The sequence below is a fragment of the Lethenteron reissneri genome, chromosome 36 (assembly GCF_015708825.2).
Source record: "Lethenteron reissneri isolate LAM-NWPU_2019-01 chromosome 36, ASM1570882v1, whole genome shotgun sequence".
NCBI lineage: Eukaryota > Metazoa > Chordata > Hyperoartia > Petromyzontiformes > Petromyzontidae > Lethenteron > Lethenteron reissneri.
Genome location: NC_083814.1, coordinates 12,608,746 through 12,751,617, shown reverse-complemented (window position 1 = coordinate 12,751,617; position 142,872 = coordinate 12,608,746). Strand labels below are relative to the sequence as shown.

General features: G+C 56.7%; 4 protein-coding genes across 10 annotated transcripts; 2 read left to right on the top strand and 2 right to left on the bottom strand.

Annotated features, from left to right (window-relative positions):
* The first annotated feature begins 22,276 nt into the window (after positions 1-22,276).
* LOC133351179 (solute carrier family 2, facilitated glucose transporter member 1-like) lies at positions 22,277-35,804 on the top strand. Of its 2 annotated transcripts, none has more exons than XM_061566194.1 (11): positions 22,277-22,398; positions 28,331-28,429; positions 28,595-28,755; positions 29,156-29,280; positions 29,709-29,824; positions 30,042-30,204; positions 30,596-30,783; positions 30,941-31,045; positions 31,497-31,598; positions 31,897-32,100; positions 32,623-35,804. In XM_061566194.1, the coding sequence occupies exons 2-11, from the start codon at positions 28,337-28,339 to the stop codon at positions 32,827-32,829; spliced, it is 1,464 nt and encodes a 487-aa protein (XP_061422178.1). In that variant the 5' UTR covers positions 22,277-22,398; positions 28,331-28,336; the 3' UTR covers positions 32,830-35,804. The 2 variants fall into 2 exon arrangements, with proteins under 2 accessions (XP_061422178.1, XP_061422177.1); XM_061566193.1 differs by lacking the exon at positions 22,277-22,398 and adding an exon at positions 23,692-24,140.
* A 5,192-nt stretch (positions 35,805-40,996) lies between these two features.
* LOC133351177 (uncharacterized) lies at positions 40,997-47,346 on the bottom strand. The gene is made up of 6 exons (XM_061566188.1): positions 46,340-47,346; positions 44,266-46,174; positions 43,726-43,809; positions 43,119-43,202; positions 42,203-42,286; positions 40,997-41,861 (listed from the first exon to the last, which is right to left on the bottom strand). Exons 2-6 carry the CDS (start codon positions 45,696-45,698, stop codon positions 41,774-41,776), a joined length of 1,773 nt encoding a protein of 590 aa, XP_061422172.1. The 5' UTR covers positions 45,699-46,174; positions 46,340-47,346; the 3' UTR covers positions 40,997-41,773.
* Positions 47,347-57,142: 9,796 nt separating this feature from the next.
* On the top strand, positions 57,143-106,738 carry LOC133351184 (rap1 GTPase-activating protein 1-like). The gene is given in 24 exon segments (XM_061566209.1): positions 57,143-58,477; positions 60,762-60,797; positions 68,697-68,858; positions 81,898-81,991; positions 85,552-85,590; positions 87,105-87,137; positions 89,690-89,929; positions 90,606-90,712; positions 91,739-91,817; positions 92,129-92,182; positions 93,787-93,870; positions 96,764-96,864; positions 97,353-97,482; positions 97,773-98,204; positions 98,207-98,374; positions 98,582-98,668; positions 99,924-100,100; positions 100,719-100,859; positions 101,401-101,513; positions 102,044-102,145; positions 102,974-103,085; positions 103,566-103,677; positions 104,815-104,924; positions 105,620-106,738. Coding segments are annotated over 24 exon segments (2,850 nt in total). The 5' UTR covers positions 57,143-58,361; the 3' UTR covers positions 105,641-106,738.
* Positions 106,739-109,519: 2,781 nt separating this feature from the next.
* Positions 109,520-125,571, bottom strand: LOC133351181 (protein kinase C iota type-like). 6 transcript variants are annotated; one of them, XM_061566201.1, is made up of 16 exons: positions 125,475-125,571; positions 122,975-123,059; positions 122,261-122,399; positions 121,863-121,935; positions 121,087-121,130; positions 119,041-119,067; positions 118,384-118,533; positions 117,668-117,765; positions 116,931-117,017; positions 116,021-116,156; positions 115,555-115,642; positions 114,952-115,077; positions 114,104-114,183; positions 113,853-113,942; positions 112,081-112,196; positions 109,520-111,606 (listed from the first exon to the last, which is right to left on the bottom strand). In XM_061566201.1, exons 3-16 carry the CDS (start codon positions 122,261-122,263, stop codon positions 111,519-111,521), a joined length of 1,206 nt encoding a protein of 401 aa, XP_061422185.1. In that variant the 5' UTR covers positions 122,264-122,399; positions 122,975-123,059; positions 125,475-125,571; the 3' UTR covers positions 109,520-111,518. The 6 variants fall into 6 exon arrangements, with proteins under 6 accessions (XP_061422185.1, XP_061422187.1, XP_061422186.1 ...); XM_061566203.1 differs by having other exon boundaries at positions 122,261-122,390; XM_061566202.1 differs by having other exon boundaries at positions 125,524-125,538.
* Positions 125,572-142,872: the final 17,301 nt, after the last annotated feature.

The window sequence follows — 142,872 nt, the reverse complement described above, 5'->3', positions numbered from 1 at the left end:
TCAAGTGCCCGGTGTTCAAAAACTGCACATAGAGAAGGCGACGTTAGATTTGGCTTTTTCGTTTAAATTGTTACTAACTTTCAGATCTGACAGGTAAACATTTCAGCTTGACTGACAAGTAACAAACATATCTCTCTCTAGGAAGGGCAATTGGGAAATTGCAGCAGATACCCCCCCCCCCCCCCCATCTTGTGTGGATAAAATAGGTGACGTGAAAAGCGATCTCGGAAGAAGTGCTGTGAAATCTCCATCCAGGGGTTGTTCTCTTCATACAGGGCGATGTCCTTGCTGTACGAGAGTCGCGAATGGACACGTTCATCTCGTGACACGACGCCGATAGCGCCGTGAGAGGGGCGGCCGTGATACGTGGAGGAACGTGGCAGGCTTTGTTTGATTTGTCATCTCGAAGAAAAAGCGGGCGCTGGCTGTGTTCCTGAGAGGGGAGCCATGCGGAACCACGGCTGAGCACACACTTAGGATGAGGCCTGCGCAAACCCGTGGGGTTAAAGGTCACGGTGTGAATAGGTTCAAGGCTCGCGGTGGGGGGTTAGAGGGGTAAATCATCTTGAGGCCGAACGATTCTTACCGTACCGCGTAAACACAATCAATCAAGTGGCATGACGCCCCCTTGTCACCATCATCGCCTCTCGTCCCTCATCACCATCGCTTTGTCTCTCATTACCCTCTTCCCCCCTGAGCTCTCACATGATCACTCGCACTCTCACCTCTTCTTCTTTAGTCACGTGAACCCCTCTCTCCCCTCCTCACCCCAACCTACCACCCCCCACTCTCACCTCTTCACCCTCCTCTCTACCCTCCTCACCCTCCCCCCTCACCTCCTCACCCTCCTCTCTCCCCTCCTCACCCTGCTCTCTCCCCTCACCCTCCCCCCTCACCTCCTCACCCTGCTCTCTCGTTCCACCTCCACGCGTTGACCTTCGTCCCACTGCAGGGAGCTGGGATCGTCCTCTCTGGCTATCGATTCGCTCTCATCGCAGATTCGCACGCGCGCGGTTGCATCAGCGGTAGGTGGGCGAGAGGGCGTTAAATGAAGACAAACGTGATTTATTTATAAAGGTGATTTATTTATAGAAACTGAATACTATTCATGAGGCATCGGTCCGAGCCAGGGGTCGGCAAGCAAAATAACAATGAAAGACATTTTTTTTTCGAATTCTCAATATTTCAAGAGCCACAATGCACTGCGCAGTGAAGACGAGACGGCGGTGGTCCTGAATCGTAAACGTCACGAGGCAGCCCACGTGTGTCCTCTGGCTCCCGTCCGGTCTCCTGCCATGTGAATGAGGAATTTCGAAACGCTGGCTCGAGGTCAGCGGTAAACATAAGTGCCAATCCCCCCCCCCCCAAAGCCAGCACCACTCCCGGCCGTCTTTGTATCCCCAGTGGCGATGTTCACACAACACAGCACTGGGTACTCATTTGGGACTGAGTCAGCCTCGGAGAGGCCCACGACAGGTTCAGATAATCATCATCGATCTTGGCCATGAATTGGAATCGAACTCGTGTCGCCAGGTCTGTAGCGCGGTGCGCTAACCGCTACACCACCGCTCCCCACACACGTGCGCTGTGTGGAATTATTTCCACGTAACAGCACTTGCCCCAACAGTCTTGTAAGGATTTGCCACTTATGTGGCCACTTAAGTGGAAATCTTTACAAGTTTCCGCACACCCTGTGTGTGTGTTTATGAAAATGTGGCCGTAAAAATCACCGGAAAAGCCGCGCAAATTGTCGCGGCAGCGATTTGCATGAATCTACCCGCGTGCGGTCATAGTCGGACATGATCTATCCGCTGCTGGATCATCGACGCCTGCCCCAAGCCGTCGCCACCCTCCGCGCGGGTCACACGGCCGGCCTGGCAACAACCCAGCCACCACCACCACTGTGGATCACGGCCTGGCAACAACCCAGCCACCACCACCACCACCGCTGTGGATCACGGCCTGGCAACAACCCAGCCACCACCACCACCACCACCGCTGTGGATCACGGCCTGGCAACAACCAGCCACCACCACCATCACTGTGGGTCACGGCCTGGCAACAACCCAGCCACCACCACTGTAGGTCACGGCCTGGCAACAACCCAGCCACCACCACCACCACTGTAGGTCACGGCCTGGCAACAACCCAGCCACCACCACCACCACTGTGGGTCACGGCCTGGCAACAACCCAGCCACCACCACCACCACTGTAGGTCACGGCCTGGCAACAACCCAGCCACCACCACCACCACTGTAGGTCACGGCCTGGCAACAACCCAGCCACCACCACCACCACTGTAGGTCACGGCCTGGCAACAACCCAGCCACCACCACCACCACTGTAGGTCACGGCCTGGCAACAACCCAGCCACCACCACCACTGTGGGTCACGGCCTGGCAACAACCCAGCCACCACCACCACCACTGTAGGTCACGGCCTGGCAACAACCCAGCCACCACCACCACCACCGCTGTGGATCACGTGGCCTGACAACAACCCAGCCAGCAGCACTACCGCTGTGGGTCGCGTGGGGTTTGTTTTGGTTACTCTTCACCAGCTCAGCGGGGGAGGGGAGAGGGGAGTACCGATCGATCGACGTCTGCTCTGGGCTCTATCTCGATGTAGCCCGCAACTACGAACTTCAACCCAACCAAGCTCGCATTCTCTAGCGGAACAGGTTAATCAAGACGCACAGGCTCACAGGAATGAAGCCCACGGCGCAGGCATTGAGTGGGTGGGATGTGATTTATGCAAATACAAAGGAATGCGTGGGCAATAAAAGAGACCTAAATACACAGTGCATTGTACAAAGCCTGCATGGGATGCCGTGCCCGTAATCGCGTCACAGAACACCAAGCAGGGTTTGAGCCTGGATAGTGGCGCGTTCAAGTTCATTTATTTGGTATAGCACTGTGAGCCATTCGGCTGTTGAATCGGGTGCAACCGCAACAAACAACCACCACCGCCACCACCACCACCACCACTATCTCTTCTCCAGGTCAACTTTTACGAAGCGCTGCGTCCTGTTTGCTCGTTAGCCGTTGCTGCTGCTGCTGCATACCTGGCAACCCTACAGATGTAAGCGATAGGCTGCTCATCTTTAAAGCAAAGATTGATAAGCCGTGTGGTAGCTTTTGAAAAATGTATACGCGGTAAAATGGGTTTATAATCAGCAGCCTAGCTCTTAGAAGGGGACTGTTGGCAAGTCTGTCTCTAACAGCAGCACCACAGTCACCACCACACCCACTACCACCACTATGACCACTACTAGCACCACAACCACTGCCACCGCCATCACTATGGTCACTGCCACCTCCCACCACTACTGCCACCACTACCGCCACCACTACCACCATCATCACAAACATAACATCAGCTGAGAATTTTCATTACACGAACAAAAGTTCATTGACCCTGCGTCGCTTCTGGCCGGTTCCGGTCAGTCGGAGTCGTTCACCGGGACTGGGGCACCTCCTCCGCCGGCCACGTGGTCCCCCTCCACCGTGGTCCCCCTCCACCGTGGGGCTCCTCCGCCGTGGGGCTCCTCCGCCGTGGGGCTCCTCCGCCGTGGGGCTCCTCCACCGTGGGGCTCCTACACCGTGGGGCTCCTCCACCGTGGGGCTCCTGTGCCTTGCACTTCAGGGCCCCCTCGAGGAGGTGGCCAGGGAGTGGCCACGCGGTTCCCTCCGCCGTGGGGCTCCTCCGCCGTGGGGCTCCTCCACCGTGGGGCTCCTCCACCGTGGGACTCCTCCACTGTGGGGCTCCTGTGCCTTGCACTTCAGGGCTCCCTCGAGGAGGTGGCAACAGAGGGGCCTTTGTGCTATTTGTGTTCTACCTTTCCGGTACTTTCCACTCCTATCGTGGTGTTGTGTTGTCGTGTTGTTTCTCGTTGGAGCGTTCTGACCCTGTGGCCCTACTGGACACGTGAGAAAAAGAGCTTGATAGTTCATCGGATTCCTCCAGTATAAATACATATTTTGATTCTCATATTAAGGTCATCTTCATCGTCGATTTCGTGAAACCGGGTGAGACCTCAAGAGGCCAAGGTTAGAGTCGTATTTGCAAGAATCACTTAGGCCACGGAAATAACAAAATCAGTCACATAGCAGACAACAACAACAACACGAGCACGACAATAAAGTAAATATAAATCGGAGCTAAAGCGACGGCGCCGCAGAACTAATAAAAAAACAGTGCACAGACTTTCGTGAATGTTAAATAAAGTACGTGTCACGGAACAGGAGTCGGCGCGGGCAAATAACTTAAAAAAATAATTAAATGTCAACATTTTTATTCGTTGACACAAACATAACAACTGCTCCACGCTGATTATTGAGGATACATGCCAAGTCTAATTACGATGCAAATCATGAGGTCATCACGAAGGTGGTCACTGTGAGGGCCCTTTGTATGACATCGCCTGGACCTCTCTGCGGCCCAGCCCAGGCCCGACTAGCACTGCACCTCCGATTAGCACGGTTGGCTACGTACGGTGCGAAAAAGGTTCAACGTACAGTACATACACACAGGCCCACAACGCATGCCATTCGCAGGCAGTGCCCCAAACCGGTGCTAGCCAGGGTAAACAATGGCGCTTATCCTCCGAGATCCGACAACACCGGGTGCGTTCAGCGCAGCTTCGTCAGCAGGGGCAAACGTGTGGTTCTGGTGAGTTTAAACATTGCCAAGGTAGAGGTGGCCAAGTGGCAGAGGAGAGCGCTGAGATCCTGGGTTTGAATCCACGCAGCCGCCAGGAATTAACATCGGCTCGCATCACGTGTCGCGAGTTGAGGGTGGCAGCCCGGCCACTGGTGACTGTCAAAGACAAAGATGTCCCCGATAGCCTGTAACAGGCTGTAGGGGCAAGTGCTGTTAGCGAGTAGCACTTATAAAGGCCGGCATGGCACACTAGGGGGTGGGTGGCCAGCACCACACCCAAGCTGCCTTTGTCTCCCGAGTGACTCATTTGAGGCTGAGTCGACCTAGGGGAAGCTCAGGAACGGTTCAGATAATGGTCACTGTTGTTGGCCGTGAGTGGGGAATTGAACTCGGGTCGTAGCGCATTAACCACTGCACTACCGCTCCCCACCAGTAACTAAACACACAACACACACAAACAAACACAAACAAACACAACACATCACATGAAACATGGATCTCCCCTTCATTTGGCTGAGTTACAACTCTTGAGAATTAAACACGTCACTTTGATTGTCATGTGATGGCAGGGTGGATGGCAGGGTGGATGGCAGGGTGGATGGCAGGGTGCATGAAGAGCTACTGCCCCCCCCCCCCCTGTGGACTGGAGGTCGCTTGAATGGATCTCAGGCGTAGCTCTGTGATATCCACATCCGCGGGCCGTTCTCTAACACGAACAAGGGGTTGCACTGCTCTGCGAGAGCCCCAGCTGGTGACCTGACGCCGAGAGGTCACTCAGAATACAAACTGGGGAGAAAGACACCAACACAATAAAAGTTGTCTTCAAATCATCAGCCCTCCCTGCTTACATTCCTCGAAAACAGAGGGTGTGGGGCATAACCATTTTGAGGAGTGTGTGTTCCCTACCATGGCCGCTGAGCCCATGTGTACTGGCCAAACTTGTCTGTGTGGTTTGTGTTGCGTTTGTGCCGTGGCCGTCACTGCGGTTCACGCGGGTTCGCTTGCCATGACATTTACACAGCGCAAACACATCACGGATTTTACGTCATCCCTTGCTCGGTTCAACGGGGTCCCACACACAAGGGCAACATGGGTTTGTTGTTGGCCTTGACATAGAATCTACTGTCATCATGGTGATGATCATCGTCGAATATGATCAATCCACTGCAAGATGACCGCCTGCCCCTGACGTCACCATCTCTCATTTTCCTGGGATGCAACGATCCACCAGCAGCTGCACACGAGCTCATTTCACGGCTCCGTCTCTCCAGGCGGTTTGCAGGAGCACAGCGCGTGTGAGTGACACTGCCGGAGCAGAGACACGTGGGCACACACTGCATGGAAACACCCTTGCAGAACAGGATGTTCCATCTCAAGATATTATCCAGATTTTAAAAAACGACTTTGAATGATACGAAACAAAAAAATCCACCCGTGCGTTTTTGTTGTTGTTTCAAAAATGTGTATTTATTATTTATCTGAGCTTGTGCACCACTCTGCCAATGCAGCTCAAAACATGCTTGGTTTATGTTTAATACATTTTTTGTTTAATTTTGACAGCCGTCCGTCCAGTCAATGAACGAGGCGTCACTCGCAACGCATGTGCAGTTTATGAGCACGAGACCAACATTACATTTTCATAACGGAGGTTTTGGGGTTGGATCACGAAAATATAAATGTGTCGTTAAACTCGCCACCACCCGACACAGCCAATTAGTGAGGGTTGTCACCTAAACAAAACATGCCAATTCGTGACTAGTACAGCACACCGGTGTGTTGGATATTAAACCCACAACATTTACCATTGGTAAATGCACCGCTTCACCAAACCGCACTAACCAGCGTGGTAAAGTATGGTGTTTATTGATGAAGAGTGGTGTTTATCGGTGAAGTATGATGTTTATTGGGTGAAGTATGGTGTTTCTTGATAATAAAAAGGTGAAAGCCCGCTATTTTGACGAGTGTGTTTGTGCTGAGCCATGCGTGAGATGCTCATGTGTGTTGGTGCTCGTGGATTGTGTCCCAGCAGCCCAACGGCTTCTTCCGCCACTGAGCGGACTAAGCCACCAGCTGTCGCTTGGCCCTCTGAGCCAACGGGCGCGTGAGATTTCGCAACAACAGAAGCGAATGTTTGTTGCCGTGATGACAGAGACTTTTGTGAGCGTGCATACCAAATCGCGTTGTGCGATGTGTCCATTTCACTCTGACGATACAACAACAACAACAGCCGCCATTGGCAGTGGCGTCACCGCTGCGCTCGTGCCAGGCTAGGTGCACTTTGAGGCCACGACGAGTGTCGACGACACACACTCACGCGTCGGTGGTCAAACGGTTTTAAAGATCGACTCGGTATTGAAGACGAAAAAAACCCGACACATTCGTCAATGACACCGTGTGGCCTTAAAAGAAAATAAGTACATGAAGACGATGCTACATACTAAACTATTATTTATTTATTTATTTTTACCAGGAAAGGCCCACTGGGCTATACAGCTCTTTTTTCAGAAGCGATCTGGCTCTCACAGATGATAGCTCAACGAAGTGGCTTATCGCGTGGAGATTTATATCAGTCAAATACTCTAAGCGCGTGACGTTGATTGTAAACGTGGAGGGAAAAACCGGAGGACCCGGAGAAAAATCCACATGACCACGAGGAGAGAGACACCGCAAACTCCAAATATAGAGCAGGCGTCAGGGTCGAGATTAAACCCACGACCTCCTGTATACCAGGCGAGGTAGTTGACATGTCGCGACCGTGGCAAACTATATAATAGGTGACGTTTCAGGAAATGGCCCTTCGTCATGAGCACTTGAAAATTACATGTGCCTAGCCCTGGTCTATCCAATTCCTTTACAAAAGCCCATTATTCTGAGAAGACCACACACTTGTGTCCATGTACGACCTGCGTTGTTATTCCCGAGTGCTCAACAATGCACGTTGAGCAAAACACCGACAAATATCCATCCTCCCCTAAAAACTCGGTGCTATGGCTCGACCACTCTGGCCTCTCTATGTGCTGTTAAGAAGGCCCATTGCCCGAAACGTCGCGTATTATAAAAAAAAAAACATTTTGAGGCCAGGTTATTTTGCGATATGCAGGACACGTGCCAATCCACGCCCAGTAACAAGTTGATGATGCTCACGCCGTTCACGTGTCGATCGCAGAGCCACCGATCCCTCACGCCGCACTCGGGCGGAACGGAGCACGCTGCACATTCCCCGGAAATAAAGGGCGCGTCCGTGGCCTTGACAGGACGGCCTCAGCCACCGCCACCGCCACCGCCACCATCATCGTCATCATCGTCGTCATCGTCGTGGGCACCGGTGACCTCCCACGCCAGGGGCCGTGGAGTCGAGGGATACCACGTGGCCCAACCAGTGGGCCACGTGCTTCGCATTCCAGGCCAAACATTGTTGTAGTTCCCTTTGTAAAAAAAAAAATATATAGATGCGGTTACATCGTGAACGGGCGTGGAATTTTACTGATTTTTACTGATGATTTCATTCGGCAGGGTTGATAAGCGAAGCGGGATGTAAAAAAATTCGTTTCTATATTTGCAGTCGTCTTGTTTGGCTCAGGACTGTGTCTCACAAGTTTTGGAACAATCGGTTGATATATTTGTCCGGTTTTCAAGAGGGCAAGTTCTTAACGAGGATTGATAAACCGTGATTGGTGAATAGATCCTCGTTTTGCTAGACTCTGGTTGTCGAATCCAAAGTCAGGGCAAATGTGCGAATAGCGAGACGGCAATCGTCACCCCTCCTGTGGGAACCTGCAGTGGGTGCGTGCTTTAATGAAAGTGTGGGCTGTTTGGTGGTTGGGGTGGGTGGGTCGATGGATGAACGGGCAGATGGGCAAATCGATGAATGGGTGGATGGCTGATTGGTTGAGTGGTTGGATGGGTGGGTGGATTGACAGGTGGTTGGTTTGCATGGATGGCTGATTGGCTTGACGCGTGACCGGGTGAATGGGTGATGAGGTCGGTGTGTGTGAGTGTGGGGGGGGGGATTAACGGATGCCTCGCTGCTCGTGGCGAGGGCTCGATGCGCCGCGCCTCCTCCATGACCGCTGCCGCTCGTCTGGTCCGGACCGCCTCGTGACGCCCCGCGCCGGCGCACGTGGGGGGAGTTGTTGATGAAGCGCCACAGGCTCGTTCAGCATCGCTCTTCTCTGTTTACCCGATAAACAGCCCAACAAATAATTGGGGTACCTAAACAAACACGCAGTACGAGTTTTGCATTGTCAATAAAGAGGCCTTGGGTTTGAGTAAATGGTCAGATCGTTGAAGCTTTGTTCATGTCACTGGGCGGTACGCAATTATCCATGGCCTGATTTCGCCGCGGTAATTTGTTGTTGTTGTAAATATCACGGTAGAGGCGTGGGAGAGAAAGAAAAAGAGGCCTGCATTCTCGGAAAGGTCACATGAAGGTTATATTTAGACCATTCTACTCCGTGACCTTTCTGATGCCCCACCTGAAAAAAAGGCTTTTACAGTATTTCGTAATTGTGCAGTGTTATTTATGTATTTATATATATAACCAAGTAGTAAATGTATCTACCAGAATCGATTATGTTCTAGAAAATGTTATTCAAAACAATCGAGATATGAGGGCTCCCTCCCCTCCTGCCCTCCTTTTTTTCGATCAAAAGAAACCAAAACAAATTATCTGTTCGTCAGCATTTTGCTTCGTTCATCGTGTCGGCTTTTTACTTTTAAATATCCGGCCTTTAAGGCCTTTAAGAAAACCCAAGAAATAAAACGTATCTACACGTTTCCCCGTGTAACATGAATCCCACTAATAAATCCCCTCCGTAAGTCACATCACACTGAAGTCGTCCTCTGTAGCCCAGCGCGTCATAAAGGATGAAACACGTCCCCCTGTCAGACAAATTCTGGTAGAAACCATGGCATCGAAGAGGCGACAGTGGCTGGATAGGCCATTTCCTTCAAGTTCACATTTTCTGCCCCTATAGACCGCCAATTTCGCATCGTTCGTGACGACATTCACTAACTCCCTCCCTCCCCCCTCTCCTTTCACAGCCTCTTCCAATATTTCACTTTAGACTTTATTCAGATTCATCATTTGCATGACTCCCTGACGAAACCGTGGCCCTGATCACAAGTGTCGCTAACGCGAGCACAATCATCTCGGCGTCCCCGCGTCGTGACATCGTCGTCAGTGTTCTATGTGGAGACTCGCTCCTGCCATATGAACGTGGAGTGTCCACCACGGGCACAAGGCTGCCAAGGGAGAGCGGCATTGCTGAGTGCTTGTTTGTGAACAGGGAGACGTTTGACGATAGGGAGATGATTTAATATTCGTTGCAAATAAGGAGCTTTCAATCGAGGGATTTAGCGATTTAAATAGTTTTTTGCTGATGAGGCAGTGGAAACAACAGATGCACAGATACGCACACAGATACACAGACACACAGATACAGATACACAGACACACAGATACACAGATACAAAGATCCCCCGTATAGCCCTAGTAGACCTTTGGGGCAAGTGCTCTTAGCGAGCACCTATCAAGGCGGGCACGGCGCACGAGAGGGTTGGTGGCCAACTCCACGCCCGACCGCCTTTGTCTCCCGAGTGGCGATGTTTACAAAACGCACAAGGTTCTCCTTTGAGGCTGAGCCGACGTAGGAGAGGCCCAAGACTGGGCCAGATAATCGTTACCGCTGTTGGCCACGGCCGGGAATCGAACTTATTGTCACCGGTTTAGTGGCGTAGCGCGCTCACCGCTACGCGCTCGCTCCCCACTGCCGCACCGACACACGTGGCACGCACCGACACACGTGACACGCACCGACACACGTGGCACGCACCGACACACGCACTGCCACACTCACGCTCGCTCGACCCGCTCACGCACCGACACACTCACTGCTCGACTCGCTCACGCTCAACTCGCTCGCTACCAGCTGCGTCGTCCAGATTATGAATGTCGCTGACGGTGCACGATGAAAATCTCACCGTGAGATTGAGCAGAGGAGCTGTTATTTGTTCTCTCTGAGCCAGCCGTTCTAAGGTCTGCTGACACCTCTGGTGAAACAAAATCGCCACTGAGGATGGTCTCATCGTCCGTGATGTGGGTGGTGGTGGTGGTGACTGTCTCCAATGAGAATAATATTTATTGATCAAGACTCATTTTTTCTCTTAAACTAAACCTCTCCAGAGGTTTGCTTCTACAACATTAAACAAATGCTGCTGAAAACATTCGCTCACTGAAGGCCATATGGCTGATGGGATGAGCAAGGAAATATTTAGTATGTGGAGGGATAGATATGGGAAGGAGGGTGAATTTTCTGCACAGTGATTCATGACATAATCTCCACATTGGCGATCATGATTAGGTCCCATATGGAGGTCCATGAAGGTGCGAGAGAAAGAATTCAATTACTGTGTAAACCATTGGTCCCCTGCAATGCGATCACGTCTGGTATGCGCACGTGTGTGTGCATATATACAGAAGTGTGTGTATGCCAACCGAGTAAATGTGTGTTAGTGACTGAGCGAGTGGGTGGGTGAGTGGGTAGATGAGTGAGTTGGTATGTGAGTGGATGAATACGTGGGTGAGTGGGTGCGTGGATGACTAAATGGGGAGTTGGATCGGTGAGTGTATCAGCAATTCACCAACTCTCAGACAGAGCAAATTGAACGGCGAAATCCATCAGAACAGAATTTCTCGCCATTTCTCTTTGTTTGGCCGTGCGAAAGAAGAAGTGAGTGGAGTGTTACCCTCGGCTCGCACCCCCAACAAGACTTGCCGTGGGCGTCCCGTGCCACCCAGACCCAGGTGAGTCTGGCCTGGGATGGCGGTACGTGGGCGAGTGGTTTAATAGCTCACGAGACATTCCATTCCCCGTCACCCGCTGACCCTCATCACCACCGCTCTTGTGACCGCGAAGGAGGCAACGGTGGTTGGCGGCGCATTGCGATGCGAACCGGGCGGCCCGAGTTCGATTCCTAGCCGAGGTTCACGCCGGTGGCAGCGGGCGATGTGACGTCGAGAGCAGCCGGCGTAGCGGCGGTGGCCACGCTGCTGCTGCTGCTACACGTGGCTGCCTGTAACCCAGCGCTGCTGGAGGCAGCAGCGAGAGTTGCTGGATCACCGCACGCACGCATGTTGCTGTGAAACTCCCTCGCTCGCCGTGGGCGTCGACAGAGATTGAGCCGTGCCCCTGGCTCGTCGGGAGAAGGCGGAACAACACATTGTGAACTCCTCCACCCGTTCCATCTGCACGGGGATAGAGTGTTCCCCCCTCGCACGCGGGGGTTTTGCTCTGGGCGCTCCGGTTTCCTCCCGCACGTAAACACTCATCATGAATTGGCCGATAAACAACTTCGTATGTAGAGGACCGCAGAGCTTTGGGGGGGGGGGGTGTGCCGACTCACCACCTGGCTGTTACCTTCCTCACCCGTCTGCGGTTCCTACACGCGCCTCTGTATGTATCTATGCTGAACTTCTTTCGCACCGTACGTAGCCGACCGCGCTAATCAGAGGTGTTACGCGTTCTTTCCTAAACTTTGCACTCCCATCGTGTTTGCGTATTGTATCGTTGTTCTGACGTTCTGTCACGCCTCTACTGGACATCCGTGACAAAAATATCTTTCAAGCTCACCGGAATCCTCCTTGCAGTATAAACACGGATTCTGATGGTGTGCTGATGGTGTGCTGGTGGTGTGCTGGTGGTGTGCTGATGGTATGCTGATGGTATGCTGATGGTATGCTGATGGTGTGCTGTTCTTGGCGACACCACCGTCTTCCTTGCAACAGAGGCGCCACTCCTCCGAGTGCCACAACGGGTCCGTTTCGTCTCCCGGCGAAATCAACAACAGCAGCAGCAGCAACAACAACAGGCGCGTAATCTAAATTCCTGCTGGATATTTGAGGTCAAGTTGCGGCAATCGAGATGAGCAAACATCGCCAACGTCATCTCATCATCGACATCAAGGACAGCAACCACGACATCGCAAGTGCCGCGAGCTCGAGCAGGCAATATCCACATGATAAGCCACTTCGTTGAGCTATCATTTGTGGGCAGTTCATTTCTGAAAAATAGCTACGTAGCTCAATAGGCCTTACCTGGTAAAATTTTAATATTCACGAAGAGAGGTTTCAAATTCATTAAAAATAAACAAAAAACCACGACGTTTCAATCACAACACAAGCGATCGTCTTCCACCTGTTCAATCAAAACATATTAATAGTTAAGAGTAGTTGGAAGCTGACAGCGGTGGCGTTTGTGAAATGCATCGTTCGGGGTTGGAACGTTGGGACGTTTTTGTGACGTCGTGACGTCGTTGTGACGATGTCGTGACGGTTGTGACGTCACGTCGTGACGTTGTGACGTCGTTGTCAGCAAGTCGTACGACTCGTCCAGCGGTCCGTGCCGGACCTAAACAGAGTGGCCATTGGGAAAGCGTTTGGCGAGAAGTTGCGTCACTTGTTTGCCATTGGGGCGGTTTGTGAAATGCCACAGGGGCAGAGCGGTGGGTGCGGGGTGGAAGAGTAAACTTTTCATTGCAACATTGGCTATCGGAGGAGCGGTGGCGCAGTGGTTAGCTCGCTGCGCTTTATGAAGCCGGCGAGTCGAGTTCGGTCATCCCCAGACACGTTCAGCGTCCGTGGCGAGGGATATCTGAACCGGTCCTGCCCCGTGCCCACTCTCACTGACCGGCGTGGTGAAGTATGGTCACAAACACGCGGCGTGACGGAGCCTTCATCCATTGGTGGATTGAGAATGGCTGGGGGTATATGTGCTATTATACTTATTCTAACATTTGCATATAATTTGCGAACATTGTAACGCATCTATTCTAGGGCGATTCCGAAACACGTGTCGCGAGCCTTCAGCATCAACACGGATCGATGGCCTTCACATGTGCAACTCGTTAACAGCACTTCCCCCCAACAGCCTGCGAAGGCTACACGGGGGATCTCGGTCTTTGCCGTCACTGGTGACCGGTTTGCTGCACCCGAGGCAACGTTGGTCTAACCCCCAGGTGTATGCGCACCTGTGGATTTGAACTCGACCTCTCACTGCCCCCACAAAGCCACCACGAGCTCCTCGAGCCACCGATCAACTTCTGAGTCATCCGACCACCACCCCGCTCAGCGGCTCTGCTGTAATTGACGGCATTTGCCCACGTCCACAGACCTTTGAAGCGCACCCCCCCACCCCCCGCTAATCCCGCTCTCGACATAAAATCAGCTGACCGCACGAACCTATTGCAATTGGGCGCAATTGACCCGTTCGGACGTTACAGTCGGCACGTACGCACGCACCCACGCACGCCCCCACGCACGCGGGTTCGAGTTGGTGGCGGTGGGGACTTCCCAGCAAGGCGGCGAGGCCGGGTCCGTGCCGTGTCGCACGCTGCTGCTGCTGCCCCCTTCGGCGTCACTCCCAGCGGTCGGCGCCGTGACCGCACGAGAGTGGAACTACCGCGACGTGTAAGGGGCTTCCGTTGTTGAGACGCGAGTGGAACGAGTTTCATTTTCCAGGCGCTCGCTCGCTCGCCCACCCACCCACCCGGCTTGCCGCCCGCCCGCCGGCGTGGTTGTCTGCGTGTGAAGGGCGGTGGGCGATGCTGCGGCCCAAGGCGGACGGAGATTCGTCATCTTAACCCCCACGGGGTCGGCGACTAAAATAAAATAACAAGAAGAGACATTTGTTTACAATTCGGTACAGCAACAACGACAAAAATATCTCAATATTTCACGAGTCGCGATGCACGTGAATACGAGACGGTGGCGCTTAATAAAGAAAGATGAATAATTCGTGAATTTTGGGTTAGGTCGTGCAGGTTTAATGCCAGTTTATTATGTTTTACTATAAACCCTCCACCTCCCGGCAAAGCCAATCAAATGAGGTTGTCACGCGAGATCTGAGCTCTTGTTAACGACCTGATAATGCTGGATGCAAACTCCAGCGAAAGGTAACATTGTCAACATCCTGCCTGCCTTCCAAACATTCCGGCTTTGCTAATCATGCACATATGTGCCCCACGTGGCTGTGTCGGGTGGTGGAGGGTTCATCGTCAAACGCAACGCCGTGTTGTCACCGCATCGTTATCGGTGTGGTGTGGATGGTGGCGTCCTTGCTGGGACGTTTGGACCGGGTTGTGGGCGCTACCAGCTTTCATTGGCAGTGACTCATTCTACTGGCAGCAGCTTCCTGCTCGACCGCGGACGTGACATTGACATATTTATAGATCCTTAAACACGACATCACTTACAGAAAACGAACATCATGCTATTTCCTTTGAACGAATTTCTTTGGAACCACTTTTTGTGTTTAGTTTGTTGTCCTTACCCCCCTGCACCTCCGATTAGCACGGTTGACTACGTATGGTGCGAAAGAAATTCAGCATATATACATACACAATCCAGTTTCATTCCCTTCACCTATTACGGATATGAGAAACAACATCATTGAACAAACGGAGTGTTTCAAATACTTGGGTTTACTGAAGAATTCAAAACTGACATTGCAACAAATATTCGTTTCACATTCCATTGCGGCTGCAAAAAAAGATCCCGAAGCTTAACATTAGTGCTGGATACAACCACATTTACAAATGTGATTTGTGACTTTCATCCTCATCCACCTATCTATAGTTCAACTTCAACGGGACATTTTATTGAGGCACTGCTTTGTATTGTGTTGGTGTTGTCTGGGACTGTTTTTGGTGTTGCCTTTGCTGCCTTGCCCAAGCCTGTGCATTTATTGTGTGCTTATTATTGTAATTATGCTCATGTACTTAGGCAATTTCAACTTATCTACGTTACGTATTTTTTGCGTGTGTGATGTGTTTACCGTTCCTATACTTTGAGCTCCTATCGCTTTTTGTATTGTTTGTTGTTGTAACATTCTGACCCGTCCAAGCTGGACATCTTTACAACAACAACAACAAAAAGAGCTTCATAGCTCATCGGATTCCCACCCCCCCCCCCCCCCCCCCCCAAGATAAATACCGAATCTGATTTTCACTTGAGACATCAAGTAAGGTCACTGACGTTGGGTCAGATATTCCTTCGGAGAAAGAGGCATTGCTCAAGAGATCTTACTGCAAGACGTGGTGCAAGACGTGTGTGTGTGTTTATGTAAATACATAAACTTCACGCCCAACTTACCACGTTCCCGTTCCGGAGGAAATGGTTCCATGAAACAAGTAATGCGAACCGCGTGTAACGAAAACCGCGTGCGTGCTGGGCTGCCTAGACTTGTGCCACCGTGCACCGATGTAGATCGTGAAGGCGTATAATGGTGTCTGTGTGTGTTTGTGTGTGTGTGTTGCGTGTGCGTTGTGTTCTGTTGTTTCATGTCTCAAAGCAGTGGCTCCGTGAAGGTTTTGCCTGCTGCCGCATGTGTATCGTCTGCTTCTGGGCGTGTTAACCCCCCGCGGGACCTTCCCTGCGTTTGACTCCTGGCCATGGATCCCATCGGCGGCACGTGCTGGGAAACAGAACGTGTCCCGAGCCTCTTGTGGGTCTCACCCCACTCACAACCTCCCTCCTTACAACACGTTCCGGCCTCACCCCACTCACAATCTCTCTCCTTACAACACGTGTCAGCCTCACCCCACTCACAACCTCTCTCCTTACAACACGTGTCGGCCTCACCCCACTCACAACCTCTCTCCTTACAACACGTGTCAGCCTCACCCCACTCACAACCTCTCTCCTTACAACACGTGTCAGCCTCACCCCACTCACAAGCTCTCTCCTTACAACACGTGTCGGCCTCACCCCACTCACAATCTCTCTCCTTACAACACGTGTCAGCCTCACCCCACTCACAACCTCTCTCCTTACAACACGTGTCGGCCTCACCCCACTCACAAGCTCTCTCCTTACAACACGTGTCGGCCTCACCCCACTCACAATCTCTCTCCTTACAACACGTGTCAGCCTCACCCCACTCACAACCTCTCTCCTTACAACACGTGTCGGCCTCACCCCACTCACAATCTCTCTCCTTACAACACGTGTCAGCCTCACCCCACTCACAAGCTCTCTCCTTACAACACGTGTCGGCCTCACCCCACTCACAAGCTCTCTCCTTACAACACGTGTCGGCCTCACCCCACTCACAATCTCTCTCCTTACAACACGTGTCAGCCTCACCCCACTCACAACCTCTCTCCTTACAACACGTGTCGGCCTCACCCCACTCACAAGCTCTCTCCTTACAACACGTGCCATCCTCACCCCACTCACAACCTCTCTCCTTACAACACGTGTCGGCCTCACCCCACTCACAAGCTCTCTCCTTACAACACGTGCCATCCTCACCCCACTCACAAGCTCTCTCCTTACAACACGTGTCGGCCTCACCCCACTCACAAGCTCTCTCCTTACAACACGTGCCATCCTCACCCCACTCACAATCTCTCTCCTTTCTAACAACACGTGCCATCCTCACCCCACTCACAACCTCTCTCCTTACAACACGTGTCGGCCTCACCCCACTCACAAGCTCTCTCCTTACAACACGTGCCATCCTCACCCCACTCACAAGCTCTCTCCTTACAACACGTGCCATCCTCACCCCACTCACAAGCTCTCTCCTTACAACACGTGTCGGCCTCACCCCACTCACAACCTCTCTCCTTTCTAACAACACGTGTCATCCTCACCCCACTCACAACCTCTCTCCTTACAACACGTGTCGGCCTCACCCCACTCACAATCTCTCTCCACGCACAGCTCGCTCCACGTCTCCGTCCAACAGCTGCTGTCTGGCGACCCCCACACTCGCGCCCCCTACCCTCGCCATGCGCAGCTGTCTCGCACCCCTTCTCAACCCCGATCCCTTCCCATTCATTGCCCCCCCCCCCGTAACCCCTGTCCGTGGGTGCCAACGGTGGCGAGATGTTAACTACCTCGCCTGGTATGCACGGAGGTCGTGCGTTGTAGCGAGTGATGGATGTTGAGGTCGCACCGAGGCTGGCGTTGTGCGCAAGAGTGAAGGAGACTCCCCTCCCCCCCCGCACTCAGCGACCGAGCCACGCATCCACAAGCAACAGTGCCGTTGTCTCACGCTTGTAAACGGCTCTGAACAACAACAAACAAACAACAAAAGACCGCATCGCAGCGGTCATTTGCCTGGTGAAATGAAACAGCTGGGAAGGCAGTGGTGTCGGGAGGGGGTGTACCCCGTGCCGGGTTAAGCTCGTGTGGGGCCTGTAGCATGTGTTATAAAGGGGGCCTGAATAAAAAAAACACTTAAATATTAAAACGCGCAAATTGTTTACTCGCACAATAAAGTAATTGTATTTTTTCATTTTCTATACAGCCAGATAATATGACAAATCGCTATGCCTAAACACCCAGTCGTTCGTAAAAGTTGAAGGTGGTATAGTACTATAATAATAGAGCAAGTGCAGAATCGGTGAACCGTAATTGATAGCTTGAAATAATTTAGCGCGGAGCCCTTGAAAGTGCGGGGCCCGTAGCTACGACATGTGCAGCTACTTGTGCTCCCAGGATAATCCGGCACTGGGTCTAAGGGGCCGACGGGCTCTAAGCCGAGCGAGTCCGTGCGTGTGTGCGTGTCGGTATGAAAGTGGAGTCGTGGGTTGTTGACCAGGGCCGCCCAGTAAGATCGCGCGCTGAGAAAGCGACTGGTACCAAGTGGTGGAGATGTACAACCACCATCCTACAGCGTAGGTCACGATTCTGGTCTTAATTCAGAATAAGAACATGTTGTTGTATTTATACTGGAGGAATCCGATTTGGCGAGATACCAGGATTATAGTACTCGTTTTTCAAAGGTGGGCGATTGAGTGGGTGAGTGAACGATTTGATAGAGTGGATGAGTGAGATGGTGGTGAGTGAGTGGCTAAATTAAGTGAGCGAGGTGGTGACGGTGAGTTCTAAGTGTCTCAAGATTATCTAACCGGGAGTGGGATAACTCAAGAGACCCGAGATGAGTCTCACATATTTTGCGAGAGTGACCTGGCCAAGCGAAACGACAAAGAGACAAACACGACCGAGGACTGAAGCGAATACAAACTCGTCTGTGGATCCCAATTTGGTAATACGTCAGTTGATTTTTCAGAACTTTAGGCAATACCGGTGACATTCTACGTGTGTGTGTATTTCTTTTAGCTATGGGAGGAAACCCCTCTGGAACAGGGGAAGAGAGCCGCGAGCGTGCACATCAGCACGCGCGAGCGCACGGTGGGAATGATGCACGGTGGGAATGATGCACGGTGGGAATGATGCACGGTGGAAATGACGAGGGTGCGATGAACTCCAAACGGATGCGGTGCCAGCCAAGGTGATGACTGAGTGCGGAGTGATAACGGCGCGCGTGGCGTGAGGGTGCGCGTCTGCTCAATGGTCACGGCCCGCCCGCTGTCTGTCAGCGATGATGACATCCAGACAGACGGGACGTGGTTACGTGCTGGCTGTAAATCGAACATGAACATTTTCGTGATTCATTCGGACGGCTTTTGGGTCTTTCTCACGCGCTGCCCACACTTCCGTTGGAAGTGACCGTCCGCCTGTACCTCCTACCTGTTGTCAGATCCGGTGACAATGCATGCCTGTATCAAAATCGGTATCAAATAATCAATGAATTCGCTACTTTAAAACAATTTACATTTTGTATGGACGCCTTATTATTTATATATATATATTTGTGTAGATCAAAGACGCCGCGGTCCCTAAACTCTCGGTTCGCCTCGCCCAAGAAGCAGGCGTCACGTGACGTCTCGGGCGCGCCTGCTCCGTGTGAACGAGTTACGGGCACCCTCACTGCACACAAACAAACGTTGTACATTGAAGATTAATTTATAAAGTAACCCATTAATTCAAGTAATCGTTGATGTGGGAGCAGGGGCCGCATCATTGGCGGACTTCTCGACCGCGAGTTCAACGAAGTTGTGAATAAAACCGTTGTTTTTTAAAAACTTTTTTAAGGAGTTTATTTCCTAATGTGGTTTGATATGAAGTACAATCAATATATAAAGTGGTATACCAAGTGCTGTCTAGAAGTCTTCTTGTCCACTCTACCCCTCTGGACTCTCTAGTTGCTGTAAATAAGGACCATTGCCCGAAACGTCGTCTAATATGTTTCTTTGTATGCCTCGCCACTGATATTAGCCGTGGTTCGGCTCGCAAGGTTCATAACGCGAAGTTCCAACAACGACCGTGCCACCACTCCACCCCAATCACACATTAATTAGACTTCCATCGCAATGTATCCGACTCGATACCAGGACTAACAGAATGCTGCAGACGTTCACCTTTTAATTTTTGAACGAATGACTTCAGGACGGGCCGAATGAAGAGAATTAAATAAAAGTTGTAATTTAAATAATCAGAGCGATCGATGTCTTCTCGCACGTGTAAGGTTTGTGTAACGGCCCGTGCCGTTGACCCGGAGTTTGTACGATGAGACACGCGCGTGGGCTCCATGGGCGTCACGCGCGTATTGCATAAGGATCGCGCAATACCTTGAAAGCAGAGGTCGCCGCATGGCCCAAGAATTTCACTGCTAGCCCGGGGTCTGGCACCTGGGCCCCTACATCTGCCTTAGCAGGGCCCTCCCTCCCCTCCCTCCCTCCATCCCTTCCTCCCTCCCTCCCTCCATCCCTCCCTCCCTCCCCTCCATCCCTCCCTGCCTGTGTCCCATGCACGATGCAGCGAGCGGCGGTGTTTACCGAACGCTTCCCCCTTCCCCGTGTCAACTCGAGACGTCGATGCTGCTGCTGCTGCTTCGTGATTGGGGTTCACATCCGGCTGCGGTCACCCGTGATGAAACCGAATTTATTGAGGCTGGTTCTCAGTCACCGATGATTGCACGAAAAAAACTGTTTATTTGTTTTATGTTTGTTTGTGTGCTTAAATTGGAGAATCTTCCAGCTTTGAGAATAAAATAAAATGTGAGTTTGACTTGCCACGCGACAGGCATTTCTGCCGAGCAGGCTGCGTGTGAAAGTGCAGCGGCCCCAGTGTGGCTGAGCAGCGTCTCAGAAGCAGTTCTGTGGTACCCGCTTCTGCGGGCGGTCTCTCGCGACTCGGGGTGATTGCACCAACTTAGAGAACGTTTGGAACACAATTACGGCAAAAAGGACACGCGTTCGAGTCGAGACACAATAAAGGATTGCCATTGTTGAACACGCACGCCTGTTTCACTCGTTTGTAAAGCAACAATCATAATCATTATTTCAGGGGCGGAGCGAGCGATTGATAAAGGCCATTGTTGTTGTTGTTGCCCGAGCTCAGTAAATGTTATTGTTTTGATTCAAGCAATTCGCTTACAATTCGCAGTGCCACACAATGCACGCGGGGGTACAGAGCAGCCCGTGCCGTTACCGACATCACACTTGAAGGCGTCACAATTGTGTTCATGGCAGGAGATTAACTCTGTCGCGTGCTCGCAGCCATCCACGTTCTCCGTGTGTCATAACTGCCGATTGGAGGAATCCGACAATTATATTGAAAAGTAGCAGCAATAGCAAAAAGCTGAAAGAAATCCCATAGGATTATAACAATTATGACACCTTGGTATAAATATGCATGGAAGGGACCCCCCTTCCGCCACCCTCCTCTCCCCCCCCCCCCGTATTAATAAGAACATGTTGACTGCATCTCGCGTTCTCATTCACATAGCGGCGAGTGTCTCCGGAGCGTTTGATGCTTCGATGCAGCTTTTGACGCAGTCGAGTTTCTTCTCGGAATCAATAATCGGAATCCGGTGTGCGACTGCGGTCATCCAGAACAGACACCGTGCAACGTATAACGACGCAATGCCCCGATCATCTACACACACGAAGTAGGAGACATCATTGCAGCGATACACTCCGCTACTCCTGACGCGGTTGTCGGGGCTTGACCACCTGAATGTCAAATTGTCGTCGTTGCTCCGCGTCTACATCCAGTGCCGGATTAAGCTCGTGCGGGGCCTGTAGCATGATATGATGGTAAAAAGCGGCCCTAAATAAAAAAAAAACACACATCAATATTAAAAGACACATTTTTTACTCGCATAGTAAAGTAATTGTATTTTTTCATTTGCTACACAGCCAGATAATACGAAAAATCGCTAACCTTAAACACCCAATCGTTCATAAAAGTCGAAGGCGGTATAGTACTATAGTAATAGAGCAAGTGCAGAATCAGTGAACCGGAATTGATAGCTTGAAAGCATTTGGCGCGGGGCCCTTGAAAGTGCGGGGCCCGTAGCACATGCAGCTTCTTGTGCTACTGGGATAATCCGGCACTGTCTACACCAGCAGCCCGTACGGAAGAACAACATCCAGAATCTGTGTTCGGACTCTGGTGAGCGATGGGAATAATTTACCCAAATGTCCAATAGGGGCGCGCGCGTGAGATGGCGCAGTAGCAGCAGCAGTAGTAGCAGCAGTAGCAGCAGCAGTAGCAGCAGCAGTAGCAGCAGTAGTAGTAGTAGCAGCAGTAGCAGCAGTAGTAGTAGCAGCAGCAGTAGCAGCAGTAGCAGCAGCAGTAGCAGCAGCAGCTGCCTGGTCCAGGGAGCCGAACGCGAATCTCGAGGTCCGCTGGCCACGACGAAGGGCACGAGGCCCCCCGCCCCCCACGGCGCAGAGCCGTTACAGCTGCTGGGGAATCAGCTGATGGCGAGCACCTGGCGAGCAGGCAGAGGCCGGGATCGATTGGACGGTGTGGCGATCACCAAACACTAACCACGCCCGGCCGCCTTTGTCTCCCCGGTTTACACAACCGTATCAGGTGAAACAAAAATGTGGGCTTAGTCGACCTAGGGGAGGTACGATTTCGTGGTCGCCTGGTTTGTAACGCAGCGCGCTAACCACTACGCTACCGCTACCCACAACAACAACAACAATCGCCGTTCGCTACTAAATGGCGGTTGACGTCTCCACGTTTGAGCACCTAGTCTGGCACACTTAGACTGAAGTGTCAGGGCTCGCTGACAAGTCACGGGACAGATACAGGGGCCATCGGTCGAACGACTGAGATGACTGCCAGATGCACCACCCGTGCTGCCCATCGTGCCAACTTGCTGTATTTTATCCGCCCTGCGCTCCGCTCGTTGTTGTGAGCGTCGCTCCTCTGCCCTCCAACTGCCGAGCAGGGGCCGTCCTTCACGAGCCTCCGCTCCCTAGACACGGACACACACGCACACACTGAACGCACGATCACGCACACACACACACAAAGATCCCCTGTGTAGCCCGAACGGACTGTAGGAGGAAGCGCTGTTAGCGAGCACCTACGAATGCCGGCACGGCACCACGCCCGGCCGCCTTTGTCTCTCTCGCGGCAATGTTACACATCGCACCGTATATACTCATATGAGGCTGAGTCGACTTAGGCGCGGCGCAGGACTGGGTTCAGGTGATCCTCATGGTGTTGGTGGCCGTGAGCGGGAATCGAACCCAGGTCGCTAGGTTCATAACGCAGCGCGCTAACCGCTACACTATCGCTACCCATTGTTGTTGAATAGAGAGGGGTTGGTGGTGGTGTAGGCAGGACGTTGTTGAATAGAGAGGGGTTGGTGGTGGTGGGGTGGGCATGACGCTGTTGAATAGAGGGGTGGTGGTGGTGGTGTAGGCATCACGATGTTGAGTAGAGAGGTTGGTGGTGGTGGTGTGGGCATGACGCTGTTGAATAGAGGGGGTGGGGGTTGGTGGTGGTGGTGTGGGCATGACGCTGTTGAATAGAGGGGGTGGTGGTGGTGGTGGGGTGGGCTGGACTGCGATCAAGCGAGGGGGCGTGTCGAGAGGGAGGGAGGGGGGCTGGAGGGGGGGCGGGCTGGAGGGGGGGGGGCTGGAGGGGGGGGGGCTGGAGGGGGGGGGGGCTGGAGGGGGGGCTGGAGGGGGGGGGGGGGCTGGAGGGGGGGGGGCTGGAGGGGGGGGGGGCTGGAGGGGGGGGGGGCTGGAGGGGGGGGGGGGCTGGAGGGGGGGGGGGCTGGAGGGGGGTGTGCACGAGTCGTCACGTGGCACCGCGTGGAGGTTGGGTCTGGCACGTGACGTGTCCGCAGCGTCTCGTCTATAAAGCGGCAGGGGAGCGACTCTCGCCCAAACTCGGCTCCTGCCAAATCCTCTCGCTTCGTTTCCGTCACAGCACATTTAGTCTAGTCTTCACCCGCAGCTTGTATAACGATAACAACAACAATAACAATAAACAACCAGTGAGCGTAATAGAAATTTAGTAGCCGATAATTATTCCCGGCAACAGTCGGCTGCTGCTGCTGTTGTTGAGAGAGAGATTATTTTTACGCATTCACGTTTTTGAGTTGGCGCGGTTCGAGCTCGAGTCGTATCGGGGGCGAGAGTTGGTCGAGCAGCAAACAGCGTCCTCCATCAGCGGCGGGGAGAAGAGGCGACTCGCACAGCTCACAGCTCACACGTGTCACACGTCTTATACGTGTTACACGTGTTACACAACTCGCATAGTCCTCGCCAAGAGCTCGCTCGCCCTCGAACGAAATGGAGTCGCCCGGAGAGAAGGTGGGTGGTGGTGTGGTGTGTGTAGTGTAGTGTGTGTGGTGTGTAGTTTCGTGTGTGTGGTGTGATGTGGCATGTGTAGTGTGTGTGTGTGGCGTGTGCGGTGTGGTGTGGGTGGTGACGCAAGACTTGGGTTGTGTGTTTGGGTTGTGTAAGGAGGGGTGGTGCTTCGTTGGTTGTTGCGGCGTTGGGGATGACGGTGGAGGTGGGTGAAGGTGGAGGTGGGTGGTGGGTGGAGGTGGTCTGGGTGGTGGACGTGGGTGGTGGTAGGTGGAGGTGGTCTGGGTGGAGGTGGGTGGGTGTTGGTGTCACCACCGGGAGTTGTTTAATTATTGAGGCAGCGCCCCGCCACGTCGTCTGAACGCACTGTACACTGCACTGTACACTTGGACCGCCTGCGGGAGGCGCTGGCGCGCATTCGTGACACCCGTCCCGTGCCTCGCCTAGGTAGACTCGGCCCTAACCACTCGGCACCCTTGGCGCAGCGGCAGTGGGGCACGGGGGGGTCAGGGTCTCTGTGCGGCACGCGGGGCGATGTCGGTGGCTCCTCGTGGTGGCGACGCTGCCACATCGCGATTGGCTCGTTTCATCTGCATCGCCTCCACCCCCCATCGCACTACCACCCCCACCACTACCCCCATCGCACCACCACCACCACCACTACCCCCATCGCACCACCCCCACCACTACCCCCATCGCACCACCATTACCCCCATCGCACCACCATCACCACTACCCCCATCGCACCACCACTACCCCCATCGCACCACCACCCCCACTACCCCCATCGCACCACCACCCCCACTACCCCCATCGAACCACCCCCACTACCCACATCAAACCACCACCCCCACTACCCCCATCGAACCACCACCCCCACTACCCACATCAAACCACCACCCCCACTACCCCCATCGAACCACCACCACCACTACCCCCATCGAACCACCACCCCCACCACCCCCATCGAACCACCACCCCCACTACCCCCATCGCACCACCACCCCCACTACCCCCATCGCACCACCACCCCCACTACCCCCATCGAACCACCACCCCCACCACCCCCATCGAACCACCACCCCCACCACTACCCCCATCGAACCACCACCCCCACCACTACCCCCATCGAACCACCATCCCCACTACCCACATCGAACCACCACCCCCACTACCCCCATCGAACCACCACCATCCCCACTACCCCCATCGAACCACCACCCCCACTACCCCCATCGAACCAGAGTCGATACCCTCGGCAGAGCGCGGGGCGCGCGGGTCCCGGGGTGGGTCGGGGTGATAGATGTGGTGGTGGTGGATGGTGGTGGTGGTGCTGGGTGGTGGTGGTGTCTGTGGGGTCCTGGTGGTGCTGGTGGGGTGGTCGTGGTGGTTGTGATGGCTGTAGGGTGCTGGTAGTGGTGGTGGTGCTGGATGGTTGTGTGGGTGCTGGGTGGTGGTGGTGCTGGGTGGTGTGGTGGTGGTGCTGGTTCCTGGTGGTGGTGCTGGGTGGTTGTGATGGCTGTAGGGTGGTGGTGGTGCTGGGTGGTGGTGGTGCTGGGTGGTGGTGGTGATGGCTGTGGGGTGGTGGTGGTGCGGGTGCTGGGTGGTGCTGGGTGGTGCTGGTGGTGCGGGTGGTGGTGGGGTGGTGGTGGTGGTGGTGCGGGTGGTGCTGGGTGGTGGTGGTGATGGCTGTGGGGTGGTGGTGGTGGTGGTGCGGGTGGTGGTGGGGTGGTGGTGGTGCGGGTGGTGCTGGGTGGTGGTGGTGATGGCTGTGGGGTGGTGGTGGTGGTGGTGGTGCGGGTGGTGGTGGGGTGGTAGTGGTGCGGGTGGTGCTGGGTGGTGGTGGTGCTGGGTGGTGGTGGTGCTGGGTGGTGGTTGTGATGGTTGTGGGGTGGTGGTGCTGGGTGGTGGTGGTGCGGGTGGTGGTGGTGCTGGGTGGTGGTTGTGATGGCTGTGGGGTGGTGGTGGTGCTGGGTGGTGGTGGTGCTGGGTGGTGGTTGTGATGGCTGTGGGGGGGTGGTGGTGGTGCTGGGTGGTGGTGGTGCTGGTGGTGGTGGTGGTGCTGGGTGGTGGTGGTGGTGCTGGGTGGTGGTGGTGGTGGTGCTGGTGGTGGTGGTGGTGCTGGGTGGTGGTGGTGCGGGTGGCAGGGGGGGAGCAAACCCCCGAGGACTTGTGGCGACGCGTCTTGCGATCGGAAAGTCGTGGGTGCCATGGAGGCTCCTCCTCCTCTCTGCGTGCTTCAACAATTCGTGTGTGTGGATGGGTACACCGGCTCGGCCGCCTTTGTCTCCCGACCTCATGTTGTCGGCACGCACCCAGCTCCCGTGCGAGATTGTTGATTGTGGCCAGTTGCTGTTGCACTGCGGTGACACGGCACTCATTGGCACCGTCACTCAACAAAACCACCATCATCATCATCGCATCGGCCGTGATGTGAACATCGCAGCGAGTTGGCAACTCGCCCGCTGGCTCTCCGTGACCACACGCAGTCCAGGAGAGGTTCGTCCGTGTCGTCATCATCATCATCACCACGACTCGTGGGGCATTCACTCCCGGCCCCACGCTCGCTCTGCCACTGCCTCCCGCGCGCGCGGCCAGTGGCGAGGTCAAACCGGCGGCGCGACCCGTGGGGAGTGAGAGCACAGGCCTTCATCCATGCGTCCAGCAGTGGAGTGGCCAAGGGCTGCGTGAGGAGGAGGAGGAGGTTTGGGTTGGTCTGAGGGTTTCGTGTTGGTGCGAGGGGAATTGCAGCAGCAGCAGTCGGCACGCTCCGTTTCCGGCTGTCTCTTCAAGGTTAAACGAATTTGCGCATCGCAGCCGCTGCACGCACGCTCACTCGCGTGCGCATGCGTGCATGTGAGAGTACGTGGGCTAGATTGTCAGCGTGTGAGTGAACGTATGCACCGTGTGGTGTACGTGTGAGCATTCTTATCTCTCTGCGCATGCGTGCATGCAGAGAACCTAGTGTGGTGTATAAAAATCGCCACTGGGGAGATAAATGCGGCCGGGCCTGGTGCTGGCCACCCACCCCCTCGTGTGCCGTGCCGGCCTTCGTAGGTGCTGCTACACGCGAACAGCACTTGCCCCTAGCAGTCTGTTCAGGCTATACAGGGGGCGTCTTTGTTCGTGTGAGCGCATCACCGCGCCCTGCCTGTGATGAGCGCCGTCACTGCGTGGCCACGCAGTGAGCAGCCGGCCGGCCACCTGTGGATGTGGCGCGCCTTGCTTGACGCAGGCGCGAGCCACGAGGTGGCACAGTCAAGTGGGTTGATGGTGTCGGTGTCGATGCCTCCTCGCGTGCACGCTGCTGGGGTGTCTCCGGTGTTCTCCGTCCACACGGAGCCCCCCACAACTCTCCGTACCATGGAATTCGTGGCCAAACCCTTCCCGACGTGCCTGGACCCTTCTGCTGCGCTGGGTTGTGACGAGGCTCTACGTGGGGCGGTAGACAAACGACATCGCAATCGCAGCCCTCCGCTTCCAACAGCCCCCCCCCCCCCCGTTCGCCGCTACGTGACGTCGATGTCTGCAGTAATGCCTGTGCCAGGCTAGGTGCGCTTTGAGGCCGTCCGTGCGAAGCGTGGATAGGCTCGCTGGCTGACGGGAAAGGCCGCGGCGCCAGAACCGCAGGCGTCACGGGTTGACCCGACCTTGAGATGACCCCCAGATGGGCACCGGCTGTGCTGCCCACTGTGACACCCCAACATCCACGCCCAACCAAAAACAAAGCTCCCCTGTAAAGCCTTAACAGACTTTTGGGGCAAGTGCTGTTTGCGAGTACTTGTGAAGGCCTGCACGGCACACAATGTGGTACCAGGTACTAATTTGTGGCCGAGTCGACCTAGGGGAGGCCCCAGGACTGGTGGAATTAATCGTCACCGTTGTTGGCCGTGAGCGGGAATCGAACTCGGGTCGCCGGGTTCGTAGCGCAGCGTGCTAACCGCTGCGCCACCGCTCTCCACTCCACCCACCCGCACCCCTCACCGGCCAATGAAGGGAGACGGAGCGACGTCGCCCGCAGTGCACGTCTCGGTAGCCCCCTGCCGCTGGGAGTGGAAAAAAAACCCGTGAACCCGCGCCGCGATGGCCCCGCGCTGGCTCCCGCACGCTCGCGAGTCGGTCCCCGTGCGAGCCGTCGCTATAATGAACGTCCTCGTGTGCCCTTGCCCCCCCCCACCTGTGTGTGCGAGTAGGCACGAATGACGCCTGTGCTGGTGTTCTCGGTGATCGTGGCGGTGCTGGGCTCCTTCTCGTTCGGGTACAACATCGGCGTGATCAACGCGCCCGAGCAGGCGAGTCGGCGCACCATCGTCACCACCGCATCGCCAACATCGTTACGATGACACTAAACGGAGAGCGTCTCGAGCGAGGGGAGGAGCTGTGAGTTCGTGGTGGAAATTCCACCTTTCCATGGCGCGAGGAGTGACCCCTTCTTCCCCCTCCATGTCGGCAAACAGATCATCCAGTCGTTTTTTAACGAGACGTGGATCGAGCGCTACGGCAATGCCGTTGAGAAGTCGACGCTCACCACGCTGTGGTCGTCCACCGTGGCTATCTTCACTGTCGGCGGCATGATCGGGGCCTTCTCCGTGGGGCTCTTTGTCAACAGATTCGGCAGGTGAGCACGAGTGTGTGTGTGAGACCGTGTGTGTGAGCGTGAGTGTGAGCGTGTGCACATGTGAGTGTGAGCAAGTGTTTTCACGGGGAGCGGTCGTGTAGTGGTCAGCGATTTGCCGCTCGCGACCGATAATGATGGCGATCATCCGAACCAGTCCTGAGGCTCCCCTAGGCTAACTTTGCCTCCGACGAGTACCTGGCGCGACGTGTAAACACCGGCACTCGGGAAACAGAGGCGGCCGGGCGTGGTGCTGGCCACCCATTCCCTCGTGATGCCGTGCCGACCTTCGTAGGCGCTCGCGGGCAGCACTTGCCCCAGCAGTCTTCAGGGGTGCTGCGCATGCACGACCGCGCGTCGTCATCCCCCTCTCCGTGTGCCCCCCCCCCCCACCCCGCCACAGGAGGAACTCGATGCTTGTCAACAACATCCTGGCCGTGATCGGCGGCGTGTGCATGGCGTTCACCAAGCTGGCCAGCTCCTTCGAGCTGCTCATCGTCGGCAGGTTCATCATCGGCGTCCACTGTGGTGAGCGGAGACGCACTGCGGAGACGCACGGGGGACACAGGTGGACACACGGGAGACGTGGGGGGGACGCGGGGGGGACGCGGGGGGGACGCGGGGGGGACGCGGGGGGAGATCGGGGGGACACGGGGGGAACACGGGGTGGGACACGTGTCGCCAGCGCCACAATAGATCCAGTCTCACGGTCTGGTCCCCTCGCCTGGCCACTCAAAGTCGATGCCTTAAGGCTGGGGCTGCAGCGCCCCCTCGTGAGGCGCCGTGCGCGGTGCACGCGCAGCGCACGGAAGTCACGGCGGCTCTCCTCTGAACACGCGGCGCTCTAAATTGTTGTCGATTCTCTTCTCTCCCCGGCTCTGCGCGGTGCGGGCTGCGGGTTAGAATAGCGGTACTGAGTGTGCTTCCCCATGTCCCCGCCCCTCCCCCGTGCGCAGGCCTCTTGTCGGGCTTCGTGCCGATGTACGTGGGGGAGATCTCTCCCACGTCCCTGCGTGGCGCCATGGGCACCCTGCACCAGCTCAGCCTCGTCATCGGCATCCTGGTGGCACAGGTAACCCGCCACGACCCCATCACCCCGATTCCATCCCCCTGACAGCGACCCCGCGACCCCGCCCGATGCCGCGATGTTCCGGCTCGGTGTTGCGACCCGGCCTCTGCGACGCGACCTCCAAACCGCCGACTCGACCTTTTGACCCGACGCGCGACCTCGACGTACGGCAGCGCTGACCCCTCCTCCGCCCCCCCTCCCCTCCGCTCCTCCGCCGCAGGTGCTGGGTCTGGAATCGCTGCTGGGCACGGCGCAGCAGTGGCCGCTGCTGCTGGGCCTCACCGTGGTGCCGGCCGTGGTGCAGGCGGTCGCCCTCTTCTTCTGCCCCAAGAGCCCGCGCTTCCTGCTCATCAACAAGCAGAAGGAGAACGAGGCGCGCGACGGTGAGCGGCGGCGCACCCCGGGCACGGCCAGGCGCGCTCCCCCGGTCGTCTGACTCCTCACCGGCCGGTCGCCTGACTGACCGGCCGGTCGCTCCCTCAGTTACCTGCCTCACTAGCCTCACCAGCCACTGCATCAGGCCCACGGAGGGAGGCACTGGCAGCTCGCCATCTATCCTCGTTGAGCCGACCAGAAATGTGGCGACTTTAGTTCACGGTGCTTGGTGGCTGGGCGCTCGCTTGCTCGCTCGCGTGCATGTGGCGTGCACATGGCGTTAGCGCCACGCGCTTGTCGCGTGTGCGCGGCGTGCTTGTCGCGTGCGAGTGGCGTGCTGGTTGCATGTGCGTGGCGTGCACGTGCGTTAACGCCGCGTGTTGCGTGTGGCGCGTGCAGCGCTGGTGAAGCTGCGCGGCACGACGGACGTGAACGACGACATGCGCGAGATGCGCGAGGAGCACCGGCGCATGGAGCAGGTGCCCAAGGTCGCGATCCCCGACCTCTTCCGCAGCATCGACTACCGGCAGGCCATCATCGTCGCCGTCATGCTGCAGCTCTCGCAGCAGCTGTCCGGCATCAACGCGGTGAGTGGCGGTGTGGCGGTTGGTGGTGGTGGTGGTGGTGATGGCTGTGGCCGTGGCAACCGTGGCGGTCATGTCGGGCGGTGTTCTGTGGTGGTGGTGGTGACGATGATGGTGATGGTGACGGTGGTGCTGACGCGCTCCTTCCCTCCCCTCCCAGATCTTCTACTACTCGACGGGGATCTTCAAGAATGCCGGCGTGTCGCAGCCGGTCTACGCCACCATCGGCGCCGGCATCGTCAACGTCGCCTTCACCGTGGTCTCGGTGAGTCACCACCACCACCACCAACCACGCACAGCCACACTCGCCCAGCGATAATCCAGCGGCGCTCGCCGCGAGAATTAAGCCGTCGGTCGAACCTGCCGAGACGGAGTAACGGGGCTCCCGCAGTAACTTGTGGAGCGTGGAGCCGGTGCGACGAGCTGCGCAGCGCTGTGACGTTGTGCGCCTATTGGGGAGAGACTCCCTAACCTACCCTCTCGATAACCGGACCAAACCGGTGGAAGCGTGGCCTAGCGTGGCCTAGCGTTGCCTAGCGTTGCACGGCCGCGTGCTGGCGTGGTTTCTGTCCCCAGCTTTTCGTTGGGGTTCGCATCTCCCACTCGGCGTGAGCGACGACGCGGCGCGAGTTCCCCTGCGACGGCTCTGACACCGTGTCCCCCCCCCCCCCCCCTCCGTCTGTGTCTCCGCGTTTGTGTGTGCGTGCGTCGCTAAGCTGTTCCTGGTGGAGCGTGCGGGCCGTCGCTCGCTGCACCTCGTTGGCCTGGCCGGCATGGCCGCGTGCAGCGTCGCCATGACGTTGTCGCTCGTCCTGCAGGTGAGGGAGCCGTCGTCTTGCACCGCGCACCGCACCGCAACACACAACACACCGCACCGCACCACGCACTGCACACCGCAACACACAGCACCGCACCACGCAGCACACCAGGTGGAGGGGGGGAAGGGGTTGTGGGGGCGGTACCGATGGTGCAGCCCGTGCCTCCGCAACAAGGCCTCGGAACTGTGGGTAATCCGGCCGGGCAAGTGTTTCGTCACAAAAACAAACGCACACCGTGGCTGACCGCACCTCGCTGATCTCTCCGTGCCCCCCCCCCCACCCCCGATGGACCAATCAGGCGAGCGCGTCGTGGATGAACTACGTGAGCATCGTGGCCATCTTCGGCTTCGTGGCGTTCTTCGAGATCGGGCCGGGCCCCATCCCGTGGTTCATCGTCTCGGAGCTCTTCAGCCAGGGCCCGCGGCCCGCGGCCGTCGCCGTCGCCGGCTTCTCCAACTGGACGTCCAACTTCCTCGTGGCCATGTGCTTCCCATACGTGCAGGTGGGCCCACGCGCCGTGCCGGGGGGGGGGGTGGGGCAGGGGGGAGGGGCAGGGGGGAGGGGGGAGGGTGGCGCAGGGGGGGATCCGGTGGAGTTGCGAGGAGGTGGTGTGGGCAGCGGCGGGGAGAGCCACGAGTGAGAGCGAGCGGATTGCGTTGAGAGTAATCTGATGAGGTGGAAATGGTCGTGGGGAAGACGCCCCCCTCGCCTCTGTTCTCCGAAGTGTGCCGCTGGACGGGAGGTGGCGGGCGGAGCCCGGTGACGTCATTGGCATAGTCGGCCGCTGTCGGGGTTTCCCGCATTCGGGAGGGGGTTGGCAGCCCAGACGAGCCGCCCTCCTCCACCCCTCGTCTCGGCGGGATGAGTGTCGCCCACCGCAGGCCTGATAGACCCCCCCGGGAGAGCTTGCGAGCAGCAGGTCGCTGCGGGTTTTATCCCGCGATACCGTGCCGGTGGTGGCGACGTGCGTGGTGATAACGGCCCCGTCTCCCTCCCCCCTCCCCCTTCCTCTCTGCCACCGCAGGAGCTGCTGGGGAGCTACGTGTTCGTGGTGTTCACCTGCTTCCTCGTCTTCTTCTTCGTCTTCACCTACTTCAAAGTGCCCGAGACGAAGGGCCGCACCTTTGACGACATCGCGTCGGGATTCCGCGACAAGGCCGGCGGCGCCAAGGCGGCGCCCACCGACGAGCTGAACCACCTCAGCGAGGGCAACGGGGACTCGCGGGTGTGAGCCTCCTCGACGCCCACCCGCACCCTCGGGCCCGGCCGCCACCAGCGCCATCCCCGCCCTTCTCCGCAATTCCGAGGCGGCGCCCCCGCGGCCGTCGCCTCCGGCCCGATACCGGAGAGGTGCCGCCACCCCCCCCTCCCCTCCCGCCTCCACGCAGGGCCCAGTCCTGGGCCTCGTTGTCTGGGTGGGGGTCCGGGGGGAGGGGGCGCGAGCCATCGCGACGTCGCGACCACGCGGACTTTGCGTGTCGCAGAGTCGCGTGGTTTTTATCGTAATCGGCTGAGCTGTGGTGGGTCGAGTTGATTTGGGGGGAGGGGGCTATGAATCCCCCCACCCCACCCCACCCCACCCCTCACCTGGGTGCCCCCCTGCCAGACACCGGAGTGGCCCCCCCTCTCCCTGTACCCTGTACATAGCACGCTCGTGTAAATAGCCGTTGCTCGTAACTTATTTGCCGTTTGCGTTTTGTACGTACTAACCGCCGTCACCGCTATTTATCGCAGACACGGACCCGCGTTTGAATGTCGGTATGTTTTGTTGTTCTTTTTAACGTCGGTTCAACGTCAGTTCAAGGTGTGGTTCACGACGAAGCGGAGCGCGTCTAGCAAAACGATCGAACGACAAACAAAAAAACGCGGGGTTTTAAAGAATTTATTTTTTAAGTAGCTTAAATGAATTATGGATAGGGGAAAACAAAATAAAGAGAGAATATAATATGAATAATAACTATTGTTAAAGTGATTTAAAAACTTGAATAAGACTTCTAGTGCGAGTGGTTCACCACCACACCCTGTATACCTCTGAGTCTAGTCCCATTCCCGGACGCCGCCCCTCGCGATTTGCACAGCTTCGTGGTTGTTGCCGCTCGTCGCGCGAAGATCGACGCTGCTCTTGCGCTCGCCGCGCGGCAACGCCCGTCCGCCTCGGCCCCTCCCTGTGTCCGTCTGGTATCCGTTTGCTCACGTGTCTCAATAGTCGGCACATTGATGTCTTTGTACGCATGTTTGCGTGTGTCTCTGTGTGTGTGTGTGGGTAGCGGTAGCGCGGCGGTTAGCGCTACGCTGCGCTACGAACCCGGCGAACCCGAGTTTGATTCATGCTCACGGCCACCAACACCAGTGACGATTATTTTAACCGGTCCTGGACCTCTCCTTAGGTCAACTCAACCTCAAATGAGTACCCGGTCCGGTGTGTAAACATCGCCACCGGGGAGACAAAGGCCGGCCGAGTGTGGTGCTGGCCACCTACCCCTTCGTGTGCCGTGCCGGCCTCCATAGGTGCTCGATAACAGCACTTCCCCCCAACAGTCTGTTCAGGCTGTTGGGGGGATTTTTGTGTATCTGTGAAAAGGTCTAAGCCACCTGCCAATCGCAGTACACAGTCCTAGAGCTCCATTGTGACCACGTGCCCAACGTCGACAGTAACTCCCACGTCATTGGTTGCTTGGAAGGAGGTGCAGCTTGTAACCCGAGGGGGCGGTGTCGAACCCCCCCCCCCCCCCCACGTGTTTTGAGTGCCAAGCGAAAGGCCGCCTCGTGAATGGCCCTACCATACCTCCTCGGCCTACACCGTCGTGTCCCCATGGAGATGCCGATTCTCCTTGTCGAGTCAGAGAGGAGACATTGGTGCTCGGTTTGCCTCCATCCCGAGCCCATGCGGTGGCACGAGGTCCTATAGCGCCCCCGTACCCTGACCCCCGTACCCTGACCCCGGTACCCTGACCCCGTACCCTGACCCCCGTACCCTGACCCCGTACCCTGACCCCCTGTACCCTGACCCTTCGTGGTGGTTGGGATGTTGTGTTTGTGCCACGTTGTGTGCCACGTGTTGTTGTGTGTGCCACGTGGTGTTGTTGTGTGTGTCACGTGGTGTTGTGTGTGCCACGTGGTGTTATTGTGTGTGCCACGTGGCACATGTCTGGGGAGTGGTGGTGCAACGGTTAGCACGCTGCACTACAGAACCCGGGCGACTCCAGTTCGATTCCCGCTCACGGCAAACATCAGTGGCGATGATCCGAACCAGTCCTGGGCCTCCCATAGGTCGACTCGGCCTTTTAATTGAGTACCTGATGTGTAAATATAAGCACTGGGGAGACAAAGGCGGTCGGGCGTGGTGATGGCCCCCCACCCCCTCGTGTGCCGTTCCGGCCTTAACAAGTACTCGCTAAGAGCACTTGCCCCCCCCGCAGTCTGTTAGCGGCGACACGGAGGAGGGTCTTTGTGGCGCACGCTTCGTGTGTCCATCCCGTGCGCAACAGTCTGGTCACGTCCAAGGATTATTCCCTCGCCTCCAGCCCTCGCCACCCGCCGACCCCCACCTCGCGACCGCCTCTTCAGTGTTCACCCGCTCTCCGTTTAAAAGTGTAAAAACAAAAAAGTGTGTACGAGCTGCGCGCGCCCGATGATGATTATTAAACGTGTCCCACGTGTGAGATGTGAGCGAGTGCGCGTGTTCAAGCCAAGAGCGCGACGATACCGTGCGTCCAAGACAAAGATCCCCCGTACAGCCTTCACAGACCTGTTGGGTCAAGTGCTGTTGGCGAGCATCCAATGAAGGCTGGCACGCACGGGCACACATTCTAATGATGACTGCACCCACAAACACACCTACAACAGAATAACATTAACACTTTATTTTTTTTAATGTCTATATATATAGGTCACTCTAACACCCACGTACACACACACAACTAGACCTCCATTAGAAACGGCGCTCCGTGCTGCACGTGGGCAGGTGGTTTAACAATCATCGGGTGCGTGCGGCGTGTAACTCGTGAACGTGACGCGCTGGCTTGTTGATGGCCTACCCCCCCCCCCCCCCTCCAGTGTAGAGTGCGCTTGTGTCGTGAGAGAGGCACGAAAACCCGATTGTAAATACGAGATCCGTGTAATTATTCTGCCAGTGTTTACAAAGATGACGTGTGTGTGTGTGTGCCCGTGTCGAAGTAAACATCTCCTAGGTGTATAGAACCAACACACACCGGCTTCGTGTCTTCTTGTGTCGCACTTCCTGGGCTCATGCATCGCCATGGGATGGGCGGCAGGGCCGCTGGGGGAGCATGGCTTCCCGACTAGGCCGCCTTCTCTGCCTGGGTTGTGTGTGTTGTTGCCCTGTTGTGCAGGGTGAGTGAGTGTGTGAGCGCTAAACCACGTCGAAAAATGTAATTAATAAGCTTGTGCTGGGGAAAAGGCATCTATGACGTCTCCTGGCCAAACCCCAATTGGTGGATCCTTACCCTCGGGGCTCCTCCAGAAACAACAAAAAAATCACTGCGTATGGCCACGTGGAATGTTCGAACGCTCATTGCGGAGGAGAGGCTGCCACTCCTCTGTCGGGAGCTGGACTGGTACCGCCTGGATCTCTGTGGCATTCAGGAGGTCCGGTGGACCGGTTCTGGCTTCTGCCACCATGAGGGGTGGACAGCCCTCTACTCGGGGCAGGAGACTGCCAAGCAACAGGGTGTGGCTCTTCTTCTGAACAAAAGAATGAAGGGAGAGTGGCAGTGAGGTGTAGGAAGCTTTAAGCCTCAGGCTACTTTTGGCTCGCCTTCCCATCAACCAGAGGCGAGGAGTGGTTGTCGTGGTTCCTTATGCCCCCACTGAAGACGAACATCCGTGGAGGGATGCAGAGAAGGCTGACGAGTCAGATGCCTTCTATGACCTGTCACAGGTGCTAGCTAAAGTGGTCCCTCTGGATAGTCATCTTGTTGGGTGACTTCAATGCCTGAGTTGGTCATGATGCTGGCACCTGGTCTGGAGTGATTGGAAGGTATGGGCCAGATCAGCTCGATAATAACGGCAGGAAGCTTCTAGATTTTTGCGCAGCCGATGGGCTTGTAATTACCAACACGCTATTCCAGTTCTAGATTTGTGTTCTGTCATCGGCGCATCCACACAACATCATTGATGCATGCCGGGTCCAAGCAAGAACATTGCTGGACTACATAGTGAGGGAACAGCCGACGCGGGCCCATGTCCCACGCGTGCGATGGGGGGCAGCACTCTATCCCGGTGTTCTTCATTGCAAGGCCCAGGGCCACTGGCGGCGCCTGGTGGCCTCTAGTGCAGTCCCTGACAATACACAGATGGTGAAAACACAACCCCATCATCGTCATCGGCGTCATCGTGCTGCTGTCAAACCCCCGATGGTTTCAAACGTGTGGCTGCCCTCGCACCGATGGTGTCTTATCGGCGACGGTGAAGAGCGCTTCTCTATCCCACAGAACGGACAGATTGAGCCTCGGTGCGGCTCCTCCTCGCAGCCCACGGGAAGGCAGTTTCACAACATTACCACGTGACCATCCATTGTTCCATTGCCGCCACGTGCGCACCGGGCCAATCACCAATTACATCTAATCTCCGATCATCTCATTAGGGGGGGTCGAGGGGGGGGTCGAGGGGGGGGTCGAGGGGGGGGGGTGTGGGGTCGAGGGGGGGGGTCGAGGGGTGTAGGGTCGAGGGGGGGGGGGAGTCGAGGGGTGTGGGGTCGAGGGGGGGGTCGAGGGGGGGGGGTCGAGGGGGGGGGTCGAGGGGTGTAGGGTCGAGGGGGGGGGGGGTCGAGGGGGGGGGGTCGAGGGGTGTGGGGTCGAGGGGGGGGGTCGAGGGGTGTAGGGTCGAGGGGGGGGGGGTCGAGGGGGGGGGGTCGAGGGGTGTGGGGTCGAGGGGGGGGGTCGAGGGGTGTAGGGTCGAGGGGGGGGGTCGAGGGGGGGGGGTCGAGGGGTGTAGGGTCGAGGGGGGGGGGAGTCGAGGGGTGTGGGGTCGAGGGGGGGGTCGAGGGGTGTAGGGTCGAGGGGGGGTCGAGGGGGGGGGGGTCGAGGGGGGGGGGTCGAGGGGTTGTAGGGTCGAGGGGGGGGGGGGGTCGAGGGGGGGGGTCGAGGGGTGTGGGGTCGAGGGGGGGGGTCGAGGGGTGTAGGGTTCGAGGGGGGGGGTCGAGGGGGGGGGTCGAGGGGTGTGGGGTCGAGGGGGGGGGTCGAGGGGTGTAGGGTCGAGGGGGGGGGGAGTCGAGGGGTGTGGGGTCGAGGGGGGGGTCGAGGGGGGGGGGGGTCGAGGGGGGGGGGTCGAGGGGTGTAGGGTCGAGGGGGGGGGGGGTCGAGGGGGGGGGTCGAGGGGTGTGGGGTCGAGGGGGGGGGTCGAGGGGTGTGGGGTCGAGGGGGGGGGTCGAGGGGTGTAGGGTCGAGGGGGGGGTCGAGGGGTGTAGGGTCGAGGGGGGGGTCGAGGGGGGGGGGGTCGAGGGGGGGGGTCGAGGGGTGTAGGGTCGAGGGGGGGGGGGGTCGAGGGGGGGGGTCGAGGGGTGTGGGGGTCGAGGGGGGGGGTCGAGGGGTGTAGGGTCGAGGGGGGGTCGAGGGGTGTGGGGTCGAGGGGGGGGTCGAGGGGGGGGGGGTCGAGGGGGGGGGTCGAGGGGTGTAGGGTCGAGGGGGGGGTCGAGGGGGGGGGGGTCGAGGGGGGGGGTCGAGGGGTGTGGGGTCGAGGGGGGGGGTCGAGGGGGGGGGTCGAGGGGTGTGGGGTCGAGGGGGGGGGGGTCGAAGGGTGTGGGGTTCGAGAGGGGGGGGGGTCGAGGGGGGGGGGGTCGGGGGGGGTCGGGGGGGGGGGGGTCGAGGGGGGGGTCGGGGGGGGGGGGTCGAGGGGGGGGTCGAGGGGGGTGGGGTCGAAGGGTGTGGGGTCGAGAGGGGGGGGGGTCGGGGGGGGGGGGTCGAGGGGGGGGGGGGTCGAGGGAGCCGCGGCAGGTTCACGGTGGAGCGGTGTGCACCTCGTCGTGGTGACGGGGCCCTCTGCCCGTGCGCGCTGCCCGCATGACATCACAAAGAGGTGTCGATGGCAGCTGCAGCAGCAACAGCAGCAGCTGCCGTGTGGCGGCGCCTCGCTAGTGGAGGGAAACCTGTCCAGCAACTCTAGATTTGTCCAGTAACCCCACTTGGTAAAAGCTCCATCTGTCGCACAGTTCCAGAGTCCACCAAGCCGCAATCCGTGACCGCCTTTCCATTGACTCCCAGTGGCCTGCACAACGCTGGGTGCACGGGCGGCATCTGGGACCCCAACCTGTAGGGCCTAGATCACCCCACCCCTGGGAATGTCCAATGCCATGCTTTGCGCTCGTGTCTTTAACGTGGACTGAAGTCCAAAGCTTCTCGCGGTGTGTTTGTATTGTTGGGTGGTGGTGCAACGATGGTCTGAACAACGACTCATTTGGTTTGATTGCTCTGACGGGCACCTTGCTGCATGGTGTCCGTGTCCTTTCCTTGACTCGGGTAAGCCCTTTGGTCGACACGACGGCTGTTGCTCGTAAAGAACCGGTCTGTAGTGGCTCAACTCCAGGATTCGGGCACCCGCTCCGCGCTCTAGAATATTTACAGATGTGGATACCAGCCAAGGGCAGGGATTCAACGCCTGGCATGCCCCACACGCACCTTCGAACGCACTCAATTTGAACGTTTAATGTGTTGTGTGCAATATATTTTACAATGTCTCCGCTAAATCGATAACCCCCACAAACTTGTTCGATGCGTTGTTTTTCATGGCGACTGCTTTCGAAAGGGCATGGCCTTCGCGGCAATAATTGCAGGAGGAGGTGTTTCGGTTTCGGATACAACATCAAATGGACACCCATCGCATTGGCACTCGTGGCGAAATATGCAAAACACACGCGCTTAGACAATGTGAGCGTTGTCCTTGAGACTTTTATTGGCCTGCAGCGGAAACGGCCTCCGTTTTATGGCTTTGTCTCTCCACCGGTGTGAGAGCAGAGGACGCCAAGAGGCGAACATCACTAAGGCGCAAAGTATTTAAATTTAGAAACATTTGCTAGAACTGCTCAACGCGAGCTGCGTTTTAATGCGGCGATGTCAGCGCTCGCGGCACGGCAGAGTCTCGGACCCAGAGCACGCGGTATGATCGTCGGCTTGTGGAAGTGGTCGTGACGCTTTCTTGTGTGGCATGCGTTACAACTGCATTGTACATACTGATTGATGTCATAATGGGAGCGTTGAACGGTGTCTAACACCGTCACTCGTGCGATGCTATTTGCACGGTGCGTCTGTCCGTCAGCTGTTCCTCCTCCAGCCCCACTCGGACCGGAGTCTGTCGCGGTGCTGCGGTTCCCTGCCACGTGACGATCCCCAGGCGCCCCTGGTGCCCACTGCTGCCCGGCACCAGCACAGTCACGTGGTTCACATTGCCCGGCCGCAGTGGCTTTGCCCCTGGCGTTTTGAAGTTGTACCTGGTGCAGGGCCTATACAGATCCTTCAGCAAGAAACTATTTGAAGATACGATTTTTCGTTGCAACTAAAACGTGTGGTGTCTACGTGTGGTGTCTACGTGTGGCGCTTACGTGTGGTGTTTACGTGTGGTGTTTATGTCGCCAGCAATGAAGCCGGATGTGTCAACAACCCGAGCCAACACTGACAAGCTGGAAGGAAGCGACTACAAACTGCCCAAAGCTCTGCAGTCCTATGATTATATTAAGATTGTCTTTAAGGTACCTTTTATTTCTGACAATGACGTGTGTTTTTTTCAAAATCAGCACCTGGATAAAAGAAAACCGCGTAATCTCATTTGCAGTCGGGGCAGGTGGCGCCTGCACTTTCGCTGCACCGCCGTCTTTGGCCTCATGGCACCTCGACGTCCCACGGGAAGCTCGTCTCAGCATGTTGCGGTGATCCACCAACCCTCGCCGCAGCTGCCCCCCCTCCCCCCTTCCCCCCCTCCCCCCTTGCCTCCCCCCCCCCTCCAGCGCTTGATCGGCGCCATGTGCGCGGCTGCAGCGCCACCACCCGGCCGCCTCCTCGCGTCGCCCGACTTGCGTTCAGCGCTGCTGCTGCTGCCCCCCCCCCCCCCCCAGTGCCGCGTGAGTGGAACACGACACCACGACCACGTGGTGTGTGTGCGGCGGGGTCTGCCCGTCTAACATGGCCCCGATGTGTTTTTTTAAATTTGATTTTACCAGGTCAGGGCTGCAGAGCTTAATTAGCGCTTTTTCAGAAGCGACCTTTCTACAAATGACAGCTCAAAGAAGTGGCTTGTGGAAATGTATCGCAGTCACATACCCTTAAACGCATGTTTCTAAAAACTATAGGACCCATCTTGATCCACGCGACCACAGAACATGCAAACTCCAAATACACAGCAGGCAGTCAGGGTCGGGATCCGAACCCAAGACCTCCTGCGTACCAGGCGAGGGAGTTAACATCTCCCAGCCACCGCTGCACCGAATCCCAGGAGATTGGCGGTCGTCTGAACGGGGCTGCAGATTGCGTTGTGCGCCCAGCAGGCGCACACAGTTGGTGACAGTGCGAGAGAAATGAAGGAACGCTTCGGACGAGATGGTACGGCGGAGACGAGCATGTAGAATGAAAAAAAGGCGACTGAGAAGATCGCGAGGGATGTGCGCCGGACGGATTTAAGTGGGAGCGCTGTTGCGAGATGCTTGGGGGTGCGGGCGTTGCGGCTCCGGGCGTGAATCCGCTCCGTCTCCCCACGGAGCCACCCAAGACCCACAACGCCGTCGACGCTACGCATTGATATTTGTTCAGCATCGCCGCGGCCGTTAAAATCGACGGAACGTTTGTTTGGAAAAAAAAAGCGATCGGACGGAACAGAACCGTGGGTGACGTTCCTGCAACGCACATGGCCGAATCGCCAGCGCTCGTCGCGTCTCGCAAGCTAAGCAAGCTTGGGCCTGGCTACCAAAGCGATATGGCTGACCGCCGTGCAAACCAGGTGCTATAGGCTGCGGCCAAGTGCCGTAACGTGTCGTGGTACACCGCCTTTAAACCCGCACTGCCCAGCCTGGTGAAGTATGGTCAAAATAACCCTTGCTACCCGCTCGACGTGGCGAGGGAGGGACGGGGGGGGGACGCGAGGGGGGGGGAGCTTCATCCAGCGGTGGATTGACCACGAGTTCCTCGGTCTTCGGCTGGGCGCGATGTGGCCTTGGGAAGGCCGGGGTCATCTCAGTAGAAGAGGGTCACCTCGGCCCTTCGTGTCGCCAGCTCGTCGAGTTTGCTGCGGCCCGCGGGGCCGTGCTCATTGCCGTAGAGGCTGGGGAGAGAGACGCGGGGGGGGGGGCGGTGTAGTGGTGAGAGCATCACCGCGCTATGGACCCGGCGACCCGAGTTCGACTCCCGCTCACGGCTCACTATCGGTGATGGGCCTCTGCTAGGTCGACTCAGCCTTGCTATACGAGTACCTGGTGCGGTGTGTAAACATCGCCACTGGGGAGACAAAGGCGGTCGGGTGTGGTGCTGGCCACCCACCCACCCCCTCGTGCGCCGTGCCGGCCTTCATAGGTGCTACTCGTTAACAGCACTTGACCCAACAGCCTGTTCAAGGCTACACGGGAGATCTTTGTTTGTGGTTGTGTGAGGAGGGGGCGCACTCACTTCAGCTCCTGCAAGCCACGGTTCGATCCCAGGGCATCGACCAGGCGCTCCACACCCGCGTCCTTGATGCAGTTTTTCCAGAGCCTGGGGTAAGGGGGCGAGTGTGGGGCATGGTTGGGCATTGAGTGGGGGGCATAGTTGAGCATTGAGTGTGGGGCATGGCTGGGCATTGAGTGGGGGGCATGGTTGGGCATTGAGTGGGGGGCATGGTTGGGCATTGAGTGGGGGGCATAGTTGAGCATTGAGTGTGGGGCATGGTTGGGCATTGAGTGGGGGGCATGGTTGAGCATTGAGTGTGGGGGCATGGCTGGGCATTGAGTGTGGGGCATGGCTGGGCATTGAGTGGGGGGCATGGTTGGGCATTGAGTGGGGGGCATGGTTGGGTATTGAGTGGGGGGCATGGTTGGGCATTGAGTGGGGGGCATGGTTGAGCATTGAGTGGGGGGCATGTTTGGGCATTGAGTGGGGGGCATGGTTGGGTATTGAGTGGGGGGCATGTTTGGGCATTGAGTGGGGGGCATGGTTGAACATTGCCCCGTGGATGCGCCGCCAACGGAGGGCAGAGCAGCGATGCTGACAACGGACGAGGGGGGGCGCGCGTGTCCACGCTGAGATATCTCGGCGGTGCGTCCCCAAATCGGCGGTCGGGCAACTCGTGGCGCTCGCTGGCTCCGTCTCGTGTCCACCGTCCAGCGGCGAGAGCCTTGGACACTTTACGCGGTCAAATGCGGTGCGTGCGTCCCGTTTAAAACGGTGCTCTGTTAACAACACTTGCCCCAACAACCTGTGGAGGCTACACGGGGCTTCTCTCTCTCTCCCGTGTGGTGTGTGTTTGTCTCTGTACGTGTAAACACGCAGTGTATATGTAAACACACAGTGTAAACACACAGTGTGTCGAGTAGAAGGTGAGACGCACTTGAGACAGGCGAGTGTCGAGTTCCTCTCCAGGGCTTCCGCCAGGTGCTGGGCGCCCACGTCCGTGATGAAGTTCCAGCCCAGGCTGGAGACCGTGGGGGGAGGAGGGAGGAGGGGGAGGGGGGTGATCGTACTTGTCGTGACTTGTCACGGAGGATTATTTTGCAGATGGCCCTGATGTTTGCTAGTGGCCGTGCTACCGTGAATCAGTGGCAATTATGAGAACCGGTCCTGGGCCTCTTCCTCCTAGGTCGACTGAGCCTCAAATGGGTACTCGGTGCGGTGCGTGCACATCGCCACTGGGGAGACAAAGACGGCCGGGCGTGGGGCTGGCCACCCACCCCCTCGTGTGCCGTCCCGACCTTCATAGGTGCTCGCTCACAGCACTTGCCCCAAGAGTCTGTCAAGGCTATACGGGTGATCTTTGTCTTTGTGTGAGTGAGTGTGCGTGCATGTATAGTATGTGGACTGTGGTGGTGGTGACTGAGTGGCTGCGTATGTATTGAGTGGTTGTGATGTTGCGGTGGTTGTGCTATTTACGGTTGGTACGGTGGCGGTTGTTGAGTTGGTGGTTGTTTGTGGTGGCGGCGGCGGTGGTGGTGACTTACTCGAGCACTCGCAAGGCAGATTGGCCTCTCAGCGCCCGAGCGAGACACCTCGCCCCTTCGTCTCGGATCCCGTTCCCAAACATCCTGGCGACAAACACGGGGGGGGGGGGGGGGGAGCAGCAGCACGGACTGTGAGGCCCTGTGAGCGCGTCGCTCTCCACGCGGCCACAAGGCACGAGGGTGGCACCACAGTGGCATCCTCGCCAAGCGACGGCCCAGACGCGGCACAGACATGCGAGCTTGAGACGGACACATCGGGGAGACCGAGGCAATGCGACAAACGGCACAGACAGGCGAGTTTGAGACGGACACATCGGGGAGACCGAGGCAATGCGACAAACGGCACAGACGGTGTGAAGACAGTCACGAGGCCACGGGCCAGGGAGATGGCACAGAGCGCGTCAATTCACAGCGCATAGACTATGGCACAGAGACCCGGGTGAGACGGACAGAAGCGTGCGGCACGGACCTCGAGTCAAGACCACGGGAGAGAGAGAGAGAGAGACACGTGGAGACAGAGAGACGCGACACGGGCCTCACTCGAGGCTGTGGATCATCGCCACGCCGGCTGCCAGCGCGCGCGCCCCGCCGGGTCCCACGCGGCAGTCGCGGAGCTGGAGGCGGCAGGGCGCTCCGGCGCGTAGGGCGGCGGCGGACAGCGCCCAGCACTCGTCGGCGCTGAGCGCCAGCCCGGCCACGTCGAGGCCGCCGCGGAGAGACGCCGCGAGGCGCCGCGTGACGCGCGGACAGCCGAGCTCCCTGGCGCAGCGCGCGGCCCACACGGCGCCGGCCGGAGAGCCGCCGTGCAGCCAGCGACGGGACAGCCACCCCCACAGCATCCCCCGGACCCCCTCTTGCACGTCGTCGTCGTCGTCGTCATCGTCGTCGTCGTCGTGAACATCATCGGCAGCGGCAATCGCGCCGCCGCAGCAGTCCGTGTCATCTTCATCTTTCTCGGCGGCGGTATCGCTGCTAGAATCGCCGTCGTCACCGTTGCACTCCTCATCGGCGTCCTCGTCAGGGGCAGGATCAGTGTCACTGCAAAGGTCTTCGTCCACAAAGCAAGAGCCGCTTAGAGGTCGTGTGTGGATGTCCACCTTCGCGTTTCCCTTCCCTCTGTTTCCAAATCCGAAACGTCCAAGTCCCGTCTCACGCATGCCAAGTTCTCCCAATCCCAAGTCTTCCCAACCCAGATCTCCCCACCCCACGTCTCCCCACCCCACGTCTCCATTCCCCAGCTCTTCCAATCCCACGCGTCGCAGGAAGGGGCGAAGTTGGGGCGAGAACAGCCCAAACACGAACAGCTCAGTGAGGTTGCCACTGGCACGAGCATGACCGCTCTCGCTAAAACTGCTGCTACTACGCTTGCTGCTACTGCTGCTGCTGCTACTGCTGCTACTACTGCTGCTGCTGCTACTGCTGCTACTGCCGTCGCTCCGAATCCTGCGCTCCTCTCTCTCCCAGCGCGGTCCCAGGGGCCGCTCCAACGCCGCCTCCAGGGCCGCCTGAAGGTCTCCGCGGGCCCCGAGCGCCACCGCGTGAAGAGCCACCAGGAACTGGCGCAGGACCCCGCGGAGAGGCTGCGGCAGCGGGACGAGGACTCCCTCGGAGCCGCAGCGGCCGCAAGCCGTCGGCGACCCCCCGCTCCACGCGGCCCGCGCCATCTCCATCACCTCGGCCCCGCCGCGGCCGCCGAGGCCGAGCGCGCCGAAGAGGTGCGCGAACACCTCGGTGAGGCCGGGAGGGCCGCGCTCCCCCACTCGGGGGTCCCTCCACAGTTGGCAGAGCACGGCGCAGAGGTGCGGGGAGCGAGAGGCGCTCCGCAGCGCCGGGTGCGCGTCCACCACCGCCGCCAGCTCGCCGCGACGCCGCGGATTCCCGGCCACTCGGGCCAGCGCCTCGCGCCGCTCCGTCCGCCGAGAGGCGCCGCGGCTCCGACCTCCCGTCCAGCGGCACGGCTCCGTCGAGCACATCCTCCGGAAATCCGCGGCTCTGCGCGACGCAAACCCCGCACCCTCGGGGTTGAGCGGGGAACGCGCGACGGGGCTCGAGCTCCAGCGCGAGCTCGCGGGTGCCGCGAGGTAGACCCCCCTGGCTCGCGTCGCCGGCCGCACCCTCGACTCCGGGGCCCCCTCCGTCGGGGTCTTCGGGCCAGTCCCACCTCGCGGCCACGGTCTCCTCGAGTTGCCCCCAGAGCGCGCGTGCGGTGCGTTCCCCGCGGCACGTCGCGATGTCGAGGAGCTGCCGCGCGCGGTCGTGGCGCACGGCGTGGGAGCGGACGCGCTCGTAGTCCTCCCAGGAGATCGCGCGCGCCCCGAGCAGCGAATCGAGCACGGGGGGCAGCAGCCCAGCGGCCAGGGCGCGAACGAGGGGCACGCGGTGCGCGAGGAGGCGCGCGGTGCACGGCGCTCGCTCCGAGTCCTCCTCCTCCGCCTCCATCGCTCGACCGCTGGGGCACACGGCGAGATGATGGGCACACGGCGAGGTGATGGGCACACTGACGGGTCGATGGCGAGATGTGAATGAGTGGCGAGTGAGTAATAAAATGATTGTTGAGAGAGTGGTGAGTAAGCGGTGGGAAAGCGGTGAACTCGGATCCACACCGCCCGCTCACCTCTATCGCCTTTCCTCTTCCACCAGGCGGGTGGATGAGTTTCACAGCCTCGGCCGGGAATGTGGAATGTTCTGCCCTGGCTCGATCGCGACGCCCGGGCGGGATCGAGATGAGAGCGGTCTCAGCTCCGCGCCGTTTGTTGACCGAGCGTCGGAGGCGAATCCGAACCTAGCGGGTCATGGGCTGGCGACGGGGAGTGGCCTGAGATCTGTTTCACGGGACAAACTTAGGATTGGCGAGAGCGATAAAGCTTTCTCCCGTAAATAGAACGCATGTTGACCGCAGCTCCTGGATTGATTCCCTGGAGCCAGGCTGCGCCACCCAGCTTATCAATTAAAGGTAATGCCTTACCATGGTGACCATGGTGACCATGGTGACGATGGTGACGATGGTGGACGCGTCCCACGTGACTTGGGGTGCCCCGGTTGAAATGAAGACGGAGGAGACGCCCGGTGTGCACGCGCGCATGTACACGTGTGGGGAGCGGTGGCGCAGTGGTTAACGCACTAACCCCTACGAACCCGGCAGAGACCAGAGGTACGATTCCCGACTCACGACTCGTATAAGTGGCGCGTATCTGAACCGGACCTGGGCTTCTCGAAGGTCGACTCAGCCTTAAATTAGTACATTGATGTGGTGTGTAAACATCAGCAATGGGAGACAAACGTGGCCGTGCGTGGTGCTGGCCATCCACCCCCTCGTGTGCCGTACGGGGCCTTCTTGGGTGCTGCTAATGTCATCTCCTCCAATAGTCTGATGAAGCTATACGGGAGGTTACGCACGTGTGTCACGTGTGTCACGTGTGTCACGTGCAGAGAGCTCGTTCGTGTTATCCGGCAGTCACCACGTCACGTGGGGACGAGTGAAGACGATCCGTGGGGTGGTCCCGAATCATGTGGATTGGGAAACACCCTCGAGCTCGATGTCACTCGTGATCATGACTACGCAGCGTGCACGCGCAGGAAGTGGTTGGGGCAGTGGAGGAGGTGGCGGGTTGGGGTGAGGAGGCAGTGGTAGGGGTGGTGGAGGAGGTGGTGGCAGGGGGTGGAAGGGGGGTAGGTCAGGTGAGATGAGGACCACGTGGGAGCGGAGAGCGACTCCGCGCCACGACCCTCGAGGCGGCAACCGCGACCCAGCGCGCACCCCCCCCCCCCCCCCAGGCAACTCCTCTCCCTCGCCTGCAACTCCTCTGCACCCCCCCCCCCCCCTCTCTCGCTCCTCGTGACATGTCTCGTTATTTCTGCATTTCTCTCATCTCGCTGCAGGCATCTGCACCCATTCTGTCTCGTGTTAGCGAGTTGCTCGTCTCCAGCAAGGATTTCGAGAATTCAAAAAAAGTTGGACATTGCAACGCCGCGAGAAGTACTCTCTGCTGGCAAGGTGTGACCCCCCACCCTCCCCTCGCAGTGTCGCAGTGTCAGTCATCACTGCGTTATGCGTGCGAGTGCTGCTGCACGCGATGGCTGAAACCGCACTCCATGCAGCCCCGTGGACTCTTAAAGTATCTCTCTCTGTTGACTCGCCGATTCGCCATCTCTCTCCACTGCATCGGAAGCAGCGGGCAGGCAGTCCGGCCATGTACTCTAGTTTATGCCTCGTGAGCTGGCTGGCTGCCTGAATGGCTGTCTGGCTATATGACTGGCTGGCTGGCTATATGACTCGCTGACCTAGTATGTATGCTGAACTTTTTTTGCACCGTACATAGCCACCCGTGTTGATCCGAGGCACGGGGACTAGCTTGTTTGTTATCTGACGAGCGTGGCTGGCAGAGATGACTGGCTGGCTTTGTTGCTGCATCGCCAACATTGGCTGCCTGAATAGCCGAATGGCCGGCTGGCTGGCTGGCCGAGCTAGCTGGGCCGCTACATAGCTAGCGAGCCATCTGTGCCGGAGAGACAGATGGGAGGAGGAGGAGGTGGCGGAAGATGGGTGACCGGCGAGATCGGTGACTGAATGGCCGGCTGGCTCGCTGGCAGGGCCGACCAACAGCCGATTACTTTCCCACGCGATTCCAATTTCATTCCATTCCAGCCCCACACTCACTCACGGATCCCCCCTCGCCCCCTCCAAACCCCCACCCTTAACCCCGCACCCCCTCCCCTCCACCGCCACCACCCGCGGCAATGGATCTGCCCTATTTATACCTCTCGCTGCGCCATCACGAGGGGGATGCGAGACGCCTCTTGAAACCCAAGCCAGGTGGAGGCGAAACCCAAGCCGGGCGCTGTCCCTGGTGCTGATCCCAGCCCCGGCTGCTGCTGGGAAGCGCCAGTCACGCCGGTCACGTCGTATGTTACGTTACATATGATACTTCTACATACAAGGGGTTGATGGCTGGCTGGCTGGCTGGCGGGAGGCTCACGTCCAATGGACGTGGGCGTTGCTTGTTAAGTTCATGATTGACGATCATGATTTGAGATTGATAAAGATGCCTCCAATTCGCCGGGGCGTCTCCGAAGCGCGTTGCATCTCACGTCGTCATCTCAACACATTTACACGGGGAACCTCCTCCCCCCCCACCCCCCACCCCCACCCCCACCTGCAAGTGGCAGCTGTCTCTGTGCGGTCGCCGTGGACTCCCGAGGAGCCTCGAGACTCGTGGCTCCCCCAGCTCGCTCGGGGCTCTGCGCTCAGCGTCTCTGGTGGCCCTGAGCCAGTGAGGCACATTCCACATTCCCATGGCGGAGACCAAGGATAGCGGCGCCCTGCCTGTCCGGTCCTTTGACCCTTTGACCCCCCCCCCCCCGATGTTTGGATCTTAACGGGGGTGGGCCTCTTTTGAGTTGACAGAGAAAACACAAATAAACATAAAAATAAAAAAATGGAACTCCAGAGCCCCCCTAACCCCCAAACCCTCACCCCCAACTCCTCACCCCCTAACCCTAACCCCCAAACCCTAACCCCCAAACCCTAACCCCCAAACCCTCACCCCCAACTCCTCACCCCCTAACCCTAACCCCCAAACCCTAACCCCCAAACCCTAACCCCCAAACCCTAACCCCCAAACCCTCACCCCCTAACCCCCAAACCCTCACCCCCTAATCCCCAAACCCTCACCCCCAACTCCTCACCCCCTAACCCTAACCCCCAAACCCTAACCCCCAAACCCTAGCCCCCAAACCCTAACCCCCAAACCCTAACCCCCAAACCCTCACCCCCAAACCCTAACCCCCAAACCCTAACCCCCAAACCCTAACCCCCAAACCCTAACCCCCAAACCCTCACCACCTAACCCCCAAACCCCCAACCCCCAACCCCCAATCCCGGGGCGATCCCTCTAGGCTACCCCGACCCCGCAATGGCGCCGACTGTTCTGGGCTGTCCCGCGGAGCGAAACGTCAAACTTTAAAGTCGCGAGTCCAACGCTCTTGTCACAGGGCACGGGACGTCACGGCTTTATCAGAACGAGAACGCTACAGTGCGGTGACTGCGGGGCTCCGACGCAGCGCCAAGCCGTGCATCATTAATGCCTCGCTCATGAATGGGGCAATTGAATTAGGAGCGCGCATCCATCAGAGCCGGGAGGACGATCCACTACAGGGAAGGTGCCCGACTCCTCTTGGAGCCGCTGGTGGGGGTGGGTGGGTGGGCATGCCACACGTGACTCCGGCTCCTCCCACGTGGAGACGCTCTTTGAGTTGGCCTACAACATCTTCGTATGTAGAGGACGTCGGAGCTTGGGCAATTGTTGGTGCCGAGTCACTGCGCGGCTGCCTCTGTCTGGTTGGGCCAAGCGCTGGCCCCGTGTGGCGGTGGTGGCTACGCTGCTGCACGTGTCAGTGCGATCCAGTGCTGTGGTGGCAGCAGCGAGGGTCGGTGGGTCACCGCACAGATGGGTTGTGGAATACCCCCCCCCCCCCCCCCCGTGAGCATCGAGGGGGCCGCAGTACTCTGGCTCGCCAGGATAAGGCTGCACATCAACAACTCGGAGTCCGTCTGTTTTGTCTGTGTGGGGTAGAGTGTTTCACCCTCGCACGCCAGGGTATTCTCACACCTGTGCACACTCGCGTCTCAGTGTCACTCTCTCAGTGTCACTCAGTGTCACTCAGTGTCACACTCTCAGTGTCACTCAGTGTCACTCAGTGTCACTCAGTGTCTCTCAGTGTCACTCAGTGTCACTCAGTGTCACACTCTCAGTGTCACTCAGTGTCACTCAGTGTCACTCAGTGTCACTCAGTGTCACTCAGTGTCACTCAGTGTCACTCTCTCAGTGTCACTCAGTGTCACTCAGTGTCACACTCTCAGTGTCACACTCTCAGTGTCACACTCTCAGTGTCACTCAGTGTCACTCTCTCAGTGTCACTCTCTCAGTGTCACTCTCTCAGTGTCACTCAGTGTCACACTCTCAGTGTCACACTCTCAGTGTCACTCTCTCAGTGTCACTCTCTCAGTATCACTCAGTGTCACACTCTCAGTGTCACACTCACAGTGTCACTCAGTGTCACTTTCTCAGTGTCACTCTCTCAGTGTCACACTCTCAGTGTCACTCAGTGTCACACTCTCAGTGTCATACTCTCAGTGTCACACTCTCAGTGTCACTCAGTGTCACTCTCCCAGTGTCACTCTCTCAGTGTCACTCAGTGTCACACTCTCAGTGTCACACTCTCAGTGTCACACTCTCAGTGTCACTCTCAGTGTCACACTCTCAGTGTCACTCTCTCAGTGTCACTCTCCCAGTGTCGCACTTTCTCATTTGCAGGCTGCTGCCGCTGCTGCTGCTGCCGCTACCCTTGTGCTTAACGCAACGCCGCTCTTAAGATTCCGTCCACGTGGTGATGGCGCAGAGCAGAGGTGCAGAGAGACGTATCTTTCCTCTCTCGTCCATCTCCCTCCCCCTCCCCCCGCGTCACTTCTCTCCGCCCTTCCTCTCTTCCTCTCATCTCCACCTCTTTTATTTCGTTTTATTACCCTCCCCCCCCCTATTGCCCCCCTCATCTTCTTGCCTCTAATCCCCACTCTCCTCCTACCTCTTCTCTCTTTCTCCCCCCTCGTATCCATCTTCCTCCCTCCATCCCTCCCTCCACCCCCCATCCCTCCCTCCCCCCATCCCTCCCTCCCTCTCTCTCTCCCTCCCTCCCTCCATCCCTCCCTCCCCCTGTCCCCCACGCCGTTAACACACCACGTGCCGCCTCTCATGGACGCATTCCCACTCCTCTGACGCGGCTGCTCTGCTGCTGAACCGCAATCACCAGGATTTAGTGGGTACTGCAGAGGGGGGGGGGGTGGGGTTGGCCATGTGGGGGGGGGGGGGGGGGGAGAACGATGCTGGGGGGCCCGGCTTATGAGCCGTGAAGGTGACGCGCACACGCCGCGTGTGTCTGGGGGGGGGGGGGTGGAAGCGGTGGCGACACAGTGGTGAGCGTGCTGCGTTACGAACCCGGCGACCCGAGTTCGAATCCCGGCTTCGGCCATCATCGGTGGAGATGATCTGAACCGTTCGATCTCGGTAGGGCCTTCCATCGGTGTGTAAGCACTGGGGAGACAAAGGCGTCCGGGCGTGGTGCTGGCCACACCACCCCCTCCCCCTTGTGCGCCGTGGTTGCCTTCATAGCACTTGTGTCCATCTGTTTTGTCTGTGTGGGATCGAGTGTTTCCCCGTCGCACGCCCGGGTTTTTCTCCCACGTGTGCACACGGGCGCCTCTGTGCACACACTCCATCTCTCTCTCGTGTCACGTCTGTGGATGGGCCAGTGTTGGCGCGAGTGTTGGGGCTACAGTGAGGACTAGTTCAGGGTCAGAACCATGGCGAGCGTTGAGCACAGGATGAGAACCAGGGTCAGGACTAGGGCCCGTGCTACTGCCACAGCCGGTGTCAATACTTGGGAAAGGGCGAGTCTCGGGTTATTGTCGAGTTTCGGCTCAGGGGCAGGGTCAGGCCGAGAGTTTATCTGTTGCCGCTTGTGTTGGGGACCGGGTCAGGGGCTCGTGTCCATCACGCGCTGGCCGCGGTGACGTCTGGCCGCCTCGTGACACGGAGGAGGCAAGCGGCGTTGACCCAGACACCGCCGCGTTGACCCAGACACCGCCGCGTTGACCCAGACACCGCCGCGTTGACCCAGACACCGCCGCGTTGACCCAGACACCGCCGCGTTGACCCAGACACCGCCGCGTTGACCCAGACACCGCCGCGTTGACCCAGACACCGCCGTGTTGACCCAGACACCGCCGCGTTGACCTAGACACCGCCACGTTGACCCAGACACGGCCGCGTTGACCCAGACACCGCCACGTTGACCCAGACACCGCCGTGTTGACCCAGACACCGCCACGTTGACCCAGACACCGCCGTGTTGACCCAGACACCGCCACGTTGACCCAGACACCGCCGTGTTGACCCAGACACCGCTGCCTTGACCCAGACACCGCCGTGTTGACACAGACACCGCTGCCTTGACCTAGACACCGCCGTGTTGACACAGACACCGCCGCGTTGACCCAGACACCGCCGCGTTGACCCAGACAGCGCCGTGTTGACACAGACACCGCCGCGTTGACCCAGACAGCGCCGTGTTGACACAGACACCGCCGCGTTGACACAGACACCGCCGCGTTGACCCAGACACCGCCGCGTTGACCCAGACACCGCCGCGTTGACCCAGACACCGCCGCGTTGACCCAGACACCGCCGTGTTGACCCAGACACCACCGTGTTGACCCAGACACCGCTGCCTTGACCCAGACACCGCCGCGTTGACCCAGACACCGCCGCGTTGACACAGACACCGCCGCGTCGCAGAGCCCCGCGGGGTCTCCGCACGCTGACGCGGCACGGCGCTCGCTGCTGAACGACGTTTCAGGTCGGCAGGCCGCTCTAGGGGTGACCGTGGCGGCTCCACCCCCAGCCGCCTTTGTCCTCCCTGCTACTCGTTTGAGGCCGAATCGACCGAGGGGAGACCCAGGCGCCGTTCGTGTATCACTCGAGACACACACAGACACGTGTACACACACGTGTACACACACAGACACGTGTAACACACACAGACACGTGTACACACACACCTATACACACAGACACGTATATATACACAGACACGTATATGCACACACACACACACGTGTACACACACAGACACGTGTACACACACAGACACGTGTACACACACAGACACGTGTACACACACACCCCAGCGTGCCATTAACGCAGACAGCGTTAATTGCTCGGCGCTTCACGTTGGACATGTTTAACGATCATCGGTCGCGTGCAGCGCGGAATTCGTTAATTTGCGTGGCAATGAGAGCATTGGTGGGTGGCTGGCACCTTCGATTTAGCACGGTAAGCTACGTACGGCGCGAAAGAAGTACAACATGCATACATGGTCGCAAGCACTGAAGTGTTGGAGTCCCCTCGATTTCGACGGAGGTCTCCCCGTAATCGCACTCGCACTCTTTGCTCGCTCACAACCCGACAGTAGCCGAGAGTAGATGTCACCGCTCGCTCTGTCTGGCGTCCTTTGGAGCGGCAACCCCCTCGGCTGGACCGAGAGATCGTGGCCGGCGTCTAGCGAGTAGCAGCTGCATATCGGCGTTCTGCAGTGGAGATTCAAGCACGGCTGTCGGGCGCCGCGGTGGCTAGGAGATGTTAACTCCCTCGCCCGGTATACAGGGAGGTCGTGGGTTCGATACCGACCCTGACGCCTGCTGCTGCTGCTGCATATTTGGAGTTTGGGTGTCTCTCGCCACGTGGTCGCGTGGATTTGTCTCCTGGGTCGTGAGGTTTTCCCCTCCGCGTTTAGGATCGACATCACCACGCGTTCGAGTATTTTGCCTGACACGTTTCCACGTGGTTGATGAAGATGGGCCACTTGATTGAGCGATAGTTTGTGATGGCCAGGCCACTTCTCAAGGAGCGGCTCCACGGCTGGGTTGGAGTTCGCGTGCTGGAGGTAGCAGGGGCCCCCTAGCGGAGATCGTGGCTTGGTGTGGGGGGGGGGGCAGCAGCAGCAGCACCACGATGCTGTCCACACGCAGCGTGACCGTCACACCTTCACTGTGTAGCCCCGCGCCTACAGCACCCGGCAAGCCTTCGTGGTGACTGACACATCCACCAATTACAAGGACTTGGATTGATGTGTGTGTGTGTTTAGTATGTATCTCTATGGTATGCATTTCTGCGTGTCTTTATGGTATGTGATTCTGTGTGTATGTATTTCAATGTGTGTATGTCATTCTGAGTGCATGTATGGCGTTTTTTCTGTGTGTGCGAGTGTAATTCTGTGTAATGTACGGTATGTATTTCTGTGTATGGGAGTGTATGTACATGTATGGTATGTATCTGTGTGAGTCTATTAATTCTGTCTGTGTGAGTGTATGTATCTGTGTGTGTATGTATGGTATGTATATGTGTGTATGTATGGTATGTATATGTGTGCGTATGTATGGTATGTATCTGTGTGAGTCTATTAATTCTGTCTGTGTGAGTGTATGTATCTGTGTGTGTATGTATGGTATGTATATGTGTGTATGTATGGTATGTATATGTGTGCGTATGTATGGTATGTATCTGTGTGAGTCTATTAATTCTGTCTGTGTGAGTGTATGTATCTGTGTGTGTATGTATGGTATGTATATGTGTGTGTATGTATGGTATGTATCTGTGTGTGTGTAACAATAAGTACCCCCCTAACCCATCCGTCCCCTGAGCCCCCACCCCACATTGCACTGCAGCTGTCGTGCTCCAGTGCAGCTCAGAGAGAGAGAGAGACGGAGAGAGGGAATGAGTAGAATCGAGAGGCAGTGGAGAGAGAGGAGAGCTGGAATAGAGGACGGGGAGAGCGAGAAAGTGAGAGGACGGGAAGAGGGGGAGAAACGGATGGGAAGGAGAGAGATTGCGAGGGAGGAGAGAGAGAGATAGATAGGGGGAGAGGGGTGAGAGTGAGAGAGGGGGGAGAGAGAGGGAGGTGGCGTTGAGACGGAGGAAAGCGGAGAGAGAGAGAGAGCGGGCGAGAGCTTGTAGAGAGAAATGAGAAGCGGAGACACAGAGGGAGCTGAGAGAGAAATAGGAAGAACGGGAGAGAGGGGGGAGAGGAGAGAAGCGAGAGAGAGAATCTCTCCCAGCACCTCTCCCCGGGGATTCCTGCTCGGCTCGCGGCACGCGTCTTCCCGGCACCAGCAGCGGCATCAGCAGCGACTCGGCACACGCAACGTGAGTGCGCCGTGCGGCGTGACACTCGATTCGTGCGCGTGCGTCTATTAGAGCGGAGAGACACACACACACACACGGGGACAGAGCGGTGAGACACTTACAGAGACGGGGAGGTAAGGGAGACGCGGGGAGAGAGACGAGGCGACTCAAGGATGGACAGAGAGACAGGAACGACACGGAGAGAGAAAGGAGCGCATGGGGAGATGGGGAGATGCAGGGACAGACGGAGGGAGACGCGCGGAAACAGAGACGCAGCTAGGCAAGGGGGATGATTCAGAGAATACACAGGAGAGACACGGGGAGGGACAGAGAGACACGGGAGGGACAGTGAGACACGGGGAGGGGGAGAGAGACACGGGGAGGGGAGAGAGACACGGGGAGGGACAGAGAGAGACACGGGAGGGACAGAGAGACACGGAGAGGGAGAGAGAGACACGGGGAGGGGAGAGAGACACGGGAGGGAGCGAGCGAGGCTGCTCGTTCACAGCCGCTGTCACCGCAGTCGCAGTGCGTCCCAACGTCAACACGGGAGCCTGGGAGATCACTCGCGGACCCCACTCCCGCGTAACTCCCCGTTCCCCCCAACCCCCATTCTGCCCGGCTCGTGGGGGTATCCCCTAAAACCCCTTCGCGCCCCCCCCCCCCCCGCTGCTGTGTAAAGTTCCTGCGGGTTTGTGTGTCGCGTGTGAAGCCACGTGCCTGCAACGTTGACGGCCATTGCGGCTCTCTGTGATTTCTGTTGGCCCGTCCCGCACCCCCTGAAGACCCCCTCCCCACCGAGGACTCACTAATCCCCCCCCCCCCCTCTTAATCTCCGTGCTCCACGCGTTGCTTGGACTCCCATGGCCGCTGCGCTCGTGGTGTTTATTCCGTGGAGGCGGAGACAGTGATGGGAAGACGCCGTTGTTGTTGTTGTTGTTGTTGATGTTGTTGTTGACGCATTCACTTTGCTCCTCCCACACCTCTGATGTGCTCCCTCCTCCTCCCATCATCATCATCACCACCGTTTGTATTTACATCGTTATCATCATCGCCACTCACGTGACTATCGTGATAATCAACAACATCGTCGTCGTGGCCGTAAATATCTCTCCCTTAACGTAACGATAACCACTCCATCATAACCCCATCATCATCATCATCATCACTCTAATACACACCATCACCATCATCATCGCCATAATCACTCGTACAGCTAGCATCGCTTCTATCAAATAAATACACACGAATATAAACAATCATCATCACGCCAACGAATGTCAGCATCACTCTGCCATCACCATTTACTCCCATCATCATCATCCCCCATCACCACCACTACCACCACCACCATCATCATCATCATCCCCCATCACCACCACTACCACCACCACCATCATCATCATCATCCCCCATCACCACCACTACCACCACCACCATCATCATCATCAACATCCCCCATCACCACCACTACCACCACCATCATCATCATCCCCCATCACCACTCCATTGCCTGCTGCAGGTCAGGACAGGTCGCTCCGTGGTGGCTGCCATCAGATCGCGATCGCTCCCAGCTCCTCTGCGTCACCGCCGCTCCTCCTGAAACATTCAACAGATAAACACGCGCCAATTGGGGGGGGGGGGCAGGGGAGGAGGGGGTGGGGGCTGTAGTGGGGGTGGGTGGGGGTTAGGAAGGAAGGGTACACGGTGCTGATGAATAGAGGCAAGCAGGGACCTTACTTCTCTGTCTCTCAATATTTTCCGGGTTGCTGGTGGAATAGATGGAGTAGTGTTACAGTAGGTATACTGGATGCGGTGTGCCGAGTAGGGATACATGAATATATCGGGGTTCTCTGTTCGACTGCAGTAGACGGAACGTGACTCGTAGTAGTCGTAGTACCCACATCCGTTGCGAGAGGAGGAATACTTGACGTGGTGTGCAGGGTGGCAGGTGGTGTCATGGTGAGTGGCGCTTGAGTTGATACAGCGAGAGACTCGGAGATTCTTGCTCCTGCACGCTCGCGGTGGGGGGCAGGGGGCGGGGCTGAGGGGGGGGGGCTCGCACGTGGGATTAGTGGTGGCCGCTCCTGGTGATGGTGGTTGCTCGCGAACAGCACTTGCCCTAACAGTCTGTTGAGGCTATACGGTGGATCTTTGTCTTTGGTCGTGGTGAAAGTCGTGCTGGTCGTAGTTGCGTTGTTGGTAGCGGTAGTGGCCACTCACTGTTCGCCGTACCTGCAGTGCTAGTGTCAGTGATACAGGGGGGGGGGGGGGTGGTTGTCGTGACCATGCTGGTGGCAGCAGTAGCTGCGGTGGCGGTGGTGGTGTGGGCCATCGGCAGTTGGCGAGAGTTGACCGCTCGAGGTTTGTGACGCTGCAGGTAGCTGAGTCGGTGCTCGCTGTTAACCCGAGCATGAATGACCGTCATCATCAGCGTCGTGTCAACGAGCTCTCTCGTCAGTCCGCGCTGTAGCGAGCGAGGGGGGGGGTCCCTTATCTGCTCCCAACTTGCCCCTCCCGAGGACGCGATGACATCCGCCCTTATTTTCACGGAGGCCGCGGACGTCCGTAGATCTTCGGACGGGGTCATTCATCAGATCCCGACTCTGTGGGTGCCCGGGGGGTGCCACGAGGTTTAACTCATCACGTAATTAATTAAGTAATTATTAATTAGAAGCCGCGATCAGATTTCATCCAATTCTGATTCAGCCACGGGGGCAGCCGTGTTTTTGGAACCAGCGGTTCCAACCTCAAAAGACGACGAACTTGCGGGGTCAAGGTCCCGGTGGGGTCCTTGTGCCGTGGGGGGCGAGGCTGGAGGAGGAGGCGGGGGCGGGGGTGGGGGCGGGGGCCAGGACCCCCCGGCCAGCGAGGGGACCTCCCCGTGGCGGCGAGGGGACCATGTTCACGCTGTTCCGGCCGGGCTGCTGCAGTCTGCTCAAGAGGCCCTGCTGCCCGGCGCACGCAGCCAGGGACGAGGCGGCGGTGTCCTTCTACGAGCAGATCACGGTGATCAGGTGAGCGGGCACACGGGGGGGGGGGGAGGGGGGGGGGCACCGTGCCACGTGGAGGGGAGAAGCCGACGCAGCCTCGAGGGCCCTCCTCACGCGGAGGCTCCTTCCGCCGGCAGTGGCAGGGAAGGGGGCAATTGCAGGGCTGTGCCTCTATCTGTTTATTCTTTAGCGAGATGACAGAAGAGGTATCGACAAGAGACGGAGATGTAGCGAGCTTGGCGAGGTGTAACCAATAATAAAGATGATGTAGTCAGATGGGAAGGGAGATGCAGACGAGCTAGAGACGATAGATTAATTGATTTTTTATGTTCATTGTTTCGTTGTGTTTATTAGGTTTGCTATTCAGGTGATGATTGATGCAGTCTCCTCCCCCCCCCCCCCCCCCCCATGTTTTAATGATTCCGAGACCTCCTGGTCTACTTGGGGCCCCATGCTTTTGCTTGTTTGGTTATTCACAACTCTCGTTGTCAACCCACTGCCACATCTCACCGCGTCGGTCCGTGCGGGTCTGGAATGTGGAGGGTTGGACTCCAGATCTCGCTCGCCACTGATGTTAGCCGCCTCCGGGAACTCAACGCAGGTGGCGGCCCGCCTCATGGTGCAGTGCGCTAACAACTGCGCCACCGCTCCGCTGTAGCCGCACACCACATTGGCTCCTGACTGCCTCTGAGTCTGGATTTCAGTGTGAGCGCCTGAATAGGCGCTCGCGAACAGCGCTCGTACTCACAGTCAGCAAGCTTGTCAGGGGCTCGTTGTACGTGTGAGCACGTTTCTGTGTGTGTGTGGGAGTCTACAAGTGTGTGTGTATCTACCTGGGGCGGTGTGTAAACATCGCCAATAGGGAGACAAAGGCGGTCGGGCATTGTGCTGGCCACCCCACCCACCTCGTGTGCCGAGCTGGCCTTCATCGGTGCTACTCGCTAATAGCACTTGCCCCAACAGTCTGTCTAGGCTATACGGAGGCGCTTTGTCTTTGTCTCTACACGTGTATCCGCAGTGCGTGTGTACACGTGTATATACACACACACACACGTGTACGTGTGTGCAGTGCGTGTTCTGTGTGTACACGAACGAGTGTCTGTGTGTACACGTTTGTATACGCAGTGCGTGTGCGCGCTGCGCGTGTTGAGCTGACCGCCCTACGAGTTGAATACTGATGGCAAGTGCGCATCGCTGCCTCTCACGCAGCAGACCGCCCTCTCGGCCCCCATCAGCGGCACCCACACAGGGAGATGGCGCGTGACCGATGTCTGGTCCCAGGCGAACCCGGCCACCCGAGTTCGATTCCCGCTCGCGGCCACCAACGCCACCTACGATTATTCTGAACCGGCCCTTTGCCTCCCCTAGGTCGACTCGGCCTCAAATGAGTACCTAGTGGGGTGTGTAGATATCGCGGCTAGGGAGACAAAAGCGGCCGGGCGTGGTGCTGGAAACCCCCCCCCCATTCGTTTTCCGTACCGGCCTTCGTAGGTGCTCGCTCTAACGGCACTCACCCATCTCTCATCGCCACCCCCTTCCACTCCTCTGCCCCTCTCCTCCATCACCCTCCCCCCCCGCCATCTCTCTCTCATTCATCTCCGGCGCCCATCGCTCCCTATATCTTCTCCTCCATCCCTCTCCCATCCACCTGCATCCCTCTCTTCCCCTACACAACCATCTCCTATCTATTCTCAAACTCTCTCATCCATCTCTCTCCCCTCCCTCCGCACCCCCCCCCCCTCCCTCCTCCTCCTCTCCCGCACGCTCGCTGTGTGCTAATGGCCGGGATGGGAGCCGCCTGACCTTGAATCATCGGCTCCTTCGCGCCTGCGCCGCTCTCACAGCGACAGAGCCGCCGCCGCTGGTGCCACTACCGGCGCGCGCGTGACGAGGTGGAGGTGGAGGGAGGTTGGATGAGGGAGGTGGATGAGGAGGAGGGAGAGGCAACACCACCACTACCATCTCCCTGTCGCTGGTCTGCGCGTGTTGTAACCGCGGCGTTTGCGTGTGTGTTTGTGCGTCTGTGTTTGTGCGTGTGCGAGTGTGCGTGTCTGTGTGTGTGTGTTTATTGTGCGTCTGTGCGTGCGTGTTTATTGTGCGTGCGTGTGTGTGCGCGCGCGTGTTCTGTGTACGGGAGCATGTGCACGTCCGGGTGTTTATCTCTTTGTCACGGCGTGCGCGCGCGTGCCCGCCCGCCCGCGTGTCTGTGTATCTCCCTGTGCGCGTGCACCCCCGTCTGCATGCTCATCTCTTTGTCTCCGTCTCTGTGTCTCTCCGTCTCTCCGTCTCTGTGCACGGCGATCCACAGTGTGGAGAAACCTCTTCTCGGAACCACTGCTCTGATGTGAGTACGATCCCCACCACTTACCCCCCCCAACCCCTCCCTCCACGCCCCTCCAACCCCGACCCTACATCGTCAAGGTTGGGCTCCGCGCGAGGGCTATTCTGACTGCGCCGCGTTCACCCGCGACCCGCGGTGACCTCTGAGTGCGCGCAGTCGTCACGGGAGTCTACGCCGGGACCCCTCGCTTCGAGGAGACCGGACCCCGGGTGGGGCGGGAGGAGAGGGGGGGGGGGTGACATCGAGGGGGTAGGGGACTGCGAATGAGGAAGGGGTTCTAAGTGGCTGGCGGGGTGGGTGGGCGAGCAGAGGGGGTGATTGATGCCGTCGCCGTCTCCCGAGGATGAGTGGCGAGTGGAGATTGCGTAGCCGTCTGCTGAGAAATGTAAAGGTCAGGGTGTGTCAATGGATGAGTGGCTGGATTGACAGATGAATGAATGGATGCTTGCTTATATGGATGAATGGATGGATGGCTGAATGAAGGGATTGAAGTACAGTGTGAGAGAGTGAATGCATGGGCGGTATAATTCGACGAAAAAATGAATTAATGGGTTAAGTGGATTGACATGAATGAATGAATAAAGCGGTGGGTGGATACATTACTAAACCAACGAAGTAATATATGAATGGATCAATGAACGAGCGAATCTTTCTCCAGATACATGAATGAACGGGCATATTGATGATTAGTAGATATATAGGATGTATATCGATGGATGAATGGAGGCATTAACCTATCAGCGAATGAATGGATGGGTGAGTGAACACGTTACTGAATGAGTGGATTCATGTATGTATGTATGCATAATGGCTGAATGTATGACTTAATTGAATGTATAAACGTCGTCTTAATTGATTAAGGTGTACAACCATTAATTATTCACACTACCGACTTGGAGAGGCCATGACTCAGAGAGGTCGTGTTGGGTCGGAATGAGTTCATCTCCTCACCCAGTGACGTCATCTCCTCACCCAGTGACGTCATCTCCTCACCCAGTGACGTCATCTCCTCACCCAGTGAGTTCATCTCCTCACCCAGTGACGTCATCTCCTCACCCAGTGACGTCATCTCCTCACCCAGTGAGTTCATCTCCTCACTGAGTGACGTCATCTCCTCACCCAGTGACGTCATTTTCTCACTGAGTGACGTCATCTCCTCACTCAGTGAGTTCATCTCCTCACCCAGTGACGTCATCTCCTTACCCAGTGAGATCATCTCCTCACCCAGTGACGTCATCTCCTCACCCAGAGAGTTCATCTCTTCACCCAGTGAGTTCATCTCCTCACTGAGTGACGTCATCTCCTCACTGAGTGACGTCATCTCCTCACTGAGTGAGTTCATCTCCTCACCCAGTGACGTCATCTCCTCACCCAGTGACGTCATCTCCTCACACAGTGACGTCATCTCACCCAGTGAGCAGTTTGTAAGAATGTCTTCCTTGATTGATCGGAAAATTCAACTAATTGTTCCACGCTGGTGCTGCTGCTGATGCGTTGGCAGTGATTGGTGCACAAACAATAACAGCAACTCAACACCTTCCTTGTCAACAACAACAACGACAACGCCATGTGTGTGTGTGTGTGACCCTTAAAATATATAACAGGCGACGTTTCAGGCAATGGCCCTTCGTCATAGCACATACATACGGAGGCAGAGAGAGATGGAGAGGGAATGGATAATACGAGTTGGACAATGCACGTGTTTACGCCAGGCTTGAGCGGATGTATATGGAGATTGATGTTTGATAGCGGAAGGATCACAGTGGGGTGGCCACACAGAAGCCACGTGATTTACGAGAGGCTTGAGCTGACGTCCACATTGGTTACATTGGAAACAACATCCACGACCAGTCGATGCGTGCGTGTGTGTAGCGTGCTGCGCTACGAACCCGGCAACCCGAGTTCGATTACCGCTCACGGCCAACACCAGTGACGGTTATCTGAACCGGTCCTGGGCCTCCCCTAGGTCGACTAAGCCTCAAATCGCCACTGGGGAGACAAAGGCGGCCGGGCGTGGGGCTGGACACCCACCCCCTCGTGTGCTGTTCCGACCTTCACAGGTGCTCGCAAACAGCACTTGCTCCAACAGTCTGTTAAGGCTATACGGGGGATCTTTAGTATAATATGCACGTGTATTGTATGTGCGTATTGCTAAACTCTGATTACAACTTGAACAACGGTGCCGTTTGTTGCTAACCGCTTGACGTTTTGACTCTTTGGGCGCCTGTGCTCAACAAATGTTTTTTTTTTTCTCTCGTAATTTTTACAAACTATTATAATTCGAGAAACCTCGCTGATGATGTCCCCCCCACACCAACCCCCTCCACCACGTGGCACGCGTGAGGCTCCGGCGGGGAGCCGGGAGGCTCACGCGTGGCTTCGCTGGCTGCGCTCGCTCGAACCGGAGGCAATTTGCGCACGCGGCCAATAAACCAGCGCGCAGGCTCGCGGCGGTGACCTTTGTGGCGAGGATTGATGACCCCACGGCGGCGGCGTCGTCGTCGGGGCCTCTTTCCATTGGCCCCGTGCGAGGACTGTGAGCCGTGGACGCAGCGGTCCGCGTTCCCACATTCGTCAATAACAACTCTGTAAGGGTTTATATGGTCGGCGACGTTTCGGGCAATGGGCCTTGTTCGCAGGTGCATAAGAAGAGGCCAGAGGGGTGACGTGGCGAGCCATCTCTGAACCTCTCCTAGGTTACCCTCCCCCTCCCCACCCCGCGTTTACCAATCCCCATTGACCAGCGTGGTGAGGTATGATCAAACAACAACCCTCATGAGCGAGACTGTGGGAAGCCCTTCACCCAACGGTGAATCGACACAGGCGTGTAAACGTGTGCTCTGTGTGTGTGTATGTATGGTGTGTGTGTGTTTGATATTTAACAACAACGAGCAGAGCACCAGGTGGCTAAAACACCGCAAGCTAGCGCAGCGGGGTGCACAGGTGGTGCGTCGACCGGTCATCTCAGTCGGTCAACCCGTGAATGGCACCTGGGGTCTGTCCCGTCACCTCCTGCCAGCGAGCCTTCGACGCTTCACGTAGCAGCCTCAAAGTGCACCTGGCCTGGCACAGGCGCCGTGGTGACGTCTCTGCCACTTAGTGGCAATTAATGTTGTTGTTGTTTGTACTTTTGCGAAGCGGTGGTATAGCGGTGAATGCGCTGCGCTCAGCATACACAACACATTCATTAATTCTACATTTACAACACATTCATTCTACATATGTCGTGACTGACTCAGAGACACTAAGAGTAGGAGGCATTGTTGTTTATTAACACGGCCTGACAGTAACACTTAGTAACTGAAGTTCCCAGTCAGCACAGCTGGCAGACCGCCTGACTGGCGACGCCGAGACGGTGAAGACTCCGGCAGCAGCAACACGACGGTGACCCCCCCCCCACTCCACACGACAGCCCCGAGCTCCCCTCCAGGGGCCCCTCTTATACTGTCACGTGGCCTGGCTCCGACCCCGGCCACGCCCCCTTCTAGAACCTACCAGCGGGTTCCTCGACGTGCCCCATCCGTGACCTTTCCCCTAGATCCCTCTCTGGTCTACCACGTGACCTGCTGTCAGTCAGGGCTGCTGTGAGCTGCAGATCCCCTTCCCTGCCAGCAGCCAGCGCTATGCTGCTACGTCACCGATTCTATGTCACTACACATAGATACAACATACATAGATTCATTTTACATTCACAACACATTCATTAATTCTACATACACACCACATTAATTAATTTTACATACACAACACATTCATTCATTGTACATACACAACACATGCATTCTACATTCACAACACATTAATTAAGTCTACATACACAACACATTAATTCTAAATACACAACACATTAATTCTACACAACACATTAATTCATTTTTCATACTCAACACTTGCTGTGCCACCGCTCCACTAGGGCTTGTTGCGGATCAGCTGCTCGATTGTTCATGTCCTGGCTCGGAGTCGCCAGCGATTCCGCTCCTCGGCGATTCGGGGTCACGATTTGCTCCGCTCATCATCATTTTTATTGGGCGCGTGGGGCGTGCGGCATCCCACGATGGACGCCCCGCGATTCTTTAAACGAGTGGCTCAGCAAACACCACCCCACCCGCGTGTTCGTTGTGTGTGGCCACAGCAGGGAGAGCGGTGGCGCATCGGTTAGCGCGCTGTGCTACGAACCCGGCGACTCGTTTTTTGATTCGCGCTCAAAGCCACCAAGACCGGTGACGATTATTTGAAATCGAGACTGGGTCGCTCCTAGGTCGACTCGGCCTCAAATGAGTACCTGGTGTGGTGTGTAATCATCGCCACTGGGGAGACAAAGTAGGTCGGGCGTGGTGCTGGCCACCCACCCCCTCGTGTGCCGTGCCGGCCTTCATAGCTACTAGCGAACAGCACTTGCCCCAACAGTCTGTTAACTCCATCCGTGGGATCTTTACTTTTGGCCTTAAGAGGAAACACACCTCTGTCGATACATACCGGGCGACGTTTCGTTCAACGGACTTTCTTTGTAGGTCACGAACGATTCGTACGCGGTTCGACGCACGTGCAGTGAGCGAAGGGATTTAGCAAAACAGTTTGGATGGGTGAATTGAGAGTGAAAGTGCCACTTAGTGGATCGGGGAAGGAGCAGAGAGAGCGAGAAGCGGATGGAGAGAGGATAGAGAGTAATTGGGGTGGCTGGGGGGGGGGGCAGAGAAAAATTGGGGAGAGCAGAGAGATGAGAGGGAGGGAGCGGAGAGAGAAAAATAAGGAAATGAGTGCAGGTGGGAGAGGATGCGAGTGTAGGGAGGGGAGAGCGGAGGGAGATGGTAATGCACGGGGAGGAGAATCTTAAGAGGGAAATAGAAGGGAGATGAAGAGCGGCTTTGTGAGAGCAGAGAGAGCAGGGAGGCGGGTGGAGAGGAGGAGGAGAGATGGATAGTGGAGAGATGGGAGGGAGATTGGGAAGAGGAGGGTGATAAGAGATGGGATAGCGGGGAAGTAGAGAGGAAGATGGAATGAGATGCATGGGGGGAGAGGAGATGTCTCAGAATGGGGTCAGTGCTCCGAGAGACAGGGAGAGTTTGGGAGTGGGGAAATAACGGAGAGCGGTCATAGTTAGTGGGGAGGGAGCTCGGGGAGAGAGACTGGGGGTGACAGAGAGGAGGGGAAGAGGGGTGAGAGAGCTGAAAGCGACATAGAGTTGGGGGGGGGGAGCTCAAAGAGGGAGATTTGTTATTGGTGGGTAGAGAAGAGATAGATGGGGAGAGAGATAGAGGGGGAGACTTTTGACTTTTAAACAACTTTTATTGCCGCCAGAAGCAACAGCAGTGGAGGCGATTCCGATATGAAATACACAAAGTCACCAGCAAACAAATAAAACAAACGTTATAAATCCACGCGCTGTGGCGCTAAATGCACCGCGCACAACACGAAAGAAAAGTCACGTGGTGGTGGTGTTCATCGTGCACGCCATGGTGACGAGCGAGCGCTTCAGAAGGTGAACACGAGGGTGCCATCCACGCTGGTACAGAGAGGGGCTTGTCCGGCTCTCCAGCGTTCGAAGTAGACGTGCACATCACCGACATGTGTGTGGTACGCGTGCTCCAGCCGGAGCCGCGCCTTGAGCAAGCCCCTGAACACTGGAAGCATCACAGAGCAGCCGTCAGTGTCACCCTCCAGCTTTTTTTCTCGTTCTGTACACCGCCATCTTCGCCTGAGCACAGGCGAAGTTGGCGAGGTCATGGCGCTTGTTAGCCAGGTAAGGCACCACCCCATATACGAAGCTGCAGTTTCCTGAAGATGTCCCCCAAAAGGCGCTGGCAGTGTAAGTACTGGTGGGGCAGATCCTCCCTGGCACCGCAGGAAATGCACAAGTCTGTTACTCCCGGCGAGATTCGGCTGAGCCACACGGCCGATGGCAACGTGCAGTGTGCCAACCTCCACTGGAGGTCACCGCAGCGTTTGGCTACGGGAGACTTGTACATTTGTTTCCACTGAGGGGCGGCCGCAATGAGGGGAGAGAAAATGTCTCTCCATTTTGTGTCTGGTAGGTCGGCCAGGTCCCGGGATTGCAGCGCCTTGACACAGCACGTGTAGAGCGCCTTGACACAGCACGTGTAGAGCGCCTTGACACAGCACGTGTAGAGCGCCTTGACGCACCACGTGTAGAGCGCTGTGTTCGGGGCGCTCTTCAGGGGCACGTTCCTGCAGCCTCGGAGCTTCAGTAGCTTGCCGGAGTCGCTGTGGCCGGGGGTCTGCGCGCAGGAGAAGCACAACTCCGGGAAAGAGGAGGAGGGGGGGGCGCCACCGTCCCCCAGTGCCTCCAGCTTCAGGCGCAGCTCCTTCACGTCCCGCAGCAGCTTCTCGCCAGCGAGCGTGGAGCGGAGTCCCCTAGCGGTGCCGGCGATCTCAGCTGCGGTCTTCCACTTGAGCTGGTGGACCTGCACGAGGTGGAAGACTGTCCGCAGCCCTGCTGATGTGAGGCGTAGAGCCAGGGTCCTCTCTCATCTGACCCCCTGGAAGAGGCCGTTGCAGAACAAGGGCTCGTTCAGGAACTGCGCGAGGTCGTAGGGCGCGCGCGTTCTGCTCCACTCGAAGCTCCGCCACGCGTCCTCCCGGTCGTAGAACAGCCGCCTTATTGCCATGAGCCTGAAACTCATGACCCTGGCGGCGACGTCCACCAGACCCTGGCCGCCCTCGCCCACCGGCAGGCAGAGAACGCCCGGCCTGAGCCGGTGCTTCCCGTGCCAGACGAAGTGCGCGAGTGAGCGGTTGACTCTGGTGAGTAGCCAAGCAGGAGGCTGGAGGGCCTTGCTCTTGTGCCACAGCACGGATGCTGCCAGGGTGTTAGCGACGAGCACTCGGCACCTGAAGGACATCTGCGGAGCGAGACGTGCCCATATCAGTAGTTTAGCCTCGATTGTGTCGGTCAGCTCGGTCCAGTTGTTCAGAGCGACGTCGCGCGGTTTCCCCAAGGTAAACCCCCAGGTACAAGACTCCGTCGTCCTGACAATTGACCACTCCTGGGAGGAGCACAGAGCGAACTCCGCCTCGCGACCCCAAACACAGAGGGCCTCGCACTTGGGCCAGTTGACCCTGACGGAGGAGGCCCTCTCGTACACTGCAACCGCCTGGCAGCGCGCGGAAACGTCATGTGCGTCGTTGAGCACGATGCATCACGTCGTCGTCTTCGTAAGCCGAGAGCTTGACGACCGCGTTCTCAGGTTCCGGGACCTTGAGGCCAGACAGATTTCGTCTCAGGTGGCGTAGCAGTGGCTCAATGGACGAGGTGTACAGCAGCCCCGAGAGGGGGCAACCCTGTCTGACGATAGAGGGGGGGAGAGAGAGGGAGAGATAATCGAGCACTCGGCGCTCGGCAGGCAGCGTCTGCCCGCGTCTATTTTTAAATCTCCTCCTCCTCCTCCACCAGGAGCCGCGCCCGGGACCTTCTCCCTGCCCCCTCCCTTCCCGGCCTCCTCGCACACTCGGCACTGCCGCTGGCGAGAGGGGTCGGTAGCATCATCATCTACGCCACCACCACCATCACCACCTACCATCACCCCCGTCGTCATCATCGTCATTCACCATCATACCCCCATCGTCGTCGTCATCGGAGCTGTCACCTTGCCTCGTGGTGGAGCACGCACGCACACACACGCACACAAACGCACACACGCGCACACACACACGTACACGCACACACACACGCACACACACAAACGCACACACGCACAAACACACACACACACGCGCACACACACACGCACACACGCGTACACACACAAACACACACACAAACGCACGCACAAACGCACCCCTTACGCACACACGCACGCACGCACACGGACACACACGCACACACGCACATCTGTTGCCGGACGCATAGAGAGAGAGAGCGGGATTGTGGCGGGGTGGTGATAGAGACGGAGAGAGAAGTCGAGGGCGGGGGGGGCCACACGGACACATGGACAGCGCGACATCTCTGCAGGGGGTCGCGGGGGAGAGCGGCTCGCGGGGGGCCCTGGTGCAGGGAGCGCGCCCCCCTCAGCGTCGCGTGCGCAGGGCGCGCACGGTGCTGGGCACGTGAGTGACGATGATGCTGAAGATGATGATGATGACGATGCTGATGATGCTCCTGATGATCCTTATGATCTTGATGATGATGATGTTGATGATCCCGATGAAAATGCTGATGATGCTACTGATGATGATGCTGCTGATGATGCTGATGATCCTGATGATCTTGATGATGTTGATGATGATCCTGATGATGATGCTGATGCTGATGCGTGCGATATGCGGGTCTGGTGTGAGGGCGCGTGATGTGATGTTAGTAGGGAGAGGTGCATGTGCAGCGGTTCGCGTGTTGTGTTACGAACTCGGCGACCCGGGTTTGTTTCTTGCTCACGGCCACAACTTGTGACGATTATTCTTGACCGGTCCTGGGTCTCCTCTAGATCGACTCAGCCTCAAATGAGTACCTGGTGCAGTGTGTAAATATTGGCACTAGGGAGACAAAGACGGCCGGGCGTGGTGCTGCCCCCCCCCCCTCGTGTGCCGTGCCGGCCTTCTTTGGTGCTCGCTAACAGCACTTGCCCCAACAGGCTGTTAAGGCTACACGGGGGACCTTTGTCTTCGTACGATTATGATGGATGTGTGTGAGTGATGCGAGTGACGTGATGGTGAGTGAGCGTGTGTGAGTAATGTGATGTGCATCTGTGAATATGAGTGTGATGGATGGATGTTAACGTGTGTTTGTCAAAGAGGAGCGGGGAGCGGTGCCTAGCGGTGTGAGCGCGCTGCGCTACGAATCCGGCGACCCGGGTTGAAGTCTCGCTCACGGCCACCACCAGTGACGATTATCTAAACCGGTCCTCAAATGAGTACCTGGTGCGGTGGAATAAACATCGCAACTCGGGAGACAAAGGCGGCCGGGCGTGGTGCTGGCGACCCAACCCCTCGTGTGCCGTGCCGGCCTTCTGAGGTGCTCGCTAACAGCACTTGCCCCAACAGTTTGTTAAGGCTACACGGGGGACCTTCGTCTTGTGTGTGATGTGAATGAGCACTTGTCCGAGCATTCTGTGAACTGCGCCAGTGGGGGTCTTTGTTTTGTCTTTTTCAATTCGTGATTTCGATGTCTCTATGCGTGGGATGTTAGTTCGTGTCTTTGTATTTGACGGGTGTGTGATTTTGGGGACTAGTTAGTGTGATTATTTGAACCGGTCCTGGGCCTCGCCTAGGTGAACTCAGCCTCAAATAAGTACGTGGTGCGGCAGACGAAGGCGGCCGGGCGTGGCGCTCGCCCCTCGTGTGCCGAGCCGAGCCTTCATATGTGCTCGCTAACAGCACTTGCCCCAACATTCCGCTGAGGCTATACGGGGGATCTTTGTCTTGTGGGGGGGGGCTCCATGACCGGCAGCAGAGGCCAGTGCAAACCCCCCCCCCGCCCGCGACCTTCACCTTCCCGTACAGACCAGCGTGGTGAAGTATGGCCAAACCACCCCGACGAAACCCGCACGGCGTGTGGAGAGACCCTTCATCCAGCAGTCGATGTATATGTATACACATGTATGTGTGTGTAGTGTGTGTGTGTATATACCCATGTACATGTGTTATATACTGTATGTGATTGCGTGCATTGGCGGCTCGGTAATTAGGTTTAGAAGGGGCCGTGGTGGAGTCTGGGTCCGTTGCGTGTCCCAGCCTCGTGTTACATTGATGGATGCGCGCTGATAACTCAAGTTGCACGAAAGTCACAAAGGCAGAGATCACCCGTATAGCCTTGACAGACTGTAGGGGCAAGTGCTGTTAGCGAGTAGCACCGATGAAGGCCGTAACGGCGCACGAGGGTTTGTGGGTGGCCAGCACCACGCCCGACCGCCTTTGTCTCCCCGGTGACGATGTTTACACACCGCACCAGGTACTAATGTCAGGCTGAGTCGACCTAGGAGAGGCCCAGGATCGGTTCAGATTATCGTCACTGGGTATGGCCGCACCACGATCGCTCCGCAGTAAAGTACGAAGACAAAGACACGTACACGGGCAGGACAAGCAAACAAAGGGTCCCCGTATAACCTACATGGGCACCTGAGGCAAGTGCTGTAAGCGAACGTCTTCGCAGGCCCAGGAGAATGCAGTCTGGAACAAAAATGTGGACACCACCTCTTCCGTGTGTATGGGGATAGAGTGATTCCCCTCGCACGCCCTTTCATTGAATCGGCAGACGACACCTTGCTTTTGATAGCGGACCGCAGAGCTTGGGCAATTGTTGGGAACGCGGCTCCTAGCCGGCTCCTGGCCGGCTCCTGGGCGCGTGGCTGCTGCTGCTGCCTACCCGCTCGTGACTGTGGTTCCTCTTTCTTGGCTCCTCCTCTGAGTCGGCCTCCCTCTCTCTCTGAGTCGTCCTCTCTCTCTCTGAGTGGTCTTCATCTCCCTCTCTCTCTCTGAGTCGTCTTCATCTCCCTCTCTCTGAGTCGTCCTCTCTCTATCTGAAGCGTCGTCCCCTCTCTCTCTCTGAGTCGTTCTCTCTCTCTGAGTCGTCTTCATATCTCTCTCTATGAGTCGTCCTCCCTCTCTATGAGATTGAAAGAACACTGCGCGTTCTCAGTTGACATCGTTATCATTCAAGCAGGGACGGAACACGCGACGGTGGTGTGGCAAGGACCACGCCTGCCCGGCCGCCTTTGTCTCCCCCCAATGCTGATGTTTACACAACGCAACCTGGGACTCCTCCGAGGCTTAGCCTACCCACGTGGGCGGGCACGGACGAGTCTAGAGATCTCTCTCGCCACCGATGTCGAACTCTGGTCGCCGGGATTCGTAGCGCGGCGCGTTCACTTACGACACTACCGCACCCCAAACACGTGCACGCGCAAACACTCACAAAGGCAAAGATGGCCCGTGTAGCATTAGGCAGACTGTTGGGACAAGTGTCTGTTGGCGAGTCGGACCTGCGAAGCTGGAACGGTACACAGTGGTGGGATGGTGGCCAGTACCACCCCGGGCCACCTTTGTCTCCCCAGTGGCGATGTTGACACACCGCACCAGATACTGGCGTTGGCCGTGAGCACACACATGAACACACATTGCTGTATACACACATGAACAAGCGCGCACGGTGTTATGTTACGGATTTGGGGGTTTTCACTACACATTCAATCATCCGTACGCGAGTCCACAGTGGCGAGTGTGGGTCACCGGTCGAGTGAGTCGTCTGTGTTACGTTCGTGCGGAGCAGCGCTTCCGACATCCCTGTCCGCTGGTGTTGGCCGCGGACTTCATGCAACGAGACGAGAGGGCGACTCGTCCGTGAGATCCGTGGCGTATTTCCCGAGACGTCGTGGGAGGGAATTTGAACAGCGTCTGGGTTGAACGCGAGTTTCTCATTCCTCGCCAGCGCCTGGTGACGACCGTGGCTTCCCTGAAGTTCGACTCCCAGTCCTGGCCCTTCGTACAACTCGCATTGACCGGCGTGGTGAAGTATGGTCAAACGACCCACCTACGGCTGGCAGGGTGTAAGGGAGGCCTTGACCCAGCCTAAGTGGTTTAATAAACAGCTGTCGGTAGTTTTTCGATGTCATCGCAGCCGGGGGGGGTGGGGGGGGCGCTGTCATGGACCAGCCCAATGTCGCCGCCAGTGCCGCACAGGGACAGCTGCCAGCGGGGGGGGGGCTCCTTGCAAATGTGCGGATGACATCGGGATGCGAGATGACAACTCGCTCTGTGATAGAGAGGGAGAGTGCCTACGTCAACACACACACGCGTCAACACACGCGTCAACACACACACACACGTCAACACACACACACGTCAACACACACACACGTCAACACACACACACACGCGTGCGGCATCATCATCGCCATCGTCGTCTATCCCGGACACTGACCCCAACCCGCCCTAGTCCTGTATCGAACCTGAACCCCAATGCTCAACCCCGTTTCACACCGCCCCCCCCCCCCCTATTACCCAATAGCCCCCCCACCCATCCCCCCCACTTCCAACTCTCCCCCCGCCCTTCTCCATCAACCAATTATCCCCCACTCCGAGTCGCCTCCCTCCGCCCCCACTCCCCGCCCCCTCCCCCTGGTACCCCCCCACCACCACCGGTCCCTCTCCATCACCCAATAGCCCCCCCCCCTCCCGGCCCGTGATAAATGGCGTGGCAATCTCGTGGGAATCACCCCTCGATTATAGAAATCTGCGGCAGCCTCCCGTGGGATGCTCTGGGCAGCATCGACAAGAAGAAGGCGGAGAGCGGAATTCGCTCGCCGTGGGTCAAGGGGGGGGGGGGTGGGGGCCACTTGAACCACCGCGGCACCCCCCCCCCCCCCCCGTCGTGCCAGGAAGGGCGCGGGGAGGGCGCGGAAGGGCCGGGGGTGATTTGGATTGGGGTTGATGGATCACGCAGAGATCGCGCACAGCGCGGGGAGGTCTTCTGTGTCCGGCAGTGCAGTACAGCAAGTGGGAGAGGTAGTTGTGTTGTCCTTCCCCGCGCCTCCGATTAGCACGGTTGGCTACGTACGGCGCGAAAGAAGTTCAGCGTACGTACGCCTGTATAGGTGACAGGACAGGAAGTAGGGGACGTTGTGTTTGTTGCTGGCAGTACAGCAAGTAGGTTACTGAGCCGTGTGCGTCGTAGGAGATGTTTCGCGAGTCACCGCTCCGGGAACTCCGGATCACCCCCCTCCTCGACCCCCACCGCGTCCCACACGGAGCCAGCGAGGGCGACTCTTCCCATCACTCCCGGCACTGGGCGAGCAGCCCTGCAGCCAAGGCAGCTGCAGCAGCAGCAGCCGGAGATCGAATGGGCGACCTCTGAAATGCCAGTCCACTGTGTGTGTGTTGAACTTCTTTCGCGCCGTACATAGCCAACAGCGCTAATGGGAGGTGCGGGAGAAGGATCAACAAACTAAACACACAAATCCGTTCCTAAATAAACGCGTTTTCAATGTAGATGGTTGAAAAGTGCAGCACGGCTTCAGTGGCTTCCTAATAAGCCGGGAACAGCAACGATGTGTGTGCGTGTCTATTCATAGCGCGCAGTTCAATTCCTACGCTTAATCATCGCGTGCCTGTCATTCAGCACGGGTAGCCGTGGTGGCCGTGCCACAATGTGGGCTGTCTGGAGTTCCAATACCACAGCAGCAGCAGCAGCAGCAAGGGTTGCTGGGTCGCGCACAGATGTTGTTGTGAAACTCTCTCTCTATTCCCGTGGGCGTGACTCTGCAGGGAGGGGTGGGTACGTATGCATGCTGGTGAACTTCTTTCGCGCCGTACGTAACCAGCCGTGCACGTAGGAGGTGCGGCAGAGTCAGTAAACTAAACACTAAAAAAGTCAGTTCTAAAGAAATGAGTTTTCAGTCTAGATGATTGAAAAGTGCACGGCTCCAGTCGGAAGGAAGAGCGTTCCAGACGGCCGCAGAAGCGCGTCTGGAAACGCGCTATGCAGTGACCGTCTCTGTTCGATGGTCAGCCAAACGCCGATGCTGCGAGGACGACCGCAATTCGCGTGATGGTTGAAGCTCCTTAACGGGACCAGCAAGCTTGCAGTGTCGTCATTCATTTGTGGCAACAACTGTGTATGGGATGGAGTGTTTCTCCCTCACACGCGTGGGTCCCGGTGCTCCGGTTTCCTCCCATGCACATGTGAGCACTCGTTAATTGACCGAGAAACACCTTTATATATAGAGGACCGCAGAGTGTTGGTAAGCGCCGGCTGCTCGCCGCATGGCTGCCGCTGTGCGTTCTCCGCTCTCTCCGAGTGACATCTCGTCTCTATACAACTGCTGTTTGTGTTCTAGTTTGTGTCCTTCCCCCGCACCTCCACGCTACGTAGGGTGCGAAAGAAGTTCAACGTGCATATACATAGTCCTCCTCTCCGTATCCCTCCGCGAGAGCGAGTAGCGAATGCTGTGCAAGTTGGAACTATTTTTATTATCATCATCATCATCGCTGCTGCTGTTGCTGTGCTCTTAGCTCTAAGCAGCACAGACAGATGTTGGGGAGGGGCGGGGGGGGCACAGACTGGGGATGGGGGGTAGGGGTTAAGTGAGTTTTATTTGGGGAGCGAGGGGAGTGGGGATGGTTTGGGAGATGGAGCAGGAGGTAACAGCAGCGAAAGCGGCAGGATCAGTGACGGCAGAATTGGCAGAAGCGGTGCGATAGAGCCCGCAATGGGCTACGCATTCAAGTGGTGCCATGTTGTCATCCCCACACCACCACCAACCACCACCAACCACCACCACCACCACCAACAACCACCACCAGAACCACCTTTATTAGGCGTGCACCAACGACCCACAGCCAAGTTACACACCTCGAATGTGTAAAGAGCTCCTCCCATCGTGACCGCCTAAATATAAGGGTCATTGCCCGAAACGTCGCCTATTACATGTCCTTTTAAGGCCACACCGTGTTGTTGACGGGGAACGTGTTGAGTTGTTGTTGTTGTTGTTTGTGCCCCACTGCCAAGGCAACAACAACAGCAGCAGCATCACGGAATGCTTGTAGCTTGCTCCCACTAATCGACAAAGTGTTGTTGTTATTGTTGTTGTGAGGTGTAGCGGCCTCTAGCGGCAGCGCGAGTCGCCGCGACTCGCTGCGTCATCGCGGCCACGGCGAGGCGACAGCGCCCGTGACGAGACGTGGATCCGCTCTGTCGCAATTCCCATCGAGCAAGGTGGTGGTGGTGGGGTGGGGGGGTTTATAGCGATTAGAGGGGGGGATGGGGGGGCTGCGTGAGTGCGGGAGGAGAGAGGGGAGGGGGGTGATCGTGGTGGTAGTGGTTGTGTGGTTGTTTCATTCTAAACGACTTCACTCCCATGACGAGTGGTGACCACCCTGCCCCAGCTCTCGGCTCGCTCCCCACTCTTAATCTCCACCCACCCTCCCTCTCTTGCCCCCCCCCCCTCCCTCTCCTCTCTCCCTGCCATACTTCCATACCTCTCTCCTCCATCTCCCCGCGCTCTCTCTTCTCTCATCTCCCATCGCATCGACTTGTTCCCTTCCTCTTCATTCTCCTACTCCTCTGCCTCTCCGATCCCTCTCTCCTCCCTCTCTTGTTTTACGATCAGAGGAAACAAATAACAAGAAGATGCTCGGTGTAGTCGGCACTTTGCTTCATTCATCATTTTTTTTATGCTTTGCTTTATGTGCCCCCCACTCTCTCGCCTCGACCACCACGTCCCTCGTCATCATCTGCCCCCTTCCATGGGCTCGGCAGCGACTGCGTGACCGCTCCAACCTCCTGCGTGGCCCCCGTGCCTCCAGTCGGTGCCACCGCTTCGCTCCGTCCCAATCGCTTCTCGTCTCCGCCCCTCGCCACTGCGTGGCTGTCCCCTGGTTCTGTCTCCATCACCATTCCTCCCATTCCCTTCGTTCCACTCGTATGTTCTCGTCCCGACGCCACGTGCCGCACCCTGTCCCGGGTTCATTCACGTACCGTGCCACTGACCACGCTTCATCTCATACCATCATGTTTCAGTCCCCGTGGTCTGGATTACTCAGAGACTCCTTCTTCTCGAACAGCTCACAAGGTCGTTAGAAATACCTCGAATAGCCCAATGTATCAGCATCAGAATACGTATATTCACTGGAGGATTCCGATGAGCTATAAAGCTCTTGTTCACAGATGTCCAATAGGGGCGGGTCAGAACGTTACAACAACAAACAATATAAAAAAACACGATAGGAGCACAAAGTGGAGGAAAGATAAAGCAATCACTTGAAAAAAATATACAAATAAAACTAAACAGTTTTTTTTGTATATTACGAGGTAAGGCCCACTGAGCTCATAGCTTCTTTTTCAGAAGCGACCTGGCCACAAATAAAAGCTCAACAAAGGGGCTCATCATATGGAAATGTATAGCAGCAACATACTAATGTATAGCAGCAACATACTAATGTATCGCCGAGTTCATGCGAACTGACGGGGCCAGCGAGCGGCTTGGAATCTCTGGAATGATGTCGCGATATAAATGCAGATGTATTATTGTGAATGTTATTATTCAGGTCACTCTTGCAAATTGGATCTAGGCGGGTAGCGGTGGTGGCCACGCTGCTGCACGTGGACGCCTCTCATCCAGCACCGTGTGGAGGCAACAGCGAGGAGTTGGTGGGTCACGCACAGATGTTGAGAACCTCCCTCCCCGTGGCCAGCAGGCAGCGGCACGGCAAAGTTGCGGACTAATCTCCATATCTCCCTTCTGTATGAGCGGTGTCCCCGTCTGAAGAAGACAGTCAGTCGCTCAGCTCATGCCTCCTCAGCGCCCCCTCTCTCAGTCGTGATTGCAGAGTCACCGTCAATACTTTAACCACCACTTAACACTCTCACGCCTCCACTCGCTCTCAGCGACGTGAATACCTCCGCTCTCTCCTGCCTCCATCTCTCCTCCCTCCCTCTCCCCTATCTCTCACCTATCTCCTCTCCCTCCCTTCCCTTGTATCCCTCTCTCTTCATGTGCCCCCCCCCCCATCTCTCCTGCCTCCATCTCTCCTCCCTCCCTCTCCCCTATCTCTCACCTATCTCCTCTCCCTCCCTTCCCTTGTATCCCTCTCTCTTCATGTGCCCCCCCCCCCCATCTCTTCATTCTCTTTCCCTTCACTCTCTCATCTCTCTGTCGTTCTCCGTTCTCGCTTATCAAGTCTCTCTCTTGTGACCCCCACAACTCCCCCCCACCCCTCTGCCCCAATGCTCTATCCCCTTGAACCCCCCATCTCGGCTCTACCTCCCCACGGCTTTCTCCCTCCTCCTCCAGTCCTCGTCGCGGCTTCAAGAGCCGCGCGTTGCCATAGAGTGGGGGGTTGTCGGGGCGACTCTTCCACGGGGAGAAGAGGGTGTGAGTGTAGGTGTGTGTGTGTGAGTGTGTGTGTGTGAGTGTGTGTAGGTGTGTGAGTGTAGGTGTGTGTGTGTAGGTGTGTGTGTGTAGGTGTGTGTGTGTAGGTGTGTGTGTGTAGGTGTGTGTATATGTGTGTGTGTGTGAGTGTAGGTGTGTGTGTGTAGGTGTGTGTAGGTGTGTGTGTAGGTGTGTGTAGGTGTGTGTGTGTGTAGGTGTGTGTGTGTAGGTGTGTGTGTGTGTAGGTGTGTGTATATGTGTGTGTGTGTGAGTGTAGGTGTGTGTGTAGGTGTGTGTAGGTGTGTGTGTGTAGGTGTAGGTGTGTGAGTGTAGGTGTGTGTGAGTGTAGGTGTGTGTGTGTAGGTGTGTGTGTGTAGATGTGTGTGTGTAGGTGTGTGTAGGTGTGTGTGTGTGAGTGAAACGTGGACCCCCCAAATGGAGCATCTTCACCGGTTAGAAACATTTAGGCTGGCCTGCCTGCGATCCATCCTGGATTTAACCAGGCTGGATTGTGTGAGGAGCTCACAAATCCTTGAAAGATCTGGGCAAAGTCCCATCGGTTAGCTCCTCCCGCAGGCAAGGCTGCGTTGGCTGGGTCATGTAGCCCGCATGCCCAGCCACCGCATGCCTAAAAAGCTTTTGTTCGGCCGGATCGAGGGGGCTAAACGGGCGCAGCACGGGATAGAGAAGATATGGAGTGATGTGGTACGGGAGGACGTGGAGCTGAGTAAACTTGCCGATGACTGGTACCAGCGGTGTCAAGATCGGCCTCAGTGGAGGAGACTCGTGAAGGACGCTACTGGGCAGTTGGAGGCAGTCGCCCTCCAACAACAACGGAGGGCGGAGGAGCGACGCTCACAACAACGAGCGGAGCGCGGGTGGCTAAAGCACAGCAAGTTGGCACAGTAGGGGGCACACGTGGTGCATCAGCCAGTCATCTCGGTCATCTCAGTCAGTCGACCCGTGGCACCTGGGTCTGCCCAGTGACCTGCCAGCGGGCGTTCGACACTTCACGTGGCCTCAAGGTGCACATGGCCTGGCACAAGCGTCGTGGTGACGTCACCGCTACTTAGTGGCGAATGGCGGTTGTTGTTGTGTGAGTGTGGGTGTGTGTGTGTAGGTGTGTGTGTAGGTGTGAGTGTGTGTAGGTGTGTGTGTAGGTGTGTGTGTAGGTTAGCACGCCGCGCGCTGCGCTGCGAACCTGGCCACCCGGGTTCGATTCCCGCACACGGTCAACACCAGTGACGATTATTTGAACCGGTCGTGGGCCTCCCATAGGTCGACTCAGCCTCAAATGAGTATCTGGTGCGATGTGTAAACATCGCCACGGGGAAGACAAAGGCGTCCGGCGTGGTGTTGGCCACCCACTCCCTCGCGTGCCGTGCCGGCCTTCATAGTGCTCGCTAACAGCACTTGCCCCAACAGTCTGTTCAAGGCTATACGGGGGATCTTTGTCTTGTGTGTATGTGTTTGCGTGGCTGTGTACGTGTCGAGCTAGGTGCGTGCGTGCGCGTGTGCGTCTGTGGCCGGGGGGAGGAGGAAGGGGGGGGGTCTGAGTGGTGTTTGCTACTGGGGGCTCTGTGCGGGGTTGGGTGACACCACCCACATCAGCTCCATCAGCAGTGCCCAGGGACGCTGGGACCCGTGTGGTGGGGTCGTGGTGATGATGGTGACGATGGCGGTGGTGATGATGGTGAGTTCACGCTGGGTGGATTTGCCGCGTGTCCGGTGTCGCTGTCTCCCCGTGTCTTTGGGTTCCTCGTATTTTATTGCGTCTCTTCGTGTCTCCCCGTGCCTGTTTCCACGTATCTGTCCCCATATCTCCCCGCATATGTCCGCGTCTGTCCCCGTATATCTGTCCCCATATATCTCCGTGTCTCTCCGTATCTGTACCATTGTCTCTCCGCGTATCTGTCCCCACATCTGCCCCGTGTCTCCCCCACGTGTCTCGACGTGGCAGCGTCCCCCTCCGCAGTGGCGGCGGCGGTGTCGGTGCGCGCGCGGGGCGCGTGGCGGTGGCAGTACCACGTGGGGGGGGGGGGGGCGCGTGGCAGTGCCACGTGGGGGGGGGGACGCGTGGCGGTGGCAGTACCACGTGGGGGGGGGGCGCGTGGCGGTGGCAGTACCACGTGGGGGGGGGGACGCGTGGCGGTGGCAGTACCACGTGGGGGGGGGGCGCGTGGCGGTGGCAGTACCACGTGGGGGGGGGGGGGGCGCGTGGCAGTACCACGTGGGGGGGGGGGGCGCGTGGCAGTGCCACGTGGGGGGGGGGACGCGTGGCGGTGGCAGTACCACGTGGGGGGGGGGCGCGTGGCGGTGGCAGTACCACGTGGGGGGGGGGGGGCGCGTGGCAGTACCACGTGGGGGGGGGGGCGCGTGGCGGTGGCAGTGCCACGTGGGGGGGGGGGGCGCGTAGCAGTACCACGTGGGGGGGGGGCGCGTGGCGGTGGCAGTACCACGTGGGGGGGGGGGCGCGTAGCGGTGGCAGTACCACGTGGGGGGGGGGGGCGCGTGGCGGTGCCACGTGCGGTGGGGGGGGCGCGTGGCGGTGGCACGTAGGGGGGGGCGCGTGGCGGTGGCAGTGCCACGTGGGCGTGGGGGGGGGGGGGCGCGTGGCACCCTCCGCGCGCCACCGCTCCCCCCGAGACCGTATTGTCCGGTAAAGGCGCGGCCCCGAAACGTCTATCTCACGCCGCTGCTAGGCTAAAGGGTCTCCGCCAAATGGAGCTCCGCGGAAGGAGGGCCATTGACCCAAAACGTCGCCTATTATATATAGTTCCACTGCAAGGGCACAGTGTTGTTGACGAGCGTGTCGAGTTTTGTTCTCTCTCTCTCAAGAGGGTATTTGGCCTACTCTTCCACGATGAGTTGGGGAGCACCCACACTTTACCCCACCGCACGCGACCCTGCCGATGGAGTAACTCCGGCGGCATCGCGCTTTAATATCGCTGGGGCAGATCTAAGAACCGTGCTGCACCGGTTCGACTGGCGCTCCGGGAGATCCACCTCTGGATCGCAGGTTCGAGGTGGTAACCATCAGGGTGACTGCCTCATCCCCGACCTCTTGCGTCGCTTCACATCAGCCGTGCCAGCCCGACTCGCTCACGAGTGCGATGATGGGCCGGGGGGTGGGTGAGTGGGGGCGCACAGTGATTCATTCATGAACGACTGTGCATGTTCAAGTGACTACGCATCTACATGTTCACATACCTGTCAACCCACGCGGTTGACCCCGTGTTCTTGTACAGGGAAACTGAGTTTTCAGGTCCAGACGGCGTGCAGCCGTTTGAATACGGCAACACTTTTTTTGTCTTAATTTGGAGCTTTTTTTTGTATCTATTTGTTTGTGTTTGAACCTTGTGGTGGGACTTTGTGGGATGAACGTTGAGATTTATAAGGGCACGGGGTGACCAATAAGGTCTGTAATAGGTAGGCACTGAATAGGGGTTGACCGGTATGTGTGTGTGTCTACATGTGAACATGTCCACATGTGCTGTTGCCATTCGACATGAAGGAGCAGTAGAATGCACTGGTCAACTCTAATTAATCGCGTTTATGCATCAACTCTCTCCGCTTGTCTTCCCATCTGTGACGTGGAGGCACGGTATCTCTCGCAGCGACGAACCAATATACTCAATGGAACTTGAGTGTAAAGTTGCTTTGCTGTTGGGGGTGTATCCTTTCGTAGTGTTGGTTGCGGTGGTGGTTGCGGTTGTGGTGGTCTTGGTGGTGGTTGTGATGGAGGAAGCTCGTGAAGGACGCCGCTGTTGCTACTTGGGAGTTGGAGGCAGTCGCCCTACAACAACAACGGAGGGCAGAGGAGCGACGCTCACAACAACGAGCGGAGTGGCTAAAGCACAGCAAGTGGTCACAGTAGGGGGCACAGGTGGTGCATCAGCCACATATCTCGGTCAGTCGACCTGTGGCACCTGGGTCTGTGCCGTGACCTCCTGCCAGCAGGCGTTCGACACTTCACGTGGCCTTGGCGTGCACCTAGCCTGGCACAAGCGCCGTGGTGACGTCACCGTCACTTCATGGCAAATTCTGGTATTGGTCATGGCGGTGGTTGTTGTGGTTGTGATTGTGGTGGTGGTTGTGGTGGGGACGGTTGTGATGTTGATTGTGGTGGTTGTGGTGGGGATGGTTGTGTTGATTGTGGTGGTTGTTGTGGTGGTTGTTGTGATGTTGATTGTGGTGGCTGTTGTGGTGGTTGTTGTGACGGTGGTGGTGGTTGTGGTGGCGAGCGGGCTGTGTGCTCTCTACCCCCCCCCCGCCCCCATGCGCAGTCGACATGAGCTGACGGAGATGGCGTCCGACCTGTGCAGCAAGGAGAGCCTGGCTCCACACACCGCGCCACACACCGCGCCACCCTTCATCAAGGTCAGTGGAGTCCCAGTGGCTTGTTGTGGCGGCTGGCATGGTTGGAGTGGTTAGAGTGGTGAGAGTGGTGAGGGTGGTTGTGGTGGTTAGAGTGGTGAGAGTGGTGAGGGTGGTTGTGGTGGTTAGGGTGGTGGGAGTGGTGAGGGTGGTTGTGGTGGCTGGTCTGTTCAGGGTACCCAGTGTGGTTTGGGGTGACTGCGACGAGAGTAGCACTCCATGAATGTCCAACGTTTCAACTAACGACCCTTCGCCAGTGACGCAACCCAACGACATTAACCCCGTGGCTGCAGCACGAGGCGTTGGTGCTGAATTACGACGCTCGCTCGCATCCTCGCCCCGGCTCCGTTACGGTGACCCTGGAAAATATCTCCCGCGCCCGGGAACACCACATCCAGTATACATATGGCACGCTCTGCACCGCGGCTCCTCGTCACGGGCCACCTGCACCACTAATAGCAGCCGGCAGCCGGAAAATACTCGGGCGAAAAAAATGGCTATTACCATTTCGCACCTTCCGTTGAGCGCGGTTGGCTACGTACGGTGCGAAAAAAGTTCAACAGCCGGATTTTCAGGTAGAGGGGGCAACCCCTCCAGCAATGAAAAATGATAGAGGAGTATTTAGTAAGGACTTGTCTCTGGCTTTTTATTCGACGCGTGTGCGGGATGGCGCAGCCATCGATCGAGGGTCGAATTCGAACCGCGTTGTGTGATCGGCATCGCGCTCGCTGAAGGTGAATGCCTTCAGGGAAGTTGTGGACTGTAGACGCAACTGCGCACAATTCTGAATCACTTAAAACCGCTTTGCCGTTACTTATCGCCAATTATGGACTCAGACTATTGTCCTATCATCTCATAGAGTCCCTGGCACGTAATAATATACTACACAGTGGCAGTGGGGGTCGCAAAATGCCGATTTATTACTAATTAACCCCAATGATCCGATCGAAGTGAGGGATTTTCGATCCGATCATTGGGAGGGGCTCGTGCCACCCCCCCACTGGCTCCGCCAGTGTGCGTACATTGCCACCGTCTCTGGGCACTCCGTCCAGTCGCGCGAGACAGAGCGGCGCGCCGTGCGTGCCGCGTGAGTCACGAGCCCAGCGGCAGCTGCTGCTGCTGCTGCCGCTGCTGCCACTGCTGCTGCCGCTGCTGCCACTGCTGCTGCTGCTGCCGCTGCTACCACTGCTGCTGCTGCCGCTGCTGCCACTGCTGCTGCTGCCGCTGCCGCTGCTGCTGCTGCTGCCGATGGGCTCTCGGTGTTTGGGCCACGCGCCTCGCATCGCGACGCGTTCTCCGGCCCAGGAATGTCTCGGGGCCGTGGGCGCGCGTGTGGGGGGGGGGGGGGGGGTCGTGTGTGGGGGGGGGTGTGTGTGTGTGGGGGGGTTGTGTGTGTGTGTGTGCGTGCCTGGTGGGGGAGCGGTAGTGTAGCGGTTGGCGCTACGAATCCGTCCATTCGAGTTCGATTTCCGCTCACGGCCACCAACACCAGTGACGGTTATCTGAACCGGTCCTAGGCTTCCCCAAGGTCGACTCGGCCTCAAGTGAACATCTGGCACGGCGTGTAATCATCGCCATTGGGGAGACAAAGGCGGCCGGGCGTGGTGCTGGCGACCCACCCCCTCGTGTACCGTACCGGCCTTCATAGGCGCTCGCCGACAGCACTTGCCCGTACAGTCTGTCACAGGCTACACGGGGGATCTTTGTCTTTGTGGGGTGCGTGTGTGCACACGGATCGGGTGTCTGTAGGAGGCACGCGATCTGCCGGAGATCATTCCAGCCCCGCGCCGATGGTGCACAGGGCAGGCGCTCCACTTTCAATCCGGCGTCTCTTTATCGGCGGAGTGAAAGTGGGACCGGTGGTTGCCCACTCAGTGGTAACGCTCCCGTCTCACAGCAAGAAAGCGCACTGGGTTCCATTCCCAACTCTGTCGCCTCTCTGTGCGGCGTTTGTAGTCTCTGGGGCCGTCCATAAATGACGTCACTCACCTAGGGGGGGGGGGGCGCGGTCAGACATTTGTGACGATGTGTGACGAGGGGGGGGGGGGGTTTGAGAAATGTGACGTCACATCAAAATGCGCAACTTTAAATAGATATAGACAACACGTTCTACTTAATTAAATAGACTTTTTAATAAATGTTTTCTCCTACAACATCAGAGTGCAGCGCCACATTAAATACGCACTACAATGACAATAGTTTAAAGCGATTTGAAGCATGTTCTATTTTGGGGGGGGGAGCAGAGCTTTGTGACGTCATATTTGAGGGGGGGGGTGTCTGACTTTTTGCGACGCCGTGTGACGAGGGGGGGGGGGTCAAAATCGTCCAAAATCGCGTGACGTCATTTATGGACGGCCCCTCCCCCCAGGTTCTGCGTGGGGTTCCCTCCGGGCTCTTCACCGTTGCATCGTTCCTGAATGGTCCGGTGCGCTGCTGTGCTGTGATTGGTCGGATGAGGTCACATGGGTCATTGTGACAATGAAACGCATTTTTGCACGTGGTGGTGTCAGAAAAAAAAGTCTCATGGCATTGCCATATTTAATGAGAAAGTCGGATTAATCTACCTTTATGGACGCAAATAACAATCTCACCTTAGTAATAATAACAATGTTATCTTGTTTAAGAATTATTTCATTTTATAAAATGCATTGTTTTCTTAGGTCTGACCAGGCGCCATCCCTTGCCTAGTTCCCCTGTCCGTTGCAAGGACGCTCCCTGGGCTGGGCGTCCAAGCAAGAGGGGGAGGGTAGGGGTTCAGGCCTCAGGCCTTCTAGGCCTGACATGAACCACGATTGCAATGCCTCAGTAATGCTTAACCGCATTGCACAAGTGAGGCAAATCAATTGCAGTGTTTAACATGCGCTATTTCATAACATTTGAAGACAGTAAACGAAATAACAAATATCACTTAATGTTGATACTGCACCTCGCATGCAGTGCGTAGCAGGGCACCCGAGGTGGCAGCTGCCCCTGTGTGGCACAAGGTGAACGCAGAGTAACAGCCTTGCAATGGGACATTCGCCTGCCAGTAGGGGGTCAAGTTGTTATTTAACTTCCCAGGTAATGAATGTGCGAGTCAGCGCTGCTATAACTTAACAGCTTCACGAAGTCAGCCTCGCCAACGTTGGCACTCACCAGCAAGGCCTCGTGAAAGACCCAACGCAGAAGACCCCTCAGTTTGATCTTCCACGACGCTCATGGTCCACCCTAAACCGCATCTGCACAAACCATGGCAGTAGATGCGGATACCTCAACATTCCAAAACGCTCCAATAGTGTTCGACTGCTAATTATCCAGAACAGCCCGTGCAACGTATAACGACGCAACGGCCCCATCCACACACACGAGAAGGAGACACCGCAGCGATTGCACTCCGCTGCTCCCGGTTATCTGGGCTTGACCACCTGAATGTGAAATTGTAGTCGTTGTTCCGCGTCCACATCGACAGCCGTTCGACGAGCAGCAGCAGAAGCAGTGGGATCGGTCCTACACGCCTCCTTATTAGCGGCGTCGGCAACGTGGCTGAGTGTGACGCGGTGTTCGCACCGTGTTTGTGATTGCAGAGCAAGAGCCCCTTCGAGACGGTGGAGAAACCCAAGAAGGTAAATGCTTCTCGCCACGCCACTGATTGACACTCGCCCGCTGTCTCCAGATGGCTCGTCTCTTTGTGACCACCGCAGAGATATTGTGTGGGGAGCGGTAGCGCAGTGGTTCGCGCAACTGCGCTCCCAATCTGGCGTTGACCCGAGTTCAATTGCCCTCTCGTCGTGACTGATGACAGTGGCGAATATTTGAACCCGTCCAGGGATCTCCCCTACCTCAGTCGAGGCAGCCTTTAAAGCGAGTACCGGGTGTGGTGTGTAAACATCAGCACCGGGAAGATAAAGGTGGCCGGGAAAGCTGCTGGCTACCCACCCCCTCTTGCGCTGTCTCGGCCTTCAAAATGTGCTCGCTACACAACACTTGCTGTGCACAACTTTCTGTAAATAGTTAGAATTGTATGTGGATAGATGACCTTTATGCTTTTGTTTGCTCTGCTAATGCTTTGAGCCAATAAAGTTTTGAGGCTTACTGAGGCCTTTCTGGGTAAATAAATGACATTGTTATAAACCCGCTATTTAAACAATATTGTTCTATTTGCTGTTTTTGCAAGTTGCAAGCTACACTCTGTGTTATGGACTAGAATATCATTTCGAATGTAACTATGAAACCCAATTATAGCCATAGCTTGTGTTTTAACTTGGGAAGCACCTTTCTCTCCTTCTCCACTGCTGCCTCCTCTGTCTGGAACTTATTCGAGCGATCATTTGTGGCCAGGTCGCTTCTTAAAAAGAGATATATAGGTCCTTGGGCCTTACCTGTAAAAAAAATAAGTAGTTAAATCTAGATCGTTTAGATTCTCCTGGTCGTCCTAAATGGCGACTACCAAACCCATGCACTCAAGGCGTGCCCCTTCTCCCCTGCCCGTGCCTGGCAGACACCCACGTGGCCCTCTCGGTTCGAATCCGGCACCCGATCTGATTAACACTGCGGTTGTGCATCACAGTGGACTGCGAACGATCCCGTGACGCCATTCGCAAGAGCAGAGCCATTGGCGTGCCGGCGTCGCGGTCGAAATTAGATTTTCATTTACACCGCAAATTACTAGATTGGAAGACACGCACAGTCGCAACAACCATCGCCCCCTGCTGCCAGCACTTGGTAGGATCCTCCTGAAATCGGGTCCCGAGACTCCGTGGGGCTTTCCTGGAATGTCTATGCGGTGTCCCCATTCTCACAATTCACCATCAGCCACGATCAATCCACCGCTGGATGAAGGCCTCCACAAGCCGATGCCATCGCTCACGGTCCAGCGGTGTAACAATCCGAGCCGCTTTCACCGCTCCATCTCCTGCGTGGGTGGCCGAGCTCTCAGGCGCGTCCCCTCTCTTCGCAAACCCCGACTTCGCTAAAGTCTCATCTCCCTCGCTGCCCTGGGGGGGGGGGGGGGCCTTCAAATCCGCTGGCCCCTCTAAACTTTGCTCTTCGCGAGCGCCGCGTCTGGAGCTGCGGATGCGCTCCCGCGGTCTGCCCGCGCGCTCGCGACAACCCGTGGCGTTTGTTTGTGTTTTCGCAGGATGAATACATTCCGTACCCGAACATACAGGAGGCGAGTGGTCAGAGCACCCACCCACTCGTATTCAACAAGTACCTGGCGGCTTGCTTCTCCGGCAGGCTACCTGCCTGCCTACACAGATCACCCGTGCACCAATCAACACACCTAGCCACTCGGCCGTTGACACATCTACATGTCCACCCATCTACCCGCATATCGATATTGTTACACATCTGTCCACCCACCCACAAACCTACCTGCACACCCACACACCTACCTACTACCTCCCTACTTACACAGTCACCTATCAACATACCTACCCACACAAATACCTACACAACCTACCTCCACAGCAATCCACCCAACTACCAATCTGGTAGCTCCACACCTACCCACCTACCCACCTACCCATACATGCACTTATATCCTTTCCTTTGCCATCCCACCGATATAGGACCGTGCTAAAATCATTGTGGTGTAAATGTCCACATTCCTATGGAGGGGGCCAGTTCACCCGGGGTACAAGCGTCACTGTGCGAAATGTGACAAACATTGACGTTGCCCCGGCAACAGCGCGGCCACTCACCGAGTGTTCCTGGAGTGTTTGTGAGAGTGCTGGGAAAATCAATGTCTCTTCAGCACCAAGACAAAGATCCCCCGTGCAGCCTTGAGCAGGCTGATGGGGCGAGTGTTTTTAGGGAGCACTTATGAAGGCCAACGTGGCAAGCGACGGGGTGGTGTGGCCAGCACCCGCACTCGGCCGCCTTTGTCTCCCCAATGCTAACACAGCACCAGGTCCTTACTCTTACAAAGTCGACCTTGGGATGAAGACGGATTTAGATAATCGCCATTGATGTTAGCCGTGGGTGGGAATCGAACTTGAAAAATCAGCGGGTTCGTAGCGCAGTGTGCTAACCATCACGCCACTGCTCCTCGCATACAAGTAGCCTTAACAGACTGTTAGCGAGCACCTATGACGACTAGCACGGCACACAAGGGGGTGGGTGGCCAGAACCACGACCGAGTTCAGATAATCGTCGCTGGTGTTGGCCGTGAGCGGGCATCGAACTCGGGCCGCCGGGTTCAAAGCGCAGCGTGCTAACCGCTACGCTACCGCTACCCACACACGTGCATACACGTACGTGCACAAAGACACACTGACAGCTGTTCGTGGCTTTGAGCCAAACGCCCCAGCCACCAGCTCCTGGCCCCCAACTCACTCGCAGCCCCCCAACTCACGACGAGACCTCCTACGTCCCTCATTCTGCCCCCTCCTCCACGTGGTTTAGTATATGGCACATTTCAGGAATTAATTTGCTGCCACGCCTAACAACAACACAGCACACGATTAACACGAATGCACTGAGCACTGTACACACGCACGTACACAAAGACAAAGACCCCCCCCCCCGTATAGCCTACACGTCCCACCGGGGCAAGTGCCGTTCGCGAGTGCGCCTTCGTGCGGAGAAGCTCAGTCGCACGACGAGCGGCCACGGTGGACGGCGCTGCGGTGACCACCACCAACACCACAACCACCGCTGTGCCCCCCCCCCCCACGCGGAGCAGATGAGTCATTCATTGGCCGATGCTCCCCACGTTGAGGTCGCTCGCTCGGATCTCGTAACGTAGGCGCACGTCGTCGTCGGTGGCGCCTGCGCGGCGTCCGACGTTTCGCTTCCATGCGCTAGGGGAGGGGGGGGGTGTGAGGGGGGCGTCGCAACTGACATGTCAGTCCAGGCAAGAAGGCGGCTGCCTTGCTCCACGCGAGCGGGCGAGGTAGGGCTCGCAGCGGGCTGGTTGTGCCGAGTCGAGCCCGCGTCGAGGACGGTGCGGTGGAGCGACGCGTGACCCCCCCACCACCACCACCGCGATCGCGGCGGAGCGACGAATCCCGTCGCCGATCGGCATCGCCCTGATTGAGTTTGCGCGCCGCTCTCCGTGGCCGTATCGTGTTCTGTGGTTGCCCGCTGCGACTTTTCGTGAAATTGCCGCGGGCAATTTTCAATTTTGGGTCGTTTACGCCGGCACCCGATGGCCCGACCGAGCAAATGATGCCGCGGGGGGGGGGGGGGGGGGGGGGTCTGGCCGATGCTCCGTCTGCGGCAGATGGTGCGCGATGGGGGCGATTAGAAGGTCGGCGTTGAGAGATCGTCGCAGCCGACGCCGCCGATGCCGCCGCTCGTCGCCCGTCGCTTCCTTCCTTCTGCCGGATTCCGCTGCCGTCGCGCAGTCAAAATCTGACCCCCACCTTCCCCCCCTGCGACAAAGTCTCGAAAGGCCTCGGCCGAGAGTCCCACGGACAACTGCTGCCCTGCCCTTGGGCGCCGCTCCCCTGCCCACCTCTCTCCACCGTCCAGCACCCAGCACGCGTGCCACTCGGCACACCCACGCTCACGATAGCGACGCCTGCAAATCCTAGACATCCTATACATCCTTGAAATCCTATACATCCTTTAAAACATCCTATACATAACACGACGGCCGTTGTAGGAGTGCGAGCCGTCACCACTCACCCCAGAGCTCCTCGTGGCTAATTGACTAGCGATCGCGACTGCCCCCCTCAACCTCACCCCCCCCCCCCCCCCCACCACGACGTGATGCAGGTCTTGGACCGGGGAGGCCCCTACCCCCAGGTCATCCTGCCCCAGTTCGGCGGCTACTGGATCGAGGGGTCGCACCCTCCCTCCCCCGAGCCCACGTCGCCGACCCCCGCGACCCCCGTGACCCCCGCGACCCCCTGCTGCCCCGCGTACCCCTCCACGCCCGACGCCGCCGCCGCCACGGGGCCCCAGCTGGAGGGGAACCCGACGGCACACACGTACCGCCGTCACTTCCTGGGGCAGGTGGGCACAGGGCACACACACACCCTGCACACACACACCCTGCACACACACCCTGCACACACACACTCTGCACACACACACGTACCGCCGTCACTTCCTGGGGCAGGTGGGCACAGGGCACACACACACCCTGCACACACACACCCTGCACACACACCCTGCACACACACACTACACACACACACCCTGCACACACACACCCTACACACACACACACCCTACACACACACACACGTACCGCCGTCACTTCCTGGGACAGGTGGGCACAGCGCACACACACACACACCCTGCACACACACACCCTGCACACACACATATCCTGCACACACACATACACCCTGCACACACACATACCATCCACACACACACACTTACACACCCTGCACACCATGTTGGTTTTCTTCATTTCCCCTGTCTACACGTAAGCACTCGTTAATTGACCGATAACACCCCAACATGTCGAGGAACGCAGAGCTTGGTGGTGGGGCGGCGGGCGGGGGGATTTGGCACTGGCTCCTCACTCCCCGCGTGACTGCGGTTCCCCACCACTCTTTCCGCAAGAGCGAGGAGAGCGAGCGAGCGAATGCGGCACGGCGTTACGGGTCGACGCTGGTTGTTGACGAATGCCGTCGCCCCCCCTCCCCCCCCCCACGGTCGCCGCGTCCGCGCGCCGCAGGAGCACTTCAACTTCTACGCGAGCGACAACGCCGCGGGACGCGTCGTCTTCTCCATCAAGCACGAGGCGGCGGGCCCCGCACACGACTGCATGCGCCTCCTGCTGCGGTAACGCCGCACCCCCCCCCCCCACCGGCTCGCACCGCCACCACCGCCACCACCACCACCGCCGCCGCCGCCGCCGCCGCCGCCGCCGCCGCCGCCGCCGCCGCCACCGCCACCGCCACCGCCACCATCACCACCATCATCACCACCACCACCACCACCACACCACCACCACCACCATCACCACCATCATCACCACCGCCACCACCGCCACCACCGCCACCACCACCGCCACCACCACCGGGGTGCCGCTTCACGAAGTAGACATCGTTCTGAGCGCTCCGCCGCCGCTGACGCCCAGCGGGGAGCGTCGCTCTCGCGCGTTCCACCCGTTTAGCAAAATCGTTAATGGCAAATGTTCGTTCACGTGTTGGCGGTCGCCCGTTGGTGTTCATCCTGTCCTCGGCTAGTTGGTTTTACTGCCACCTGGTTAAACTAAAACTATAATCTAAACATTTTTATTTTACCAACAGGTAAGGCCCTCTGAGCTGCTACGTAGCTCTTCTTCAGAAGCGACCTGGCCACCACAGACGATAGCCCAACAAAGTGGCTCATCATTATCGCGTGGTAACTGCAAATGTGCAACAGGTGTCAGGGCCGGGTTCGAACCCAGGGCCTCCTGTACACCAGGCGAGGGAGTTAACATCTCCTGGAAACCGTGGTTGGGGGGGGGGGCTGTGTTGGGGGGGGGCACGTGGAGTATTTGTCTGCTGCTATAATTGTCCACGTGATGAGCTACTTCGTTGAGCTATACTTCATTTGTGGCCAGGTCGCTTCGCTACAACTCAGGTTGGCGTTGCTTGGTAACATTACAAATAGTTTAGTTATTTGAGAAAAATTAATGTATATGGTTGGGTTGCGGGAGAAGGATGACGCTTGGCTGAGCCGACTCAGTGAGGTCAGAGGTGATGGGGATGGGCGGAGGGAGGGAGGTCAGGTCGCTGAGTGTGTACGTACGCCAACAGCACTTGCCGCAAGAGTATGTTAAGGCTGCACGGGGGATCTTTATCTTTGTGTGCACGTGTGTAGTGCCAGGAGGCAGTCGTACGAGTGCATGGTGCCCGTGTCCAGCCTGGGTGAAGCGCCCAGCGTCGCTCACATGGCCAAGGTGTGTTCCCGAAACAATGGACATTGCCCACACACACCACACTGCTCACCCACACGCACCGCTCACCCACACACACCGCTCACCCACACACCGCTCACACACACCACCCACACACACCGCTCACCACACACACCGCTCACCACACACATCGCTCACCCACACACACCGGTGTAGTCCCAGTGCCCTGGACAGTCACCAGCTGTGAGCTGCGGTGTCATTGAGGTGCTGTCCAAGTTTGAAATATCGTTGTCACGAGATGCTGGTAACATGTGGTGGTGGCGGCGATGGTGGTGGTGGTGTTGTTGTTGCAGCTTCTCTGTCCAGAGCTCACCACCGAACGCTTCCACCCCGTGCTCTACCCGAAGGTGAGGGCTGCTTCTCGCTCACCAGCTCGCCGACCTGCTCACCTGCTCACTCACTCACCTACTCACCTACTCACTCACCCACTCTCTCGCTCCCCTACTCACCTGCTCACCCACTCACTCTCACACTCACCTGCTCACTCACCCACTCACACTCACCTGCTCACTCTCACACTCACCCACTCACTCACCCACTCACACTCACCTGCCCACTCACCCACTCACTCTCACACTCACCTGTTCATTCCCTTTCTCGCTCACCTACTCACCTGCTCACTCACCCACTCACTCTCACACTCACCTGCTCACTCACCACTCACTCTCACCTGCTCACCTCCTCACTCACTCTTTCGCTCACCCACTCACCTGCTCACTCAACCACCCACTCACTCACTCACCCGCTCGTTCATGTGCTCACTCTCATGCAGCATCACAAAACAACTTGTTTAATTATAATGTACAAAAAGACAAAGATACCTGTATAACCTAAGCAGGCTGTTGGGGCAAGTGCTCATCACGAGCAGCTGAGCCAACATCACGTGAAGGGGTGGTCAGCACCACGTCTGATCACCTCTTGCTCCCCAGCGCTAATGTTTACACTCCTGCATCAAGTACTCATTTAAGGCCGAGTTGACCTAGAGGAGGCTCAGAACCGGTTCTGACCACTGATATTAGCCGTGGTCAGGAATTCAACTCGAGGTAGGCAGGTTCATAGGTGCGCTAACTTCTGCGCCACCGCTCCCCGCGTACATATTAACTCGGAAACGCACACACACTCCTCTAATCCGTCTCTAATCCACCTTCCCCTCATCCGTGCGTCATTCGCCTGCAATCGTGGAGATGAAGGGGATCCCAGACGATTCCCCGCTAATCACCTGCGCACGAAACATTCCCTGCACTCGCCCGCCGGGTCTCAGCAGGCTCCAGCCCGGCCCATGCTCTTGGCGTGCGACCTGCCTGGGAGTGAACACCGGGGGGGCCGTTGCAGGCCCGGGCTGCGAGGTGGCCAGGAGATGGCGGTACTGAGACGAGATTCTTGAATCCATCTGTGCGGAGCGATGAGCGTGAACCCCCTCGCTCTCGCGCGCGTGGATTGATCTCTGCCCTGCTCTGCTACACTGAAGCCAAACGCCGGATTATCCTAGAGGGCCCTCTCACATTGCTGTAGGCCCTCATTTCCACGTGGAGCTAACGGCTGAGCGACCTCAAATGGGTACCTGGTGCGGATGTGTAAAACGTCGCCACTGGGGAGACAAAGGCGGCCGGGCGTGGCGTTGGCCACCGACCCCCTGGTGTGCCGTGCCGGCCTTCATAGCAGCTACTCGCTAACGGCACTTGCCCCAAAAACCTGCTCAGGCTACACGGGGGATCTTCATGACTTTGTAGTTCTGTCTCAAAGGATGCGATGTGCGTGTGTGTGTGCACGTGTATTTGGGTCACAGCGTGAGATTTTAGTTTGTGTATTGCACTTGTGCACGTATGGTGCGTGCTTGTGTATGACGGTACGTATCGTGGTATGGTGTCATCGCGTTCGCTAACGGCACTTGCCCCAGCGGTCTTGTTAATTGGCTGCACGGGGTGGCGGAATCTTTGTCTTTGTGTCCCAGGCATCCCAGCTGATTCTGGCCTACGACGAGCACTCCATCAGCAATCAGTTCAAGTTCGGCGTCATCTACCAAACGTTCGGGCAGGTAGGGGCGTGTGTAGGCACGCACGCGCACACACACGCACGCACACACACACACACACGCGCACACACACGAGCACACACACACGTGCACACACACGTATACACACACACGCGCACACACGCACGCGCACACACACATGCCCAGGGGGGAGGGGGGGAGGAGGTGGGAAGGGGGGGGCGGCTTGAGGTGGGGGGGGGGGGTCTCAACGGAGACGCCGCCCAGCTGCAAGCGCCAACACGGCCGTGATTATTTATTTATTTTGCAATTGGGTGAAGGCGCAGCCCTGCAATGTCCGGCTCACGCCCCCTACTGGCGGAAAGGCCTCCGCTCCGCTAGAGGATGTGGAGAGAGAGAGCCCTTTCCACGGAGTGTTTTTGGCCTACTCTTCCTTTGTCCAGAAGTCGCAGAAGAGGTGGGAGTACCTACGCATCACCCCCACCACGCGTCACCCTCACCACGCGTCACCCTCACCACGCGTCACCCTCACCACGCGTCACCCTCACCACGCGTCACCCTCACCACGCGTCACCCTCACCACGCGTCACCCTCACCACGCGTCACCCTCACCACGCGTCACCCTCACCACGCGTCACCCCCACCACGCGTCACCCTCACCACGTGTCACCCTCACCACGCGTCACCCTCACCACGCGTCACCCTCACCACGCGTCACCCTCACCACGCGTCACCCTCACCATGCGTCACCCTCACCACGCGTCACCCTCACCATGCGTCACCCTCACCACGCGTCACCCTCACCACGCGTCACCCCCACCACGCGTCACCCTCACCATGCGTCACCCTCACCGTCACTCACCGTCCCGTCACGCGAGCTGCTCCCCCCAAAGGGCTGCTTTTGCAAAAACAACATCTGCACTCTATCCTCATTACACATGTATTGACCCGAAACCCAAATTCAGCGCAGCTCTGGAGAGAGAGAGAGAGAGACAGAGTCCCAAGACTATTTGAGCTCTGTTGGGCTGACGGACAACTGAAGGGCATTGCCTCCCATTTTAGAAGTTGAAGTAGTTTGGGCTCATCGTTACCGCACTCCGGTGATGTCACTGCCTGACTGTGCGGTGCCTCACTGACGTGGCCACCTCCTCGCGAGAGCACCTGGCTTTGCCTTGAAATTAACCGATAAATGTTTAGTTTTTTGTCAGTTTCATCCTGGGACCCTTGCCGAGCAGTGCGATCGCATGGGTTCGAGCAGCGGTCCCCAACCTCGTTGGCACCAGGGACCGGTTTCGTGGAAGACCAATTTCTTCACGGACCGGGGGGGGGGGGGTTCATCATTGGGTCTTTCCCCCTTTTCAAAGAAGCTCTCCAGCGACGTTTGTGTTTTTACTCATGTTGGCTACTAGGGGTTAGCAGCTTGTGGGCTTACCAACACCGTGACTGAGACGAGTGCGCAGTGCGGGAGAGAGGCGCGGATGGAAGTGGTCAATAATAAAGCAATGGGGGCGGGTTCCACGCGCGGACTCACCGCTCACCACTATGCGGTGTGTAGAGTGTGTACACACATGGACTCACCGCTCACCACTATGCGGTGTGTAGAGTGTGTACACACATGGACTCACCGCTCACCACTATGCGGTGTGTAGAGTGTGTACACACATGGACTCACGCTCACCACTATGCGGTGTGTAGAGTGTGTACACACATGGACTCACCGCTCACCACCTATTGCGGTGTGTAGAGTGTGTACACCCATGGACTCACCGTTCACCACTATGCGGTGTGTAAGTGTGTACACACATGGACTCACCGCTCACCACTATGCGGTGTGTAGAGTGTGTACACACATGGACTCACCGCTCACCACTATGCGGTGTGTAGAGTGTGTACACACATGGACTCACCGCTCACCACTATGCGGTGTGTAGAGTGTGTACACACATGGACTCACCGCTCTCACCTCCTGCTGCTGTGCGGCCCGGTTCCTAACAGGCCACGGACCGGTACCGGTTCGATCGCAACACAAGCGGTCGTCATCTTGTTTCCTCCTGATCGCTTGTGTTGCGATCGAAGCATCCTAGTTTTTTGTTATTTTCTTTGAACCTATCTACGTAACTTTACCGAAAGACCCAAAGAATATTAATCCCTGCAGTCACGAAAGCTTCAAGTCAAGAGTTATTTACAACTTCAGCACACCAGTGTGTTGGAGAGTAAACCCACCACAACACTTACAATTTGAGTACACTGTTGATTACAACCAGATTCATCAGGCCATTAGCCAGAATTGTGTCCCCTCGTGTCCTGCCACATATGCGGGCTACGTGAATCCAGCAAACGCAGCCTCGCCTGCCAGAGGAGCTCGCCGATGGGACCGTGTCCAGATCTGTAGACGAACACCCACACACCCCCACACACACCCACACACACCCCCACACCCACCCACACCCCCACACCCACACACCCCCACACCCCCACACCCCCACACACACCCACACCCCCACACACCCACACACCCACACACACCCCCACACCCACACACACCCACCCACACCCCCACACCTACACACACCCACACACCCCCACACCCCCACACACCCCCACACACCCACACCCACACACCCCCACACCCCCACCCCCACACCCCCCACACACCCACACCCACACAATCACACACCCCCACACCCCCACACACCCCCACACCCCCACACACCCCCACACCCCCACACACCCCCACCCACACACCCACACCCCCACACACTCACACACACACCCACACACCCACACACCCCCACACACTCACACACCCACACACACCCCTACACCCCCACCCACACACACCCCCACACACACACACACCCACACCCCCACACACACACCCACACCCCCACCCCCTCTCTCTGCCTTTTGCACCCTCCCTCCTTTTCCCCATGGACAGAAGACGGAGGGGGAGGTGTTTGGGAACCGGCAGGAGAGTGCGGCGCTCGACGCATTCCTGCGGTGGCTCGGAGACCCTGTGCAGCTGCACAATTTCTCAGGGTGAGGGTCAGGGGTCACGGTCGGATAAGGGTCAGGGTCATAGCTGGTGGTGTTCATTCTGGTGGCGGTGGTGGCTGTGGCGTCGGTGGTGGCGGTATCAGTCGTGGTGGTAGCTATGATGATGGTGGCGCTGGTGTTGGCGACGGTGTGAGTAGTGGTGGTAGCCATGAAGCTGGCGGTAATGATGGTGGTGGTGATAGCAGTGGTGGTAGCTATGATGATGGCGGTGCTGGTGGTGGTGGCGGTGTGAGTAGTGGTGGTAGCTATGAACCTGGCGGTAATTATGGTGGTGGTGGTTGTGCGGGAATTGTATTTGAATTCCACGATTCCAACGTGGGAGATGCCTCAAGCAATCCGTGATCCCTCCTCTACGGCCCAATCCCATGTCAAAGTCTCCATTCACCCCACTGGGATTCTAGTCACTGCCTGGATTGTTCTGTCGCGGTTGTGCCACCCTGATTGTGCCGTCGCGGTCTTGGTCCCACCAGGTTCCGCGGGGGTCTGGACGTGACGCACGGACAGACGGGCTCCGAGTCCGTGTACACGCGCTTCCTGGACCGCGAGGTCATGTTCCACATCTCCACCAAGCTGCCCTACACCGAGGGCGACGCGCAGCAGGTGGGGGCGCGCGGGGGACACGTGGGGATACGTGAGTCGATGTGGGGACACGCGGCGGGGACGTGTGGGGACATGCGGAGGACACAGGGTGGGGGAGACATGCCTGGACACGTTGTGACACGCGGAGATGTGGAGGGACACAGGGAAATGCAGCGCACGAGGACACGTGAGCCGCGTGAAGCCCTGGAACCCCGGCGAACGCGTCGATCGCCGCCGAATTCCCCGCGCGCGGTTCATTTTTCACCCCCCCATCCCCTCCCCACCCCTCTCCCCACCACCCCCCGGCGCAGCTGCAGCGCAAACGCCACATCGGCAACGACATCGTGGCGCTGGTGTTCCAGGAGGAGAGCACGCCGTTCGTGCCCGACATGATCGCCTCCAACTTCTTGCACGCCTACGTCGTGGTGCAGCCGTTCCGGCCGCCGTCGCGGCGCTCGCGGTCCTCGCTCTCCGCCACCGACCACGGCTGCCCCTTTCCCGGGACGACCCCGGCCACCCGGGGCCCCCCGGCCCCCCCGGTCCTGCCGGCCTCGCCACACGACCCCAGCGGGCCCACGGCCGACGCTGCGATAGAAGCGAGGCCATCGCCCTGCGACGTGGACACGGGAGCGGAAGATGGGAAGGAGGAGGATGGGAAGCAGGAGGATGGGGAGGAGGAGGATGGGGAGGAGGAGGCGAGCGACAAAGCGGAGGTGCAGAAAGATGGGAAGGAGGATGGAAGGAGGATGAGGAGGATGAGGAGGAGGGGGAGGAGGAGGGGGAGGAGGAGGGGGAGGAGGAGGGGGAGGAGGAGGAGGGCGATGGCAGCACGTGGTACAAAGTGGCCGTGACGGCCCGGAATGACGTGCCCATGTTCGGGCCGCCCCTGCCGGATCCGCCCGTCTTCAAGAAGGTGAATTTGTGGTGCATGCTGGGAATGGTTTCCTTAGTTCCGTGGAGGTTGTGGCTGAGCGTCGATGCGCCCATGTTGTGTCCGCGTGTACGTGTGTTCATTTGTCCGTGTGACCGCATGTCGATGTGTCCGTGTGCCCGCGTGTTCGTGTTTCCATGTGCCCATGCCTTCGTGTGTCCACGTGTCCACGTGTCCGTGTGTCCGCAGGGCGAGGCTCTGCGTGAGTTCTTGCTCACGAAGCTCATCAATGCGGAGCATGCCTCCTACAAGGCTCGCAAGTTCTCCGCTCTCGAGGCAAGCCCGCGGCCCGCCTATTAATTAACGTGCCAATTAATTAACTGGCGGGCGCACGCACGTCAGGAATTTACACCCCTGGGGACGAGCGCCGCTCGATTGATGCGTTAACGTTCTATTGGTCGGATGGCCGAGTGAGCGGGTGACTTATATAGGCACTGCGCGGGAGTGACTGCATCATTCGCAAAGAGAGTAACACTCATCCTTCACAGCTGTGAATATTGCACTACATATATAGTATATACAGTTTCTGTATATGTTATCAGTAAATTAAAATTTCATCTCTCTCAAACGTGGGAGTTCTTGCACGGGAAGTCAGTGCCTCGCTGAATCTCGTCAGGAATGAGAGCGACAAGGGGAGAAGGCGAGGGTCGTGGTGCACAGCCGACTTCCCATCGCATCCCATCAGCAACGCGGCCTCTGCTCTGGGCGTGCTGACCTCGTCAAAGAGCATAAACCACCGTCACGCGAACTCCAGTCATCCTCACAGAAGCAGCTTTTTGGCTGGCCATCAAACAAAGACGCGCGCTGTGTCGCAGCGCTTTCAGATGCACTTCTGCGGCGGTCTGGAACGCTCTTCTTTGCGATATTAGAAAGCCACTGTAGCTATGCACTTTAAAATCGAGATTGAAAACTAATTTTAAAGAAACTGATTTTTGTGTTTAGTTTGTTGTCCTTTCCCCACACCTCCGCTTAACACGGTTGGCTACGTACGCTGTGAAAGGGTTTCTGTATTCAGAACACGATCTCTTGATAGTGACGACTAGAAGACACAGTGAGGACTTGATGACATAGCGACGACTGGCGATATAGCGACGACAGCGACTCCTCCGGCAGCCAAGAACCTCGCTTCTCGCCCTTCCCTTTTATCCTCCAGCGTGGCCCATCCCTCCGCACCTGGCCACGCCCCTCTTCTCGAACTCTCTCGCAGGTCCCTGAAGATCCCAGATCGTTCCCCTGTCTGTTCCCTGGCCTGGTTATCCCCCGCTTGTGACCACGAGTCGTGTGGTGTACTGTCTTTTGTTGTTACCACTCATGGCCACCAGTCCCCTATACTGTCTCCACACCTGCAGTTACCACTCGTGGCCGCTAGTCCACGCACTGTCTCTACACATACATCAGCAGCATTGGTTCCACACATTCGGGGCTCGCTTTCACCAATGCTGGCGAACTGCCAGTTGTTATTAAGCGAAGGGCCTCTCCGTAAGACAGCGGTCCGAATGACCGCTGCTCGGTCCGCGCGTGGCGGCGCTAGGAGCGTACCCGGGCGGCGCTACTGGACACCCTCTACGAGGAGCTGCACGCACGCTCCCAGTGCATGCTGGGAGGCTGGCCGGAGGGCGAGAGGTCAGAGGGAGGGGGCGGCACGAGTGGCGGCGGGGGAGGAGGGGGAGGAGGCGGAGGAGGAGGAGGAATCCTGGAGACGTTCAAGGTGGGTGTCCTCCCTGCAGGAGGGCGCTGTGTGTCTGGCCCGGCTGGTGTGTGCGAGGGTGCCAGTGCGTGCATGTGTGTGTCTCTGTGCGCGTGTGTGTCTGTGCGTGTTTCTGTCAAAGTTTGGGGGAACGGCAGCGGAGTGGTTAGCGCGCTGTGCTACGAACCCAGCGAACCGAGTTCGATCCCGCTCACGATCAACGAGTGACGATTATCTGTACCGGTCCCGGGCCTCCCCTAGGTCCACTCAGCCTCAAATGAGTACCTGGAACAATGTGTAGTAAATATCACCACTCTGGAGACACAGGCGGCCGGGCGTGATGCTGGCCACCCACCCCCTGGTGTGCCGTGCCGGCCTTCATAGCAGCTACTCGTTAACGGCACTTGCCCCAAAAACCTGCTCAGGCTACACAGGGGATCTGCATGACTTTGTAGTTCTGTCTCAAAGGATGCGATGTGCGTGTGTATGTGCATGTGTATTTGGGTCACAGCATGAGATTTTAGTTTGTGTATTGCACTTGTGTACGTATGACACGCGTGCGTGCGCGTGTGTGTGTGTGTGTGTGACGATGTATCACGTGTGCGCGTGTGTCCGTCACTGCCTCGCACCCCGGCACAGAAAGCCATCCGCGGACGCAGCCAGTCCATGGAGACCGTGCTCGTGGGGGGGCGGCAGAAGCAGGCCGTGCCGTGCAGCCACAGCGGGGGGCTGGGCCCCCCGCCAACGCTGGCCGAGGCTGCTCGACCCCCAGCCGCATTCGTGAGCGCCCCTGCCCCCCAAACCCCCACCACTGACCACCCACAATGCCCTTCTCCAAGTAACCACTCCTGGCCCGTGACCAGGATTGAACCGAGACCACGGACGAGCGGGGCGTTTGCCCAGTCAACTCGCTCTGGAGTTGGGCTGTCTCATACCCCGGCACCTCCGATTAGCACGGTTGGCTCCGTACGGTGCGAAAGAAGTTGAAAGTACACACACACAACACACACACACAACTTAGATCTCCACCCTGTCTGGCCGGCGATGGGCAGCTGCTTGCGAGAGAGACGAGCTACGGTGGTCTGGCTCCGTCCGTGACCCCGTCAGCCCCCTCTCGTGCTCGCGTTGCCCCCGTCCACTTCTCGATTTCGGCTTCTGCTCGCCGTGGAAGTAGACCACGTGGGCCTCAAAAGTAGTCCACGCGGGCCTGCGCTGGAACACCGAGCGTACGTCGCGGTCGCGGTCGAAGCTGGTTTGGTTTGATCGATGCCACGGCCCCGGTGCCCCCCCCCCCTGCCCCCCGACCCCCCCCCCCCCACAGTCCCTGATGCTGGTAGGACGGAGCCCCGTGTGGAGGGCGAAGCAGGGGCAGGCGCCGGCAGCCGGAGCGGCCCAGAGGGCAAGTCCGGGCAGCGCGGAGGACAGGCACAGCAGGTGAGGGTACAAAGACAAAGATCCCCCGTATAGCCTTGACAGACTGTTGGGGCAAGTGCTGTTGGTGGCGAGCACTTATGAAGGCCGGCAACGGCGCGCGAAGTTGTGGGTGGCCAGGTTCGTAGCGCAGCGCGCTAGCCGCTACACTGGTGAGGGTACACACATACAGACCAGGAGAAGAGTAAAACGACGACTGTGTCTAGTTTCATACCGCGGCGTCGGCGTTGTTCACAATCGCAGACGAGCCACAGGGCAACAGCCATGGCTTTCAGCCGGCGCCACCAACAATTGCCCAAGCTCTGCGGCCTTCTATATATTAAGATGTTTTCAGCCAATTCATGAGTGTGTGTGTGTGTATGCTTGAAAGTAACCGGAGCGCCCGGAGAAGTCCACGCCTTGCACGAGGGGGCAACGCTCTATCCCATGAAGAAGGGAGGGATGATGATGTTAGTCCACAACTTTCTTGGCTCATTTGTGGTGGTTAAAAGTTACAGCAGTAACGCTTTGTATTTAATTTGTTCTATTCACAGGGAGGGCTCGGGACCGCTAACGACCCCAGACAGTGGCCACGTGTCACACGACCACATGTCCTCCAATCAGAGCTCTCCCGACATACTGCCGCACCCGTCCAGGTACCGTGACCACCAAGAGGTGCGACTGTGAACCGATTACTCTTTGAACGTACCACCCAGCCACGTGATCCCAGCGACGTCATCCCAGCCACGTGATCCCAGCCACGTGATCCCAGAGTTCCATTCCTGGAGCAAAACGGCAATCAGCAACAGTGAATGATATCAGAACCGGACCTGGGCCTCCTCTAGGTCGGCTCAGCCTATAAATGTGTACCTGGTGCAGCGTGTAAACCAGTAGATATGGGAAGACAAAGGTGCCCGGGCGTGGTGGATCTATGGGTTTCTGCACAAAGTGTCTATGGGTGTCACTGGTGACCAAGCTGAGAGCACCATCTCACTACCCTCGAAATCCCTGTGGAGGCATTGGCCTCAACCTGGATCCGAGCCCAGGGCCTCAGTGATGCCGCTTCGACGCCAAGTCGCGTAGAGGCCACAGCGGCTGATGGGCGCCGCCCTTGTCTGTGTGTGGACGTGGATGTGGCCTTAACGTGCACATAGCCTGGCACAGATGCCGCAGGGTGACGTCACCACCACTTAGTGGCGAATGGCGGTTGTTGTTGTTGGTGTGTGTGTGTGTGTGTGTCACACTGCCAACACCAGTGACTATTATCTGAACCGGTCCTGGGCCCCCTCGCCTAGGTCGACTCAGCCTCAAATGAGTACCTGGCGGGATGTGAAAACATCGCCACTGAGGAGACAAAGGCGGCTGGGCGTGGTGCTGGCCACCCACCCCCTCGTGTGCCATTCCAGCCTCCATAGGCTCTTGCCCCAACAGTCTGTTAAGGCTATATGAGGGATCGGCGTCTTTATCTTTGTCTTTGCACGCAGGCCGGGCCGCGCGGGCGCTGCCGTGGACTCGGCGCTGCCGCTGTCGCGCTCCTCATCCAACGGGAGCAGCTTCAGCAGCGCGGGCGGCGACCAGGAGTACGACACGGGCATGGTGGGCACACGCAGCCCCATACTCACTCACTCACTCACCCCCTGCACTCACCGCACACTCACGCCGCACTCACCCGCACTCTCCCATCATTCACCCACTCTCTGTCATCACTCACCTGCCACTCACCCATCACTCACCCACTCTCTCTCATCACTCACCTGCTTTTCACCCGCACTCTCTCATCGCTCACCCACCACTCACCCGCACTCACTCTGCCACTCGGTGACGCCACTGTCACTTAGCGGCGAACGGCGGTTGTCGCCGTTGTATGGTGATGACGATTATCTGAACCGGTCCCTGGGCCTACCCTAGGTCGACTCAGCCTTAAATGAGCACCTCCAGCGAAGTGAAAACATCACCAACGCGGAGACAAAGGTGGTCTTCATAGGCGCTGCTCGCCAACGGCACTCGCACCGTACTGCCTGCTGAGAGACTGGCGCGGGCATCTCCCCCTCCGCGCTTGTCGTTGCATGCGAGCAGGAGAGCCAGTCGTCCGCCGGGACCCCGCGCACGCGCGACTCCTTCACCTACAGCACGTGGCTCTCGGACACGGGAAGCCTGTCCAGCGTGCTGAGCTACACCTCGTCCGCAGGTGCCAGTAGCGGTGCACGCACGCACGAACGCGCGCACGCACGCGCAGAGCGGCGGCGTTGGAGTCGGTCCGTTTGCGTAAACCGGCAACCGCTTGAGATAAAGCGGTAACACGTCGCCGTGGGCCTCTCGAGCAGCAACAGACGTCACGTGTCGCGGTTGTGAACTGCGACAACAGAGGCAGCTGCTGTCGCAGTGATGAGATGGTTAGCGGACCCCCGCACACACCAGCAGACACACCACACTACGCACAACCACAGCACACACCACCACCACACACCACCACACACCACCACCACCACGCAACAACAACAACCGCCACTAAGAGGCGGTGACGTCTCCACAACGCTTGTGTCAGGCTATGTGCACGTTAAGGCCACGTGAAGTGTCGAACTGCCCCCAGGCAGGGGGTCACGGGACAGACCCAGGTGCCATGGGTTGATTGATTGAGATGACTGGCCGATGCACCAACCTGTGCCCCCTACTGTGCCAACTTACACACTACCAGACACACTACCACATGCATCCCTACACACACCACCACCCACCATCACCACCACACACATTACCATACACACAGCAACAACACCTCCGCGCACACGCGAACTACCGCAGACACACACCACCACCACGACAGCATCGCGAGGACAAACCAAGGCAACATGGATCTGGTGTTTCCAAGTAATTCCTGGAACCTATGTTATGGACCGTTCCGGCACGCAGGTCCACTCCCCACATGTGCGTGTGTGTGGGTACGTGTGTGTGGATGCGTGTGTGTGTTTGCGTGTGTGTGTGTGCGTGTGTGTGTGCCAGACGCGTGGGTCAACTGATTTGCACGATGAAGCCGGTGACCCGAGTTCGATTTCCGCTCGCATTCAAACACCGATGACGAACATCTGAACTGGTCATGGGCCTCCCCAAGATCGAGTCGGTTTCAAATGTGTTCATGATGCGGAGTGTAAACATCGGCACTGCTGGGGAGACAAAGGCGGCAGGGCTGGCGTGACGCTCGCCACACCACCCCCTCGTGTTCCCTACCGCCGTTTATCGGTGCCACTTGCTAACGGCACTTGTCCCAACGGCCCGCGTAGGCTACACGGGGGACCTTCGTCTGCGTCTCGTTGTGTGACGTGCGCAGCTTCCGTGCACTCTCTGCTCAATCACCCGGAGGCGGCGAGGGGGGACGCGGGCACGAGCCGGACCACACAGCCGCCGGGGTGCACAGCGCCTGGCACCACGTCCCCGGAGGTACCTGGCCGCACCCCGCCCCCCTCAACCCCCCGTCAATTGTCTAAACTGTGAGATGAAGAGACAGAGATGTTAAACTAAACTATTTAAACTTTTTATTTCACCAGGTAAGTTCCACTGAGCCATATCACTCGTTTTCATGATGTATAGCAGCCAGATACTCTAAACGCGCGACGTTGATTCTAAATGCGAGAAAGATCCTCGCGACCTCGGGAGGAACACGCAAATTCCGAATATACAGCCGGCGTCAGGTTCGGGATCGAGCTCACGACCTCGTTAGTGCCGGGCGAGGTGTCGCGAGACGAGAGAGACAAAGTGAGGCAGAGATGTCGGCAAGAGATAAGGTGTTGTGAAATGAGAAAGATGAATTGGCTTGTTATGTTGATTATATAACTTTCGTTAGGTTTGTTTTCATCGGGAATCGAATTTTTTAGCTGATATTCGATGCGCCTTATCTCTCTTCGTGCAAACCGGGGTGGGGGGGGGGCTCCCTGCTTGGGAGCCTTCGCTCTCGCTCGGGTTATTCCACGGCTCCGCGTGATGGCACCTCGCCGTGCCGGAGCGGAGCGTCGTGAGCGTCGCCACTATGGGGGGACGTGCTGCCGGTGAGCGGCGAGCGACACGTCCATGCCGTGTGCGTCATTCCTCCTCCTCCTCTCTCCTCTCTCCTCCTCCCCGCGTTGTTATTCTTGCAGGAGCCCCAGCCGGAGCAGTGAGAAACCCACGCGGCGCTGACCCCCAGCGCCCGGCCGACCGCGACCCCCCCCCTCGCCTCCCGTGTCACACCACGCAAGAGAGACAAAGCAGGACGGGGTGGGGGTGGAGGGGGTACTCCGTGGAGCGGGGGGAAGGGGCGGGGGCATTGTCGCAGCAGGGCGAAGGCGGTGGCTGGTGGCTGGTGGTGGTCGCGGTGGCGTTGTCCCGATAGGGTCGGGCGTCACGTGTCCGGGCGGCGAGCGGGGGGGGTTCCGTCGGCTGCCACGAGGTCCGTGGCGCGCACGCCCCTCCGGAGTTTGGCGCGACTCGGACTGTTAGCGAGCCTCCGCCCTGCGGGAGCCGTCCACAACCCCACAGGGCGCGGGAGCCGCTCGCGACTCCGACCGCTCACGCGTTCCCTCCCGTCAGTCCGTTCCGTTCGTTCCCGTGACCGTGTTTTGCAGTGGTTCGTGTGTGCGTGCGCGTCCGTCCGTGTGTGCGTGCGCGTCCGTCCGTGTGTGCGAGTGCGTGCGTGGGGAGTGGTAGCCGTTAGCGCTACGCCGCGCTACGAACCAGGCGACCCGATTTCGATTCCCGCTCACGACTACAACACCGCTGACGATTACTGGTCCTGGGCCTCCCCTAGGTCAACTCAGCCTTAAATGAGTATCCGATGCGGTGTGTAAGCATCTCTACTGGGGAGACAAAGGCGGTCGGGCGTGGTGCTGGCCACCCTCCTCCTTGTGTACCGTTCCGGCCTTTGTAGGTTCTCATTAACAGCACTTGCCCCTCCACTCTATTAAAGGCTACACGGGGGATCTTTGTCTTTGTGTGTGTGTGTGTGTCCGCACGTCACCTGCTATTTACGCATACACGTGGCTATCGACGCTCACAGGGCATGCTGCTGCTGCTGGCTCTCGCTGTATAACTGTACATATTGTGTATACCATAATGATGATAATTATTATAATGATGATAATATATATATTCCTGTCTCGTGCGCCACAGCCGCGATGTGGGTGGTGGGTGGGGAAGGAATCCCTGTAAGCCCCGGCGCGGATCGCGAAGCGGCTGCTCACTCCACGCATTTTTATTCAATAAATGTCGCCAGCATCTCCGGAGCGAGTCGCCTCCCCCCCTCTCGCTCCCTCCCCGCGTGGCTCCGTGCGTTCCTAGACGTCTCCTGGCTCTCGATCGGTGTTCGGCTCCTGTTCACAAACCGCTGAGCAGGTGGGGGAAATTCCACGATGCTATGGTGGGAACGAGTCTGTGTCAATAGGCCAGCCGCTGTTGGCTTCTCCACAGAGTGGTACGCATTTTATCGACCCCCCGCTCGTGGGATCAGGGCCGGTTTTATGTTTTGAGCGGCTTAAGTATAACAATTTTGTAAAAAAAAAAAACATGTTAAATTAACATTTATTCGGCTCAAGGTAAATTCAACAACCACAAATCACTGCACTCCTTTCAACAAACACGTATTTAGTTTTCTCCTCGCTGTAGCTGCGGCTAAGTCACGAATGATGCCACCGTCATTGGAGCAACAGGACCCAGAGGGTACGAGGAGGGCCTCTGGGCTGATGGGGCCCTCGGTGGAGTCATGGGGCTGAGTCAACGCACCCAAGCAGGAGTTGAACTCACGACCATCCCAATCCGCCTCACCCAACATGCTCGTCTAAGAAATGAATGTTACGAATAACGAACACCGATATGAATATATGTTTAACCAATTGTCCGTTTCGTGAGGTGTCCTAGCTAAGTGCAAGCGAATTAAACCAAAATGTGATCGGACGCTCTGCACGCGTGACGTCATTGTTGGTGCTCGCTGGTTGCTCTTGACAACCCGCGTTGTGTACCCATCGGTGAGTTTATGAAGGTCTTCTGTAGCGTTCTACAGTACCGTACGGATTAAAATTGTATCGTAGTTATTTTATACTCGCCTAGACTTTAGCCCGTCCAAGGACGGGTGTATTGCGGTAAATGTGAAACTTGTAAGCGAAAGGCAGAGCATCAATGCATGTGCAGTTTGTAAGGGCGCGGTGACACAGACCTATTGCATGTGAAGGTGATAATCCCGTGTTCATCACGACGTCCTTTTTACTTCGATGTCTCAACAACAGCGTGACGAGATCACGTGACGTGAGGGTTCTGCCTTGGTAGTGAGGGTTGTGAGTTGACGCCGAGGAGGGGGGAGGAGGCGCCTCGCCCCCCCCCCCCACCATGTGGAGTGACGTCACCCGCTACTTATTATGAATGGCGGGGGGTGGGTCCATTTGGAGGACGTCACTTGTTCATAATTATTAATGACGGGGGCTGGTCGACGTTGAGTGACGTCACACACAGACATTCTTGGCTCATTGGCAGATTCATACGTCATTATTCACCAATAATAATGATATAATTTCGCACATTCATGAATAACCTCACGTACACTCCCGTGGGACATTGCACCTGTCACTTGGGCCACACGGGGCAGCGGCGATCTCGATGTCTTCGCTGCGTGCAGGGTCAGATGAAGAGCGAATGAGTCGGTGGGGCTCTGCGGCGTCGCCGCTCCTCGTGTGCCGGGTTGGGTGCAAGCCGCGTGAAGTCACCAGGGTCACTGGCCACACCCAGGTGCCGTGGGATGACCGAGATGACCGACAGGTCCGGCACCTTTGCTCCGCTCGTTGTTGGAAGGGCGACCGCCTCCTCCGCAGAGGCCGATCTTGACACCGCTGGTAGCAGTCACCGGCAAGACACCAGTATCACACACACTCCCGGTGTCACACTCACAGCTCGTGTGACACACCCAGTGTAACACACTCACAGCGTCACACACTCACACCACTCAGTGTGGCACACACACAACAACAACAACCGCCATTCGCCATTAAGTGGCGGTGACGTCAGCACGATGCTTGTGCCAGGCCATGTGCACCTTGAGGCCACGTGAAGTGTCGAACGTCCGCTGGCAGGTCACGGGGCAGACCCAGGTGCCACGGGTCGACTGACCGAGATGACCGAGATGACTGGCTGATGCACCACCTGTGCTCCCTACTGTGCCAACTTGCTGTGCTTTATCCACCCGGCGCTCCGCTCGTTGTTGTGAGCGTCGCTTCTCCGCCTTCTGTTGTTGTTGGAAGGCGACTGCCTCCAACTGCCCAGTAGCGTCCTTCACGAGCCTCCTCCACAGAGGCCGATCTTGACACCGCTGGTACCAGTCATCGGCAAGTCCACTCAGCTCCACGTCCTCCTGTACCACATCACTCCATCTCTTCTCTAGCCCGTGCCGCGCCCGTTTAACCCCCTCGATCCAGCCAAACAAAAGCTGTTTTAGCATGCGGTGATTGGGCATGCGGGCTACATGACCCAGCCAACGCAGCCTTGCCTGCCGGAGGTGCTCACCGATGGGACTTTGTCCAGATCTTTCGAGGATTTGTGAGTTCCTCACAGAATCCAGCCTGGTTAAACCCAGGATTTATCGTAGGCAGGCCAGCCTCAATCTTTCTAACCGGTGAAGATGTTCCATTCGGGGGGTCCACGTTTCGCAAGCGGATCGACAGACCAGGTAGCTTCCACACAGCGTTACGCAACCGATGAAAAGATAATGCCGCTCGACTGATTCGGAGTGAGACCTCTGCTGTTAAACCGGAGCCGGTCATGAGCACACTGCGCAGGTATGGGAAACTCTCCACTCTCACCACAATTGCCCCATCACCGATTGGGAGTTGTGGGGGTGGAGTGCCCGATGGTACAAAATACCCAGGCACACACACACCTAGTGACACAGACACCTAGTGACATACACACACCTAGTGACACATACACCTAATGACACACACACACCTAATGACACACACACACCACCCAAGCCGCATACTCTCGTTTGCATCGTCAAAATAAAAGTCACGGACTCGGGGTCATTGATTGCCGTCTCGGCGCATCCCATTGAACTCCACAGCAGAGAAACATCAAAGCCCTCCAGACACATTACGACGCGCACAAACGCGCACACACACACACGCACGCACACACACACGCACACACGCCACCCCCGCACGTGGCTCCCACGGTGTGCACCTAGCCTGGCACCAGAGTGGCACGCGAACATCCACTGCCACTTAGTCGCGAGCCTGTTGCTCGTGTGTCTGTTCGCGTGCGGAGCCGTGGCGCAGTGCACGTGAGCGTGCTGCCCCACAACCCTGACACCCGAGGTCTATTCCCGCTCACGGCGAACGTCGAATAAATGAACCCGTCCTGGGCCTCACCAAGGTCGAGTCAGCCTTAAATTTGTACCTGGTGCGGTGTCTAAACCTCAGCACCCGGGAGACAAAGGCGGCCGGGCGTGGTGTCACCCAATCCCACCCGTTCGTGTGCCGTGCCGGCCTTCGTAGGTGCTCACTAACGACACTTGCCCCAACAGTCTGGTGGGGCTACACGGGGGATCTTTCGTCTTGCCACGTCGCACGGGATCTTGGACTAATGGGGACTCGCAGCCCATCGAAATGCTTTGCCAGGGCTTTTTATCGGCTTTAGCGTCACACACACTTTAAAAAGTTAAAGGCTACACGGGGGGGGGGGGGGTCTTTGTTTACATGGGAGTTGAAGCAGAGTGGGCGCTCTAAATCCAAACACCTGAATATTGGTCCAGGTCATGGCGAACGCCAGTTCGCGTGACATCTGCACTGGCGATAGACTCAGCCCTAAATGAGTACTCGACGCGCTGTGCGAACATCATTGGGGGAGACAAAGGTGGCGGTCAACCTCCACGTCTGCTGTGCCAGTCTTAAGAGGCGCTTCGCGGCATTTGCTCCGTCGGCCTATATCGGATATACAGAGGATCCTGGTATGTTGTGTGCGTATCTTTGTGTATGCATGTACGTGTTGGCACAGTCGGGGGCATAGGTGGTGCATGTGCCAGTCATCCCATTGAACCCATGACACCTGGGGTCTGTCCCCTGTCCTCCTGCCAGCGAGCATTCGACGCTTCACGTGGCCTGAAAGTGCACCTAGCCTGGCACAAGCGCAGTGGTGACGTCACCGCCACTCAGTGGCGAACGCCCGTAACTGTGTAGATCTGCGTGTGTGTATCTGTGTGTGTATCGGTGTGTGTGTGTATCTGTATGTGGAGTGGTGTGTTGAGTGGTGGCGCAGTGGTTAGCAACCGGCGACCCGAGTTCGATTCCCGCTCACGGCCATCAACACCGGCGACGTTAATGTGAACCGGTCCTGGGCCCCCCCTAGGTCGACTCAGCCTCAAGTGAGCACCTGGTGCGATGTGTGAAACATCGCCACTGGGGAGACAAAGGCAGCCGGGCGTGCTGCTGCCCATCCCATCCGCTCCTGTGCCGTGCCGGCCTTCACAGGTGCCAAGTCGCTAACAGCACTTGCCCCAACAGCCTGTTGAGGCTATAAGGGGGACCTTTGTCTAGGTGTGTGTTTGTTTTTCCTACGTGTCTCGTTCGTGAGCATTCATCTGCCCGGCACTTCCTGCCACGGTACAGAGAATGCACGAAGGTTGTCTGTTACTGCAATGCTGTGTGTGTGTGTGCCTGTGTGTGTCTGCGTGTGTGTCTGCGTGTGTGTGTCTGCGTGTGTGTGCCTGCGTGTGTGTCTGCGTGGGTGTCTGCGTGTGTGTCTGTGTGTGTGTGCCTGCGTGTGTGTGTCTGCGTGTGTGTGTCTGCGTGTGTGTCTGTGTGTGTCTGTGTGTGTGTCTGCGTGTGTGTGTGTGTCTGCGTGTGTGTGTGTCTGTGTGTGTGTGTCTGTGTGTGTGTCTGCGTGTGTGTCTGTGTGTGTCTGCGTGTGTGTGTGTCTGCGTGTGTGTGTGTCTGCGTGTGTGTCTGTGTGTGTCTGCGTGTGTGTGTGTGTGTGTCTGCGTGTGTGTGTGTGTCTGTGTGTGTCTGCGTGGCTTCTTGTGCTTCATATCGACTCCTCCGTGGACAGGAGCAGCGGGTTGATGTACTCAAACCCCTCGAACTCCGATTGGTCAATCTTCCTCACGGAATCCCTGCGGGGAACAGGCGAAGAAAGGTCACGTGGCAGACAGCGCACGTGGCAGACGGCGCACGTGGCAGGCGGCAGCGCATGCAGTCCCCCAGGGTCTGTCAGGACAGAGACGCCGACTCACCCGCAACGCGCCCCATCTCAGCGGAGCAGGGAAGCTAAGCAAGGGGTTTGGCCTGGCTAGGCCATAGATGGGAGGCTGCCCCCCGGGATACCAGAGGGGCTTGGGTTGTCACGTGACGGCGTGGAGCGTGCAGGAGAGAGTGAGCCGCGTGGCGCGTGAACGCGTTGGGAGCGAGTGAACGAGTTGCGAGTGAGTAAACATGTTGGGAGTGAGTGAACGAGTTGGGAGTGAGTGAACTGCACGGTGAACGAACGCGTTGGGAGCGAGTCAACGCGTTGAGACCGAGTGAACGAGTTGCGAGTGAGTGCAGGGCGCGGTGCGTGATGTCTCGTGATGGCTCGTGATGTCTCGCACTCATCGTCCGGCGTGAGCTGCACCGGCTCCGTCGTGAACTGAGCGTCGAAGTTGTCGAGCCCAAACTCCTCGGACACGTGCGGCTTGAAGGGCGGCACAGCCTCCCTCCTCTCCAGCTGCAGACAGCAGCAACAGCAGCAACATCAACAACAGCAGCAGCAGCAACAACAGCAGCATCAACAGCAGCAGCAGCAACAACAACAGCAGCAACAACAACAACAACAGCAGCAACAGCAACAACAGCAGCAACACCAACAACAGCAGCAGCAACAGCAGCAACAGCAACAACAGCAGCAGCAGCAACAACAACAGCAACAGCAGAAACACCAACAACAGCAACAACAACAGCAACAACAACAGCAACAACAACAGCAACAGCAGCAACAACAACAGCAGCAAACGGCAGCGGTTAGTCCACCGCGCTCCAAACGCGCGAACTCGGGTTCGATTCCCGCCCACAAGGCCAACACGAGTGGCAATTATGTGAACCGGTCCTGGGCCTCCACTAGGTCGAGTCAGCCTTAAATGAGTACCTGGTGCGGTGTGTAAGCATCAGCACGAGGGAGACAAAGGCGGCCGGGCGTGGTGCTACCCATCCACCAGTACCTGTGCCGTACCGGTCTTCATAGGGTGCTACTCGCTAACAGCACTTGCCCCAACAGTCTGTTAAGGTTACACGGGGAATCTTTGTGTGTGCATGAGATTGCGTGCTGTGGTTGCGTGCTGTGGTTGCGTGATGTGGTTGCGTGCTGTGGTTGCGTGTTGTGATTTCGAGCTGTGAATGCAGTGTTGTGGTTGCGTGTTGTGATTGCGTGCTGATTGCGTGTTGTGGTTGCGTGCTGTGATTGCGTGTTGTGATTGCGTGTTGTGGTTGCGTGTTGTGATTGCGTGCTGTGATTGCGTGCTGTGATTGCGTGCTGTGATTGCGTGCTGTGATTGCGTGTTGTGGTTGCGTGTTGTGATTTCGAGCTGTGAATGCGTGTTGTGATTGCGTGTTGTGAATGCGTGTTGTGATTGCGTGTTGTGGTTGCGTGTTGTGGTTGCGTGTTGTGGTTGCGTGCTGTGATTGCGTGCTGTGATTGCGTGCTGTGATTGCGTGCTGTGATTGCGTGTTGTGGTTGCGTGCTGTGATTGCGTGCTGTGGTTGCGTGTTGTGGTTGCGTGTTGTGGTTGCGTGCTGTGATTGCGTGTTGTGAATGCGTGTTGTGATTGCGTGTTGTGGTTGCGTGTTGTGGTTGCGTGTTGTGGTTGCGTGCTGTGATTGCGTGTTGTGGTTGCGTGCTGTGATTGCGTGCTGTGATTGCGTGCTGTGGTTGCGTGCTGTGATTGCGTGCTGTGGTTGCGTGTTGTGATTTCGAGCTGTGAATGCGTGTTGTGGTTGCGTGTTGTGGTTGCGTGTTGTGATTTCGAGCTGTGATTGCGTGCTGTGATTGCGTGTTGTGGTTGCGTGTTGTGATTTCGAGCTGTGAATGCGTGTTGTGAATGCGTGTTGTGATTGCGTGTTGTGATTGCGTGCTGTGATTGCGTGTTGTGGTTGCGTGCTGTGGTTGCGTGCTGTGATTGCGTGCTGTGATTGCGTGCTGTGATTGCGTGCTGTGATTGCGTGTTGTGGTTGCGTGCTGTGGTTGCGTGTTGTGGTTGCGTGTTGTGATTTCGAGCTGTGAATGCGTGTTGTGGTTGCGTGTTGTGATTGCGTGCTGATTGCGTGTTGTGGTTGCGTGTTGTGGTTGCGTACTGTGGTTGCGAGCTGTGCCCGCCGCAGGGTGCCTCACCAGGTCCCAGTCAATGACGCGGAAGAAGGGATGGGCGCGGATGTCGACAAACCCCGTCTCGGGGTGGCATCCCAGCCTCTCGCGGGGGTCCTGGGCACACAGCCACACAGACAAAGGCCCCCCGTGTAGCCTTAACAGGCTGCTGGGGCAAGTGCCGTTGGCCAGTCGCACCCGGCGCACGCCCGGCGCGCACACAGACAAAGGTCCCCCGTGTAGGCTGCCTGTGTGCGTGCGTGGCGGCGAGCCCCCACCTTGTTGAGGAACCCTTTGAGGACGTTGGAGGCTTTGACGGAGAGCGAGCGAGGGACCCGAATCGGCTTCTCAAGGATCACTGGCACGGACAAACAAAAGACAAAGACCCCCCGTACAGCCCGGATCGGCTTTTGGGGCAAGTGCTGTGAGCGAGCACCTATGAAGGCCAACACGGCACTCGAGGGGGTGGGTGGCTTGCACCACGCCCGACCGCCTTTGTCTCCCCAGTGGTGATGATACCGCACCAGGTACTCATTTGAGGTTGAGTCGACCTAGGCGAGCCCCAGGACCGATTCAGATAATTGTCACCGGTGTTGGCCGTGAGCGGGAATTTAACTCGGGTCACACAGACACAGACCCACCGGGTAGCTGGGGCAAGCGCTGTTAGCGAGCAGCGGTGAATTGAGTTCGACGGAAAAGTGAATAAAACGTCGCACGAAATAACGTCCCTTGTCGTAGAGAATACAAATACCGGGACGAGTAGGCGGACTAATCTTAATGTGAAGCTTTCGTGACGGCAGGAATCCATACTCTTTGGTTCTTTCGGAAAAGTCACGTGGGTATAAAATTTCTAGATCACGACGTTTCGATCGCAACACAAGCAACCGTCATAAGGTGAGACAAACACTGTGTTTGTTTCACCTGAAGACGATTGCTTGTGTTGCGATCGAAACGTCGTGATCTAGAAATTTTCTACCCACGTGACTTTACCGAAAGAACCAACGAGCACGCGCAGGCGGACTGTCCACCTCGTTCCAGGACGAGGAATATTTTGTTTGCGCCAACGATGGTGACCCCCCCCCCCCCCCCCGACTTCAGTGGGACGCGTTCTGAGCTCTGCACGCACCCTGGAAGAGGAAGTCCTCGGTGTTCTGGTCGGGGTTCTTGGCGCCGCCCACGACGTCGAACGGAGACCTCCCGGCCATCATCTCGAACATGAGCACCCCCAGGGCCCACCAGTCCACGCTGAAGCCTGCACGCGACTCGACGCCACGAGTGTAAAACTTAGACACCAGCTGGCTATGACTGATATCCCGTGCAGCCTTTCACAGGCTGCTGTCTGCACCGCTGAAGCCCAACACAGCACACCAGGGAGCGGTGTGGCCAGAAACACGCCCACCCGTGCCGTCTTTGTCTCCCCAATGCTGATGTTTACACACTGCATAAATGAAGGCTGAGTCGACCTAGGCGAGGCACAGGACCAGTTCCAATATTCGCCACTGGCATATGCCACAGGGTTCGTGGCGCGACGGGCTAACCACTACGCTACCGCACCCCACAATATTCACACAACACACGGAGAGGCGCGCACACGGAGAGAGAGAGGCAGAAAGAGAGAGGCAGAGAGAGTCATACAGAGGCAGAGAGAGGCAGAGAGGGAGAGGCAGAGAGAGAGAGGCAGAGAGGGAGAGACGCCGAGTCGCCATGGGGGGTGGCAGCGTTCTCGCACCATAGTCTTCCCCGCGCAGGATCTCGGGCGCGATGTAGTTGGGCGTCCCGCAGAACGTGCTCGTGGTGTCGCCTGGCCTCAGGCCCTCCTGCACCCACATCGCAAAACCACCATCGCAAAACCACCATCGCTAAACCTGCACCACCCTCGTGTCCTGCACCACCCCTGTGGCCTACACCACCCTCGTGGCCTGCACCACCCTCGTGGCCTGCACCACCCCAGTGGCCTGCACCACCCTCGTGGCCTGCACCACCCTCGTGGCCTGCACTACCCCAGTGGCCTGCTCCACCCTCGTGGCCTGCACCACCCTCGTGGCCTGCACCACCCTCGTGGCCTACACCACCCTCGTGGCCTGCACCACCCCAGTGGCCTGCACCACGCCGGTGGCCCGCACCACCCTCGTGTCCTGCACCACCTCTGTGGCCTGCACCACGCCGGTGTCCTGCACCACCCTCGTGTCCCGCACCTTGCACATGCCGTAGTCGGTGAGCTTGGCATGTCCGTCGGCGTCCAGCAGCACGTTGTCGAGCTTGAGGTCGCGGTAGACGACCCCGTGCTCGTGGAGGAAGTGCAGCGCCAGCGAGATCTCCGCCGCGTAGAATCTGCAGAGACGGAGAGAGCGAGAGAGCGAGTCGGAGATTACAAAGACAAAGATCCCCGGTATAGCCTTAACAGACTGTCGGGGCAAGTGCTGTTAGCGAGCACCTATGAAGGCCGGAACGGTACACGAGGGGGTGGGTGGCCAGCACCACGCACGACCGCCTTTGTCTCCCTAGTGGCGATGTTTATACACCGAACCAGGTACTCATTTCAGGCTGAGTCAACCTAGGGGAGGCCCAGGACCGGTTCAGATAATCGTCACTGGTGTTGGCCGTGAGCGGGTATCGAACCTGGGTCGCCAGGTTCATAGCGCAGCGCGCTAACCGCTACAGGAGGTCGTGGGTTTTATCCCGACCCTGACGCCTGCTCTATATTTTGAGTGTGCATGTCTCTCTCCCCGTGGTCTCGTGGATTTTTCTCCGGGTCCTCCGATTTCTCCCTCCACAGTTTAGAATCAACGTCACGCATTCAGAGTATTTGGCTGCTATAAATGTCCACATGGCGATCAGCCACTTCGTTGAGCTGTCATTTGTGGCCGGGACGCTTCTGAAAAAGAGCTGCATGGCTCAGTGGGGCCTTACCTGGCAAAATAAAAAAAAAATAGTTTCGTTTAAACAGTGCCAGCGCGGGGCCATCGCAGCACCGACGGGTTTATTCACTGCCTGGTTTTGCCGTGCCGAGCCGGGAACGGAACCGTGATCCGCTGCCGGCCTCACGGGAGCGTCCGAATGTGCGGGGGCCTCTTTGTGTCTCCGTGCGAGGCAGTCTCCGCTCACCGCGCGTGCTCCTCCGGCAGCTTGCGCTGGCGCTGCATGTGGAACATCAGGTCCCCTCCATTCACGTAGTCGATCACGAAAAACAGCCTGGAGCGCAACACCACCACCGCCACCACGAGCAACCGGCGACTCAACACCACGGGCAACCAGCAACTCGACACCACGCACTACCGGCAACTCAACGCCATGGGCAACCAGCAACTTGACACCATGGGCAACCAGCAACTTGACACCATGGGCAACCAGCAACTTGACACCATGGGCAACCAGCAACTCGACGCCACGGGCAACCAGCAACCCGACACCACACGCATATGGCTTTGTGTCCATGTGTATGAGTATATGTGGACGTGTGAGTGTAATTGCAAGAGTGTGCAGGAGGGATTGAGTGTGCAGGTGTGAATGAATGCATCGTAGGGAATGAGCGCAAGGAGGGAATGCGTACTTGGGAGGGAATGAGTGTGCGGGTGTGAATGTATGTAGCGTGAGCATGTGGGGGTTATCGCGTGTATGAATGGGGGTGTGAGTGTGTGGGTGTGAGCACGTGGGGTGTGAGTGTGTGGGTGTGAGCGCGTGGGGTGTGAGTGTGTGGGTGTGAGCGCGTGGGGTGTGAGTGTGTGGGGGTGTGAGCGCGTGGGGTGTGAGTGTGTATGAATGAGAATGGGGGTGTGAGCGCGTGGGGTGTGAGCGCGTGGGGTGTGAGCGTGTGTGAACGAGTGTGCGGGTGCGTCTGTCACCGGCTCTCTGTCTGGAAGCAGCAGTGCAGGCCCACCAGGAAGGGGTGGTTTGAGGCCTGCTCAAACACGTGCTTCTCCGTCTGCACCCAGTCGATGTCCTGTGTACACGCACAAAGGCAAAGGTCCCCCGTATAGCTTTAACAGAGTGCTGTTTGCGAGTAGCACCCATGAAGGCCGATGTTTACTACATACCGCAGCGTGGACTCAGTTGAGGCTAAGTCGACCTAGGAGAGGCCCAGGACCGGTTCAGATCATCGCCACCGGTGTTGTTGATCGTGAGCGGCAATCGAACTCGGTTGGCCGGGCACCACGGTGGCTAGGAGATGTTAACTACCTCGCCCGATATGCAGGAGAATCGTGGGTTCGATTCCGACCCTGACGCCTGCTGCTGTATATTTGAAGTTTGCGTGTCTCTCTCCCTGTGGTCGCGTAGATTTTTCTCCGGCTCCTCCGTTTTTTCCCTCCAAATGTATAATCAACATCACGCATTTAGAGTATTTGGCTGCGATACATTTCCACATGATGATAAGCCACTGAGCTATGATTTGTGACAGCCACGTTGCTTCTGAAGAAGAGTTATGTACCTTAATGGGCCTTACCTCGTTACAAAAAAGTGTTCTTATCGTTCAAATTGTACCTTCGTAGCACAGCGCGCTAACCACTGCGCCACCGTTCCCCTGTCGCACAAGGGCACGCGCGCCGCCCGTGGCTCGTACCTCCTCGTCGTTGACGATGTCCTTCTTGACCACCTTCATGGCGTAGACGCTCTCCGTCGTGCGCAGTCGCACGAGCAGCACTTTGGCGTAGCTCCCACGGCCGATCACGCGCAGCAGCTCAAAGTCCTGGAGCCCCAGGGGAGCCTGGAGCTGACAAGGCGGGCGGGGTGGGGGGGGCACAAGTCCTCGGTCTCGTGCTCCTCTCGGTGTGGTCTGTGGCCTCACCAAGGGCAACCATCGCAAGGTGGCCAGGTCGGTTTGGGGGGTCAGAGTGCAGAGCTGGCACCGCTGTCCCGCAGTGGCTAGGAGATGGTCACTGCCTCGCCCGGTATACAGGAGGTCGTGGGTTCGATCCCGACCCTGGCGCCTGCTGCTGCTGTATATTTGGAGTTTGCGTGTTTCTCACGCCGTGATCGGGATCGATTTATCTCCGGTTCTCCGGTTTTTCCCTCTACATTTAGAAGCATGCGTTTCAACCGCGTTTGGCCACTAAACATTTTGACGTGACGATGAGCCACTTCATTGAGGTATCATTTGTGGCCAGGTCGTTTCTGGAAAAGAGCGGCATCGCTCCGTGGGCCTTTACCCGGTAAAATACCCAAAAATATAGTTTAGTTTTATGGGATATGTCTCGCTGTGTTTGCGTTGTAACTTTACCTTCAAACCATCCACGCACTGCGATGCCTGAAAAGAAGAGAAGTTTGAGTCGACGGTTAATGTTTGACAGTGGTCTAGTTTCATAAATAATATCATCATCATTTCTATACCATCATCGACGAGCGCGTGGGGTCGACTGTGGTTGTCCTCTCGCCGGGTCATGTTTCTGGATCTTCATAGGGCTGACAAGGCCGCCCCCAGAGCCGCAGATTCTGCCGCGGTGCGGGGCAAGGGGCGGCGTGATGGAGGTGGGTGATAGTCGGGGTCTTCTTGGGGCGTTGTTGCTGCCGCCGCTTTTCCTCTGCGGCTCGATATATTTATGGATATATCGGTTAATGTTTCAGAGTGTTCTAGCTTCAAAAATGTTTTAACATTTAAATGGGACTACCGTTTGTAATGGAAAAGAACGGATAATACACTGTAACATGATAACAACTGTTAATAGATTCACGTAGAAGAGAAATAATATAATAATACAAATATAAAATAAAAAAAATTCTCACGACGTTTCGACTGCAGCACAAGCAATCGTCATCAGGTGTGAAATCCACAGCAAGAACATTTGAAACAAGTGGCGGTTTGTCCTAACGTCAGCACCACAAACCGCCACTTGTTTCAAATGTTCTTACTGTGGATTTCACATCTGATGATGATTGCTTGTGTTGCAGTCGAAACGTCGTGAGCATTTTTATTGTTTTATATTTGTATTATTTTATTATTTCCCTTCTACGTGACTTTACCGAAAGAACCAAGAATATTAATCCCTGCAGTTACGAAAGCTTTAAATCTAAATTTAACTGTTAATAGCTTCAAAAAGTCAAAGAGTCTCAACTTGTTCGCCATCATTGTGAACACACGCGGCCTGGAGTCTTCTCCAGGTGGTCTCCAGAGCTCGGAGGCGCGTGTCTTGTGGTGTTGTTGCAAATTCTCAGAACTGTTAACATTTTACTGGTAGGAACCTCCTGGTTACACCAGCCCACAGGGAATTTTGTGTCCGTCCGTCGTGCAGGGAGGGGCTTGGTGGGGAGGGAGGGGCTGGGTGGGGAGGGGAGGGTGGGGAGGGGCTGGTTGGGGAGGGTGGGGAGATGCTGGGTGGGGAAGGTGGGGCTGAGTGGGGGGTGGGAGGGGTAGGGCTAGGTGGGGAGGGGCTGGTCACCCCGTGGTGCCCTTATAAAACTCAACGTTTAACCTACTCACGCCGGCTTGTGCCCGCCCTCACAGTCGGCCATATTTGCGGAATACACCACGCCGCCGTTGACCCTGGCCAAGCAACCCAACGTTCCTACCAGCTCCCTCCGCAGCAGGAATGTGTTATACCGTGGCGTCGTTCGTGCGCATTGCATCCCGCAATCGACGAGGGCCCTCAGACACGAGCTGCAGCGCTGTCAACGAATGCCCAAGCTCCGTGGTCGTCTACATATTAAGATGTTTTTAGTGTTTATACCTGTAAAGTACGTTGCTACTTCATCATCATCATTAACCACGGTTCAATCCACGGCTGGATGATGATACCTTCTCAAGCCGCCACCACCACCTCTCACGACTCTGCGATGTAGTAGCCCACCTGGTACAGCATCTGCATACGAGATGATTTTATCGTTCCATCTCCTTGGTGGACGTCCTGTCAAAGGACGCGCTCCACAGCTTTGGTTGCCACTCCGTGATCATTCTCGATCATCGGAAATGATCGCTTCGAGCCGTGACGCATCCTTCCCAAGACCCACTTAACGTTTCGCAAGAGCCGATGTGATGTCTCTTCACGGGTGAGCTTTGGTCGAACAACTCCCATGAACGGCACGGTTGTGGAGAGGCCATCACAAGCAGTGGAAATGTTGTTGTTGTTGTGTGTTAGTTTGTTGTCCTTCCCCCGCACCTCCGATTAGCACGGATGACTACGTACGTTGCGAAAAAAGTTCAACACGCATACATTGACAACAGGGTTTGAATGGTGAATTGTTTTTCAATTATAAGAGATCTAAGTTCATTTCCCCCGCGAGACTGCGACACGGACATTCAGAATGTGCCACAGCTGTAAGCAGTCCCTACCCGATCTTCTGTGTCAATCCGTTCGTAGCTGGGAGAGTCGAGATCTGAAATAACAAAGACAAAGATCCCCCATATAGCCTTAACAGACTATAGGGGCAAGTGCTGTTAGCGAGCACCTATTAAGGCCAGATCAGCACACGAGGGTAGGTGGCCAGAACCACGCCCGGTCGCCTTTGTCTCCCCGGTGGCGATGTTTTTATGCACCTCATCAGGCACTCATTTGAGGCTGAGTCGACCTAGGCGAGGCCCAGGACCGGTTCAGATAATCGTCACTGATGTTGTACGTGAGCGGGAATCGTACTCTGATAGCCAGGTGCATAGCGTAGCGCACCAACTGCTACATTACTGCTCCCACACACACACGTGCAACAACCCACACAAACACGCACACAAGTGTTCACACACGGGACACATGCAGAAGAGAAGAACACGCACACATGCACTGAACATGTGCGTGGAACGTACGGATAAAAGTTCCAGATTGAACTTGTGGGTAAAATGTGCGAACCCAACGTATGGGTGGAGCATTGAGGTGGAACGCGCGGGTGGAACGCGTGGGGAGAGGGGGTGGAACACGTGGGGAGAGGGGGTAGACCACGTGGGTGGAACACGCGGGGAGAGGGGGTGGAACGCGTGGGTGGAACACGTGGGGAGAGGGGTGGAACTCGTGGGTGGAACGCGTGGGGGTGGAACGCGTGGGGGTGGAGCACGCGGACGGCACGTGGCCCGGGGCGAGGCTTGCTGGCTGCGGCGAGGCGGACCGCGAGCCCTCTCACCGGGGCCCTGGTGGCGAGTGGGGGAGGCGGGGGGGCTCGCAGACTCCGGCGGGGACGGCATCGTGTGCGCATCCTGGCACACGCACGCAAAGACAAAGAGCCCCCGTGTAGCCTGAATAGACTTTTGGGGAAAGTGCCATTAGCGATCCCCTATTAATGTCCGCACGGCACACGAACGGGGGCGGGGGCTAACACCACGCCCGGCCGCCTTTGTCTCCCCAGCGGCGATGTTTACACACCGTGGAGACCTCAGACCGGTTATGATGTTCACTCCCACTGTCATTATTATTTTTGGTCATGAGTGGGAAAGGAATTCGCATCGCCGCGGTTCGTAGCGCAGCGTGCTAACCGCTGCGCCACCACTCCCCCTCCTTACACACGCGCGTGCGTGCGCGTACCATAGACGGGCTGCTGAGCCCTCGCACCGGCTGCTGAGCCCTCGCCGCTAGGCGCCGGCAGCCCGCGAGCCTCGCGCCTGCGAGCCTGGCGGGGCGGGCCCCATCGCTCCGCACCGGCACGGCGCGCACGCTGCGCACGCTGCGCAGAGAGACACAGGCAAAGGTCACCCGCACGGTCTCGGCAGGATCTCGGGGAAAGTGCTGTCAGCGAGTCAGCGAGTACCTATGGAGGCAGGCACGGTACAATGGAGGGGTGGATGGCCAGAGCCACGCTACCCCCACACACGACACACACACACACACCACACATACACACCACACATACACACCACACACACACGACACACACTCTGACGTTGCTGGCGTTCTGATGGCGCCACCAGACGCTGGTGGTGCCGTCAGAACGCCAGGCGGAATGACGAGGAACGTACGGGGAGTGTGGTGACGGGGTTATGGTGAGTGTGGTGAGTGTGGTGAGTGTGACGAGGGGAGTGTGGTAAGTGTGGTGAGTGTGGTGAGTGTGACGAGGGGAGTGTGGTGAGTGTGGTGAGTGTGACGAGGGGAGTGTGGTGAGTGTGGTGAGTGTGACGAGGGGAGTATGGTGAGTGTGGTGAGTGTGACGAGGGGAGTGTGGTGAGTGTGGTGAGTGTGGTGAGTGTGACGAGGGGAGTGTGGTGCGTGTGACGAGGGGAGTTTGGCGGGTGTGGTGTGGACCGGTTAAAGCTCTTGACGTGGGCTGCGTGTCAGATCACGAGGTGGAGCCTCCTCCATATCCACCCTCTGCACGTGCTCATCCATTCTGGGGAGACAGGGGGTACACGTGCAGACGTCACACAGGGGTACACGCGCATGTATGCACCACAGGAGTATGAATGGACGGATCAATACGTCGAAATCATTGGTTAATATCGGTTAATAAGCTCGCATCGAATCGTATCGAGTTGTGAAGGTGGTCGGGTTTTTCTATTCACGCGGCCGCTGAAGGCGCTATCATGAAATCAACACCGCGCAACTCACTCCTGGATCGATTCGGGAGCCTTCCAATCTCATCACGAGACCGCGGAGCAGAAAACCAGTGCAGATCCAGCTGCCGAGGGACAATGATGATGATTATTGTGATGATGATTGTGATGATTATTGTGATGATGATTGCGATGATTATTGTGATGATTATTGTGATGATGTTTGTGATGATTATGGGGATGATGATTGCGATGATTGTTGTGATGATGATTATTGTGATGATGATTGCGATGATTGTGATGATGGTTGTGATGATGATTATTGTGATGATAATTGCGATGATTGTGATGATGGTTGTGATGATGGTTGTGATGATGATTATTGTGATGATAATTGCGATGATTGTGATGATGGTTGTGATGATGATTATTGTGATGATGATTGCGATGATTGTGATGATGGTTGTGATGATGGTTGTGATAATGGTTGTGATGATGATTAATGTGATGATGATTGCGATGTTGTGATGATGGTTGTGATGATTGTGATGCTTGTGATTATGGCGGGGATGGTGGTGATGATTATTATTGTGTCTAACTTTATTGCTGTGATGATTGCGGCGTGCTTAATAATTAATGAATCTCAAAATGACCTCTATAATTGCAAAGATTATCATGATAACTGATGACGGGTGTGGTGTGTACATAAATCCCACACCGCATACACTAAACAAACACCACATCACGTGCATTGCATCACACAATATACTATACATACCAAATACAAACCGCACAGCACACGCACACACACTACACACTGTAATAGCACCACAAATCACACATACGCTTCCTACACGAAATCTCGCCAAATCCCGCCAGACATAGACCACATACCCACACCGCGTCAACTACAGCACACCACACATGACGCACTCGAGCATGCATCACACATACATACACACAGACACACACACACACATCCTCACCCCAATTACACACTAAATCAGCGAACACATACATATCAAGCACACAATACACACGACAACATACGCCACGTAAACACCGCACAAAGACAAATATCTCCTGTAAAGCCTTAACAGACTGTTGGGGCAAGTGCTGTTAGCGAGTAGCACCTATGGGTGGCCAGCACCACGCCCGACCACCTTTGTCTCCCTAGTGGAGGTGTTTACAGATCGTACCAGGTACTCATTCAAGGCTGAGTCGACCTAGGGGAGGCCCAGGACCAGTTCACACATTCGTCATTTGGTGTTGGCCGTGAGCGGGAGTCCAACTCGGGTCGCCGGGTGCGTCTCGAAGCGCGCTACACACACTCCCCTTACACACCACGTACTACTGACACGTCCTCGACCACACACACCACGTCACATACACACACACCACATACACACATACCACATCACATCACATGGTACACACACCACATACACATGATACACACACCACATACACACACACCACATCACTTGATACACACACCACATACACACACACCACATACACACATACCACATCACATCACATGGTACACACACCACATACACATGATACACACACCACATACACACACACCACATCACTTGATACACACACCACATACACACACACCACATCACATGCTACACACACCACATCACATGATACACACACCACATACACACACACCACATCACATGATACACACACCACATCACATGATACACACACCACATACACATACACACACATCACATACACACATACCACATCACATCACATGGTACACACACCACATACACATGATACACACACCACATACACACACACCACATCACATGCTACACACACCACATACACACACACCATATCCCATGCTACACACACCACATACACACACACCACATCACATGATACACACACCACATACACACACACCACATCACATGCTACACACACCACATACACACACACCACATCACATGCTAAACACACCACATCACATGCTACACACACCACATACACACACCGCATCAATCCAAACCACATGACACCCACATGACATCACATCAAGGCATACACACCACCCACCACACTGCATATACACCACGTACACGGCATACACGCATGGCACACACACACACACCACCTCACACCACACCCTGCATCAATCTTCACACAAACACACAGCCCCCCACCTCCCCTCATAGCGATCCGCCTCCACCCACGCGGCACCGCACACCCGCAGCAGTACTCACAATCTGCGCCATTCACGCACACCACGACCACCACCACCACGACCATTACCACCACCACGCCCGGCCACCCCCTCTTCCTCCTCGCCTTCCCTCTAACCGTGCAGCAGCAGCAGCAGGAGAGGGAGAGACCAAGCGCTTAATAGTGGGGGTGTCAGCGAAACGGCCCCTCCACATGCTCCGTCTAGAAATCCCCTCCAACCGACTAATCAACCAATTTCATTAATCAAACAGTTCGAAGACAACTGCAAGCGGTGTGGAATTGGAGTTGAGCCTCGAATAGAATTGGGGGCAGTCGATCAGTCTCCAACACCCCCCGCACCCCCCTGCTCCGCCATGTGAATGATGGACTCTTCCAGCACCACAGACAGTGGCGCATTCAGATGAGTCCATGTGAGCACACAGCTCTGCGTGTCGTACCTGGAGGTGTGAGGTTGCATCCATTAATCAATTAAAGTCCCTCATTGCGTCCGCGATGCACGAATTGAGTTGCGTGTGTAAGAAAACAAAATACGAACGTGGTTTATTTTGTTTGACGATTAGGATATGCCGGAACGCAATGGTTGCATGATGGATGGGTTTCACGTGGTCACCTGCAGTCAGTTGTGGCCGCTACAATCATCACGATATAAGACACATGCAGTATATGTCATGGAATCGAAAGCAGCACGATGCTGTGTAGATTTACATAGCAATCGTAACGCCGCCTCCATACGCGTTGTGTAAACAGGGACATTTACAGAGCGGGGCAGTCTAAGGCAGTGGGGAAAACTGGGCCGGTCTTGAGCCTTGGCTCTAGCAGAGGCTGGGAGGGGAGGCAACAGCGGGGGAAGTGAGTTCCAGACTACGAATGCAGCGGCAGGCAGGGCGCGACCATTCTCAATGTCCGTGAGGTGGTGGGGAAAGTGGTCACTCTAAACGGGTCGACTCCAGCAGACGTGCCCCGCTCGTCTCGCGAGCTCACAGTCCCAATGCCCAACCCTCGCCCACTGGGCACAGCAGCACTCACCGCTGCTAGGCTACTAGCAATCTCACAGCTCACACAGTGTCAGGTCGCTCACACAATTCCCTGTCGTCATCATCATCATGGTGACGTGATCCGTCCACTGCTAGACGAAGGCTTCCCCCGCATCCTTGCTACGCCCCACGATCCCACGGTGCGACAATCTATCTCGCTTTGCGCGCCACCTCGTATTTAATCACTCCATCTCCACAGCGACCGGCCTCTCTGTGGGCACAAATCTCTCACAGCTGCTGCCATTCTGTGCCGGGTCGCGGTCATCTCTAGAGGTCCCCTGCCCGCTTTCCTTAGCAGTCAACACGATGTCTCTACATTGCATGTGTTCCCTTGTCCACGTGTTCCGCTTTCTGTGAACGTAATTCCTAACATGCACCTCTGCACTTGTAAATGCGTTTTTTTTAATTATTATTGTTATTACTACCGTTCGTCGTTTGTACCATTTGCATGTCGGTGTCGATGTCTCCGATCTGTATCTCAGCAGCGGGTAATGTGCACCGTTGAGACATTTTCTTCACATAAATTAGGAGCAGCTCACAATTCAGCTGGGGTACACGTTCTTATTCTCCAGAGTCACGTGTACCGACGAGACATCTTCTTCGCAAGTCAAATCGATGTGTTGCTTTGCATGACCAAATTAGAATTTTGCAAAAGCATCCCAAGCCTGCTGTCCATCGCCTATTCGTGGAATCGCTTTCAACTTTATCCGTCTTCCCGGATCTAAACAATGACTTCCCTTGCCTGCTGTTTCCCCCTAACAATTCCTTTGGTTGAGATACCGTGCACACGACTTGTGTGTGTGGCTCAGTCTTCATCATCATGGGCCCATTCCTTGTTGTGACAGCTACAGTCGCGTGTCTCGTGTGTGCCCTCATTTCTCATTCTTTTGCCGAAATCGTCTGACGTGGTGGCGCGTTCAATCCTCGTTTAGCATCTCCGTCTATTTTTATTCTATCCCCTTGCTCAACATGTATTTAATGATTGCGTAACATTCGTTTCGCTCCAAAAAGAAGAATTCGCCTCTTATCGCACGAATTAGGTTATATGTATATAAATGCAGGGACCATGTGTACGGCTCCCCTTCTGAAATTCACGAATCTCTTTTCGGTCGCTTTTCTAACGATCTCCAGCAGATGGCACCAAAATGCCATGCCCCATTTTAGGAAGTGAAACTAAAAATGCTCGTACTAAAAAATACTTGTTTTGTATATTTTTTTGAAGACACACACTCATAGGTTGTTTTCCCTGCTCGTGCTATCGCCGTCATCTCTCGCAGGGCGATGCACCGGCCCACGGAATCGTTTATCGCGGCGCTAACTCTGAGAATGCATCCCTTCACGAAGTGATCTCTGCTCCACGCACTGGAGCGGACATCACTCCCGCACACCTCCTGTCACCCAGAGGAAGTGTGCGTGGCATCACCTCGCCCGACCGTCACCCTGATACGTTTTAAATGTCAGAGCGGCAATCTAGTCAACTTAAAGTTACGGTTATGGGTTTGTCTCCTGGTCGTGTCATCGGTGTCCCGGGCCGAAACCGTCAACGTGATGCACTTGAGAGTCTGCTTGAGGTTTCATTACCGGCCACTGCAGCCTGGATTCGAACCCAAGCTACTCTTCGTTGGCAGCTCGGCGGCGTTCTGACCTCTGAGCCACACGGTCACATCTTGAGAGGGGGGGAGGGGGCACGATTGACGTCTTGGCGACTTTATGATTCACATCTCGCCCTGGCAGGCTGCCTGCCCTGGTGTGGTGGTTATGAAAAGACTGACAAAAAGATACTCGCTAAAAAGTGAGTTAGAGCCACTGATCTCTTACAAATAATCTTGATAACAATCATCATCAGATATCCAGACGCTGGGATGACCCTGATATCAGCAGCCAGCCAAGTGTCGATCAGAATCGCCGTCGAAACGACATTGGACCGATGCACTCCGATTCCAGCCGTTGCGTTTCGGCCTCGTGAGTAGCTAGTACTGATGCAGCTGGGCTACACGATAACGCACGGGCTTCACCTGGTAAGACACACACAGTTTCGTTTTATTAGCATATTTATTTGTATATATATTTTAAGTGATTTGTTTACCATTCCTTTACTTTGCACTCCTATCGTGTTGTTTTTTTTATTGTTTGTTGATGTAACGTTCTGACCCCGCGCCCGACTGCGCATCTGTCGGAAAAGAGCTTCATAGCTGATCGGATTTCTCCTCCAGTATTAAATGAATATTCAGAATCGGAACAGAAATGTGTTTCTGGATGTAATCCACGAGGTGGCGGTCAGAGCTCATACGGGGAAACAATTTTGCATCGTTTCACGGGTCACTGAACTGTTGGGATAGATTCAGATGATGAAAGCTGTGCATAAGCAGGTCACCATAAGCTCTCTGTTCAACTTGTAATGCGTCGAACAGTATTCGCTCGCTACTCTCGAAGAGGGAAAGAGGAGAGGGCGACTCAGAGGCGCCAGGAGGCGCCACAGCCACGCGGGAAGGCAGCAACCACGCGGTGAACTGACGCCACCCCCCCTCCCCCAAGCTCTGCTATCCTCTCTATATATGAAGGTGTTATTTGCCAAGTCATGAGTGTTGACGTGTGGGAGGAAACCGGAGCACCCCGAGAAAGCCAGCGCGTGTCGCCGGGGAGACACTCTGTCCACGCACAGATGGAGCAGATGGAGATGAGTCCGTACTGGCGGTGTCCCGACCTCTCCTGGCAAGCCAGGGTTGTGGCACCTCCTCGAGGCTCAGGGGGAAGGGAGTTTCACAACATTCGCATGCTCCACCAACCTTGCCCGGCCTCAACAGTGCTGTGTTACAGGCGCGGCGAGTCGTCGCATGCGCCTGTATTTGGAATGGCGTGGCTCAAGGTGCAGCCCTGCAATCGCTTGCTCATGCGGCTTCTGGCAGACAGTTGAGAAAGGATAGAGCGCGAAGACGTTTCTTGAATTTGAGCAAGTTTATCAAGCGTAGAGGAAAAGAGACGACGGTGGGAGGGAATGCGAAAGGGGAGCAGTGCGAGGGATGAAGCAGAAAGAGTTGTGACCTGCAGGGGGTGAGTGAGTGGGTGAGTGAGTGGGTGAGTGAGTGAGTGGGTGAGTGGGTGAATGGGCGAGTGAGTGGGTGAGTGAGTGGGTGAATGGGTCAGTGGGTGAGTGAGTGAGTGGGTGAGTGAATGGGTGAGTGAGTGGGTGAGTGAGTGGGTGAGTGGGTGAGTGGGTGAGTGGGTGAGTGAGTGAGTGAATGGATGAGTGGGTGAGTGAGTGCGTGGGTGAGTGGGCGAATGGATGACTGAGTGAGTGAGCGAATGGGTGACTGAGTGGGTGAGTCAGTGAGTGGGTGAGTGAGTGGGTGAGTGTGTGGGTGAGTGGGTGAGTGCTGTTGTGAATATGCAGTGCGGTGGTTGAACGCAGTGTGGATGAGACGAAACCGTCAGTGTCTGAAAAACCAAAGTCCTCAGCACGCAAAACAATAACTATGGTAGTAGTAGTCGTAGTCGCGGTAGAAGAGTGATAAGAACATGACTGACCGCCGGCGAGCGAGGGACTTGAGTGAATCGATGACAGCTGATAGATCAATCTCCCTGATTGCTCTCCGTTGAATTCTATCGTGTACGATGGTGGAGTGATGACTGGGAACTTCCACCCTGAGACGTCGTGGTGGCGACATTACAACATCTGTCATCGTCATCAAGCCCTACCGAAGAGGGCGACACTCGTTAGAGAAGTTATCTGTCAGTGTGAGGCCTTGAGTCACCGTGCCGTCGTGATTTTCACGGTGTTCATTATGCATGCGTGTATGTTGAACTTCTTTCGCACCGTACGTAGCCAACCGTGCTAGGCATTTTAAGCAGATTTTCGTTCAAAGACCTCGTCTCTTGCCCAACGGCGGGCGCTGTGATTTAGCACAACAAAGCAAACTCCCGCTCCCAAGCTGCGAGTTTCCACAAATTAATAGGAAATCCATTGGGCCCACGCTGATATAGAAATTACCTCGACTGCGGAACGGTTGGAGTAAAATATAGCAACGTCTAGGCCAGAATGTGAGCGGTGCTCAGACCAGGATGGATGCTGCTTGTGTTTAGCAGTCGGGGACATCTGGGTCTCACACCACAGCAGCGTTGATGCAGCCAGCCGAGTGTGAAGTCTGCGAGAAATTAGCTGTCAGATGTAATTACTGAAAGCAATTGCTCATGATAATAGTTGTTGTGGTTGTACAGAGCAGGTTTGCCACGAATGGTAAACAATGTGCGCAATGATTTTGTATAAAAACTAAAATATTTTAGAGACGGCAGCGACGGGTGAGGCTGTCATCCGACGAGTGTGTTATTGGACGCGGCTAATGCTGATGGAAAAACAAAAGCGTGATGTGATTTTGATAAGAAGAACTATTAAATTGAAACGACACAATGTTGCCACGTGAAAACAACACTGGGCATGCTAACAACAGGTTAAACACTCGCGTAATTGTTTTTCCGAAATGCAGCATTTCGACTTTAATGGTCACATTTTTTTTAAGGAAATCGGCACTAATGAATTAATACAAGCTGAGTATTTTGGAAAGAGCCGTAAAAAGGCATTAAAGACCTTGCTTTGTATCTGAAAAAGGCAAGTCTTTATAGGCAGCACGAGGCAGCCCAGAACAATGATTATATTTGCACTTAACCTTGAAGCCTGCTGCTTGCCAGAATGTATTCATTTATTAATTTTTCTAACCGCAGCAGCACAGATGCATTTTAACCCTTTACGCCTCGACTCCGTAAAAACAACAGCAGAAGTTGCTTGCAATTAGTGTTTGGGGAAATCGGCAAAGGGCAAAACATGAATGGTAAGTAAGTTGTTTGAACATCGACCGTGGATTTTACGTGAAACCACACAAGTGTTGAGAAGCATCCGCTGACCGGCGCCACGAGCTGCGTAATACGGAACACAAATCGGGTATAAAATCGTGGGACCCAGAAAATAATAAACATCGATTGGCCACGATTAATATTCTGACACAATCGACAAAATCAGCGTCTCATGTGATGGGGGGGGGGGGGGGGCAACACTCAAAAGAAGAGTGCGTTGTGTTCGCGATTGTGCTCGTTCTGTTAGAACTACGTCGTTAGCAGGACGAGGGCCCCCGGGAAGGAGCCGTGCACTTCGCCGTCGTGTGTGCGCAGCGCGAGAGGCGGTTAATGAAGCAAGGCGACGCGCGTTAAGTGAAAGGGTGAAATGGGCTTTGCTCTGAGCTGCCAACATTCATTCCGTTATGATTTGACAGCTGCGGTAATGAGGGGACATGTGGATGCAATTTTTGTGTTTTTGTTTGTGTCCGTGCACACAGCAGGTGACTACAGCCACCGCTATGACACCAACGGCGACATCACCGCTATGACATCACCGCTATGACACCAACCGTGACATCACCGCCATGACACCAACCGTGACGTCACCGCTATGACACCAACCGTGACATCACCGCCATGACACCAACCGTGACATCACCTCTATGACACCAACCGTGACGTCATCGATATGACACCAACCGTGACATCACCGCCATGACACCAACCGTGACGTCACCGCTATGACACCAACCGTGACATCACCTCTATGATACCAACCGTGACGTCATCGATATGACACCAACCGTGACATCACCGCCATGACACCAACCGTGACGTCACCGCTATGACACCAATCGTGACATCACCGCCATGACACCAACCGTGACATCACCTCTAGGACACCAACCGTGACGTCATCGATATGACACCAACCGTGACATCACCGCCATGACACCAACCGTGACATCACCTCTAGGACACCAACTGTGACGTCACCGCTATGACACCAACCGTGACATCACCGCCATGACACCAACCGTGACATCACCTCTATGACACCAACCGTGACGTCATTGATATGACACCAACCGTGACATCACCGCCATGACACCAACCGTGACGTCACCGCTATGACACCAACCGTGACATCACCGCCATGACACCAACCGTGACATCACCTCTATGACACCAACCGTGACGTCACCGCTATGACACCAACCGTGACATCACCTCTATGATACCAACCGTGACGTCATCGATATGACACCAACCGTGACATCACCGCCATGACACCAACCGTGACGTCACCGCTATGACACCAATCGTGACATCACCGCCATGACACCAACCGTGACATCACCTCTAGGACACCAACCGTGACGTCATCGATATGACACCAACCGTGACATCACCGCCATGACACCAACCGTGACATCACCTCTAGGACACCAACCGTGACGTCACCGCTATGACACCAACCGTGACATCACCGCCATGACACCAACCGTGACATCACCTCTAGGACACCAACCGTGACGTCATCGATATGACACCAACCGTGACATCACCGCCATGACACCAACCGTGACATCACCACTATGACACCAACCGTGAAGTCACCGCGATGACACCAACCGTGACATCACCGCCATGACACCAACCGTGACGTCACCGCTATGACACCAACCGTGACATCACCGCCATGACACCAACCGTGACATCACCTCTATGACACCAACCGTGACGTCATCGATATGACACCAACCGTGACATCACCGCCATGACACCAACCGTGACGTCACCGCTATGACACCAACCGTGACATCACCTCTATGATACCAACCGTGACGTCATCGATATGACACCAACCGTGACATCACCGCCATGACACCAACCGTGACGTCACCGCTATGACACCAATCGTGACATCACCGCCATGACACCAACCGTGACATCACCTCTAGGACACCAACCGTGACGTCATCGATATGACACCAACCGTGACATCACCGCCATGACACCAACCGTGACATCACCTCTAGGACACCAACTGTGACGTCACCGCTATGACACCAACCGTGACATCACCGCCATGACACCAACCGTGACATCACCTCTATGACACCAACCGTGACGTCATCGATATGACACCAACCGTGACATCACCGCCATGACACCAACCGTGACGTCACCGCTATGACACCAACCGTGACATCACCGCCATGACACCAACCGTGACATCACCTCTATGACACCAACCGTGACGTCACCGCTATGACACCAACCGTGACATCACCTCTATGATACCAACCGTGACGTCATCGATATGACACCAACCGTGACATCACCGCCATGACACCAACCGTGACGTCACCGCTATGACACCAATCGTGACATCACCGCCATGACACCAACCGTGACATCACCTCTAGGACACCAACCGTGACGTCATCGATATGACACCAACCGTGACATCACCGCCATGACACCAACCGTGACATCACCTCTAGGACACCAACCGTGACGTCACCGCTATGACACCAACCGTGACATCACCGCCATGACACCAACCGTGACATCACCTCTAGGACACCAACCGTGACGTCATCGATATGACACCAACCGTGACATCACCGCCATGACACCAACCGTGACATCACCACTATGACACCAACCGTGAAGTCACCGCGATGACACCAACCGTGACGTCACCGCTATGACACCAACCGTGACGTCACCGCTATAACACCAACCGTGACATCACCGCCATGACACCAACCGTGACATCACCTCTATGACACCAACCGTGACGTCACCGCTATGACACCAACCGTGACGTCACCGCTATGACACCAAGCACGTGGTGACCCCGCCGTGCCTTCCTCAGGTTGGCTGCCGCACTGTGGTCGCACCGCGATGTGTCGTACAACACGATGAGAATAAAATTGTCGAATATAATATAATAGTTTAATTTAATATAATAGTTAAATATAATATAATAGTTTGATGTAATATAATAGTTGATAACAGAATAAAATAGTTGGTGGTGCCGGCCCGTTGGGAACCCGAAGCAGACATTCTGTTGTGTGTGACGGGAGAGAGATGCAGGAGAAGAGATGGGAGATGTAGTGAGGCGAGGGACATGTCGACAAGGGGCACAGGGGAAGTTGGATGAGAGAAGAGAGATCCAGACGAGATCGAGATGAGGTTAATTGGCTTGATAATCAGTTTTCAATTTTTAAAGTATTTTTATCATGCCAGCTGATATTTCATTCAGCCCGACTTGTTTAAATAATCAGGGGTCCCTTGAGCTGCTTGGGGCTCGAGGTATTTGCTTGGTTTGCCAGCGTCACGGTCCAAATTCGCAACATTTAATTCCCCGGATAATTTTCAATTGGGATCACAGCAACATCGGGCCCTGCTGTTAATCGACTGCAGACGATGTGAAGCGGGCAGCTCACGCATGCCGGCTCTGCGCTATGATAACGATGAACACCAAACGTACACACGTGTGATTATATTATACGATGTCCGTCGTAGCACACAGTGACAAAAACAACTACAATAGTTAAAGGGCATCACGGTGGCGAGATGTTAACTCCCTCGCCAGGTGTACAGGAGGTCGTGAGTTAGATCTCGACTCTGACGCCTGCTGCTGTATATTTCGAGTCTGCGTGTCTCTCTCCCTGTGGTGGCGTGGATTTTTCTCCGGGTCCTCTGGTTTTTTTCCCCCTCCACATTCAGAAACACGCTTTTAGAAGAGTTGGCTGCTATACATTTCTACACGATAAGCTACTTCGTTGAACCATCATTTGTGAAAGCCAGGTCGCTTCTGAATAAGAGCTACGCAAGTCAATGGGCCTTATCTTGTAAAATAAAAAAAATAGTTTATAGTTTTGGTTTTAAAGGTCGCTGCGATTTGTTGAGATCACAGCCCGGCTCGACTGTTTGACCTTTGAGCACGACCTCCATGTCGTCCCGCAGCATGCCGAAGGTGCTAACAAATGTTGATCGTTTATAGTTTGACGATTGTGCCGTCATCTTTTCCCGCCCCAACGTGTGCGTCTACGTGCAAAAGAGCCAGAACGCTTTCAAGTGCGAACATTTACAAAAGTCATCCCATTTACCAGCCGTGTGATCAATTGTGGACATTTTCCCTCGCTGGCCGCGGTGTTGTCATAGCCGTGTCCTCGCCCCCTTTTGGACGGAAAGGTCACCAGGGGCCTGGCTGACGCAAGCATCGCCACCGAGACAAATCTAAACAAATACACGCAAAATTACAACGTCTTAAACCGGCGAACAGCGAAAGTGCTGCAAGGCGGAGGCACCAGTGGATGTGTCCGTGGAATGTTTGCAAAGGGTCAACGGCTATTCACTCCCGTAGCCTCGCCTTGTTTAAAGTAGGGGGCTGAGGGGGGGGTGGACTGAAGGGGGGGGGGGTAAATACACTCATCTCCCTCCGTCCCCCGCTCTCCAACCTCCTCCCCTGCGCGCTTCCATGCCCGCGCCACTGCAAGTCCCGAGTCCCAAGTTACGCCTCTGCTGAATTGTGCATTCACCAAATGTTATGCAATGGGTCACAGTAACGCGATGTCCTCCCCCGCGGACTTGGCAGGATTCCAACGGCTACATGTCTGTGGGGATTTCCTCTTGAATAGGATGGCGGTGGTAGCGCTTAAACTAAACTATACAGATTTTGTTTTTAACCAGGTAAAGCCCACTGAGCAAAATACTTATTTTTTGAGAAGTGATCTAGCTATCACAAAATGATAGCTCAACGAAGTCGCTTATCATCACGTGGAAAGTTAAAGCAGCCAAACACTCTAAACGCGTGATGTTGATTCTAAATGTGGAGGGAAAACCCGGAGGACCCAGAGAAATATCCATGCGACCACAGGGAGAGAGACACGCAAACTCCAAATATATAGCAGGCGTCAGGGTCGAAATCCAATGTGTACCAGGTGAGGTAGTTAACACGCTGGCGCCGTGGGTGCCGCGGCTTCAAGACGCGAATGGTAGAGGCTCAACAGAACGAGGGTTAACGGAACGATCTCAGAAGTCACGCCACGTTCTTTATTTCCCCCGATCACAGCCCCCACAGAGGAGCCAGGCAGCTCTTTACCAGAGGGTGACACGGCCGGCAGACAACAGCGGAAGCACAGCTTCACAATGTACCAGCTATACGTGGGTTTAAACTAAATACGTAAATAAACATACAATAACATGATTATAACAGCATTTATCCTGAACGTAAATATTGGTACAATTATCCAATTTGTATCCCCGGTGCTGGTAATAAATACATTATAAGTACGTTAATTACAACAGCATTTATCCTGAACGTAAACATTTCCACGAGTATACAATGTGTTTCCCCGGTGCTTGGTATTAACCAGGGCGGCCGCTGGATGCAAACCGCGAACCCCTCTGGAACAAGTGGCGAATGTGCTGCCTATACCGCGAGCAACCGTGCCACTGCATTGCAAAAGATCGTGTCGATCAGTGCGTGACGCTCTATTAAAACAAACACCGCACGCACTGAGAAGGTGAGAATGTGAGAATGTGAGAAGGTGAGATGATAGGTGATCTTTGCGCGCTGCATGTTTAGTTCGATGTCCTTTCCCCGCACCTCGGGTGAGCGCGGCTGGCTACCCACACGTGTACATCGATGGCATTTAACATCACGTGGCCCGCTGCTTGCAGTGCGGATCTCCGCACAGAACGCGAACTGGCGCGATTTTTTTACGATCCCCCTCCCTAAAATGAACCCCCCAACTCGACACATTGTAAATAACGCTGCCATGCTGCACGTGCTGTCTAAACCACCGCGGTCTGCACTCCTTCAAAGGAGGAGGAGGAACAGCAACACCCCACCAACTCTCTCTCTCTCTGCTGAAGCCCTCGTGTCGTGAGATGCTTAGGGACACACAGAGACCCCCCTAGAGACGCATCTTCACATTGAGATGCGTTAAAGCAAGGCCGTAGCCATGGAGTCAACATTGGGGGGGACCAAATCTTCCAGGGGGTCTGGGGAACACCCCCCCCAGAAATAATCTAAATTTGAAAACTCATTTCCTGCCATTTCCTACCTAAAATATAAAAAAGTCACTAACACATAGGATGGACTTTTTATTCATTTTTTACAATAATGTCTAATAGTGTATTGTATTACATTGCTCTGTTTGATCTTTTTTACATTTTCTTGTTTCATTGTATGTAATGGCAGAGATTAGGGATTAATAAAGTACAACCATAACCACAATCATATAAACAGAAATCTAATCTATATAAATATATTGGGGGGGGGATGTGTCCCCCCCCCCCCAATATATATGATAATTACGGCCTTGTAACCCAAACTACGGACAGCGCAGTAAACTCACCGTGGTCTGGGCTCCTTCAACGCACGAGGAGGAGAAAGAGCGACACGAACTTTCGCTCTCTGTCTCTCTCTGTCTCGCTCTGTCTCTCTCTCTGTCTCTCTCTCTCTGTCTCTCTCTGTCTCGCTCTGTCTCTCTCTCTCTGTCTCTCTGCTGAAGCCCTCTCGTCGTGGCTAGAAGCAGGACATCTCGACATTGGCATCGACACTGCTGAACATACCGCAGCTACCATCCTGCGACGTTGCTATTCACCTCCTGAACATCTTGTCAGCCGCAAACCCAAAATAGAACTCCCATGGGAGGGGAAACAACTATATAATAGCCGACGTTTCGGTGTCATTGCCTTCTGAATAGCGGGAATATTTTACAATAATGTCACCTGTTTTGTAAACTATATATATGTTAGGGCCACGGTGTTATTGATGTGTCGAGTTTCGTTGTTGTTATTTGTGCTTTTATGTATGTACACGTGTGTGTATGTTGAACTTTCGCACCGGACGTAGCCAACCGCACGAATTAGAGGTGCGGCGGAACGACAACAAACAACAAACTAAACACACTACACGAAGTTCTAAAAAAAATAGTTTTAAATCTCGATTTAAAAGTGCTGAGCTCCAGTGGCTTTCTAATATCGGAAGCAAGAGCGTTCCAGACGGCCGCAGAAGCGCATCCGAAAGCGCGCGACGCGGCGTGACCACCGCATTTGTTCGATGGCCAGCAGCCAAAAGCAGTTGCTGCTGCCTCTGCTGCTGCCGCTGCTGCTGCCGCTGCTGCTGCTGCTGCCGCTGCTGCCTCTGCTGCCTCTGCTGCTGCCGCTGCCGCTGCTGATGCCGCTGCTGATGCTGCTGCTGCGGCTGCTGCTGCTGCGGCTGCCGCTGCTGCTGCCGCTGCTACTGCAGCTGCTGCTGCCGCTGCTGCTGCTGATACCTCTGCTGCTGCTGCCTCTGCTGCTGCCGCTGCTGCTGCTGATACCTCTGCTGCTGCTGCTGCCTCTGCTGCTGCTGCCGCTGCCTCTGCTGCTGCCGCTGCTGCTGTCTCTGCTGCTGCTGCCTCTGCTGCTGCCGCTGCTGCTGCTGATACCTCAGCTGCTGCTGCCGCTGCTGCTGCTGCTGCTGCGGGGATGACCACAGCCGCCGCAGTGCCACTCAAAGGCGTCGATGGCGAGGCCCCGCGCCGCTCTAGTTGACGATCAGTTCACTTGGCCCCTGGCGGGCTCCCACTGCACCCCCCCCCCCCTCCTCCTCTCTCACAGAAACCTGCCAGCACCTGATCCTCCACACTTGGGTCGGGCCACTGAGCACAATCATTTGTCCTTTTTCCCAGCCCTTTATGGGCGGGGGGGGGGGGTCTCCTGTCACGCCGAGACGAGGGTTGCTGTTGCCGAGTTTCTGTCACCTCCTTCCCGTTATTGTGATCGGCGTATTGTACCGGGGCTCGCGTTGAGTTGCAATTAAAACAAAAACCCACGTTTCGTTTTTTTTAACCAACACAATCAATCGATCAACGTGCACTACTGGTCGCGCGCGCAGCGAAGTGCTCGAGTTGTCAGCTCCGCACCATTGCGATAGAATGTCGAAGAGGCAATCAGCACAGAATAATCAACAACAACAACAAATAGAAGGAAGAGCAAAACCGCTCGCTCTCCCGCCCGGTTCGGCGCGCGAGAATGGAGGCCTCTGTCTGGCGCGTCGCGAGCCCAGCGGAGGCGCGATCCATCCCAGGGTGTTGCTTCTGCCTTGCCGCACGCGGCCGAGCCAACACACTCCAGCTGCTGCAAATCACAGGGGTCAGGAGGGGTGCGGGGATGAGCGTGGTGTTTTTGAAGGCTTGGGTTTACTTTCAGCGCAATTATATGCGCGACCTAACAGTGATCCACGTGGTTTGTGTGTGGGGAGTGGTAGTGCAGCGGTTTCCGCGCTGCGCTACGAATCCGGCGACCAGAGTTCGAATTCCGCTCACGGCCACCAATCAGTGAAGTTTATCTGCACCTCTCCTGGGCCTCCCCTAGGTCGACTCAGCCTCAAATGAGTACTTGGTGCGGTGTGTCAACATCACCACTCGGGAAACAAAGGCGGTCGGGCGTGGTGCTGGCCACCCATCTCCTCCTGTTCCGTGCCGGCCTTCATGGGTGCTCGCCAACAGCACTTGCTGCGAGAGTCTCTTGGAGCTACACGGGTGATCTTTGTCTTTCGTGTGTGTGGCCATTGGCAACGCCTGTCGTTTGTCCTGGCTGTTATTGATCGTCCGGCCATCATTCCTCGTCCAGTCACGCGCATCTCCCAGTGGCCATGCTCCTCTCGATGGCTGCTGCTGCTACTACTGCCGATGCTGATGCTTCACTGGTCACCCCGGTAGCTCAGCTCCCCCCCTCCAACTCCCGGACTGGACGGGCGCACGGGACTGACGCAGGGTCCCTCTCGTTCCTCCGTCGGCCCCAAGCGCCCCCCCCCCCTCGGCGGGTGCCGAGCGCGCGCGCTGCTGGAACCCGCGGCTCGCGGTGGCGCCCCGAGGTCGCTGCCGCTGACGCCCAGCGGAGAGAGTGGCCCTTGCCCAGGTGCGCGCGTTCCGCTAAAATACGTTCACCCGTCGTGTTCGCCCGTGGGTGTTCAGCCGTGGGTGTTCAGCCGTGGGTGTTCGCCCGTGGGTGTTCGCCCGTGGGTGTTCAGCCGTGGGTGTTCAGCCGTGGGTGTTCGCCTGTGGGTGTTCAGCCGTGGGTGTTCACCCGTCCCCGGCAATTTGCTTTAGCGGCCAACCGGTTAAACTAAAAGCAGTAAACTCAACCATTGTTTTTCTTTACCAGATAAGGGCCTCACTGAGATGCTACGTAGCACTTTGGCATAAGCGACCTGCCGACCACAAGCGAGGGCTCAACCAAGTGGCTCATCATCGTGTGGAGATGTATAGCGGCCAAACACTCTAAACGCGTCATGTTGATGATATATGTGGAGGGGAAAACCGGAGGAGCCGGAGAAAAATCCATGCGACCGAGGGGAGAGAGAGAATCGCAAACTCCAAATACACAGTAGGAGTCAGGGCCGGGATCGAGCCCACGACCTCCTGCATACCAGGCGAGGGAGTTAACATCTCCTAGCCACCGTGATGATGATGAGAGAGAGAGATGCAAACTCCTAATATACAGCAGCAGGCGTCAGGGTCTGGATCGAACCCACGACCTCCTGCACACCAGGCGAGGTAGTCAACATCTCATCGCCACCGCGGCGCCCATCGTCCCTGGGCTGTTGCACGGAACGCTCAGCCCCGACCCCCCCCCCACTGCCCCGTACTGAGTGCCCGCAACCAACCGCTCCTAAATGTTTCGGTGAATTGTTTCAGCCAAGAGGCTGCAGTGTGTTTGTATCGCTGTATTCTCTCTCTCTCTCTCTCCACCCCTCCCACCCCACCTCTCTCTGCCATTAGAAATGTTCAAACTGCGAGGTCCCTTTAACCGTGCGGCACTAGACGGAACATCCCATCAGGCGCTGAGTGGTTATGGCTAATGGTGCTGTCAGCGGGCCACACGCCGCTGTCACGCACGGCGCGAGACCCCATAGTGACCTCGACGCACGGGCACGCGTGCCGCGCGTGCCGCAATCCGATCAGAGTCGGGAGAATCTTGTTATCATCCTCATTATTTTCTCCTCCGATGGGTAAACACATTACAGCGCTTAACACGGCACGGCATGCATTTACTACTGCCTGCGTGTGTGTGTGTGTGTTCATTTTGTACTAACGAAAGACAAAGATCACCCGTGTAGCCTTAACAGATTGTTGGGGCAAGTTCTGTTAGCGGAGTAGCACCGATGAAGGCCGGCACGGCGCACAAAGGCGTTGGGTGTGGCTTGCACCACGCCTGGCCGCCTTTGTCTCCCCTGTACTCATGTTTACACACACCGCACACGGGTACTCGTTTAAGGCTAAGTCGACCAAGAGGAGGCCCATCAGGCGTTCAAATAATCGTCATTGGCGTTGGCCGTGAGCGGAAATCAAACTCGGAGGGACAGCTTCGTAGCGCGGTGGCGTGAGCAGCCACTGGCTGCGCGTGCGAGGACACCCACGGCCCCAGCTGGAACTTTCGAGTCTATTCTGGAGGGAAGCTTCATCCGGGGCTTGCGGTCTAACAGCCGCGGACTTCTGCGACGGATGATCACGGCGCGTGACAATGGTGGCAACGACGATCCGCACCAATCAGCGGCGGCCTCGCACGAGTCGCTCGGCACGCTTCTGCTGCGGGGGCGCCAGGCACCGATCGCATCATCGCCAACACGGGCGGCGGGCGAGGAGAAGAGGAGCTGGGCGGTGGTGGTGGTGGTGTTGGCGGTGGTGGTGGTAGCGGTGGTGGCGGTGGTGGCGGTGGTGGTAGCGGTGGCGGTGGTGGCGGTGGTAGCGGTGGTGGTGGCGGTGGCAGTGGTGGTGGTCGCGGCGGTGGTGGCGGTGGTGGTGGCGGCGGTGGTGGTGGTAGCGGTGGTGGTGGTGACGGTGGTAGCGGTGGTGGCGGCGGTGGTGGCTAAGCCGCTGCACGTGGCTGCCACGTGGTCTAGCGCTGTGTGTGGAGACATCAGAAGCAGTGAAGGTTCCAAATCTGAATTTGTATTGATACCGGAGCAATCCGATAAGCAATGAAACTATTTGGATCATCGCGCACAGATGTTGTTGTGAAACTCCCTTCTTCTTCTTCTTCCTCCTCTTCGCGTGGCTGTGCGTCGAGCAGGTGCCGTCACCCCGGGCTCGCCGTGCCAAGGCGGCCCTGCAAGTGGCCCACTCCTCAGCACCTCGTCCGTATCCGCCTGGCAGCGGTGTCGAGTGTTGCGTGGGGGTTTCTCGCGGTGCTCCCGTTTCCTGCCACGTGTGTAAAACACTCGCCATCATTTATTCGATGGCAGTAAACATCCATAATGCAGGGGGAGGGGGTGGCGGGGTTGGGGTTAGATCGCGTAAATATATAAATGTGTCGTTAAACCCGCCACCACCCGACACAGCCAATTAGTAAGGTTTGTCACGTAAACAGAACGTGCCAATTCGTCACTAGTACAGCACGCCGGTGTGTTGGAGAGCAAAGCCACAACATTTACAATCTAAGTACGACGTTTCGCCAGTAATTACAACTAGCTTCATCAGGCGACAGCTAGATTTGTGGAGAAATCCTCCACATATCTGGAGGTCTAATCCAAAAAGCCTGC

Coding starts and splice junctions, on each gene's coding strand:
- LOC133351179 (XM_061566193.1), top strand. CDS start 24,120: ATGGAGTCGCCCGGAGAGAAG. Junction 24,141..28,330: donor TGGAGTCGCCCGGAGAGAAG/GTGGGTGGTGGT, acceptor GTGTGCGAGTAG/GCACGAATGACGCCTGTGCT. Junction 28,756..29,155: donor TTTGTCAACAGATTCGGCAG/GTGAGCACGAGT, acceptor ACCCCGCCACAG/GAGGAACTCGATGCTTGTCA.
- LOC133351177 (XM_061566188.1), bottom strand. CDS start 45,698: ATGTGCTCGACGGAGCCGTGCCGCTGGACGGGAGGTCGGAGCCGCGGC. Junction 43,810..44,265: donor GCGATGATCCACAGCCTCGA/GTGAGGCCCGTG, acceptor GTTTGTCGCCAG/GATGTTTGGGAACGGGATCC. Junction 42,287..43,118: donor TCGACACTCGCCTGTCTCAA/GTGCGTCTCACC, acceptor CCCTTACCCCAG/GCTCTGGAAAAACTGCATCA.
- LOC133351181 (XM_061566199.1), bottom strand. CDS start 119,202: ATGACCCGGCGAGAGGACAACCACAGTCGACCCCACGCGCTCGTCGAT. Junction 118,534..119,040: donor AGTGCGTGGATGGTTTGAAG/GTAAAGTTACAA, acceptor CCGCCTTGTCAG/CTCCAGGCTCCCCTGGGGCT. Junction 117,018..117,667: donor TGCTTCCAGACAGAGAGCCG/GTGACAGACGCA, acceptor GTTGCGCTCCAG/GCTGTTTTTCGTGATCGACT.